General features: G+C 41.6%; 1 protein-coding gene across 3 annotated transcripts; it reads right to left on the bottom strand.

Annotated features, from left to right (window-relative positions):
• Positions 1–74,291: 74,291 nt before the first annotated feature.
• Positions 74,292–121,692, bottom strand: LOC124263705 (sestrin-1-like). Of its 3 annotated transcripts, XM_046698369.1 has the most exons (10): positions 121,048–121,692; positions 105,415–105,486; positions 82,505–82,534; positions 81,064–81,234; positions 80,526–80,708; positions 80,202–80,414; positions 79,568–79,703; positions 79,038–79,275; positions 78,531–78,756; positions 74,292–78,266 (listed from the first exon to the last, which is right to left on the bottom strand). In XM_046698369.1, exons 1-10 carry the CDS (start codon positions 121,339–121,341, stop codon positions 78,192–78,194), a joined length of 1,638 nt encoding a protein of 545 aa, XP_046554325.1. In that variant the 5' UTR covers positions 121,342–121,692; the 3' UTR covers positions 74,292–78,191. The 3 variants fall into 3 exon arrangements, with proteins under 3 accessions (XP_046554325.1, XP_046554327.1, XP_046554326.1); XM_046698371.1 differs by lacking the exons at positions 105,415–105,486; positions 121,048–121,692 and adding an exon at positions 88,265–88,307; XM_046698370.1 differs by lacking the exons at positions 105,415–105,486; positions 121,048–121,692 and adding an exon at positions 83,463–83,620.
• Between the last annotated feature and the right edge of the window lie 22,487 nt (positions 121,693–144,179).

The raw sequence follows: 144,179 nt of genomic DNA, 5'->3' as shown, positions 1-144,179 counted from the left end.
CACCACAAATGGGCTTTACACATTGCCTCACGTGGGCAATCGAACCTGGATCTTCGGCATGATGAGCGAACGCTTTGACCACTGGGCTACTCCGACGCCCCTCGCGACCGTGAAGCAGCGTTTGGCTTTCAAAGCCCTGTCCCTCAATTTAATCACAAGTCTATATCACTTGTCAAAATATAATTCACCAATTCTACAATACATCGATTTAAATTATTAACCTGGATTTAAACATTCCTATCAACACACGTGTTATGAAATTGGGAAAGTTTTACAAGAAAAACGTGTATTTTATAACGTCGTTAAAACTGAATTTACTTCATAACAAAATAACATATTGGGCGGTTTCTGTAATGATAATAATTCATTTGAATTTAAAATGTAATTTAAGAAGTATCTGTAACACCGGGCGATAAACTGTCCGGGACATCTGTCACGACTTCTAATTATACCCTGGAATCCAGAAAATGCACAATTTCTAGCATGAATCATACTAGAATGATAAACATCAACATCTGCTTATCTGACTAACAAAACCTCTGGTTTCACTACTTTAGTGTTACATGTTATGTTTGGCATTTCCCTTTCTCAGTAAGGTACAGATTCTAGCACTTATCTGGTTTGAGTCCCATGCGGGATTCGAACCCACACCTAACTACCAGCACACAACGTCACTTACCAACTCAACCGGTGCAGCTTCCTCAACTTTGGAAGTCTTCATCGCTGCTTTGTATACCCCGCTGACAAGTGTAAATTGGCACTGAACCCACGGACGAAATCTCTGAATACACCTCGCCATTTAGGAAGAGGTCAAATAATGTAACATTATATTCTGTTATATTTGGAATGTCACTTCCTCAATAAAGTATTCTAGTACTTTTCTGGGTTCACTCCCACCTTGGATTCGAACCCACTCTCGCGCTTTATTGTATTCCCCAAACGTACAAATCCAACCCTCCTCGATACCAACTGGGTTCTATTCAAAACAAACTGTAACAGTATTCCATGGATATAAATTTAAAATGTTGGTGATTATACACAAATAGACGAATGTTTATACATATATATGCACCTCATATAGCATTAATCCCCACATGGGTACCATGTGTGAAGCCCATTTCTGGTGTCCCCAGCTATGATGTTGCTGGAATATTGTTAAAAGCGTCGTAAAACCATACTCACTCACTCACTCACTCACTCACTCACTCACTCACTCACTCACTCACTCACTCACTCACTCTCACTCACTCACTCACTCACTCACTCACTCACTCACTCACTCACTCACTCACTCACTCACTCACTCACTCACTCACTCACGGCATCGTTGGCAGTCTGAGTCTATGCTAGTACAGACCAGTACAGTACCGTGCAATACACGTAGAGTCATGTGAGTAGAGGCAGAACTAATATAATCCCCCAAACATGGTTTCAGGTACCGTGAGATTCGTCAAAATTAAAACTGCCAGGGGGAATAGTACGTAAGTGTACACTACCTTATTGAAACGTTACTAGGCTAAAATCATTCCCCGAAACATGAGCCTGAAAACACAACTAGCAATGGTGCAAAGCAAACGATTTTTATCACAACTACACGTATTTCTTTACAAACTTACAATAGCGACTATTCAAATACCGTTGTCAAGTAAAACTGAGTAATGAAATGCCAATCGGCAATTAAAAAACTATGATAATACCAAATACATCACCATCTTATAAAAAATGTTGTTTGTCTCAGTATCAGTCACCATCAAGTCACCAGCAAGTCACCATCAAGTCACCAACAAGTCGCCATCAAGTCACCATCAAGTCACCAACAAGTCGCCATCAAGTCACCATCAAGTCGCCCTCAAGTCACCAGCGAACCAACAGCAAGTCACCAGCAAGTCGCCATCAAGTCACCATTAAGTCACCAACAAGTCGCCATCAAGTCACCATCAAGTCGCCCTCAAGTCACCAGCTAACCAACAGCAAGTCACCAGCAAGTCGCCATCAAGTCACCATTAAGTCACCAACAAGTCACCATCAAGTCGCCATCCAGTCACCATCAAGTCACCATCAAGTCTCCATCCAGCCACCATAAAGTCACCATCCAGTCACCATAAAGTCACAATCCAGTCACCATTCTGTCGCCATCAAGTCACCATAAAGTCACCATAAAGTCACCATCAAGTCACCATCCAGTCACCATTCAGTCACCATCCAGTCACCATCAAGTCACCAACAAGTCACCATCAAGTCACCTTAAGATACCATCAAGCATTTTATATTCTCAGTCGACATCATCATCCATACATATAACCTCACACCAACACTGAATCTTCTGTAAAACATGTCTTTCTAAAATTTACAAAAATACATTTCTCAACAAATTTCTCAATTCAAATGAAATAATTGAATATGAATCCATGTATTAGTTTTTTCTCATCTGTTTCCCACAATATTTTGAATATTTGACAGAGTGCAAGGTTGAACCAGTTACAGGGACAGTTTGGTGCAACATGTATTGATTTCAGACACTCCGACCTCAGCCGATGACAGGTCACGCTGCACTTTCCAAATCTTGCGGAAATACTGCTGTCCCGATGAAGCAAACTTACACGAAGTTGTGACATGACCTCGGGGACGACGGGACGTGACACTACGTTGTTTGTCACCGACGACGACCCAGACGGGAACTGACTTTTACCCACAACATCGACTCACATCACAAACCTTCCCTACTTGGGCTTGAAGAGCGGCTCATGTGACGGGCGACAGGTATTTACTCGGAAAACTTCCTGTGAGGAAAACTTGCTGCGTTTCATCAGGGATGTTTACAAGCAAGTCGGGGACTCCTAGAAAAATTGGTGTGGACTCCTACGTGCGAAGTAACGGTACTAAAGATACTGTAACTACTGGCTTCCTTTATTCCCGGTCATGTCGTGGAGCTTGATTTAGTAAGAATGGTATAAAATAAAAATAAAATGGCAAGATAAATAACTCCAAAAGGACTCTCTCTTCCATACGGTATAGTATATTTTCTAAAGATATGTCACATAAACCTTTATCAAAGGGACACCTTAGTAATTGTGGCGTTCGTTATGGCTAAAACACGGGTTCGATTCCTCACATGGGTACATTGTACAAAGCTCAATTCTGGTGTCCGTGTGTTTCTGGGCCCCGTTCCTCAAGCGATCGCAGTCGTAAGTCTATGTTGCATTATGGGAGTTACGATCATCTTAACGCTACGATTGCTTTGTGGAAAGGGGCCCTGGCCTCTATTGCTCAAGCGACACAAAACCACTCATTTACTCCTGCAACAGTACAACGTTGTTGTTCTCTCTGTTGTCTACACTGAACCTCTCTCAGTCAGGACACCCTGCCTACAGAACAACACATGTACGCACCCATCATTTTTTTAACCGGAGGTGTTAAGACGTCGAGGTCCGGTGGTTTAACAGGGTTCGACTTCAAATTAATCCGAGAACAGAAAGAAGCCATATGAATTTGAATTTCAGTTAATTATATATAAGCATATTTTCAACTCTGATTATGAAGGAATTTTGGCCGTTTAAACGCAGAAGAGACGGCAGCGACATATGGCAGATACAGCTCAGATATGCATTCTTCGGCCACACCCCACCTCCACCATTTGTGGGTGGATACTTTCTAGACACCGCTCAGCATCATACACAGTTGTGTATTATGCAATTGTACTTATATTTTTAAAAGTTGTTAAACACTTGTTTGAAAAAAGCAGAAGTAGAAGTATTATTTGAATGTTTTACCAAGCGCACATGCAGTTCGTTTCTGGATACAATATACCTAAATTGAAATATTTACAGATGAAACTCAAAAACATTCCTTCTTTTGCTTCTCAGTGTACATCCTTTTTTATGTTCTGGTGTGAAAAAGACCGGGCCAGATCTAAAAAATATCTATTTATATAAGTCCACAAATTACAATACGTCACACTGACTCCTTCCTGTCAGGCCGTCAATCATCTCACCTGGACAGTGTCGGCTACAGGTTAGTTAAGAAATCTGGGCTGTCTGATGATGGATATATAATTACCTGTGTCATGTGCCATACATCAGGACAGATGACGATTAATATAATAAATGGGGAAAATAGTATAAATAATATGTATTATTATAGTATCAATAATATGTATTATTATAGTATCAATAGCATGTATCATTATAGAATCAATAACATGTATCTATTATAGTATCAATAATATGTATTATTATAGCATCAATAATATGTATTATTATAGCATCAATAACATGTATTATTATAGTATCAATAATATGTATTATTATAGTATCAATAACATGTATTATTATAGTATCAATGTGCAAGTAGTGTGCAATTTGAGTGAGCAAGTTTAGCTTTACGCCGCCTTTAGCAATATTCAAGCAATATCACGGCAGGTGACACCAGAAATGGGCTTCACACAGTGTACCCATGTGGGGAATCGAACCCGGGTGTTCGTCGTGACGAGCGAACGCTTTAACCACTAGGCTACCCCACCGCAACAGTGTGCAGTTTGAAGGAGCAGGTGCTTAGTTTGTTTGATACAGGCAGAGTTTGTACAAACGTACTGATATCTACTCCTAAGCCTTACACTGGTGTGAATTATAACTATGTTCTGATTGTATCCTTCGGGCTATTTTGATAGTTAATATTTGGTCATTTAAATAATACTAAACGTTCGAATAGTATATTCAGAATTCTAACAAAATAATATCATGACCTAGTCGTGTTGCCATGGCTACGAAGTGATGGTTTGGTATGGGAACTCCATTAAATTAAAAACCTGAAATGAAATTAAAGTGCGGTGCCCTTCAAGCCTATATGCATAAATAATCTTAGAGGTTCATCTCTCCTCCATTACATTACTATGTTTGAAGTGAATTTAGTTTAACTTTGATGGTGATTTCAGTTATATCGCTGTCTGTCTGTGGTACCCCAAGTGATGGAGATCTTGCTATTTCCTACTTTGGTGAAACACTAGCACGAGCCTGGTGCTGACAAACCTAGAAACCTTAGGGGAAGTTGGATTCGAACCTTTGACGAGAGGCTTGCGGCACCCCTAAGGGAGACAACTCTTGAATTGCGAAGCCTTGGAGGTTCCACTACACTAAATCAGAATCACATGCTCCCTATGTAAACATCTGAAGAGATAGGGACATATGACAGCGGTGATTGGATGAAATAGTGTAAGATTTTTATGTTTTTATAAAAGCACATCCATCCAGTAATTAAAAATTACCACAATTTTAAGTATTTGGTGCTGTCATTTTTACCACCATGACTTATGCTTATTGTGTGTATAGATATTTTCCAGAAGGTGACATTTGGTGCGTTGATGTGTTCTGCTTCCTGTGCTCGGAACATTAGCCGGACAAGTCGGCCAGAAATTGTGTTTTATTGTAGTTTAAGGGCCAGACTGTACCCATGTGTACATAGAATGGCTGTCTTGATAGCCTGGATTTTCTTTTTAAATATAAGGTGACTATAGAAGTCTATGGGAAAATATTTGGTGTTTTGTAACCTGGAAGACTGAACCATCCATTCGTCATTTTGTAAATAATTTACCAAACAGAATAACACGCATGAGAAGGCTTTGCAATTAATATTATTCCACACAAAATACCAATTTAATTAATGTCACTGTTCTCAATGTCATTATATTAACCATTTCAGCGGATTCTTTGAAAGCTGATTACCTGGAGTGTATTGTTTGTATGGTCTTTACCTGGACTGAGTGGTCACGTGACCGGACTGTGATGAGTTTAGAAGTAGAGGTGTAATTATTTACCTCCATATTCGGGCGTCAGCTGTAATCCAGGGTTTAGTTGAATGCCATGAGACATCTGCTGTGCTCCAGTCTAACCGAGTGTGTGCACAATGCTATACCTAGAGTACACGCCACATCACATCAGCACTCCTGCCATACCAGCATAGCCACATCGTGATGAATTACATTTACAAAGCACACCATAACAAACACTGCACCGAACCGCACCGCACTTCCCAACACAACACGCCAATCAACACCACGCTACGCCTCGCCACGCCATGCCACACTACGCCACTCAACACCACGCCAAGCCACGCCTCTTAACACCACGCCTCTTAACACCACGCCTCTTAACACCACGCCTCTTAACACCATGCCACGCCACTCCACACCACGCCACTTAACAATACGCCGCTACGCCTCGCGCATGCGCCACGCCACAATACGCCACTCAACACCACGCCACGCCATGCTACTTACTACCATGCTACGCCTCGCCCGGCACGCCAAACTACACCACTCAACACCACGCTATGCAACGCCACGTCTCACCACACTACGCCACTCAACACCACGCCTCACCTCGCCTCACCACGCCACGCCATGCCACTTAATACCACGCTACGCCTCGCCACGCCACACCAAACTATGCCACTCAACACCATGCTACGCCGCGCCACGTCTCACCGCACTATGCCACACAACGCCACGCCACGTCTCACCACACTATGCCACACAACGCCACGCCACGTCTTACCACGCCACGCCGCACTACGCCGCTGAACAGAACTAGTTTAATACAACAAAAAACATTCTCAGAATGCACAAAACACTCACACATACCACAAAGAAATCACAGAATGCTCCAGGAGCCAAACATTGGACAAAACGATATACACACATCACAACACTTGACACAGAGACCACAACACTCACACCTGACCACACCACACCGCAGCCTTATCCGACTCACCACACACCACAAACCCACGTTGTGCACACCACACAGCCACGTTGTGCACACCACACACACATACTCAGCGAACACCCACACACCCTCACACCACACACGCACCCTCACACGCACACACACACACGCACTCGACCATCACACACATCCTCACACCACACACACATACACACACATCACACAACACACATACAACACACAACACACACACACACACACTCACTACACACCCACAGACCACACCAACTCACCAGCGCTCCTGTGAGATACAGAACATGATACGTCGGGATTACGACTGCAATATAAAACATATTCGTTTCCACGGATTCCTTTTATCTAAACTCTCCGAAACCGACTTCCCGTAAAACCCGGGTAATTCCTGTAGAGCTGTCATGTGTTAACGCTGAGTTATTGCATCGCGCGTACTTTAAGCAGCACGTGGAATCAATGATGTATTTTAGAAGTACCTGCAAAGTACAGAAGGGTGATTTACAAGTACAGTTTGACAAAACTATTTGGAGGGCGACCTACTCGCTGACACAACAGACGGACAGGGAGACACTGGGTCATTGCCAAATATACTACAGACAATAGTGTATTCATACATGGAATGGTTGGTGTTACCAAGGACAACAGAGTATTCAAACACACGTTAGGGTTTGTTTGTTTTACAAATTGCAGTATTACATCTATACCACATGTCATGGTTTTACCAAGAGCATATGCATCTTCACCACTCAGCCCTACCTGTTAAAACAAACTATAAGACCAAAGCATCACACACTAACTTGCCATGTCACACCGCGCCATATCACACCACACCACATTACACCATGTCACGCCACTCCACGCCCAGCCATATCACACCACACCATGCCACATCATGTCACGCCACACAACGCCATATCACACCATATCACACTACACCACGCAACGACATATCACACCACACCGCATCACACCATGTCACACCACGCAACAACATATCACACCACACCGCATTACACCATGTCACGCCACTCCTCGCCCAGACATATCACACCAGACCACATTACACCATGCCACATCATGTCACGCCACGCCACATCCGTGACGCAACGACATATCACACCACACCACATTACACCATGTCACGCCACGCCTCGCCTAGCCATATCACACCACACCAAACCACATTACACCATGCCAAACCATGCCACACCACGCAACGCCATATCACACCATGCCACACAATGGCATGCCACGCCGTATCACATCACACCACACCATGGCTCACTACGCCATGCCATATATAACCACACCATGCCACACCACACCACACACATCACATCAAACCACACACATCACATCACATCACATCACATCACATCACATCACACCACACCACACCACACACATCACATCACATGACATCAAATCACATCACATCACACCACACCACACCACACCACACCACATCACACCACACCACACATCACACCACACCACATCACATCACACCACACACATCACATCACATCACATCCACACACACCACACCACACCACACCACACCACACCACACCACACCACACCACACCACACCACACCACACCACACCACACCACACCACACCACACACATCACACCACACCACACGACACACATCAAAACAAAACACAACACCACATTAAAATCACGAGGAAAGGCGGCATAAAGACAATGCCTCCAATAATTAACAAAACGTTGAATTCACCTGAGAACGTCATTTCAAAATATACTATCTCGTCAAGGTATCAACTTCTGCCGGTCCATCAGCCCTTGGGCACAGCGAGGGCGCCATAACTGGACAGGTGATCTCAGTTAATTGCCATCCATTTAGTAGGCTACTAAAGTATGTCCATGTCCATTATTTCTTCTTTTATGGACCAACATCCAAGAGTAATTGCTAGAGATTGAAGGAAGTTTCAAAGCGAGTGGACCAGGGTCATGTGGAGATGTATTACCTGTGTAGCCAGGCCGCTCGCCTCGGCGACATCTTCTGACCGACTTCATCACAGACAGAAGTCACTGACCGCCTGTGAAATATACGTCTCTGTACCAGATGTATGCTGAACGTGTAGTATTAAACCCAGGGCTTACACAACTGAAATATGTACATTTGTTAGTTTGTGCATTGTTGTAGTGTTACAAAGCATAGTGAAGCATACACACCATATACACATGTGTTAATTAGACTGAGCATTGATGTTGTGTGTATTGAATATATAACCCACAATAACTGTTAACTGAATGGGCGTTGATGTTGTGTGTATTGAATATATAACTCAAAATAACTATTAATTGAATGGGCGTTGATGTTGTGTGTATTGAATATATAACTCACAATAACTGTTAACTGAATGGGCATTGATGTTGTGTGTATTGAATATATAACTCACAATAACTGTTAATTGAATGGGCATTGATGCTGTGTGTATTGAATATATAACTCAAAATAACTGTTAATTGAATGGGCGTTGCTGTTGAGTGTATTGAATATATAACTCACAATAACTGTTAATTGAATGAGCGTTGCTGTTGTGTGTTCTGAATATATAACTCACAATAACTGTTAATTGAATGGGCGTTGCTGTTGTGTGTATTGAATATATAACTCACAATAACTGTTAATTGAATGGGCATTGCTGTTGAGTGAACTGAATATATAAGTCACAAAAGACGTTAATCAGAGTGAGCGAGTAAGATTAGTTTCATGCCGCTTTAGCAATATTGCAGCAATATCACGGCGGGGAACACCAGAAATGGGCTTCACGCAGTGTAATCAGGTGGGAAATCGAACCCAGGTCTTTGGCGGGACGAACGAACGCTGTAACCACAAGGCTACCCAACTGCCCCATTAATCAGATAGTTGTGTCTGCATTAAACATATATATATGCTTTTATTCCTCCATAGGAAGAGTACACAGGACAATTGAGATGAAAAGAGAATATGAAATATATCAATTTACGTATTTACACAGTTAATGACGCGGGTTTTCATTACAGTCTATATTTTTACTTCAAGTTCAGGTGATAGAGTCACAGAGCTCGTACAGTCCTTTGACTATGTGACTGGCATATTCCAAATGTTCATCCTCATTTAGGTGAGTCGGGGATGTGCATGACAGCAAGCAACATACGAGGTCATGGTCATCTTTCTCCAGGAGAGTCACCGTTGTTTCGATGGCTACATAACTTAGGAGCGTTAATAACACAAGCCATTAGCTGTGGACAGTATAGAACACTTACTAGCACCAGGGAGACAAACAATAACACAAACCATTAGCTGTGGACAGTATAGAACACTTACTAGCACCAGGGAGACAAACAATAACACAAACCATTAGCTGTGGACAGTATAGAACACTTACTAGCACCAGGGAGACAAACAATAACACAAACCATTAGCTGTGGACAGTATAGAACACTTACTAGCACCAGGGAGACAAACAATAACACAAACCATTAGCTGTGGACAGTATAGAACACTTACTAGCACCAGGGAGACAAACAATAACACAAACCATTAGCTGTGGACAGTATAGAACACTGTGGACAGTATAGAACACTTACTAGCACCAGGGAGACAAACAATAACACAAACCATTAGCTGTGGACAGTATAGAACACTTACTAGCACCAGGGAGACAAACAATAACACAAACCATTAGCTGTGGACAGTATAGAACACTGACTAGCACACAAGTAACTGCTCACATACAACGATATCGTGTAAAACACTGTCTCCAACATCTGGAGCGTAGTTGAAAACTTTCTTGCTCATAATAATATATCATCACGTTTGGCGATAAGCATCCTTTACCTGATATGAAAAGGCCGGCATACTTGGTGATACAGCAGAGGTTGGTTCAGATGCTGTACCAGGTGGTGTTTTTGATCACAGAGTCCTTCTGGGTTCAGACATGGACAGATTGCTCCCGACTACACAGATGGTATATTTTATCATACAGTAGACGTGTTAGGTTTGCACAAGTCAATAAGGTAATAATTAATAGTTGAAATGATAATTTCTAATAATGATACATAAAATTAACATATTGTCCCTCTAACCGACTTCCGTCGGCTTTTCTACACCTGCATCTTTAAAGGATAGGATTACTATACATCATGGGCTTAGCATTCAGTACATCCTAGGAGCCAGGATATAGACTTGGGTTCAGACACTATACCAGATGGTGTGTATGATCACAGAGTCTACGTGGGTTCAGGCATGGGAAACTTGGTAGACTGTACAGATGGTGTATTTGATCATACAGTAGACGTGCGTTCATACATGGGAGGCATGGGAAAATTGCTAGACTATACAGATGGTGTATTTGATCATACAGTAGACGTGGGTTCAGGCATGGGAAAATTGCTAGACTATACAGATGGTGTATTTGATCATACAGTAGACGTGGGTTCAGGCATGGGAAGATTGCTAGACTATACAGATGGTGTATTTGATCATACAATAGACGTGGGTTCAGACACGGAGATATTACTAGACTATACAAGATGGCATATTTAATCATACATTCGAGCTCGGTTCAGACATGGGCATATTATAGAATAATACCATATGATAAACTTGATCATATCGTCGACATAGGTTGCCACGTGCACATTGCTAGGCTATTTGTCAAAAATATGGTTATTTTCGTTTTCTAAATTCAATATCTCTCGAAACATGTGGATTAGGACAAATCTCGGTCGGTCTACAAAATATGTTTAAATTTTTTAACTGCTCAATTCAATAAAGGTTCAAGTATATAAAAAAATTCAAGAAATAATTCCCACAACAAAAAAACAACAGGAAAAATATTTCTACGTACAGACATAGCACACAAACAAAACTGGATCATGAAGTCTTAAGAATTTTTAAAATTTACTTATTTTCCATTTATTTGTTGAGTAGCAGATGTGACTTACAGTATCGGAAGTTGGATGGAAATCACCACCAATGGCGCCCATATGTCAAGGCCGCCGTAAATACACACCGTATGTCCACACTAACTGCACCCTGGGAACAATAGGCTTGTGGGGGAGAGGCTGGGAGGGAGTCGGGGAGAGGGTGGGCACCTCGCGCTGGAGGGGACAGGCACGCGCGGTTAATGGATTAATGTGATTTGTTCCATATGTGGACATTACAATGTTGTTCAAGGTCATTCAGTTTGGAAACGACGGTGTTCACGGCAGTAGATCTGTGTACTGTTCACACTCTCCACTACCACATTCACTAGTGTCACTAGTCTGCCTCACAGTCCCTAAACCTTTCCCTCCCACCCAGTCCTCTCTATTTTGGGAATGATCATTTTAGATCAGGCGTGAACGACGTTATTTTCCCTTCCATCCGGCCCTTTCTGCGATGCTGAAGTCCTTATGTAACCAGTCTAGAATTCCTCTGAATTTCCCAACACACTAGGGCTCCTTTTCAATTCCAATGTGTCTATTTGTTACTGTCAATATTACACATATTCGGGGACTAAGCGTTAGTCTATAGTATCACATTCACTGGTATAGTCATCTGAAATTCCCCTAATAATTGCTTATCGGCCATTTTGAACAAAACAAAATCCACATCTTCTGGAAACGTCTAGGACACGTCAGTCTGGACGCCCTTGAGCGATCTTGAAGTAGCACATAAAAAAACACTTGACAGACGATTTGTCGGACCATTTAATATGCAGATTGTGACTTTTGTTTAAGACAAACTAGCGTTTTATTCTGAGCGTCAAACCGTGAAAATCTTCTATATTCTGCAAGGTGCAGCCAAACAATATTTTCGGACCCAAGACGCGATATTTTTCACAACATTCATTATTTCCATTGAACGTGCTATCATTTGCATTTAATACCTGAGCCAAATATAGTACACACCCGTGTCTGATGGAGGTTAAAATGAACCAAACAAAAAATAGATATCTGACGGTAATTTATTTGACTAACATCGTTGCGTTTTGGGACCTTAAGTTTGCAGCGTTTTGGGCTAATTTTTCAATCAAGCAACGTTTGATAACCTTCGTAATGTTTTATCAGATATAGTGTCTATGCGTTTTCCTGCCTGAGTTTATATGACAACGAGCATAGTCTAATTTCTGCTGGAAGCTAGACATATTGAAATCATGTCTATGTCAGATTAAGAACCAAAGTTGATACCCGTAGAGACGCAGGTAGGTATTGGTCTTCAGCAACCCATGCTTGTCGTCAAGGTAACTAACGGCGTCGGGTGGTCAAGGTCCCTTTCCTATGCATGTTGTCTTATCCCATTGTGAAGATTGATGCTGATGATGTCAGTCACTGGATTGTCCGATCCAGATTCCATTATTTACACACCCGCCTTATAGCTGGAACATTACTGAGATCCGCATTAAACAACAACCAAGGTCGCGATCGAATGTGTTTCTAAGAACTTCCACAATGTCACTGTTTTGTCACAACGTCCTTGCATCCTCTGAAAAAAAGGGCTTGACGTGCTGGAGACGTCGTTGCTGAAACATCATTGCCATCTGCTTGCCTGGTAGAGTCATAACGTAACAACCCGTAACGGACAAACAACGTAACATGCTCCCTTGGGGAGTCATTCTGATGCAAGCGTACACTTAGGACAAGGCTTCTTAACATGCCACGTGCACATGCATGCATTAATCAACGTCGCGTCCTGCAACTGTGCGCCAGGCGGTGCTGTATCCCGTCTTATGTAGTCCGCCCAATGTACAATGTAAGCCAACAGGCTTAAGAACGTCATGCAACTCATTAACTTTGCCATGTCACAAGTTTAAAAAAAGACGGGAAAATGTTTTCGTGTTTCATTTAGATATTTACTTAACATGATCTAATTATTATTTTCAAGATTAATAAACTACCTGGCAAATGAAAGTAAACAGCTGAAAGTTACGTTTGACCGGAACGTTGAGTGTAAGCCACACAAAGCTTTCCATCCGAGCATAAGTGAGTGAGTATGATTTTAGCAATATTCCAGTGGGGGACACCAGAAGTTAGCTTCACACATTGTACCTATGTGAGGAATCGAACCCAGGTCTTCAGCGTGACGAGCGAACGCCTTAACTGCTAGGCTAACCCACCTGCCCTGAGATCATAAGTCGATGGTACACATCCGGATTCTGACTGACTGACTGAGTTTGGTTTTACGCCGCTTTTAGCAATATTCCAGCAATATCACGGCGGGGGACACCAGAAATGGGCTTCACTCATTGTACCCATGTGGGGATTCGAACCCGGGTCTTCGGCATGACGAGCCAACGCTTTAATCACTAGACTACCCCACCGCCCCTCCGGATTCTGAACAGGGCTTAATACATTTGTGCTTGCTCCGATTCAATTAGATTCAACACGAATGATAACAACGAAACACGTGTGTTACACAAATACGGGTTCGAATCCCCACATGGGTACAATGTGTGAAGCCAATTTCTGGTGTCCCCCGCCGTGATTTTGCTGGAATATTGCTAAAAGCGGCGTAAAACCAAACTCAGTCAGTCGGTCAGTGGTACACAAATGATGTCCAGTGTATCGCAACAAAACATCATAAAGTTTGTAAAAAAATAACTGATAAAATATTCTTGTAAACACTAATTCACCATCCGGCCGAAAATATTATGCAAATAAGAAGATTAGAAAATATTCTGTTAATAAATACGAGAGTCATATGATCTGTTCTGATCTGTTACAAGACCATGGATGACAAAAGACATATTGACGTTACAGGAGATGAAAATCACAACTTCCGGTAGAGGTCAGTCAGTTCAAGAAGGCGTGGCTCGTGTGACGACAATGCGCATTGCTGACTGAAGTGAAACACAAGGAAAAAACATCACAGCGGGCAGGTTGAGGTAAAATGTGCACTGTGCCATTGACGTCATTTCCGGTAAAGGCAACACACACAACAGATGTAAAGAGACCCCAAGGACGGGAGAGCGCGGGAAGGTCGAGGCTGCACGATTGCAGATATCCGAAATACCTGGTTATCGTCAATCCGAGACGCTTGTTTGGAGGGTTCTATTGTTGGTATTTGGCCAGTGGGATTTCTAACGGCCTTCACTGACAGATATGTTTTCCTAACATATTGCTTGCTATGTTTTCCTAACATATTGCTATCATCATATCAAGTAAGTAAACGCAGATAAGCTCAGTATATGTGGCCGAACGCAATGCACTATACAATGGTGTGTGTGTTAGGCCCCGAGACGGGTCATTCTCACGTACCCAGCACCTTTTGTTTTAGGGTCCCAGTTCACTGGAGCGAGATAATCCTCTACAACAAAAGGTGCGCTTTTTATTTTGTTCCCTGTCATATTTGGTCACCTGTGATATTTCACAGGGATGAACAATATTTGCACAATCAAGCAAGCATAACAGTTAATCCCACCAAGCTGCTGGGTGGACGAGAAGACCCCCACGAGACTATGTCCACACAATGGAGAGTATGTGGCATCATGAGAAGCTATGTCCAAGCGATGCAGTGTAATTGACGAAATGAAACCTATTTCCATCCACACAACGGAGTGTTTGTGACGCCTTGACACCAGTGATGAAGCTGTACAGTGTATGCGACACCAAGAAACCTATGTCCACACAATACAGCATTATTACACCTATGTCCACACGATGTGGTGTACGTGACGTCATGAGACCTATGTCCATACAAAGCAGTGTACGTGACGTCATGAGACCTATGTCAACACAATACAGTGTACATGACGTCATGAGACCAATGTGAACACAATACAGTGTACGTGACGTCATGAGACATATGTCCACACAATTCAGTGTACATGACGTCATGAGATCTATGTCCACACGATTCAGTGTACGTGACGTCATGAGACCTATGTCCACAGGATACAGTGTACGTAACGTCATGAGACCTATGTCCACAGGATGTAGTGTAGTATACGAACTTGTGAACTTGTGTTCGACGCCATGTATCTCCAAAGCACGAAATACAAGATACAACAGACCATACAAGATACAACAGACCATACATATAACAAGATAGAATACAAGAACACCTGGATGTCCCTTTTCCATTGGTCTTTTATCCTGGAAGCGAAATATGATTGTTATGGTTTTTTGCGTAAACAGGAATGCATAGAATACGCCAAGAAGACACAGCTTTTGTGAAACGACAATAATAGTACCTGGCATAACTGATTATAACGGAATGTGTGTACAGTACATAGTACAGTGCAGAAAAATACGATGTACTTTAGTGTGTTCCAAAACAGCCCACGTCGCGTGTCAATGACGTCACTGCGACTTATTGTTGCACCAATCACACACAGATTCCTCGTTATAAGGCCCAGAGAATGCAAGAAACGCGGAGCGCCTAATGTGAGAACCATTGTATCTCTCGTAATACTTGTAAAGTGCTCTGTGTAAAAACATCAGGGTGATATATCACTGCCGCATCCACAAACGCTGAAATGTCTCACTCTGCATCTGCCGGATGGATCTGTAAGAACAGCGAGACAGGTTTATGTAGAAGTGAAGACTGCAGATACCAGGTGTATTGCACAAAACTACATTCTTCTGAATGTAGGAACTCATTTGAGTTCCTACATTCAGAAGAATGTAGTTTAGTGTGGAACACACTAAAGTACATCGGTTTTTCACGGACAGTCTACGAGTATCGCCGGTAGGAGTTTTGTAGCAAGGACTTTGGACATGAAAAAACATCAACGAATCCAAAAAAGAATCATGATGTCTCACTGATTGTACCGCCCCCTGCCGTAATTAGGGTTGGAATTGGTCTTCAGGAACCTTCACTGATGCTATAGGCGAGCAGATGGTCGTCAGTTTCTGTGACTATATGGTATTGCATCGTATCCCTACGTCGCAGATCGGTGTTTGCGATATCAACCACTGTTTTATGTCTGGTTCAAACTGGATTAATTACAAACCGTTGTTAATATCGGGAATATTCCTGCGTTTTTTTATTGAAGACTCTGATTCTACGGCTTCACTGTATTGCTTAAGTGTTAGTACACTTAGTGTACTGTTGGCTGGTACTGCTTCACTGTATCGTTTGACTGTATTTCTTGATTGAACTGTTTGACCATGTTGTTTGATTGTAGTTCCAAAGCACGGCTTGATTGTACTGTTTGACTGTATTGTTCAACTGAACGTCTTGATTGCAATGCTTGACAGTACTGTTACATTGAACGGCTTGAGTGTAATGCTTGACTGAACAGCTTGATTGTAATGTTTGAGTGTACTGTTCGATTGAACGGCTTGATTGTAATTCTTGACTACTGTTCGATTGAACGGCTTGATTGTAATGCTTCACTGTACTCTTCGATTGAACGGCTTGATGGTAATGCTTGACTGACTGTTCCACTGAACGGCTTGATTGTAATGCTTGATTGATTGTTCGAATAACGGCTTGATTGCAATTTGTGACTCTATTGTTCGATTGAACGGCTTGATTGTAATGTTTGACTGAATGACTCATATTAGACATAAGACAAAGGAGACTAGGAACTTTCATTCGATGCTGTGTTCGTCCTTCTTGCACACGGTCAACTTTCCTTAGTCACAAGGCAGGGTTGATATTCCATATTTTCACTGCATACAAGATTTTATTATATATATACATATTGTTTGATGTATCTTGTATTTTTCGTTGTTATTGTACAGCAGATTTTTAAAATAGAAAGAATATTATACCCTACATATAAAAATGCAATCTTGGGAAGAATCAATGCACGACAACGTGCAGTTCACAGCCTCTACCAGTAGATCTGTTTTTATTGATGATATACAGTCTTCTGGTGTCTAGTTCGGGCCGTGTGCACTCATTCGTCTGACAGGTTGCGAGCTGTTTTCATCGACCAGACAGTCACGCTGGTTGTACGAGGTTGTTGCAGTTTGGTTCCTAATAATGGCTTTCTAGATCCGAAAAGCAACACATCAGAATCAACGCTTCAGTTTACATTGCGAATATTTCGTTGCTAGCAAATAACGCCGTTCAAATCATAAACGATAAATAAAACAACACGTTAAAAGAAATCAATACAATTCACAATCGCTTCAGTAGAATATATCCCATGAACTTCATCCGTGTAGCATACAATATTCAAACCTCACGCACATATAATAAAACTACTCTAAAACGAAGCATTTAAGGGCATCGCCTCAACATTGGTTCTCAAACCTTTGGGTAGAAATAAGTTCACTTATCGGCTTGTCCTAAGTGCTTAAAATAAATTCGCCTGTAAATATTTTTTCAAATACTGTGTGTGTGTGTGTGTGTGTGTGTGTGTGTATGTGTGTGTGTGTTGTGTGTGTGTGTGTGTGTGTTTTGTGTGTGTGTGTGTGTGTGTTTGTTGTTGTTGTTTTGTGTGTGTGTGTTGTGGGGGTGTTTGTGTGTTTTGTGTGTTTGTTTATCTGCATTGCTTGGGTTTTGGGTGATGAGATTTGTTTTGTTTATTTTGTCTGTTTGGGAGGGGAGGGGTGTTGCGTGTTTTGTTTTTTTTTGTTTTGTTTGTTGTTGTTTTCGCTTGTTTTTTTGTTTCAGGTTTGTTGTATTTTGTTTTGTTTTTCGTTTTGGGTTTAGTTTGGGGGGTTTTTGTGTGTGTAGTTGTTTTTTTTGTTTTGTTTTTTTATTATGTTTTTGGGGGGGGATTCTAAAATTAATCTTCAAATGGAAATATTCCACACTGAATGTGATCGTACTGATTTATTCATGTCTTGGATATTCTGTCAAATGAAAGGAGATATACATATGTATGAATTCCATGCATATTTACAAAAGTTCACTGGTTGCTGTAACCTGTCAATCAAGGAGATTCTTGACTGCTCGCTTCCTCGTGCAATATATATGACAGTAACACGTTCCCCTGTCGGGCAGTGACCGCAGATCGGGCCGCACTCATCATGCTGACTGGGTTTAAGGAGGAACCATCAATCAAATCCGCTTCAAATTCCATTATTTTCCAATTATCATAAAAATAATTAGCACTGCATAATTTATGTTGCTGTCATATTGTAGTATTTCATAAATTAATGTAAGGGTTAAGGGTTGTCTGATGAGAACCCATCTAAAGTTAAGGTTCAAGGATTATCCGATGCGAACCTGTCTGAGGTTAGGGTCCAAGGTGTATCCAATGCAAACCTGTTTGGGATCAGGGTTTAGAGGATACCCGATGCAAACCTGTCTGAGGTCAGGGTTTAAGAGATACCCGATACGTACCTGTATGGGTCAGGGTTTAGGGGATACCCGATGCAAACCTGTCTGAGGTCAGGGTTTAAGAGATACCCGATACGTACCTGTATGGGTCAGGGTTTAAGAGATACCCGATGCGAACCTGTCTGGGTCAGGGTTTAAGAGACACCCGACGCGAACCTGTCTGGGTCAGGGTTTAAGAGACACCCGACGCGGGTCAGGGTGTAGGGGATACCCGACGCGAGCCTGTCTGGGTCAGGGTTTAAGAGATACCCGACGCGAACCTATCTTGTGTCAAGGTTCAAGGCTTGCCCGATGTCAATCAGTTTGCTGACTCAAATCAGAGACAAAATCGTAGGCGAAGTAAGGTACATCAGCTGGAGTAAAGACGACTATTTATATCCTCCTGTCAAGCATCATGAAGACGATGAGCAATTGTTCTAGCATGTATTCTCCTGTTTTCTTCTTTTCTAGATAATTGCACACCAAACCTTGACGAAGCGAGTTCTTCTGGATTAGAATCTAGGAACCCCTGCATTCAAAGAAGTTACTGTCTGTTACGTCATGTCATTGGCGGCGTTTACAGCATTGGGGGAACTTTCCACTGCACGAGGTCGACAAGACATGCACACATCCGCACACACGTGCAATACCCATCATTGAACAATATAATGTAGATCTCTGTCAGTAGGTGAAAGTCAAGGTCAAGGCTGAGCGTGCTCTCGCCTTCAACTGGTGTGACATTGTTGTTGGAAGATGATGAAGCTGCATTCGGAGTATCTGGTTGACATTGAAATGTGAAGACCAATTAATGGCACCCACTCTCGAACACAGATTCACATTCCACATTCACAACTTCTTCCATGTCCCCACTCCACACTCCTCCGACTGTCCAATTCGACCCTCCACCTAGTGGTGTAGTGTCCTTGAGGTGTGGTGCTAGTTACGCATTTAAGGAGACTGACTGACTGACTGAGTTTGTTTTTACGCCGCTTTTGACCCTCCAGCAATATTCCAGCAACATCACGGCGGGGAACACCAGAAATGGGCTTCACACATTGTACCCATGTGGGGATTCGAACCCGGGTCTTCGGCGTAACGAGCCAACGCTTTAACCATTAGGCTACCCCACCGCCCCATTTAAGGAGAATACTAACGCCCAAAAATTTCATAGGGGTAAAAGCATTCTAAAAGTCACTTCCATGATTAATTCTTTTGTAAAATCGCAACAAGAACGTAAAAAAACGCACTCGTATTTCCGCCTATTACGGAAACACCAGTCATTTCGGCTGCCTCCTTATGATATTTCGGGAATATCCCTTTAAGCGGCGTAAAACCACAGTCACTCACACCAAGCGTCCACAGACCATCACAGACCACAGCTACGACCGTCAACGACATCTGCCACAACTTACATTGGCGGCACCAGTCAGACGTTTTTATTTCCCATTTCCAACAAGTCTGTTCCTGCCTAATAAAAATACGGGTTCGTGTTTGAAGCCCAATTCGTGTGTTTACTTTAAAGTATATTGTAAATGAAAACGGTTCTGTTTGGCAAAATATAATCCCCAGTGATGAAGACCAGCAGCGGAGGGTGTTTATATTTAGTATAGAAAGCTTGGGAGATTCTCTGGGAACTGGTTCCCATCATCGTTACATCATGAGTCATGACTGGTGAAACAATTCTCAACCAGACTTAGCATATCTTGTAAATACATTGACGTACTGACTAAACGTACGGGAGGTGGGTTCTTTGATGAACATTGCTATCTTTCAGCTAAGTTTTGCTTTTTTATCACAAGTCTATATTTTTCTATTTTTCTAACATTAGTTTATCATGCAGTAACAGTAACAACACATACTTTAAGATAATTCATGTGAAATGTCCTAAATGGCTTGTGTAATTGGTGGGATCTGTCCATTAGTCCGACCCTCATGGCTTGAACCTCGTGGGGTAGTCTGTCTCACAGTCCCTGAACCACATTATATTCCGTACTGCCTAGCCCTCCCTGCAATGCTAAAGCCCTAAATGAAGCAAGTCTAGATTTCCCCAGGTATCTGTGGTCTCCCTGGGGCTCGTTTTCTATTTAAATGGGTTTTTTGTTACTATCAAAGTTATATATATTCAGAGACTAAGCGTTAGTCCACCTCGTAGGGTATGAGGGTTCGATTTGTTCCCAGCAATCTTTACAGGTCGTAGAAGGCGTCCAAATGTTCTCCCCTGAACACCCGGCGTCGTTGCTCACAATATCGATCACTAGATTTTCTGGTCCAATATTGCAGCAGTGAGATTCCAGCCTGGTGGCATATGGCATATCAGGTGCCACATACTTTGACTTCCAGACTAAGTCACTTGCCAAGACCGTTCGAGTGAGTGAGTATGGTTTTACGCCGCTTTTAGCAATATTCCAGCAATATCACTGTTGGGGACACCAGAAATGGGTTTCACACAATGTACCCATGTGGGGAATCGAACCCGGATCTTCGGCGTGGCAAGCGAACGCTCTACCCACTAGGCTACCCCCACCGCGTCACCAAGACCTTTCGAAATAGCTCCGAGCATCTACAAAGGCTAACAGTTATTACTGAAACTTCTTACAAGCATCATTGACGATTGTCCAGTGTGGTATTCTCCATCCTCATATGATCAATACCATAAGCCAGTTCGTCATCATAGCTTCTTTCGAGCCCGAATCGAATGACACGCTGCTAAAAATAGCCGTCCAATCAAATTAGGTAAATGAGCGGGAGATAAACTAATGATATGACAGTTTGACGTCACTTCCGAATCATAGCTATTGTGGCGAATGGACCAGAAAAAACCACTATATAGTTTTACGATCATCCCAGTGCTAATATCACGCCGAAGACCCGGGTTCGAATCCCCACATGGGCACAATGTGTGAAGCCCATTTCTGGTGTCCCCCGCCGTGATGTTGCTGGAATATTGGTAAAAGCGGCGTAAAACCAAACTCAGTCAGTCAGCCAGTGCTAATAACGCTTTCTGGAACAAGAGGTTCAATATATGACTTCTTTGTGTACCCCGTCGAAACTAATATAAAGTGAGACCCATAAATTCGTACCCCAGCCACTAAAACCTTTCGGAGCAACAAAAAATGGGTATAGGTGGTGTCCGTTAGGCAAACCAAGAACACAAAATATTGTACTTCATGCATATAAACAAAGAGTCGGTTAAAACAGCTGATGTCAATTTATAACTGTTAAAACACAAGATGCATTTTGTTAAAACAATCTGTGACACTCATGCATTGGTATGAATTATTCATTTCTTCAAGATAACGTTTCAGAGATAAGATCGCTTTGTTGAAGAGGCCAGGGAGGTTTCACGGTGGCGTTTAACTTACGGCAAGAGTTTTTACATGAGCTGATATATATCTGCGGTTCTGGTATGAAAAGTTAGTGAACCTATAAAACTTCATTTGAGTGTTGCAATAAAGGTTCAAGAAGTCGTTAAGATAAAAATATACTTTTTCATATTCCTATACAAAAGACCGGTGCATTAAATTCACCTAAATCACAACGATCTTAAAAATTCTTTAGATACACTTAAAGTTAACAATAAAAGTTATATCTGGCTGTGAACATGAAGTGTGTTTTGAGATTGCGGCGGGCGAGTGAAGGAGCCGCTAGTATTATATGACGGAAACGTCATATCTGGTCATAAAACTCCACTCAGGGAAATGAAGGGATGTGTCACCCTTGGGGGAAGGGGGGACTATTTAGGAGACACTCAGCTTCAAGGTCACAGTCAAGTACCGTGTGGTTAACAGGTCGGTTTCAGGAAATTGCTTGCTGAATGTCGAGATATATCAAGCCGCATTATGTACACAAGTATTTCAAATTTATACATATACGTGTACACAGACAGACCCTTTGGTCATATTCCTGGGGGTAATTTTGTAATGCGCAACGTCGTAAACGTCAAGTGCTTGCATTTCTTAGGCTAATATTGGGACGGCTTCCAGTGCTTAGAGCCTCTGTCAAGAGCGACGAAGGTATCGAGTGGGTGAGTTGAGTTTTATGCCGCTTTTAGCAACATTCCAGCAATATCACAGCGGGGGACACCAGAATTGGGCTTCACACATTGTGCCCATGTGGGGAATCGAGCGAACTCTTCAACCACTAGGCTGGCCTACCGCCCCTGAAGGGTTCGAACCTTGGCTGCCTCATACAAAGTGACGATAACAGATTGTTATTGTTACCCTGTCTGGCGTGCCGCAGTATGGGGATAAACAAACTGGTCGGAGATAAAATACCAGTGTTGATCGAGGATGGTTCTTGGAAGTGATAATCATAACTGTTATAGCCTTTGTAGGTAGGTAATAGGTAGCTGCTTCGAACCGTCTTGGCCAGTGGTGGTCAAAGTATTGGAGGAACTGTTTGAGGCATTCTAGAAGTTGTAGGTAATAGGAATGACAAGTCTTTATGGATGATCGTTGCAACTTCTTTACTGTGCAATAGCGACGTTTCGGTATAGATTCTTATACCGTTTTCAAGCATGAGGTGGTGACGACGACGACGATTTGCGGGGTTTAACATCGGCTTCTGGCTAAGCCAATTTCGCCGACGGGGTAGGTGGGTTTTCAATAAATTATTATTTATATATATTATATATATAGGATACATGAGGGCTAACACAGACAATGGGTGATAAACAAGATGATTAACACAGAATACAAGCATATTTGAGACAAGCTGAGTCAAGATAAAAGCATGACGAATAGGATACCAGTGAGGGTGGGAATGAGTAATTAGGAGAGGGGATTATTTAAAGAAGCCAGAGAGAAACCACAGAGAGGGAGATCGGATTAATTAGTTTTGGATTAGGTGGTGGTAAGCTGATGGGATGAAATGGCCCTCGTCCCTATTAAGTTTGGGTGGTGTCTTTTTATCTGTAGTGCTTCTGTCAATTTTCTTGTAGTGTAATCATGTTGATTGTTTTGCTAATGTTTTCACAGTGTCCACATTGACGTTGTGCTGAGGAACTTTTCTTGTAGTGTAATCATGTTGATTGTTTTGCTAATGTTTTCACAGTGTCCACATTGACGTTGTGCTGAGGACCTTTTCTTGTAGTGTAATCATGTTGATTGTTTTGCTAATGTTTTCACAGTGTCCAAATTGACGTTGTGCTGAGGAAGTTGATGATGTGTTCCGAAATGACTGATTTGGTGTCCGAGTTGTTTGTGGATGTCTTGTGTTCTTGTGTTCTTTGATGCAAATGTTGAGCGGTCCAGATGTTTCCTCGATGTAGTTGCTGCCACAGTCGCAGCTGATGTTGTAGACCACACCCTTTGGCTGTTGTTATGTTGCGAATTTCCTACCATTAGCCCTAATGGTGGACTGGAGTGGTGTGGCTGGAGTGAAGTAAGTGTGAACGCGCTTGCTGCTTTAATAAACGGCTGATGTGATGCGATGTTTTGTCTATGTATGCTAGTGAGATGCTGATGGGTGCAGATTCGGGCTTGTTAGTGGGGGCTTTTGGTGATGGGTTGATGGTGGATTTGATGACTCGGGTCAACAAGTTTAGAGGGGTAATTGTTAAGTTGGGTAAAAACGTTGCGAATGTGTTGGAACTCGGGTTCGGGTAAGGCAGAGGATAGATTGACAGCACGGCGAGTGAGGGTAGATATTATTCCGGTTTTAGTTCTGAGAGGGTGGTTAGAGTCAAATTGAATGTACATGTATTGGTCAGTGTGTAGGTGTTTGCGGTAGACAGAGGTTTGGATAGTGTTGTCAGCGGTGCGGGTGACAAGGACGTCAAGGAAAGGAAGTTGTGAGTTGTTTTCAGTTTCGATTGTAAACTGAAATCGGGAATGCTATTGGTGTTGGAGAAGGGCAGTTGGGTCGTGATTTTGGGAGAGGATAATAAAGGTGTTTGAGGGGCAAGAAGTTTGGACAGGTGTTGACCAGTATTTTAATATACAGCGTCTCTTGACCAAACTAAAAGTCTAGCTTTTGGGGAATTCTTGTAAATCTTGACTGCAGCACGTGCATATGGGGCTTGTGGATGAGGGACTGTGAGGTCGTGGGTTATCTCGTAGTTCTCCTTGAGTTGTTTCAGGTGGGCCTTGTGCTGTCTTTGATGTTTCTGTGTGGGATCGTTCTTGACTTCGCGGTAGGTGGTGGTGTCTTGGATGATACTATGGTTATGACGTTGTATCTGCAAAAGCGACGTTTCGGGACAGAATACTACTATCACATATCCCTCCACCACCTCTTGAAAACGGTATAAGTACCTATACCGAAACGTCGCTTTTGCACAATAATGAAGTTGATCATTCATAAAGACTTGTCATTCCTAAAGTATTGGATGTTGGACATGTCTTATGTATCTCGAGGCTGAGTGAGTGAGTGAGTTTAGTTTTACGCCGCACTCAGCAATATTCCAGCTATATGGCGGCGGTCTGTAAATAATCGAGTCTGGACCAGACAACCCAGTGATTAACAGCATGAGCATCGTACTGCACATTTGGGATACGATGACATGTGTCAACCATGTCAGCGAGGCTGACCACCCGATCCCGTTAGTCGCCTCTTACGACAAGCATAGTCGCCTTTTGTGGCAAGCATGGGTTGCTGAAGACCTATTCTACCCCGGATCTTCACGGGTCATCTCGAGGCTGAGATGTAAACCAGTGGGGCGTGTGATTTAGTGAAATTTGTTCAACTCCAGAGTCGGTAATATTTAAGCTATACTACAACTCTCTGTACATGTTCACGTCGGGGCCGTTTACAGACCGCCGCCATATAGCTGGGATATTGCTGAGTGCGGCGTAAAACTAAACTCACTCACTCACTTACGTTGGGGCCAGACAATCCGGTGATCGATATCGTGAGCAGCATGAATATTTAAGGTAGGCGGACATCCAATCAACCAAATCACCCGACCATCCAATCCATTTGGTTGTCTCCTACGATTAGCATAGGTTCAAGCAGACAAGCTGTGTTATAACTGAAATATTGTTAAACCTCACTCACTCACTCACTCACTCACTCACTCAGCCGAAGAGCGAAAAAGTGGAATTGTGTAATAAAAGACCACACAGACTGCACGTCATGTAATCCCAGCATGATATGTGTGGGATATAACAGCCTATCAGTCCCGTGCTGCCTCCACACAGATCCCAGTTCGTATGATGACGTCAGATAGACACTGCATGGAATCGCCCGTTTTACCAAGACCTCCTAGGGCTGTTTAATAGGAATTAAGGCTTTCTATAAGAGTATAAGTATAAGCCAGACACCGATATGGCAGCGATGTCCGTTATCCGGCAGGAGGAAATCAATACAACACCGTTAGTGTGCTATGTTGTGGATGTTGACGTTCCCAGCGACGACGTCAGGAACACTGCTGCAGGGCGATCTGTAAATGGGATCTTTACAGAAAGAGGACTACAGACCTCACTGAAGACTGGCTTTCACCTTGCTAGTTATAGTGCTACCTTTCGTCCAATGGAAAAAATATCATAAATATCAGGACAGCATTGTAACAAGCAACGGTTTATCCTAGTCCTCACATGATATATGGTAGACCACAGGAGCTCCAAATACGCTCGGCTGTGTTTGTTTGTTTGTTTGTTGTTGTTTTTTGCTTACATTAGCGAGTAAATAGAGGGGGATGGGGGTGACAACCATTATTGGCATGAGTATATATGGTAGACCACAGGGGAGGGGGGTGACAACCATTATTGGCCTGAGTATATATGGTTAACCACAGGGGAGGGTGACAACCATTATTGGCCTGAGTATATATGGTCAACCACAGGGGAGGGGGTGACAACCATTATTGGCATGAGTATATATGGTTAACCACAGGGGAGGGGGTGACAACCATTATTGGCCTGAGTATATATGGTCAACCACAGGGGAGGGTGACAACCATTATTGGCATGAGTATATATGGTTAACCACAGGGGAGGGTGACAACCATTATTGGCATGAGTATATATGGTCAACCACAGGGAAGGAGGGTGACAACCATTATTGGCATGAGTATATATGGTTAACCACAGGGGAGGGGGGTGACAACCATTATTGGCCTGAGTATATATGGTCAACCACAGGGAAGGAGGGTGACAACCATTATTGGCATGAGTATATATGGTTAACCACAGGGAGGGGGAGACAACCATTATTGGCCTGGAGTATATATGGTTAACCACAGGAGGGGGTGACAACCATTATTGGCCTGAGTATATATGGTTAACCACAGGGGAGGGGTGACAACCATTATTGGCATGAGTATATATGGTTAACCACAGGGGAGGGGGTGACAACCATTATTGGCATGAGTATATATGGTAGACCACAGGGGAGGGGTGACAACCATTATTGGCATGAGTATATATGGTCAACCACAGGGGGGGGTGACAACCATTATTGGCATGAGTATATATGGTCAACCACAGGGAAGGAGGGTGACAACCATTATTGGCCTGAGTATATATGGTTAACCACAGGGGAGGGTGACAACCATTATTGGCCTGAGTATATATGGTCAACCACAGGGGAGGGGGTGACAACCATTATTGGCCTGAGTATATATGGTTAACCACAGGGGAGGGTGACAACCATTATTGGCATGAGTATATATGGTCAACCACAGGGGAGGGTGACAACCATTATTGGCATGAGTATATATGATATTATTGGCATGAGTTAACCACAGGGGAGGGGTGACAACCATTATTGGCATGAGTATATATGGGTGTAGACCACAGGAGCTCCAAATACGCTAGGCTGCGTTTTTTGTTTATTTGTTGTTGTTTTTTTGTTTGTTTTGTTGTATTTTGTTGTTGTTTTGGGGTTGTGTGTTTTTGTTGTTTTTTTGTTGTTTTTGTGTTTATGTTTTGTTTTGTCAATGCTTTATTAAATCTAATAAAGATTGAATTGAATTGACCAAAATGTCCAGAGACTGAAATAATTGGCATCGATCTTCGAAATTTAGATACGATGGCACACATCAACCACAGCTCCCGCTAGTCACCTCTTGCAATATGTTGCTGAAGACCAGTTCTATCCCGCAGCTTCATGGATCAGACATTAGCGAGTAAATATGGCTCACGCTTCCTTGAACAGTAATCGAATTAATCACGGCGGGTCAGGTATGGGGTTGACAAACCTAGAAACAGAATCCAACACACAAAAGGGACCTTCGTCAGCTCGACGAATTGTGATACGTTTTGGACGAGTTTGTCACACAAGCCCTATACTAAGCCATCAGATGAATATAGAGAGAGAGCATGCATTACCATGTAGCCGCAGTATAATATAGTCGTTACATTGCAGACTGCGGCGTATAACACTATTCACTTACAATGCCCCAGGATCAATCAGGCCATTCCTTGTAATCCAGTCTTCTAATAGAACGTGTACTAGTGATCTATTTGATACGGAATCCCCTGGGTGATAAACATTGCAGAGGGAGGGAGACAAGTAGATCACGATTACCACCACCAATCTTCCTTTCGCCAACCTGCCTATTACGATCGATCTTGGCCTTCATACCGAGAGTTGGGTTCATCAACATACAGGACCCTGTTTCACAAAGCGACCGTAGCACTAAGACCGTCTAACTACCACTGTTAAACATTGATAGACATAACAAACCACTGATATCGTTTCGTAAAACCGTACCCAGGGTCCAGCTTCGCAAAGCGATCTCAACGCTATTACTGTCATGAGTCGATGTTAATGGGGGTTAGGATTGCCTTAGCGCTAAGATCGCTTTGTGAAACGGGGCCCTGGTTATTAACTCTCCTAATAGAGTGAATCAAAAATATACATTGAAGAGGTAGTTATACACAATGTATAAACTATTCTACTCACAACTTTCGAACCGTGAAATATTTTTGGATTATCAACCTTAAACAGAGTGAATATAAACATATATTGTTGGGGTATTTTTAAACAAATTTTCGAACCTTGAAATATATTTGGTTTTTCTTATTTTTCCAAGGCCATGAGGCAAACAGAGATGGGATCGCAAATTAAGTCATAAACTATAACTGTAGGGCATCTCACAGACGGGTCTTCCATGCTGTCTGCATGTATAATCTTGATAGCTTGTGTGTACGACAGCCTCATTATCCTATTTATAAGTGCAATAAACGGTTCCAGGTTTGCGGTAGGTACAAAAACAACGTCAGTATAATGAGATGGAGAACAGCATCTGTACATGCTGACACGGGCAAGAATAAACCCCGTCAGACAATTTATTGATCAAAAATGAAAAAGTATTATATATACATAGCGCAGGCTTATTAATGAAACGGGCGCTTCAGAATATGACGTATTTCGTTGACGGGGGGAGGGGAGTTACGGGGGGATACCGTGGAGTTTGCAAATGATGCTCGCCTTAAGACACGACCTTGTTACTAAGACACTTGACAAGGGGTGTATCATGTCTTGAAACATAGGCAACTAGTCAACATGTCTAGGCGAATAGTCTGCACAGTCGTATCCAGACTGACCATGCCTACCCGGCCATTGATGTGATGCTTGCAGAGTCGGAATCGTGTAAAATATCGTCGAAATAAGGCACAATTGTTTAGTCGGAAATTAACAAGATATTTTTATCATCCATATCCCATGGCTTAGAATACCGCTTACACAGAATCCGTTAACCTCGAGCGTGCAACTTCCGGTATAACGCTCATTTCGTCGATGATAGCCTACGCATAAATCCTCACATATCTTTTTTACAGAAGGATTCATCACAAAACCAAATACTTTGCTTACGTTGGTAACTTAATGTGTATTCGAGTCCACTGTAGTCGCTGAAGTCGATGACTTTGATGTAAAGTAACGCCAACATAAGCGGTTACGGAGTCAGGAATTTGTGTTACAGCCTACGTTGCAGTGAGTGTTTCGAAGCGCACCACCTACCCACCCCCTCTTACGACGAACATTGGTTACAGAAGTCCAGTTCTAATCCGGATCTTCACGGGTCCCAAACGGATATAAAAAAACGCCATTCTCTTATAAGAACAACTTGTACTTATTACTTACATTATTTAGGAATTGTTATTTATTTCCCGAGAGACTTGTGCAAGTCTTAGGTTGTCAGGGCAGTGTAAACGGAATGGGGTTACTTGGTATATGAATAGATACGCTCTAGGGCCTCTTAGAGACACTCAAGTGGACTCAAGGGCTGTATTTTAGTCGTGCGAGCATTTATGTAGACAATAATCACAGCTGTTATAACGTTCGAACGCAGATATGTGGACGGATAACCCTTCAGAATGAATTAAACAATCCTCTGGTGAGCCCATGGAAGCCTGGCACAAGAGTGTTAGCCTGTATATAGACGTACAGCCAATAACATACTGATAACCAGCTATTCATTCATACTAGTATATATAAAGTGAGTGGGTGAGTGAGTTTAGTTTTACGCCGCACTCAGCAATATTCCAGCTATATGGCGGCGGTCTGTATATAATCGAGTCTGGACCAGACAATCCAGTGATCAACAGCATGAGCATCGATCTGCGCAATTGGGAACCGATGACATGTGTCAACCAAGTCAGCAAGCCTGACCACCCGATCCCGTTAGTCGCCTTTTACGACAAGCATAGTCGCCTTTTGTGGCAAGCATGGATTGCTGAAGACCTATTCTACCCCGGATCTTCACGGGTCAGTATATATAAAGAAGCTAGTCCCGAGTACACCTCACTCAACGCGTAGAGTACAGCCACCCACTTTTCAAAGAAAGGTGGCGTTTTCGTGAAAGTACATATGAGATATTGTAATACATGTAGATGAGAGTTGTTGGTTTTTTGTTTTCTGTTTGTTTCTTACTTACAGGAGCCCACAAAGCACAAGAATGTAATGACATAATATTATTCTATTTTCCGGATCCATATTTATTGAGTTAGAAAACAGCGGGAAATACCAAGTTGTAACAAAATGAAGCAACTGTTAAAGTTTAAAACAAACTTCTTTGATCACCGGCACAACCAGCAACATCTGCGCAATACGTAAATTATGGATCCTGGGCCTGATAATGAAGTGATTGGCACCATGGGGCATCCATCCACGCAACTGAGATACAGCGACAGGGAGCCTGAATGACCGACCCCGTTAGTATCAGCTTAAGACAAGCATCGGCTGGTGTAAGCACGTTTTAACCTGGATCTTCAAGGGGTCTATGTACAATGAAACGCATACCGAAAGCGAGTGAGTGAGTGACTTTAGTTTTACGCCACACCCAGCAATATCCCAGCTATATGACGGCGGTCTGTAAAAAATCGACAATCCAGACAATCCAGTGATCAACAGGATGAGGATCGATCTGCGCAATGTGGAACCGATGATATGTGTCAACCAAGTCAGCGAGCCTGACCACCTGATCGCCTCTTACGACAAGCATGGGTTACTGAAGATCAATATTCTAACCCGGACCTTCATGGGTAGCATCCCGAAAGTCCAAAGAGACCCATCACCTTGGTAAATTGTTGATGAGGATAGGAATCAATTGACAGCGAGTTAACGGTAACCAATCTGAGCTTGATCGTAATGTCGTCAGAGACAACGGTATGTAGCTGTGTGAATGGAAACCTATAACACGGGAATCAGAAACCATATTTCCATTCCAGTAAAATGGTCCAACAACACAGCATGACGGGCGGTGACTGAAAAAACGAAATATCTTTGTCATTTACACCACAGGGTTAATGACGATGATTTCTAATGCATTTATATCAATTTGTACTCTTTACATTAACATATAAATCGACAACTATAAAACACATCTTAAAATATACAAAGGGCAAGCTGGACCCTATGGACAATATGACACCTGCCAGCTGGTCCCACTGTATGGAATTAATGGACCTACAAAATGTGTATTTATATACTTATATCAAAGGAAGTGGACGAACCAAATGACTTTTTCAATTATTTGTCATAATTGATACGTCAGATTAAAGAATGATTATGAACAAGTGTTTAACGGTATTGTGCATCGCTCAAACTGATACCTGACCTTTAAGATCCGGGTTAGAATTGGTTTTTAGTAACCCATGCTTGTCGTAAGGGCGACTAAGGGGATCGGGTGGTCAGGCGCGCTGACTTGGTTGACACACGTCGTCGTATCACAGTTGCGTAGCTCGATGCTCATGATGTTGATCACTGGATTGCTTGGTCCAGACTCGATTAATTACCGACCGCCGCCATTTACCTGGAATATTGCTGAGTGCGGCGTAAAACTAAACTCACCCACTCACTCAAACTGATACCTTGGATATTCCATCAAAACTGCTGGCGAGTGTCAATTGCAAGAGCGATAGGCGGACATGTTGGAAAATCAAAATAACCCAAGTGCGATCACCACTACGGACGAAACACTTGGAGTTGCTTTAAGTGTTCGTCATAGTATTAATAACTCCACCGAGTAGTTTCACTGCATGTGAAACATAAACTCGAGCAGAGGTTGCATTTGAACAGAGCAAGACTTGATGTTTTGTTATGAAAAAACCAAAATGACACGGAAGCAATTGAAGGTTCTGGACATATTGAAATACTTGATTCATTGAGGACAATAGCATTAGTATGGCCTTCGTAGAAGTGTTAAGGGATGGTAAGGGAATAGGGCTATAGTCTGTCCCACAGTTCCTGAACGGAATCATTTCCCCAATCCCCCCAGCCCTTTCTGCAATGCTGAAGCTCTAAATGAAGCAAGTCTAGATTTCCTCGGGTTCTGAATATCCCTTGTCGCTTGGGCTCCTTTTCAAATGAAATGGAATTATTTGTTTCTATCAAAATATATATAAGACTAAGCGTTAGTCTGGGCTATGCTTTAGTCAGGATATCCGAGGAATGGTAGTTCGTGCACTCAGATTTCCACCACACCCTGAAGTCGTGAAGACACTGCTGAGATTCTTGGTGGTAGACCAGGCACATTCCACAAGTAGCGGGGCAAACTATGTCCCCCACTATACATACCTACCATGAAGCCACCGATAACAGTCAATCTTACAGTAGCAGCCAGTCAGCCTTTGGACTCCGTGGGTTTCCCTGGATCGCTCTTCATTAGGTTCAGTTCTAAGTAGCAATCAAACAAGCATCTACCCTCCATCACTGAGATCCTGATCTGCAACCCCAGCTGGTCTGGATAAAGATGGTGTCCGAATAATGTACGACAACTGACCTAGATAAGTCGTGCAGGTCCGTGGCACGTCCAACAAAAGCACTAAAGAATTTGATTAAGGAAACTTTATCCACGTCTTAGTGTTTACTCACCAACTTTTAAAATACCATTCAAATAGTTGACTATATTAATAATCACGAGAAATGTTTTGAGTGCTAATGTGCCGAGGGGCGACGGGGTAGCTTAGTGGTTAGAGCGTTCGCTCGTCACGCCGAAAACCCGGGTTCGATTCCCCATATGGGTACAATGTGTGTAGCCCATTTCTGGTGTCCCCCACCGTGATATTGCTGGAATACATCTAAGAGCGGCGTAAAACCATACTCACTCACTCACTCACTCACTAACGTGCCTGACATCCAACATCTTTCATGTCAACGTTTCTCGTTAGGTTCTGGAAGGTTTCTACAATACCGGGTTCAGGCTAATGCAGTTCATTTTTCGCTATTGTGTTTTTGTTGTTTTTGGTTTTTTTCTAATAGTTTAGCAAGCGTTTGAGAGGGTTACTACAAAGCCATGTAAATAGAAACATTCCTGACATTTGGTAACAATTCTAACCTTGGCCAACGGGCTTGCCCGGAGTTAACTTTTCGTCAAAAGTTTTTAAAATCGAGCGTTCCCATGTATGTTAGCCGAACTCTATTGCTTGATGTTTTTATAGGTTGAAAGGAGAAACAAGAAAGTTTACAGCCGACACACCTCAAACTTTTCAAGACTCTTAATTGTAATTTTTCCAAAGTTTTAAAATCTGTCTGGTTGAGTTGGCACTGAACACTATTACTTTTAGCCTATCTTCTCGGGTGCCTGATTCCTATCTAAAAAAGGGGCGGTGGGGTAGGCTGGTGGTTAAAGTATTTGCTCGTCACGCCGAAGACACGGGTTCGATTCCCCACATGGGCACACTACGTGCAGCCCATTTCTCGTGTCCCCCGTCGTGATATTGCTGGAAATTGCTCACTCTTATCTTAAGACAATAATTCGTTGGAATGACAAGTGTCTCACGAAAAACACGTAACAACCACCCTTTGATTTATGTACAAATTGTCAGAAACGGACATAAAACAGTCTTCTAATTTGCAATGTCGAGTTATGTCCCCTGAGCATGTCAGGATGTTGTCTATTGTTGCTTATTCCAATCCCAAGTTTCACCTGAGTCTGATCCTAAGTCTGTCAGCACATAGTAGGTGTAACCAATACAATCTTGGGTTTCACCGAGAAGATCGTGGGTTTCACCAATAAAGTCGTAGGTTTCACCACTAATATCATTGGAATCGTGGATTTCACCAATGAAATCATGGGAATCGTGGATTTCACCAATGAAATCGTGCGTTTCAGCAAAGAGACCGCGAGTTTCAAACGACGGAACATAACTCAATCGTTCAAATCTGTTCACTCGTAACTCACCAATCACTGAATCATATTATTTTCCCTGCAGCCTAGCCCTCCCTGCAAGGCTTAAGCCCTAAGTAAAGCAAGTCTAGATCTTCCCAGGTTCTGAATCTCTGGTCTCCCTGGGGCTCCTTTTCAATTTAAATGGGTATATTTGTTACAATCGAAATTATATATTCAGAGACTAAGCGTTACTCCAGCAATCAATGTATCAAAAAACTTGATAACCTAGACCCTTATAGTTTAAATACCGGACTGATGTGGATAATATGTGAGGGTGTTTTGTACAGTATTCCTCAGACAGACATTGGGCGTGAGATGAATTAGGGTCGCTGCACACAGGCATTCCATGCGACATCTGATGCTATTTTAGGAAAACACCATTCTCATTTCTAAGCTTTTTTAAAGTGATATATTACGCAAAGCGGTCAAAGGTTAAATACTATGACGTCACTAGCCACAGTTGCATACATAGGTCAGTCATGTTTTTTCCAGTTTATGCGAAGTGCTTATTTCATGAAAACATTGTTTATGATAAATTGGGATGGGTAACTTATCTCTAACAATATATACTTGCTATTCCAGTGACGCATAGTTGAACACATTGTTGAATGTAGTCACGTTCAGCCGTAACATGCGCTATTACAGCTTGTTCAGCTTGACCTGATCAAGTGAATACTAATGTATTGCGTGACCATGTCACAACTGGCTGGGTCTATTATTGTGAAGGGGTGTACCTTTGTCAATTGATTGTCAACATGTCCGAACAGCCGAGACAAGGTCGCCGTTTGACATCTCAGTGTCGAGAAATCGTCAGCAATGTCCTAACTACTGGGACAGAAATATTGCAGCTGAACAGTGATAATTGAACTGGGTGTAGAGAGTGATAAGAGTGAATCGGATTGTGTAAGTAATTGACGTCTGTACTTTGCAAAGTTAGCAAACCAAAATAGATAGCATATAACTGTATAAACAAAATCAATTAAAACATGAAATGATTGTTTTTTCAGAAGCGTTGTTTCCGGTACAGGTTCTGTAACGAATCCATGTATGCATGCTTCGCACGAACGCAGCATTAATAACATTCTCTGCACCCCTATTTAATGAAGTTAACTCGTCCTGCCGTTTGTGCCATTTGACCTCCCGGGTCATGCATATGTAGAGTAGCTCAGGTCAAGCTGAACAAGCTGTACTTAAAAGAACTTGAAATATTTGCCATTTTTGGTATATGACTTTACTTAATCCGTCATAATATCACGGATTAAGCATTGTCAAAGAAACATTTGGTTGTGAGTAGGACCCGTGAAGATCTCGGTTAGACTTGGTCTTCAACAACCCATGCTTGTCTCCCCGTGAAGATCTCGGTTAGACTTGTTCTTCAACAACCCATGCTTGTCTCCCCGTGAAGATCTCGGTTAGACTTGGTCTTCAACAACCCATGCTTGTCTCCCCGTGAAGATCTCGGTTAGACTTGGTCTTCAACAACCCATGCTTGTCTCCCCGTGAAGATCTCGGTTAGACTTGGTCTTCAACAACCCATGCTTGTCTCCCCGTGAAGATCTCGGTTAGACTTGTTCTTCAACAACCCATGCTTGTCTCCCCGTGAAGATCTCGGTTAGACTTGGTCTTCAACAACCCATGCTTGTCTCCCCGTGAAGATCTCGGTTACACTTGTTCTTCAACAACCCATGCTTGTCTCCCCGTGAAGATCTCGGTTAGACTTGGTCTTCAACAACCCATGCTTGTCTCCCCGTGAAGATCTCGGTTACACTTGTTCTTCAACAACCCATGCTTGTCTCCCCGTGAAGATCTCAACCAACCCATGCTTGTCTCCCCGTGGAAGATCTGGGTTAGACTTGGTCTTCATGAACCCATGCTTGTCTCCCCGTGAAGATCTCGCTTACGCTTGTTCTTCAACAACCCATGCTTGTCTCCCGTGAAGATCTCGATTAGACTTGTTCTTCAACAACCCATGCTTGTCTCCCCGTGAAGATCTCGGTTACACTTCTTGTTCTTCAACAACCCATGCTTGTCTCCCCGTGAAGATCTCGGTTACACTTGTTCTTCAACAACCCATGCTTGTCTCCCCGTGAAGATCTCGGTTACACTTGTTCTTCAACAACCCATGCTTGTCTCCCCGTGAAGATCTCGGCTAGACTTGTTCTTCAACAACCCATGCTTGTCTCCCCGTGAAGATCTCGGTTACACTTGTTCTTCAACAACCCATGCTTGTCTCCCCGTGAAGATCTCGGTTACACTTGGTCTTCAACAACCCATGCTTGTCTCCCCGTGAAGATCTCGGCTAGACTTGTTCTTCAACAACCCATGCTTGTCTCCCCGTGAAGATCTCGGTTAGACTTGGTCTTCAACAACCCATGCTTGTCTCCCCGTGAAGATCTCGGTTACACTTGTTCTTCAACAACCCATGCTTGTCTCCCCGTGAAGATCTGGGTTAGACTTGGTCTTCAACAACCCATGCTTGTCTCCCGTGAAGATCTCGGTCACACTTGTTCTTCAACAACCCATGCTTGTCTCCCCGTGAAGATCTCGGCTAGACTTGTTCTTCAACAACCCATGCTTGTCTCCCCGTGAAGATCTCGGTTAGACTTGGTCTTCAACAACCCATGCTTGTCTCCCCGTGAAGATCTCGGTTACACTTGTTCTTCAACAACCCATGCTTGTCTCCCCGTGAAGATCTCGGTTAGACTTGGTCTTCAAGAACCCATGCTTGTCTCCCCGTGAAGATCTGGGTTAGACTTGGTCTTCAACAACCCATGCTTGTCTCCCCGTGAAGATCTCGGCTAGACTTGTTCTTCAACAACCCATGCTTGTCTCCCCGTGAAGATCTCGGTTAGACTTGGTCTTCAACAACCCATGCTTGTCTCCCCGTGAAGATCTCGGTTAGACTTGTTCTTCAACAACCCATGCTTGTCTCCCCGTGAAGATCTCGGTTACACTTGGTCTTCAACAACCCATGCTTGTCTCCCCGTGAAGATCTCGGTTACACTTGTTCTTCAACAACCCATGCTTGTCTCCCCGTGAAGATCTCGGTTAGACTTGGTCTTCAACAACCCATGCTTGTCTCCCCGTGAAGATCTCGGTTACACTTGTTCTTCAACAACCCATGCTTGTCTCCCCGTGAAGATCTCGGTTACACTTGGTCTTCAACAACCCATGCTTGTCTCCCCGTGAAGATCTCAAATAGACTTGTTCTTCAACAACCCATGCTTGTCTCCCCGTGAAGATCTGGGTTACACTTGGTCTTCATGAACCCATGCTTGTCTCCCCGTGAAGATCTCGGTTAGACTTGGTCTTCAACAACCCATGCTTGTCTCCCCGTGAAGATCTCGATTAGACTTGTTCTTCAACAACCCATGCTTGTCTCCCCGTGAAGATCTCGGTTAGACTTGGTCTTCAACAACCCATGCTTGTCTCCCCGTGAAGATCTCGGTTAGAACTGGTCTTCAACAACCCATGCTTGTCTCCCCGTGAAGATCTCGGTTAGACTTGTTCTTCAACAACCCATGCTTGTCTCCCCGTGAAGATCTCGGCTAGACTTGTTCTTCAACAACCCATGCTTGTCTCCCCGTGAAGATCTCGGTTAGACTTGGTCTTCAACAACCCATGCTTGTCTCCCCGTGAAGATCTCGGTTAGACTTGGTCTTCAACAACCCATGCTTGTCTCCCCGTGAAGATCTCGGTTAGACTTGGTCTTCAACAACCCATGCTTGTCTCCCCGTGAAGATCTCTGGTTAGACTTGGTCTTCAACAACCCATGCTTGTCTCCCCGTGAAGATCTCGGTTACACTTGGTCTTCAACAACCCATGCTTGTCTCCCGTGAAGATCTGGGTTAGACGGTCTTCAACAACCCATGCTTGTCTCCCCGTGAAGATCTCGGTTTAGACTTGGTCTTCAACAACCCATGCTTGTCTCCCCGTGAAGATCTCGGTTAGACTTGGTCTTCAACAACCCATGCTTGTCTCCCCGTGAAGATCTCGGTTAGACTTGGTCTTCAACAACCCATGCTTGTCTCCCGTGAAGATCTCAGTTAGACTTGGTCTTCAACAACCCATGCTTGTCTCCCCGTGAAGATCTCGGTTAGACTTGGTCTTCAACAACCCATGCTTGTCTCCCCGTGAAGATCTGGGTTAGACTTGGTCTTCAACAACCCATGCTTGTCTCCCCGTGAAGATCTCGGCTAGACTTGGTCTTCAACAACCCATGCTTGTCTCCCCGTGAAGATCTCGGTTAGACTTGGTCTTCAACAACCCATGCTTGTCTCCCCGTGAAGATCTCGGTTAGACTTGGTCTTCAACAACCCATGCTTGTCTCCCCGTGAAGATCTGGGTTAGACTTGGTCTTCAACAACCCATGCTTGTCTCCCCGTGAAGATCTCGGTTAGACTTGGTCTTCAACAACCCATGCTTGTCTCCCCGTGAAGATCTCGGTTAGACTTGGTCTTCAACAACCCATGCTTGTCTCCCCGTGAAGATCTGGGTTAGACTTGGTCTTCAACAACCCATGCTTGTCTCCCGTGAAGATCTCGGGTTAGACTTGTTCTTCAACAACCCATGCTTGTCTCCCCGTGAAGATCTCGGTTAGACTTGGTCTTCAACAACCCATGCTTGTCTCCCCGTGAAGATCTCGGTTAGACTTGGTCTTCAACAACCCATGCTTGTCTCCCCGTGAAGATCTCGGTTAGACTTGGTCTTCAACAACCCATGCTTGTCTCCCCGTGAAGATCTCGGTTAGACTTGGTCTTCAACAACCCATGCTTGTCTCCCCGTGAAGATCTCGGTTAGACTTGGTCTTCAACAACCCATGCTTGTCTCCCCGTGAAGATCTCGGTTAGACTTGTTCTTCAACAACCCATGCTTGTCTCCCCGTGAAGATCTCGGTTACACTTGGTCTTCAACAACCCATGCTTGTCTCCCCGTGAAGATCTCGGTTAGACTTGTTCTTCAACAACCCATGCTTGTCTCCCCGTGAAGATCTCGGTTAGACTTGGTCTTCAACAACCCATGCTTGTCTCCCCGTGAAGATCTGGGTTAGAACCGATCTTCAACAACCCATGTTTGTCGTCAGGCTCGCTGATTTGGTTGACATATATCATCGTATCACAATTACGATCAACAGCACGTGATCGATGCTCATGATGTTGATCACTGGATTGTCTGGTCCAGACTCGATTATTCACAGACCGCCGCCATATAGCTGGAATATTGGTGACTGCGGCGGGAAGCAACAGATGGGTCTTCCAGATGAGTGCAGCGTATAGCAATAAACCAACCAACCTTGTGAGTAGCATATTTGATAACACTTAGTGACAGGGGCGGGGTTATAAACAGGTCGTTTATTACAATAAATTATTCCTCTGGCCATATACGTTCCCTGTGGCCCTGTTGGCGAAAAGAAAACCCAGAACTGGGACAACCGTACTAATTGTCCTGTATGTGCACCAAGCAGTATTAACATACATATTTATTCGTAAACCAACATTCAGAGAAGAGTATTCTAGCTAGCACTGTGTTTGCTAGTCTGCTGATGCAGTGTCTGAAAATACCGTCAGGACATATTCGGTTGTTCCAAGTAAGAGAACTATTGTCGTTGTTTTTAGGTTTTCGTCATTGACACTGTATTACTTATAATGTTTACGTGCTACCGATTGTGGGTAGTAATCAAGGTCACGTGATTTGAATGGCATCCGATAACAACCACTGACAAAGGAACTCTAGAAGGTCACCTCTACTTTCCCGCCATTTGTAGCTATGCCTTGTTATCGCATCATCTTGCAATTGTTGTGCAGTTGGTTTTGGATCGCGGTTAATGTATGCGGGGTCATGGGTCATACCGATATAGCTGCTACCTACATATAGGACCCGCCTCCGACTTGGGGGCTATATTCAAACTGTTTTGTTGAAGTCGTCAGGGGCTAGGAGGAGGGGATTGCGGTCATGCCCATCAGACCTTCTTTACGTTGATTGATAAATTTGGTGGAGCCAAAGACGTAAACATGTATTTACGTCTTAGGTGGAGCCAAAACAACTCTTGCGAAAATAACTTTCCCTGGTCTGTGTTAAGCAAAACTCATAATGCATCCGGGTGATGCTACTGAAAATTATGAAATGGTCACGATGCAAATATCAAGTCATAATTTACATATTATTATGTCGCAAAATAAATTGATCGTTGTCAGGTTGCGGTCACCTCATCTTCTTGTTTGACTGTGGTTGTTGTGGTCAGAGCTGTGTCTCGTCAGCATACTGTGGTCAGATACTGCCCCGTACGCTAGTCAGCTATCGTGGTATCAATGTCTTGTTGACCACTATGGTCAAATCGGTGTCACTTACGCTAGTCAGTTATTGTGACATCAATGTCTCATTGAACCACTTTGGCCAATCCACTGACACTTACGCTGGTCAGCTATGGCAAACCCACTGTCCCTTACGCTGGTCAGCTATGGCAAACCCACAGTCCCTTACGCTGGTCAGCTATGGCTATGGCAAATTAACCCGCTGGCCGGCTATGGGCGCAAAATCTATTGTTCTTACAGTCCCCACTTACGCTCCCTTACGCTGGTCAGCTATGGCAAACCCACAGTCCCTTACGCTGGTGATCTATGTTTTGTTGAACCATTGTGGTCAATTCACTGTCCCTTGCGCTGGTCAGTGGTGTTGACACCAATCTCTTGTTGAACCACTATGGTCAAATCGGTGTCTCGTTTACCAGTTGTCCATTCAGTGCCGTCTCCCTCTTTGTGGTCAAATCGATGGCCCACTTATTCAAATACTAAATTAAACAAGGAAAACAATATAACCAGTATTTGTCACAGTTTGTATCAGCCAGATTGTTTGAAGTTTCCAGTTTCGATAACAGCACACAGGGACGCACATGCCATAGTATACTTTGTGCGTAGTAACATGTAAGAATGTAAACTGTATCAATAGACTGAAATAATGACTGATTTATCGGTCAGCCTCCCGTCATAATTCGGTCACAGACTCTCACTGATCAGCTGATATGCCTGTTTGGAATAATCAACACACCTGTAATCAACACACCTGTAATCAACTCCGTGTGATACTGACACCAGGTGTCACTGGTCAATATCGTATGAAATAAACACAGATAAACACGGTTATTTCAGTCGAACCACTCAGAAATGGACATAAACACTTAGGCGTAAACAAGCCCGCTGACAGTTTTTCGAGTGTTCGAGCATGGATCGAGAGTAAATAGCCTCGAGTACCCAACTAGGGGAGATAACTCACACCTTCAATGGTCTTACAGTACAACCAGAAATTATTGAGAATTTAAGATTGTACTTTTTTAAAAAGATTTCACTCATTACTCACGTATTCAATGTGAATATTAGCAGAACATAACTCCAGATCCAAAGATAGGTGAACAGTTACTATTTTGCCAAGTCACCATGGGCAGCAATGCTGGCTTCAATGCGGCGGGGCATACTACTGATCAAAGAAGTTAGAAAGTCGTGGTCCATGCTGTCCCAAGATCGGACCACCTCTTCTTTCATTTCAGCAATATTTGTCAGATTTTTCTTATTGACACTTTCCTTCATAAGTCCCCAAACATTTTCTATTGGATTTAGGTCAGGGCTATAGCTTGGCCAATCTAATAATGTCATATTTTGGGTCCGAAGCCAGGCCTGTGAATGCTCTGAACGATGTTTTGGGTCGTTGTCCTGCAGGAAAATCCAAACATTTCCATAGAACACGTGAGCAGATGGAAGTAAATGTCCCTCGAGAATATCTGTGCACCGCTCACTGTTCATATTCCCTTCAAATACACAGAGGGGCGTTGCCCCTAACACAGATATGCCACCCCACACGTTAAATGTCGGACTGTACTTTGGGCGCTGATACAAAGGCTTTTCAGTTTGTTTGGTCCAGAATTTCAGTGTATTAGGAAACAGCCACACTTTCATCTGAGAAAATCACATTGTCCCAGTTAAAATTTCTATGCTGTAAGCACCAGTTCAACCTTCGTTCCTTTTGTTCAGGTTTCATGATCGGTGATTGAATTCCTCGACTTTTCTGCCAACCCATTGCATGCAGATCAGTTCTAATTGTCTCCTTGCAGACAATTAGACAACTGTCTCCTACCTCTATGAATCATATCCAGCCTTAAGTTTTCTAAACTCCTTCGTTCGTTTTTCGAAACAAAAATACCAATCCGCCTCCTGTCACCGACAGTCAATTTTCTGGGCCTACCTGCGCCTCCCTGGTGCTCAGTGCCATATCCATTTGCAATATTTTTCAAAACACGATAAGCAGTGGACAAAGGGATGCCTGTTCTACTTGAAATCACTTTAGCTGATCTGATGTCCTTGTTATAATACTCTAAAATCAACTTCCCAGTCTTTAAATCATCCATACTGAGGATCACTGAAAACGTCAAGTAAACAAAGGGGGATAACTCTTCACAAACTAATGAAAAAGGATTACCGGAGTTGTCACTCTTGAATGAAACCAAGCTGGTAGCTCAAGGTTGTTTATACTAGAAATCCAATTAAACATACATGTATTCCTAAAATTCTCAATAGTTTCTGGTCATACTATACGTGTGTAATCAGTGTTGAGGTTGTTGGTTTGTTGTTTAACGCCACACTCAGCACTATTCCAGCCACGTGGCGGTGGTCTATAAATAATCGAGACAGGACCAGGCAATCCAGTGACCAACAGCATGAGCATCGTTCTACGCAATCGGGATACGATGACATGTGTCAACCAAGTCAGCGAGCCTGACCACCCGGTCCCATTGGTAGCCTCTTACGACAAGCATGGGTTACTGAAGACCAGGGCCCCGTTCCTCAAAGCGATACTAGCGACCAGTTCTAACCCGGATCTTCACGGGTACTCATTGTGATTTGATGTAATGATATTAGAATGAAATGACATAATTTTTATCTTCTGTTTTAAGTAACTATTTCATAAAACATATTGGTAAATCTTCACTTCTACATCCTCATTGTTCTTTTTGAAACAACTGATGTGATGGACGAAAGTAGAGCAAAAAATGGTCCTACTGACTGCACAAATCTCTGAACAACTATCTGTATGGCAGACATGGACGGGAAAAGGAGTGCCTGGATTCATTTGCACTCTGATCATGTTTGAACCGAACAACGACAAATTGTCATTTGTGTGGAATGTAACAGTTAAATTAGACCTGGTTTTTCAGACACGAATACTCTCGAGGATCTGTCTTTGCCGAATTTAGGCCCTTTTATATTGATTATCATTGCACGAACCAAAGTAGATACGCACAAAGTATTTAGTACAAAAGTAAGGACGCTATGAGCAAATGGACAATCATATTGACCTCTATCCCGAATAGTTTCATGTTAGTACCCCTAATATAATAGCTGCCTCCGTGGTGTAGTGGTTAGAGCGTCCGCCCGGAGAGCAGAAGGTCGCGGGTTCGATCCCCGACCGCGTCATACCAAAAGACGTCACCTCACCTCACCTAACTCAAAAATACTTTTGAAAAGATATTACAAATACGTCAGTTTGTTTAATTATGAATGAATATACCTCAGCTAAATTTGAGGGAATGAGTACGGTTTTACGCCGCTTTATGCGTGTGTATGTGTATGTGCGGCTGCTTGTACTAGCCCAGACCGAAGCTGGTTTATAGTGCTAGCCCACTAAGATACCATGCCGCAGTGAAACATGAATACCCCACTCAGACACATTATACTGACTGCGAGCCGACCAGTCCTTGTTGTACCCATTACCCATTAATGCCGAGCGCCAGGCAGGGACCAACAAGTACCATATTTTAACGTCTTTTGGTCTGACGCGGTCGGGGATCGAACCCGCGACCTTCCGCTCGCCGGGCGGACGCTCTAACCACTACACCACGGAGGCGACAAATGTACGACAAATTGATTACACTGTATATCTTATCTACCTTTAGTGAGCGAATGTAGGTTTAAACAGCTCTTCATCATACTGCAGAAATATCACGGAACATTTAGAATAGGGTAGCCTGTCAAATAGCGAACTACTGTGGGCAGCAGGTAACCCGGCGTGGTATTGCCCAAGAGCATCTCCACTCGCAGAATAACACGGAAAGCTTAAGAGGGCGATGACAGACAAAATGGCACAGACAGATTGGTCATCACACGAAGGAACGTTAAAGAACAGTTCTCGGAGTCAACACACTTTGTAATATTTTCAGAAGTCGTATTCGGTGCAAATACGTCACCTCACAATGTAGTCCGACAGAGGACTACGCTACAGTAATATACATGTAAATGCACAGTCTTGGATTAAAAAGACGAATTTTGGATAGCACAGTCATTGCCTTTTTATTGCATACCTTCAACTACCGCACCTAAAGTTACCTGCCTGAAATAAACTGACGAACAAAAGAAAGTTCACACCTGGGGTTTCAGGAATACTTTCCCCAAAACGATGTAAAATTTTTGAAAAGTGCTTTAATTGTGACTTACAAGTCACAAACATTATCACAAATGCACAATCAAAACACTTCAAAAACAATTATAATATTTACATTGTTTTTGTTATATAATCCCAAAGCACCAAGTGTGTACTTTTCTTTGTTCGTCAGTATATATGTGTGGTCACAATCAACACACGTCATCATGATTATTAAACAGGCAAATTGAATAAAATGTTAAAAACATGGTCATTTTTAGATACTAAAGGAAATCATTTAATAAAACAAAAATCTGAATCAAACAATTTCTAATCACAATTAATAGGTGCATCATTGTACACTGAGTCTGGGCTGGCCTTGTTCCTTGATACATGCATAAACATGGGGTGTGGCGCATACACGCTGACCCACGTGAATACCGTCTCTACTTGAACAGAATGCCAGAGGTGTACGCGTGTTACATAACAGGCTATTATTAGTGACTGAGATTACATTGTTTCAGATGAGAAGTTCAATGTTTATACGACAATGCTTTACCAAAGATATGTTGGTGAAGGCAGCAAACTGAGGTATGGCCGTACAAAACCGTTTGTTTGTTTGTTTGTTAGCTTGCTTGTTTGCTTGCTTGCTCTAAAATCGCTGGCGATGAAGCCTGGTATGTTTTTCTCTTTAAGTGTGATCTTGTACGAAGCACGATTTTAAATATGGTTTACCTGTCACACTTATGTATGGAATCCTAGAAGGGACATTGTCGCTATGTCGCATTGTCGCCCTCTCAAAAACAAGTAAAGTAAGGCAAAATAAACCAAAACGCGACACGCGACATCGCGTTTTGTTTAATTTTGCTTGTATTTGAGAGGGCGACAACGCGACAATGCGACAACGCGACAATGTCCCTTCCAGGATTCCATAATTATGTATGAAGGTAGACAGATAAATGTGTTTGTTGTTTAATGCCGCAATATAAACTCAGCAATATTCTATCTCTATAGAGGCGGTCTGTAGATAATCGAGTCTGGACCAGACAATCCAGTGATCAACAGCATGAGCATCGATCTATGCAATTGGGATACGATGACATGTATCAACCAAGTCAGCGAGCCTGACCACCGATCCCGTTAGTCGTCTCTTACGGCAGGATGGGTTGCTGAAGGCAAATTCTAACCCGGGTTTTCACTGGTCGTGCGAAACCGGTTAGGGGAGCTCCATATGCGGAAACAAAATCTTCAACCACATGTGTTCCCAATAACTGTCAAGCACACCTAGCTTGGAGTAGAGAGCTTCCGAGATACAAATCACATAAATGGTATTGTGCTGACCATAGATGGGTCCATTGTTTAAACGCACATCATGAATGGTTGTACAATGGTCTTACAGACGTCCAGAACAACGCAGGAATTGACCGAGATCTTATTATGGCAGTTTGGTATCGATTTCATAGATGCACCAACCGAACATGATTGTCTGACAACTTCTTTTGGGGCTATTCTTGTTACATACTCGTAGTATGTGATTAGCTGCAAGCAGTGGCGTGAGGTAAGCCTTATTTACAGTTAAACAAAGGTGCTTTTTGAGCACCCGACAGCTAAAATTTAATTGTGTGTTCTTCCCATTCAAAGACCATATGTGGGAGTATCTAACTAACACGCAAATATCCACTGCATGAACATAAATGTAAAAATTGTGAATTGAGATCTAAAAGTCGAGGACACCGAACGACGCATCTATTGCAATAACGAGGTTCTCTATCCATAAAAAGTGCTCCTTTCCATCATGACTAGCTTCTAAATGCCACTTAAAAACGTTATAAGATATTTACATTCAGAGTAAACATTCGGATTTGTGGGTATCGAGAGAGGGATGGGGGAAGGGGGATTGTGGGGAGAGAGTAGACTAAGGCTTAGTCTCTGAATATATATAATATTGATGGTAACAAACAAGCCCATTTATATTGAAAAGGAGCCCTAGGGAGACCAGAGATTCAGAACCTGAACCTATGGAAATCTAGACTTGCTTTATTTAGGGCTTTAGCACTGCAGAGAGGGCTTGGCAGTAGGGAAAATAATGTGGTTCAGGGACTGTGAGACAGACTAGGGAGAGAGCGGCTCTACTGTAAAGGTGCACTCTTGACATCTGTAATTTCCCACGTTTTCCGTGTCTGGGTGACCGTGGTGGACGTTTCATGTAAAATGTCAACTCAGCATAATTTAAATGTTGTGTTTGCTCCCGATGAAAGGTCGGCGCAATCTAGCAGAATCAGTGACATGTTTGATCGGTTCAAACAGCAATCACCGCGACCGTTTTTAGCCGCATGTCACAGTGGACCAAAGTCTCGCAGACTCTCGTACGATCTCGCACACTCCTCCAGTTGTGTGCCTGCACCCAGTCTCAGGAGGTTTACCTTGAACCGAGCATTTGCTTGGAACATGTAAGACAGGCTGTGGCGTCATAGACTGGGATTCTGAGTCGGGTTAAGTGAATGGCGTGATAGTAAACTGAATGCTATCTGCGCTAACCTTTAATGAGAGGCGTTCCACAATCCCAGTACAATACCCAGCTGCGAGGGGTAACAGATGTCAGCCATGGGTACCAGCTACTGCCGCTTGATATCCCTTAACCGGACCACCCCACCCAGCAACATATCCACCCCACCCCCTCACCCCTTCACTGGGTGGGGTATTGTTGGGGTGGGGGTTGGGGATGTTTATTTGTAATAGATACTCATAATAAGTGCAAACCACAGCAAACACTCAATCATTTTGAGGTTTAGGAAAACAAGACTGTTTGAATTTTTCATTACATGACAACTGCACAGTAAAAGTCCACTGGAGAAAACATGGCTTTGATAAAAGAGGTATGGGCGCTGTGCTGACTGTGTATGTTTGTCAGGTCGTCGTTGAACATTCGTAAAAATTGATGAAATTTGATTCCCGACAGCCATGTTTGGTACCAGACACCCCGCGTGCGCATGAGATGATACGATTTACATAAGATGATTCCTGATAAGATTGACGTACCAGACACCTATCACGTGATCAGATTTTGAGTTATATGGTTCATGCTAGACATCTTGCATGTGATAAGATTTTGAGTTATATGGTTGATGCTAGACATCTTGCATGTGAATGGGTTCCATCAGAGACCATATATCGGTACATGGTCTCTGGTTCCATGACGGTATTTGCTGCCATTAGTGACTTCTGTTTCGAAATGTCACGATTTTTAAAGAGAAACAATGCAGGTTTCGTGACAGGTATATTTATGTATTGCCGAATTGGGGAAGACAACACTATAATCTATCTATATACTATGCTGGGAGCCGCTTGAGGGTATTGTTCGGTTTTGTTGTCTTTACATTGTAACCTGGAAGGTACGCTAGAGGGCCGACTCTCTCTCTCTCTCTCTCTCTCTCTCTCTCTCTCTCTCTCTCTCTCTCTCTCTCTCTCTCTCTCTCTCTCTCTCTCTCTCTCTCGTATACTCACACTCTCTTTCTCTCTCACACACACACACATCCACACACATACGCTCTTGCTCTTTCTCTCTTTCTCACACACACGCACACTAAGCGTACATGCACACGTCTGCAGGCACACGCACAGATACGATCACTCACAGAACGCAAAAGCGCAAACGCACACAGAAACACGCACATACATGCACACACCATCCTTATCTCAGCCCGACCACCCTTTGTTTTGGTGTGCTCCTGTCCACCCGAACCTCTAACACAGCTGGCCGCGTACAAACGCCCCCCACAATCAAGTCATGGCAAGTATTCAGGCCACACTGACCTATTTGTCCATGGCGAGAACGCGTCCAACCGGTGTACTGGAATTCAACATTATTGCACATATGTCCACTACATATATTAGCCACTCCTCAGTGTGATGTGTATCGATAACCGCCTTTAACGTCCACGGAACAACTTCTTTGGGATAGTTTATGGCCTCTGATTCGTCTCTCCTTAATGCCCTCAATTAAAGAACAGTGGTAAACCTCACTTTATGATCTATAAACGTGTGACAGCCCTTTCAAGTGACCACGCACCAACCACGTGTATCTCATCAAAGAGTTGTGGCAACGGTATAAAGAAGTGGCACCACGTATTTCTTTACCGCACATACTTATAGATCAGGAGTGAGTTAGTATAGGTTTACGCCGCTTTTAGCAATATTCCAGAAATATCACGGTGAGAAACACTAGAAATGGGCTTCACACATTGTACCCATGTGGAGAATCGAACCCGGTTCTTCAGCTCAGAGAGTGGCTGAGGTGTAAGTCCTCATTGGCCGCTGGGGGTAGATAGGTGATTGACTGTGTCCACATACTTGACTCCTGAAAGTTTTACATAAGGTGTCTCTTCAGGCAACGTACTCTGTTCCAGATACACCTCAGTAAATGGGTACCCGGTAGGACGAGACGACACTGACTTCGCCGTCTTATAAAGCAGGTTAAGCTGTTTACTCACAAAGAACCCGATATAGAAAAAAGACACGCTAAAATATCGCCCTGATAGTAATTTCTGTATTAACAGGATCCCGATTAGCGAGGTTTCACTGTATAAAGGGCGGTATCAGTTGTGTATACCTATGTGTGTTTGTACGCCTACGGAGAACACATGTGTTCGTGTTTACACATCCTATTTGATATTGTGCCCCACGCAGTCAATGCATTAACGAATGACATCATCAAATCCGGTACATTCCAATCAACGGAAAGTGTTACGGTTCGCCAGCGCATTGTCCTCAGGTAAGTCGCAATTACCGACATTGAATGGCAATCAGCACTCAATAGGATGAATATTTCACCTAAGCCCTTCAATCATGGGGGTCATGTGATTACAGGTGTCACAAAAGTTCACAGGTAACACTTGTACATCTACTGCCGCGACTCCAACACAAAGCACCGTCAGCTGATCCTATTAAGTAACGACGTATAAGACCGGCTGTTTGATTCTGCGGTGCGTCACAGTGTTGGTGAAGGGGCGATCTATCAGAACGTAACATTGACGTAATGTGTGAATAACGGTGTGGCGAGATCTAGGCATGGCTGGCCACCCAAAGTGACGGTATGAGAATTCTAGAAGGACTAAATGAGATTAACTATCTACTGTTGGTGCTAATCTGTATTTGTCCCGTCGCTAGATTAATCGCTCCAAAACAATGGTCGCACCGTTAGTGACAAGCAGTTCATAAATGACACAAAGAAGTATGCTTCTTTTTGTGAAAAAAACAACAATTGACCATTACTTTCTGATAGTCGATGGACCTAACTTTTTGGGGTTAAATATTATTATTTTTCATTTCCTGAGTGGCCAGGGGGATGCATGTACATGTATATGTGATTGACGCCCCACCCTCTAAAGAGACTCCACCCCTGCATATCGTGTACAAAATGGAAGACCACCCTCTAGTACATGTGCACAAAACTGATGGAACACACACACACCCCACACACATGAAATTATGGTATTTTTTATAAGGGCAAATGAATTAATACAACGAAAATTAATCGAGTTATCCATGGAGCGGAGCCAAGGGGGCAGCAATAAAGTATATATATGTAAACATAAATCAACGGTGTATCGTATGCACGGGCTTTACTAAGTGTAACTTATAAAGACTCCCAGCTGTTTCTGACTGCAGCCATGATGGAAATAGGTTAAATTCGGGCTAAAGAGAACCATATGATTGGTTTTATGCAATAATCTATAATCAGTCGTTGCAAGTCTCAAAGCTTCCTCAATGACTACGGTTGTAGACATGTACCAGAACATTTGCTTAATCTTACAGCACATGTAACATTCGCCAGCGGCGATAACCGGAAGTTAACCAAAGGTGAAGGTCATTTGAATGGTGTAAATGACTGATGGTCAACTGGTCAACACCAGCTGATACATGAATCTGGGCAGCCGTATCTAAGAAGTTACACAACCAAGCGACGCCGCAAATTAAGTTGATAAGTGAATTGTAAACACCCTTCTCCCGTGGTCTGGGTAATGTCTGTGAAGGGTTGGGTTGGTGTTGACCTAGGGCCATTAAGTGGTGACAAAGACGGCAATAACACCTGCTGTCAAGATGTGAAAGACCACATGTCAATGTTTGATTGTATTGTCACTGCAAGGCAGGATAACATCTGCTCCAGACTCCGTCCTGTATCTTGTACGCCAACGGAATGTTGTTGAATATATACCAAAACTAGATATTGCTTTCTGGAAACGTTCCATGGTCAAAGACGTAAATAGAGGTCTGTACGTCTAAACAATGAGTGACGGTCAGTCGGGGGTCACATGAGGTCATCTTGATACCTATGGAATGTGTTATTGGACAAAGGTGCACATGCACAACGCAATATAGCCACACGAATTTGGTGATCATACGTCACATCTCTATGGCGCGTTGCCAACAACCAGTACACGGTTGTCCTAGTGTTGGGCTGTCGCCTCACATTTTCTAACACGGACAAGGCGGCAAGGATATAGTATGACGCAAACACTGACAAATCTAGAGATCATCGCGACACAGCAATCGTAGCTCCCATAACATTATTTTCTTATAAACGACCAGTGAAAATTTGGAGTTAGAATTGGTCCACAACGAGAAGCGACCAGCGGGATCGTACGGTCAGTCTCGCTAAATTGGTAGATTTTGCATGTCACAGTATCCCAATTGCGTAATTTTCATGAAGTTCATGATTTCAATTACCTGATTCTGTGGTCCAGATTGGATTATTTACATTCCACGGTTGAAAATGCCAATATTGCCGAGTTCGGCGTTTAAACAACTAACAAATGTAGCAACATTTCTGTCCAGTAAGTCATTAAGATTACAACAGAGATTAAAGTAATATTATCTCCTGCTACAGGAATACTCAGTTTTAGCCATGGAAGTGTTACGTCGTCAAGAACTGAAATTGTGCTGATGCGGCAACAACAGACCCGGTTCCCTCCCCTCGCCAGGCACCATAGGAAGCTGTTTTAAGTGCACTATCTTTATTACCTGAAAGTTCCTTTGTAGGCAGAATAACGAAAAGTGACCAAACTTTCGATAATTGTAAATACTGTCAAGTGCATCAAAGACAATTGGACACTGATTTCCGAGTCGGGCAAAGGCGCCGCAATTCGCTGAGCAGAGTTACATCCCTTGGGCGTGCCAGAAACCTATGTTTTTGAACCGGAATCCCAGATTTCCCTGATAATGTTTCGAAGTTTGTCAGTATGAGAATCCCGGATTTACACGATATTGTTTCTAGATTTGTCAACATAGGAATCACTGATTTCCATGATAATCTTTTTAAGTTTGTCAGCATAATACCCATGCTTGGGCTTTAACGAAATGTAAATATCTGCAACCTGAATTATTTCGAGGTTTCCTTCCACATGAAGCTGGCTTGTCGTGATGCCGTCCAACCCTTCTGTTGCCCAACTCACCCATCTACATATCATTCTATGTACCAGTAAGCTATGATATCTAGTCGCCTTGTAAAGGACTAGCACATATATACCTATCCATCAAAAGTTTAGACTCACTTAAAGCGCTCACTATATGTTATGTATATACATATGGTTTCATCGAAGATGAATTTCTCCACTAACTTGTGAACCAACAGCAAACCTTATGTAGATGAATTGCACGATATATAACACCTCGTCAGTCAAATTTAATATTTTCATAATTTACATAATTTTGTTTTGCTATTATGGTACTAATGCATTAATTATAATGAACAGATACTAATTCATGATATTAATGGATATTCATTCCTGCTGTCGTCAACAGTGGGTGACGTGACTCGCCACAAATGCTAGCTGTATTTGTACCCTAGTTTCACGCCATCCGCTTATATCTTCCGATAGCTTCGCAGCTATAAATGGCAACTATCTTGTTTCAATTTATTGTTATGTCCAAAGTGTCCCACTTTGCAGACAAAACGCTGTGTAAATTTAGCCCAAGGCCAAGTTGTTGGTGGGTAGTCTTCCTTGACGGCCTTGCCTTACACATCACGTGACGTATTCCGAGATTAGCCTTGCTCCATGTCTTTCTCAAATGAGAAGTCAACGTGTGTCGATAATAGTCAAGTCGAGATTATTTGGTAATACAGGACGCCATTATATTTTAACAGGGACAGTTAGTTCTTATTATTTATACATGTAACTTTTCTGACGTACACAAATATTATTACCTTTGAGACTTGTGAAAGTCTTGGCCCAAAATATACCGACGCTATGGACCGAGAAAGAGGCCAGGCGTTAAATTACACATTGAGATGATTTGACAACATTAAGACACTCTATCAAACGTGATATATAGATCTATCTGTGCCATCTGTCTCCCTGGATCTCCCGTGGCGCACACTCATGTTTCAGGTAACTCTTACGTTAAATGTGTTACAGAGCTCAGTATGGCACGTGTCTGAAAGAGCTTAGTGTGTTACTTATCTCGAAGAGCGCAGTGCATTACATATCGTAGAGAGTTCCGTGTTTTACGTATTGTGAACAGCACAGTGCATTACATATCGTAGAGAGTTCAGTGTCTTACGTCTTGTGAACAGCGCAGTGCATTACATATCGTAGAGAGTTCAGTGTTTTACCTATTGTGGGGCGGTGGGGTAGCCTAGTGGTTAAAGCGTTGGCTCGTCACGTCGAAGACCCGGGTTCGATTCCCCACATGGGCACAATGTGTTAAGCCCATTTCTGGTGTCCCCCGCCGTGATATTGCTGGAATATTGCTAAAAGCGGCGTAAAACTAAACTCAGTCAGTCAGTCAGTTTTACCTATTGTGAACAGCGCAGTGCATTACATATCGTAGAGAGTTCAGTGTCTAACGTATTGTGAACAGCGCAGTGCATTACATATCGTAGAGAGTTCAGTGTCTTACGTATTGTGAACAGCGCAGTGCATTACATATCGTAGAGAGTTCACTGTCTTACGTATTGTGAACAGCGCAGTGCATTACATATCGTAGAGAGTTCAGTGTCTTACGTATTGTGAACAGCGCAGTGCATTACATATCGTAGAGAGTTCAGTGTCTTATGCATTTTGAACAGCGCAGTGCATTACATATCGTCGAGAGTTCCGTGTGTCTAACGCATTGTGAACAGCGCAGTGCATTACATATCGTCGAGAGTTCCGTGTTTTACGTATTGTGAACAGCGCAGTGCATTACATATCGAAGAGAGTTCAGTGTCTAACGTATTGTGAACAGCGCAGTGCATTACATATCGTAGAGAGTTCAGTGTCTCACGTATTGTGAACAGCGCAGTGCATTACATATCGTAGAGAGTTCAGTGTCTTACGTATTGTGAACAGCGCAGTGCATTACATATCGTAGAGAGTTCACTGTCTTACGTATTGTGAACAGCGCAGTGCATTACATATCGTAGAGAGTTCAGTGTCTTACGTATTGTGAACAGCGCAGTGCATTACATATCGTAGAGAGTTCAGTGTCTTATGCATTTTGAACAGCGCAGTGCATTACATATCGTCGAGAGTTCCGTGTGTCTAACGCATTGTGAACAGCGCAGTGCATTACATATCGTAGAGAGTTCCGTGTTTTACGTATTGTGAACAGCGCAGTGCATTACATATCGAAGAGAGTTCAGTGTCTAACGTATTGTGAACAGCGCAGTGCATTACATATCGTAGAGAGTTCAGTGTCTCACGTATTGTGAACAGCGCAGTGCATTACATATCGTAGAGAGTTCACTGTCTCACGTATTGTGAACAGCGCAGTGCATTACATATCGTCGAGAGTTCAGTGTCTTACGTATTGTGAACAGCGCAGTGCATTACATATCGTAGAGAGTTCAGTGTCTTACGCATCCCACTCACTCACCCAAACATCCAGTCACATGACAACTATTCGCTCTACGTGTATACTACCAGTAAATATTCTCCTGTGCAAACTGGTATATACCACAAATTGACCACAATACAAATATATGTACACCTTACGATTACCCAGAAGGCAGTGGTTTTACTTCCGATGCGGTGTCAGAGCGACTGAACCAGTCGCTGTATGGGCGTGTGTTGGTGGTCAGATATGGTTATCTATGTAGCTACATACATGATAACAACATTCGTCTCCTGTAACGCGGTGGGTCCGAGATAACCGCATTCCACGTACCTGTCACCGATGCAGCCAATTTCCACTCTTGACTTACACGACACTTAAAAACACGTATCTTTCCCGATCGGCAACACTCCTTAAGCGAGTGAGTGACTATGGTTTTGTGCCGCAGTATTCCAGCAATATCTCGGTGGGGTTAACAGAAAACGGGCTTCCCACATGGTACATATGTTGAGTATCGAACCTTGGCCTTCGGCGCGACAAGTGACAGCCCACCAGAAAGGACAGTTACTGGTACGCCGGTCCGAGTCACCTGTATAACAGGGATCGGCATTAGCAAAGTATGCCTGTGTTACATCCGAGGGAATGATGCTAACAACATATTTGTCTCGTGGCAACTATTATAAAGATTGAGTGAGTGAGTATGGTTTTACGCCGCTTTTAGCAATATTCCAGCAATATCAGGGCGGGGGACACCAGAAATGGACTTCACACATTGTGGGGAATTGAACCTGAGTCTTGAGCGTGACGAACTGACGCTTTAACCATTAGGCTACCCCACCGCCCCATATGATAAAGAGCCTGAAACAGACAACTTGTGTTCAATCTGTGAACGTCAATATATTGAGGGTGAATGTCATTTTATTTTAGTATCCTAATAATACATAAGAGTGAGGAAGATTTACGTACATACATGAGAATTTCTGTGTGAATCCATCTCAACGTAAGTTTAACATGTCAATGGCTTCAGTGAATGTACCAATTCTGCAAAACGTAGTCACTTATCTCTCCAAAGCCCTGCATCTTAGATCTAAATGTATATCAACAACCTGTCCCGTTTCATGTACATATGTATGGGCCGAGGAACGTTATCCCAACAGAATTGATATCTAATACCATGGATTATAGAGAGTGAATCATCCAGGTAACACGTTGTCACCACCCGATCTTCGCTGAAGCTAGTTTGTGTGTTTACCGCGAGGAACAGTAACAGATGTTAGTTTCAATTGCTTTTGTTTAGAAATATGTTTACGTCAGACACAAAGTAGTGAGTATCATGTATGGACATCCGTGTTGTAGTGTGGCCGTGGCGACGAGTAAATGTATTTGTGCTGTGTGTGTGCGTGCATGCGCGTGTGTATGTGTGTGTGTGTGTGTGCATGTGAGAGAGAGAGAGCGAATAATTTTGTACACATCGTGCCATACATACACACACACGCATAGATAGACAGATAGATGGATGGATGGATGGAGGGAGGGATCGATGGATTGGTGGATGGATGGATGGAGTGAGGTAGGGAGGGAGGGATCGATGGATGGGTGGATGGATGGAGGGAGGGAGGGATCGATGGATGGGTGGATGGATCAGTAGATAGATAGGTGTGTGTGTTGGGGTGTGTGTGTGTGTGTGTGTGTGTGTGTGTGTGTGTGTGTGTGTGTGTGTGTGTATCGGTTATTATGTCAATGTATGTATATAGCGTAATATTCACCTTAAAACCGTCTGTTTTATATTAACATCATAGCCGACTTGTTATAATGATGCAGGTTCTAGCTACAGGCTGGTGTACCACTTACAAGACAACCAACTGATGCAATGCTAAGCACCTAAAGGAGACAGTGTGAGAGGTTAAGATTATGTTTTAGCATTGAGAAACACGTCTTGTGATGTATTGGCGAAAAACACTGTATTCATACTCGGGCGAATCTTTCACACTGGAATATAATTAAGTGAAGTGACTGATATGGACTAACGAGCTAATGTATCACACTGTGTGCTCACTGTCCCGTGACCAATGTGAAACGAAGGAAAACCTTGCCCCAGTACAAAAAGATGTAACGGGTTAAGAGTTATTCAACACTTTGTTTACTTGGTCATAATGTTCAGCATTGTGGAAATGTTTGTAGTAATGCTTCTAATAGATTAACCCAGTTGTGCGGCGGTAGCAGGGGCGGGTAACATTACCCAACTCAAGTAGCGAGGGATTGTTCCGGTTTCGGTTCGGTAATCGTGAAGAATGACCATTAAAATCCGGACAAAGCCCGAGGTGTGATTGACACGCAAGAGGGTGGTATAGGTTACTTGTGTTGATTATATTCCTGGGCTCTGAGACCTTCATACAGCTACGTATGACCTCACAGTGTACAATTTATTAACCTTCACCCCATGAAACCTTTTTACACTCAGAGATAAAAGCACGGGTAATGGGGATTGTGACACTGTTCTATAGCAACGAGTTAGATCTAAGTGTAATGACATATCTTGTTATCCCCTCTATACAGTTAATATTTCAAAATATGCAATTAAAAGAATGATAATACATACAATATAATCCATCCCTCCCCCTCCTCCCCCCTTCTTGCGCTCTTCTCCCTATAGTCTGGCGTTGCGAATAAACCACACATTGATCAGTATTAGCTATCGACACTTTTTTCCATTATGAAATATTGCCAAAATTAATAAGTATCTGTGATATTCATACTGCAGATATTCACACACGTGTAAGCAAGTAAACACCAGCTGCCGACATCGTGCTAATGTACAAAAAACGAACAGGCCAGCAGGTGGAACAATCCAGCCTGTCTGACAGTCCCTAAACTATATTATTTTCCAACCCCCCAGCCGTTGCTGTACAGCTATAACTCTAAATGAACCAAGTCACGATTTTCACGGTTTCTCGATCTCTTATGTCTCTGGACATGCATCCCCTTCAGTGTGAATATGGTTGTTTGTTTCAAAATTATATATTTTCAGAGACTTAGTTTTATTCTCGGGTGTGGATGACCCGATGGTAAATTTGACGAGATAGCGCTTCTAGCTATGGTCTTGTCCACAGCTAAAACAGGTGCCAGTCATTAAAAGGTATGTCTCCATACGAAATTTTAAACTCCCTTTGTTAGAAGCTGCATAGTCTGTCATACAGACCCTGAAACAAATGTACCCAATACAGTCAATGCAAGTCTAGATTATGTGGCAAGTCTAGATTATGTGGCAAGTCTAGATTATGTGGCAAGACTAGGTTTACCACACTCAGAAAATGAAGAAAGTCCATGGGCTTCTTTTTATTATATTTTATGAATAATATTTAGGAATTGGTTTCTGTAAGATATGTTCATCTCAGAGACTCATGTTACTCTATGAGATGTGGATGTTTGTGGGATGTATACTCCTCGGGGATTCCAGTTTGCAGTTTGATGATTTGCGATCCGATGTTTTGATATAGTCCTGTGTGTGTGGCACCTTATAAATGATCTGCTATCTTTATTAGCAAGTACATGTATATTGATATCTTAATGGCAACCAGGTCTCAGAGAGCCACATGTATATCAGTTGTGTGGCTATCACTTTGTATAACATACAGTTTACATACATATTACGATAAATAACAATATCAGAGGGTATTGCATTCTAATGCATATGCTATGCGTACATGCATATAAAAAAGTGTTCTCTTCATCAGAAAAAACATCAATTATACCATATTATCTATGGACATCACTTGTAGCCTGATAAGGAATTCGGAAGCTGGTACTACATTCTATCAGCTATCTTTGAGCATATATGAAAATATTAATTTATCTTGTCATGTGTTCCAATTGGGATGGTGGGAAAGAGTACGTGCGGTGGAGTCTTGTCATGTGTTTTAGGATGGTGGGAAAGAGTACGTGGAGTCTTGTCATGTGTTTTAGGATGGTGGGAAAGAGTACGTGGAATCTTGTCATGTGTTTTCATTCGGATGGTGGGAAAGAGTACGTGGAGTCTTGTCATGTGTTTTAGGATGGTGGAGAAGAGTACGTGGAATCTTGTCATGTGTTTTCATTGGGATGGTGGGAAAGAGTACGTGGAGTCTTGTCATGTGTTTTAGGATGGTGGGAAAGAGTACGTGGAATCTTGTCATGTGTTTTCATTCGGATGGTGGGAAAGAGTACGTGGAGTCTTGTCATGTGTTTTAGGATGGTGGGAAAGAGTACGTGGAATCTTGTCATGTGTTTTCATTCGGATGGTGGGAAAGATTACGTAGAGTCTTGTCATGTGTTTTCATTCGGATGGTGCTAAAGAGTACGTTGAGTCTTGTCATGTGTTTTAGGATGGTGGAGAAGAGTACGTGGAATCTTGTCATGTGTTTTCATTGGGATGGTGGGAAAGAGTACGTGGAGTCTTGTCATGTGTTTTAGGATGGTGGGAAAGAGTACGTGGAGTCTTGTCATGTGTTTTAGGATGGTGGGAAAGAGTACGTGGAATCTTGTCATGTGTTTTAGGATGGTGGGAAAGAGTACGTGGAGTCTTGTCATGTGTTTTAGGATGGTGGGAAAGAGTACGTGGAATCTTGTCATGTGTTTTCATTCGGATGGTGGGAAAGAGTACGTGGAGTCTTTTCATGTGTTTTAGGATGGTGGGAAAGAGTACGTGGAATCTTGTCATGTGTTTTAGGATGGTGGGAAAGAGTACGTGGAGTCTTGTCATGTGTTTTAGGATGGTGGGAAAGAGTACGTGCGGTGGAGTCTTGTCATGTGTTTTAGGATGGTGGGAAAGAGTACGTGGAGTCTTGTCATGTGTTTTAGGATGGTGGGAAAGAGTACGTTGAATCTTGTCATGTGTTTTCATTCGGATGGTGAGAAAGAGTACGTGGAGTCTTGTCATGTGTTTTAGGATGGTGGGAAAGAGTACGTGGAATCTTGTCATGTATTTTCATTCGGATGGTGGGAATGAGTACGTGGAGCCTTGTCATGTATTTTCATTCGGATGGTGGGAAAGAGTACGTGGAGTCTTGTCATGTGTTTTAGGATGGTGGGAAAGAGTACGTGCGGTGGAGTCTTGTCATGTGTTTTAGGATGGTGGGAAAGAGTACGTGGAGTCTTGTCATATGTTTTAGGATGGTGGGAAAGAGTACGTTGAATCTTGTCATGTGTTTTCATTCGGATGGTGAGAAAGAGTACGTGGAGTCTTGTCATGTGTTTTAGGATGGTGGGAAAGAGTACGTGGAATCTTGTCATGTGTTTTCATTGGGATGGTGGGAATGAGTACGTGGAGCCTTGTCATGTATTTTCATTCGGATGGTGCTAAAGAGTACGTGGAATCTTGTCATGTATTTTCATTCGGATGGTGGGAAAGAGTACGTGGAGTCTTGTCATGTGTTTTAGGATGGTGGGAAAGAGTACGTGGAATCTTGTCATGTGTTTTCATTCGGATGGTGAGAAAGAGTACGTAGAGTCTTTTCATGTGTTTTAGGATGGTGGGAATGAGTACGTGGAGCCTTGTCATGTGTTTTCATTCGGATGGTGAGAAAGAGTCTTGTCATGTGTTTTTAGGATGGTGGGAAAGAGTACGTGGAATCTTGTCATGTGTTTTCATTCGGATGGTGAGAAAGAGTACGTGGAGTCTTGTCATGTGTTTTAGGATGGTGGGAAAGAGTACGTGGAATCTTGTCATGTGTTTTCATTCGGATGGTGAGAAAGAGTACGTGGAGTCTTGTCATGTGTTTTAGGATGGTGGGAAAGAGTACGTGGAATCTTGTCATGTGTTTTCATTCGGATGGTGGGAAGGAGTACGTGGAGTCTTGTCATGTGTTTTAGGATGGTGGGAAAGAGTACGTGGAATCTTGTCATGTGTTTTCATGGGATGGTGAGAAAGAGTACGTGGAGTCTTGTCATGTGTTTTAGGATGGTGGGAAAGAGTACGTGGAATCTTGTCATGTGTTTTCATTCGGATGGTGCTAAAGGAGTCTTGTCATGTGTTTTCATTCGGATGGTGAAAAGAGTACGTGGAGTCTTGTCATGTGTTTTAGGATGGTGGGAAAGAGTACGTGGAGAATCTTGTCATGTGTTTTCATTCGGATGGTGAGAAAGAGTACGTGGAGTCTTGTCATGTGTTTTAGGATGGTGGGAAAGAGTACGTGGAATCTTGTCATGTGTTTTCATTCGGATGGTGGGAAAGAGTACGTGGAGTCTTGTCATGTGTTTTAGGATGGTGGGAAAGAGTACGTGGAGTCTTGTCATGTGTTTTAGGATGGTGGGAAAAGAGTACGTGGAGTCTTGTCATGTTTTTTTCGGATGGTGGGAAAGAGTACGTGGAGTCTTGTCATGTGTTTTAGGGATGGTGGGAAAGAGTACGTGGAATCTTGTCATGTGTTTTAGGATGGTGGGAAAGAGTACGTGGAGTCTTGTCATGTGTTTTAGGATGGTGGGAAAGAGTACGTGGAATCTTGTCATGTGTTTTCATTCGGATGGTGGGAAAGAGTACGTGGAGTCTTGTCATGTGTTTTCATTCGGATGGTGAGAAAGAGTACGTGGAGTCTTGTCATGTGTTTTAGGATGGTGGGAAAGAGTACGTGGAATCTTGTCATGTGTTTTAGGATGGTGGGAAAGAGTACGTGGAGTCTTGTCATGTGTTTTCATTCGGATGGTGGGAAAGAGTACGTGGAGTCTTGTCATGTGTTTTAGGATGGTGGGAAAGAGTACGTGGAATCTTGTCATGTGTTTTAGGATGGTGGGAAAGAGTACGTGGAGTCTTGTCATGTGTTTTAGGATGGTGGGAAAGAGTACGTGGAATCTTGTCATGTGTTTTCATTCGGATGGTGGGAAAGAGTACGTGGAGTCTTGTCATGTGTTTTAGGATGGTGGGAAAGAGTACGTGGAATCTTGTCATGTGTTTTCAGGATGGTGGGAAAGAGTACGTGGAGTCTTGTCATGTGTTTTAGGATGGTGGGAAAGAGTACGTGGAGTCTTGTCATGTGTTTTCATTCGGATGGTGAGAAAGAGTACGTGGAGTCTTGTCATGTGTTTTAGGATGGTGGAAAAAGAGTACGTGGAATCTTGTCATGTGTTTTAGGATGGTGGGAAGAGTACGTGGAGTCTTGTCATGTGTTTTAGGATGGTGGGAAAGAGTACGTGGAATCTTGTCATGTGTTTTCATTCGGATGGTGCTAAAGAGTACGTGGAGTGGAGTCTTGTCATCATGTGTTTAGGATGGTGGGAAAGAGTACGTGGAATCTTGTCATGTGTTTCAGGATGGTGGGAAAGAGTACGTTGAGTCTTGTCATGTGTTTTAGGATGGTGGGAAAGAGTACGTGGAGTCTTGTCATGTGTTTTCATTCGGATGGTGGGAAAGAGTACGTGGAGTCTTGTCATGTGTTTTAGGATGGTGGAAAAGAGTACGTGGAATCTTGTCATGTGTTTTAGGATGGTGGGAAAGAGTACGTGGAGTCTTGTCATGTGTTTTAGGATGGTGGGAAAGAGTACGTGGAGTCTTGTCATGTGTTTTCATTCGGATGGTGGGAAAGAGTACGTGGAGTCTTGTCATGTGTTTTAGGATGGTGGGAAAGAGTACGTGGAATCTTGTCATGTGTTTCAGGATGGTGGGAAAGAGTACGTTGAGTCTTGTCAGCATGAATTCGGCGACATTGTGATGACAGGAGACTGTCGTCATATCTCTCTGTGTCGGTTCAGACGTTCAAGGGCGATATGTCGGGCTGTCCTTGAATCGTTACAACACGAAAACAATAATATGAATCATAATGCAAATTGTACTTACTAGTTTATGATAATGTTTAGTGTATTTACATACATATACTTAAACTCATTTTGTGTGTTCAAAGAGCCTGAAAACATATCCATTCAAAGTTACATACAGTACCACTAGAGTGAGTGAGTGAGTTTAGTTTTACGCCGCACTCAGCAATATTCCAGCTATATGGCGGCGGTACAACTCGAAAAACGTCTCTGTGAAATGTGTAACGTCTTAGAAGATGAGCAGCACCATGTAATATCCTGAACAAGAAAGATATTCACTACAAACAGACCTTAATCATGATCACGAATTTGCTACACTCTGTAAAAATGAACAATTCTTAATAATTTTCACAAACAGATGTCCAGAAACAATTTCCAAAATAGGTCATCGTATTTACAATTTCAAGCGAATTCTGTGTATAACCATAGTCTCCTCGCGTTGTTTCGATGTCATTATAGCACATACGATTTGTGAAATTGTTATAATGTACGTCATTTAAATGTGTCTGTGTATCTGTATATCTTTGTACCTACTGTACTTTATAGAACATTGCCACTTTTCCTTCACAGAATGCTATACAATAAATATCTTATCTTTTGTTACATGGTAAGGTTAGAGCGTCCGCCCGGAGAGCGGAAGGTCGCGGGTTCGATCCCCGACGGCGTCATACCAAAAGACGTTAAAATATCGTACTTGTTGGTCCCTGCCTGGCGCTCGGCATTAATGGGTAATGAGTACAAGAAGGACTGGTCGGCTCGGAGTCAGTATAATGTGTCTGAGTGGGGTATTCATGCTTCAATGCGGCATGGTATCTCAGTGGGCTAGCACTATAAAACCAGCGTCAGTCTGGGCTAGTACAAGCAGCCGCACATACACATACACGCGCATGCACGTCGTCATATGAGCGAAATATTCTCAAGTACGACGTTAAACCCAATTTCACCTCACCTCACCTGTTACATGGTAAGGTTTGACTCACACTCCTAGGACTGCATTTCCATGTGATCCTGATTCACCCTCCAAACGTTAAACACACATAAACACACGTAAGATGATCACGCGCGAACGCACGCACGCACACACACACGCACGACAATCCCCTTTCATTCACAGGTTCATATTTATTCCACCATTTCAATCTGTGTGCTATCGTAGATACATTCAAGAGGGATATGGGTTCTGACAGCGAGTATATGTATGTTTGTATATTCCCTGAGTTACGTTAAAGTTGTGTGTCTGCTTGTTCACAACGCTGTCAGTATAAATGAGTGAGTGAGTTTAGTTTTCCGCCGCACTCAGCAATATTCCAGCTATAGGGCGGCGGTCTGTAAATAATCGAGTCTGGACCAGACAATCCAGTGATCAACAGCATGAGCATCGACCTGCGCAATTGGGAACCGATGACATGTGTCAACCAAGCCAGCGAGCCTGACCACCCGATCCCGTTAGTCGCCTCTTACGACAAGCATGGGTTGCTGAAGGTTCATTCTAACCCGGATCTTCTGGGTCAGTATAAATGAAATAACAGCAGTTTGTTATTATGGCTATCGGCACAGCCATGTGCTTGACAGCAACGTGTAATTAACCTAAGGGTATAGTCGGTTGGCCACGGAAGTTTAAGTTTCTGGATGAGGTACTGGAACCCATATGCCGCTAAAGTGCCTGCGATATATACTGCTTTCATCGACCACCACACTTTCATCCAAACGTCCCACTTTCATTCAACCACCCCACTTTCATAAACTTACCCCACTTTCATTACATCACCCCGCTTTCATTATACCGCCCCACTTTCATTAAACCACCCCGCTTTCATATACTACCACACTTTCACTAAACTAGCCCACTTTCATTAAACCACCACATGGGTACATTGTGTGAAGCCCATTTCTGGTGTCCCCCGCCGTGATGTTGCTGGAATATTGCTAAAAGCGGCGTAAAACCAAACTCAGTCAGTCAGTCAGTTCATTAAATCAAAGCATTTTCACTTTAACTAAACCATCCTACTTTCATAAATCAGCCCATGGCCACTTTCAATATACCACATTCATTTAACTATCTCACTCTCTTTCTCTCTCTCTCTCTCTCTCTCTCTCTCTCTCTCTCTCTCTCTCTCTCTCTCTCTCTCTCTCTCTCTCTCTCTCTCTCTCTCTCTCTCTCTCTCTCTCTCTCTCTCTCTCTCTCTCTCTCTCTCTCTTATACAAATATTAGCAAAAGGTGTTATTTCTAATTCAAAACGAGTTTCCATAGGGATAACTGGTAAGAGTGCGCGAATCAACCTGTTTTCGGTGACAAGCTGATGACACGACATCTCTCATCGCAGCTCTTTGTATCGGTCCAGACTTTCAAGTGCGATATGTCAAGCCGTCCTTGAACCGTGCCGCAGGCTGCACTGTGATAACCTTTGACCTCACGTTAATGGCAGTGTGAATGGATGCCGCAATTAGCAGAGACACCAGCGCCTTGTCACTATCTCGCTAATTACAGAGATTACGAGTAAATAAGTCACCGAATTTGATAGCGCTGAATACTGCAGCGATTGCTGATATACTAGTCAAGCTGAGATGAGCATAATTAGATGAATGTAAAGTTAATGACATACAAAAATCAAGCAATGTTTAAGTAAGTACATTTTGTAACTAATCACCAATCACTCGCGATCGTCATCACCACGCCCATCACCACGATGTGAATCGCCACTGGCGCCGTCCCTGGTGTTGTCTTGTGCCCCGACCCACCCCTGTCGTTGTCGCCTGTGGTAAGGTGTTACGGTCTTTCCCTTCACGGGAACACCTTGCTTACAGGCCGGCAAGCCATGTTGAAAATATATGTTATGTTGATAAAAGCAGATTGGAATATATTGCGTACTGCAGGCAACCAGATTAACGACCACGTCTATATAACTCTAAAACATGTGTACATGCATTTTTCTCTATTTTGTGAATAGATTTAAAGTCTGAAATTCATTCATCATTCATTCATTCATTCAGTGGGTTGTTTCTTGTTTCATGATCATTTTCATGACAATAAACCCAAAAGATTAGTTTTATTTTTACTTGTTGTTTGGCGCCATACCCAACAATATCCCAGCAAAATATGGCGGCCTTAAAATAATCAAGTTTGGATCATAAAATCCAGTAATTGACATCCCGTACATGTATCTGTCTACCCACTACTGTGACATGCACAAATCAAGTCAGTAGGTCTGTAAGAAAACAAAACAGATCGGCCAAGATGTTTAAATGCGCTCCAAAGAGCCATATATTGTTTTAATGTGAAACAGAACAGATTATGCTACCCAGAAAATCAATTAAAATAGAAACAGCCCAATAATAATAAAATTAGGCTTGAAAAGATGAGAGAGTGTTATGAAACAAGACATCCGTTAGTCTGTCTCACAGTCCCTGAACCACATTATTTTCCCTACAGCCTGGCCCTCCCCTGCACTGCTAAAGCCCCAAATGAAGCAAGTCTAGATTTCCTCAATCTCTGGTCTCCCTGGGTCTCCTTTTCAATTTAAATGGGTTTATCTGTTACAATCGAAATTATATATATTCAGAGACTTCGCGACGGTAAGTGTTAGCCTAGACATCCGTATGAGCCCCAACCTATGGTGGAACCTACTATATACCCCGTGTATATGTACAGTATGTGTGATATCACCTCGACATGTGACATACGCTGGACATATGTTATGCACGTACACAACATCTTATCTTCTTGTAAGTGTTAATGTATGTCAGAAATGTAATTGTTTTAAATGTAATTTGGATGATCTTTATACATTATTCCCACTGATTGGTCTAGAGTGTGAATATAGTTCCCGCTAATCCCTTGTATCAGGGATGAAGAAGAGAGAGCTGCCATGCTGAAATTACATAGATCCTAACTCCCTGACATTAATCTGTTAATCCGACGACGTCGCTGGTACAGATTCGGTCCGGATTAACTGGCCTCATTTAGAGGGCTTTATTAAACGATTTGTGTGCCTTTCATCCAGTTGTCACACCTAGCGACACCTCGCTAATCCAGACGATACGACTACCAGACAAATCACACTTATTAACACAATTCCATATTACTGACTGACTGAGTTTGGTTTTACGCCGCTTTTAGCAATATTCCAGCAATATCACGGCGGGGGACACCAGAAATGGGCTTCACACATTGCACCCATGTGGGGAATCGAACCCGGGTCTTCGGCGTGACGAGCCAACGCTTTAACCAATAGGCTACCCCACCGCCCCAATTCTATATTAAGAAATACTGGTTATATGGAGTTATATCTAGACATATGCAAATGAGCCCAGGGAACGTTTTAACGATAACAACTCCCAAACAAACCTCTTCAGCCACTGACACTATCGTAAGGTCAGAGCTGCTCTGATCATACCACCAACTGTCACAAACAGTCCTTGAATTTCTTATCCATATTTACAAAGTATTAAATAAGAACTGAACACATCGGTACATCCAACATAAGTAAGTTTCTGGTTAGAGCTGATCTAATCATACCATCCCACAATCACAAACAGTCCTTAAATTTCTTATCAATATTTACAAAGTATCAAATAAGAACTAAATACATTGGTACATCCAAGGGTACCTATAATACGCATTAGAAATCAACTTGGTCACGTGTTAAGGTGTCCATGATCTTGGAGACACTTTAAACTGTCAACGAGTACTTGAAGAAAGAGGTCAGAAGTGAATGGAGTTTAATATCCACATATGAGGGATAATATTTACACTACACAACCTTGTGGGAAGAAGGAAAACAGACCGTCAGTCAATACCGATAGTACATCCGGGTATCTTTACATGTCGTCTGCTGTTTGGGGCTTGGGAAGAAGTCGGTCAGTAAGTCGGTTAGTTAGACTTATGCTTAGTCTCTGAATATATATATACTCATGCCAATAATGGTTGTCACCCCCTTCAATTTATTTTAATTGGAGAGGGGGTGGGGAGGGTGGGTTGGGGAGGGTGGGGTGGTGGTGACAACCATTATTGGCATGAGTATAATTTGGACAGAAATAATAATTCCAATTAAATTGAAAAGGAGACCAGTGAGTTGGGCGATTCAGAGGAAATCTGGACTTGCTTCATTTAGGGCTCAAGCATTGTAGAAAGTCTTGTACGGAGGGGAATATGATGTGGTTCGGGGCTTCTGAGACAGACTGGTCGGTTAGTCTATATCACACTCCCTTAACTTCATTATTTTCCCCTCTGCACAACCCTTTCTGTAATGCAAACTCTTAACATGAAGCGGGGCGGTGGAGCAGCCTAATGGTTCACGCCGAAGACCCGAGTTCGATTCCCTACATGGGTACAATGTGTGAAGCCCATTTCTGGTGTCCCCAGCCATGATATTGCTAGAATTTTGATAAAAGCGGCGTTAAACTAAACTCAATCACTCACTCAAGGTGAAACAAGTCTATATTTCCTCAGGTTCAGAATCTGAATCAGGATCTCTGAGGTCACTGCATGGGGTTACTTTTCAGTTTATTTGTTTGTATCAGAATTATATATATATTCAGAGACTAAGCGTTAGTCTATAGGGCAGTTGGTTTGTCTCCGACTGGAGTTCCTGAGACACCGTGTACATCTCAGTGGGCACATGGGAATTCACATGCACTGACTTTCCGGACGGAAAACATGGGGTCAAGATCTCTGTCACACGGCACGTATCTTGAACTGTCATGTGTCGTTCAGTGCTGGTAACTGAAGTCTTATCATACCTGTATGCTTTTAATCATGTTTCCAACACGAACTGAACAAAGGTACCAACTCATGGACACGCGACCTATCTCAGATAAGTGCACATCTGTACGTCGATGGAAGTGTGCCACTAAGTAAACACTTAATTGCTAACGGTAACAATACCGGAACTTGATTCCACACATTGGCCCTGTCGTCGTTGATGTTATTTACTTTATATATACGACTTGTGGAACTGTGCGAATCAACGATGTCAGAAGAGTGCGTGTGTGTGAGAGAGAGAGAGAGAGAGGGGGAGAGACACAGAGAGAGTGAGAGCGAGAGGTGAGAGAGAGGACAAAAGAAAGGAAGAGAGAAGAGAAGAGCTCTTTCAGAGACACCGACATACATCAAGAGACAGACAGAGTTAGTGAGTGAGTTTGGTTTTACACCTCACTTAACAGTATTCCAGCAATATCATGGCGGGGGACAACAGAAATGGGCTTCACACATTGTACCCATGTGGGGAATCGAACCTGGGTCTTCGGCGTGACGAGCGAACGCTTTAACCACTAGGCTAGCCCAACGCTCCTGGGTTCTTCATGAAATCTGTTCCTTAATCACAACTGGGTTCAAACGCTTTGAATTCAAGCACAAGTTTCTACGAAAGCTTTCATTCAATGTTAAAGACTGTGTACGAGACGCCTTTAAGTATAACAGCGACAGCAAATAAGACCACACCTACAACCAACCATTAAAATGACGCTGCACTTTTACATGCAGGCGACAAGGAAAGTCGTGAGTGTGTTTGTTGTCGAGACTTGCATGGCCTCATCTATTGATGGAGTACAGGAAGTATCCGCCTCACAGTACATCTGAAAATATTTGTATTCTGCACGTACCTCTCCCGTTTCGAGCCGTGCGCATGCCCTGTGACCTCTCCGCGCAACGGGAACCGGTCCGTGCCGGTATGATCGTGCCTGGGTCACCGTAACTCGTCTTAACCAGACACAATGGACAAAACATATCAAATAACGGCCAAGTGTTGTGACTATTTCATGACTGACACGAAACGTCAAATCTGCATCCTATATATCAATGTACTTTATATTTGGGACGTTTTCTATGTTTTGTACTCCAAGCTGCATGCATATGCAAGTAGCTGTCGATGCAAGATGGTGCCTTCGTTGGAGCTGTGATTTATGCCTGCATCAAAATATATTTCGTTTCACTGCTTGTATAATAGTCCTCGGGGAAGCTATCTGACAAAAATTACCCGTTCCGAGTTGAAGGTCATTTTTGAATTGCCGATCTATATCTCACGTTGTGCAATAGCTCTAGTATCAAATACAGACTGTTAATGGACGACAACATCTTTTTCATACTGAAATAGTAGTAGCGAGGTTTCGGTGTAGGTTCTGTTACCGTTAATGTTAACCCCTCTCATGTAAGACAAGGGGTGGTGGGATAGCCCATTGGTTAAAGTGTTTTCTGTCACGCCAAAGCCCCGGGTTTGATTCCCCACATGGGTACAATCTGTGGAGCCCATTTCCGGTGTCACCCGCCATTATATTGCTGGAATGTTAAAACTAAACTCACTCACTTTTGTATGACAATTATGATTATAGTTATTCCTTCACCTGTAATGTGTATTACTGCCATGATTATCATTAAGTCCTGCCTGACAAGTATACACAGTATCTGACTGACTGAGTTTTGGTTTTACGCCGCTTTTAGCAATATTCCAGCAACATCACGGCGGGGGACACCAGAAATGGGCTTCACACATTGTGCCCATGTGGGGATTCGAACCCGGGTCTTCGGCGTGACGAGCCAATGCTTTAACCATTAGGCTACCCCACCGCCCCCACAGTATCTTGTACAGGGAGTTGTTGTTATTCATAAACCCTTCGTCTACTTTGTCAGCTTCTAAGAACTGCTGATCAAACACGGCAGTTTGCATGATGCAGTCTATGTTTATTTGAGCAAGTGAATTTAGTTTTACGCCGCACTCAGCAATATATTTATGCTACAACAAACAACGTTTATAAGGAACACGCTTATAACGAACTGACGGATATATCGAACTGTTCCTTATGTTCCGGTCCCACATGTTATATCTCAGTCGAAATGCTTATAACGAGTCCCGTGAACATCCGAGTTAGAATTTATCTTCAGTAACCCATGGTTGTCGTAAGAGGCGACTAACGGGATCGGGTGGTCAGGCTCGCTGACTTGGTTGACACATGCCATCGGTTGCCAATTGCGTAGAACTATGCTCATGATGTTGATCACTGGATTGTCTGGTCCAGGCTCGATTATTTACAGACTGCTGCCATATAGCTGGAAATTTTGCTGAGTGCGACGTAAAACTAAACTCACTCCCTCCCTTATAACGAAGTATGGTTAAAACGAACTGAAATTAGTGGTCCCTTTGAGTTCGTTATAACCGTTGTTTACTGTGTATGACGTATATGTGATACCCTGCTAGACATTAATGAGAACGTGCTGAGAATATAGCTTTTTAGTTGAGTTTACGTGTTAATTCCGCCGCACGCATTAAAATGAAACAAAATTACAATTTCAAAAAGTCGAAAAACAAATCATTTGCTATCCCACTGACGCCATTTCGAAGTTGTGTTTAAAATCTAGATCCGTTATCGTAAGCAATGAGACAAGATTGAGCTCAAATACTGTTGACACTCCTCATAATCTGTATCAATGATTGATTGACAGTAGAATGAGTGACAATAGCACTCATGTCAGTAATGATTACAAACGATATAAACACGATTTAAAGACGCCATAACCTGCGCGAAAATGATGTCATGTATTTTTTCAGAATTTTTGGCAGCGTCACTATGGTTAGTCATCAAGGTGAGGGTCTGACGATAGCAATCATAGAAACCGGGTTTATTAAGTTTCATGAGAGATAAAGCGATCTTTCTTCAACTGTCGACCTCTGTGCGGGTTTTGACAATGGCTTCGGGGCGCGTGTCACCTGGGCTTGATGCGCGCGCCGCTATCTCAGTGCCCATCACTTCCCTGATTGACAGTTCGCTGCAGGGCCGGCGCGGGTCATCACTGATCAGCTGATGGCCAAACACATTATTGAAAATAGTCGTTGTATATTTACGGAAATGCTCTTCCGTTCGAAAATACGTAAGAGTTTTGAGCTCACAGCAGTGTCCACACTCAGAAGTTGAAGTTCTGAGTACACACAAAGGTCATGAAGAAATACACACGTACAAAGGTCAGATGAGAGTACACACTTACAATGGTCAGATGAGAGTACACACTTACAATGGTCAGATGAGAGTACACACTTACAATGGTCAGATGAGAGTACACACAAAGGTCATGAAGAAGTACACACTTACAATGGTCAGATGAGAGTACACACTTACAATGGTCAGATGAGAGTACACACTTACAATGGTCAGATGAGAGTACACACTTACAAAGGTCACATGAGAGTACACACAATGTTCGTGTAGGAGTACACACAAAGGTCACGTGAGAATACACACCTACGATGTTCGTGCAGGAATACACACTTACAAATGTCAAGTGAGAATACACATAAAGGTCACGTGAGAGTACATACTTACAAAGGTCACGTGAGAGTACACATAATGTTCGTGTAGGAGTACACACAAAGGTCACGTGAGAATACACACCTACAATGTTCGTGTAGGAGTACACACTTACAAAGGTCACGTGAGAATACACACTTACAAAGGTCACGTGAGATTACACACTTACAAAGGTCACGTGAGAGTACACACTAACAAAGGTCACGTGAGAGTACACACTTAGAAAGATCACGTGAGAGTACACACTTACAAAGGTCACGTGAGAGTACACACTATATTCGTGTAGGAGTACACACTTACAAAGGTCACGTGAGAGTACACACTTACAAAGGTCACGTGAGTGTACACACCTTACTATGTTCGTGTAGGAGTACACACTTACAAAGGTCACGTGAGAGTACACACTTACTGCATTCGTGCAGGAGTACACATTTACAAAGGTCAGGCCGCGCATGCATTGTACCCAAACAACAATCGATAACCTACCGCTGGATCAGGAGAGAATTGGATCGCGATGAAGGATACCTCTTTCGTCATTTGCATTTAATGTCATCAGGTTGATGAATGTTAAGTTCATACGTAGATTTTGTTTAGATTTTCAGTTTTCCAATCTCGCTTTGACCCAGTCTTATTCACAGTGTGCGAATAGGTTCCACATTTTGCTAGCCAGTCGGGCTAGCTATGCCTGAAAGTTACGAGCCCACAAAATAATTCACTAGCCTGAAATCTGAATGTTGACACGGGTTTCATCAATAAGCTGCTAATATGATGAACACTTTCATCAGGACAGAATATTGCATGATTTAAAAGTGTATCATAACTTAACAAGTCGGAGAGAGTGATATATTTACAAAATGACCCCATGAAAATTCACTAGCCAGTCGGGCCAGTGACTGTGGAGATTTACTGGCCCGTCTGGATTTTTACTAGCTACGGGCTAGCACTGCTTATTCATCAAATAACTGCGCTGGCCAGAAATCCAAATGACTGCATTTTTTGACTGGACAGCTTTCATGGCTCGAAGATATAGATTTCAAGAAACTAGTTCCAAAACTGTACTTCTCCGATCAAACATCCACTTATCATAACTGATAGCTTCATGTCGACTTTAGAAAGTTCTACTAAAGTCCAATGGTAGTACGGAGTACTTATATAAAATCCTCCAAAGTGCTCTTGTTCCCAAGTCACACGATCTCGATTTCCTGGAGATATAAACCAGTTTGGGGATAAACTGAGCGCTTATGTAATACTAGGCAATGAAAAAGTGATATTCCAAGAATAGAAATGATTATGGTACGTACAAATCAGTGATGTATGACAAATGGATGTTAAATATGGCCTGGTCTTTGTCTCGCGCTGATCGCGGACATTACCGAATTGTCCCGATTGATGGACTCATGACCTAATCCCCTCCTACAGATCACATCTGTTGCCGGTACATCTGCGCTCTTAATGCCAGTGACAAAGGCTCCCAAAATAACGCTGACAGGGCTGACGTCGACATGACCGACAATACGCGTCTCCATGTGCCCATCTCGGCTACGTCACCCCCAACTGTCAACACCACTGTGTTTGAGTCGCCGCACTTTTGTACATAGTCAGGTCCGGCGACAAACACCACGTGATGTGGTGCAACTGCACACTGACAAGCCAAACCCCCTTCCCCCTTCGCCAACACCCCCTTCCCCTCTCACGTGAACCCCCTCACATTTAACACCTGGATAGAGCCTCATTGATTTTCACATCAAGTGCTATGGTCCTCGGAGTCACAGCCTATGGTGCAACATTTTACACCACTGTAAGACCACGGGATGTTTTGGACTCAAGTCAGATGTTCTAAAATAAGATTTTTCAAAGATTTCAAGCAGTGGTTGTGTGCCAGGTGACGATGCACGTGACTCCGTTAGGGGCCTCTATGACGGGGCCAGTTCATGGACCATGTCAATTATTGAACTAAAGGACCCCAGGGCATGGCTTGCCTCCAGGTCGACCTGACTTGATGATGACTTGATGAATCTGTCTGTATAGTTGGCATATTGCCGACTGCCCTGTTCGGCATTCATTCACTCACTATGCTAACTTACAGTGAGTGAATTAATTTAGCCTCACATCAGCAATAGTGAGTGAGTGAGTTTAGTTTTACGCCATACTCAGCATTATTCCACACCAGCAATATCGTGAACTAACTTATAATTAATAATACATGTATATAACACATAGGTACTAATCGTGTTTTACAAATCCCGTTCCTTCTTGAGAAACTAAGCTTGTCACCAGTTTCGAGTCAACGATCCCAACAGATACGAATCAAAGTAAGTCAAAGAATAATCGATTTTATATGACTGTATTACGAACTAACAATCTACATGTGAAAAAATGCGTTATTATCACTTCAGTACATTTCTACATCTGTGAATGAACTGACCTCAGTCTCTGTTCACTCAAGTAAGGAATAAAAAACATACAAGAATTGTTTCATTTGATTGATGTTTTATTTTGAAGCAACATGTTATCACAACGTAGGAAAGGGCTAAAAACAATGCATGTACAGAGTACGTCATAGCTTGTACTAACAAGTAGTACGAACACGTGTTACATAATACTGTATGTCAGTAAACAACCCAGTAATAAATAAAGTCATAAGTCAGCGGGAAAGAGTACTCAGGTCGCATATCCGAGCTCCAGGGATGTTCCACAAAGTAATCCCAGCACCATTCGACTGTAGCTGCAAACACAGGGGCGTGTCACGCTTAGAAACAGCCTTAGAAAGACATGTAGGTATATAGACCCTACCCTAGTACTATATAAAAGGGTAGGGTCTATATACCTATATGTCTTTCTAACGCTGTTTCTAAGCGTGACACGCCCCTGTGGCTGCAAAGTTCTTTCCCATTCCTGCGAAAGGCCGGACCAACAGTCGAGGTGCTGGGATGAACTTGTGAACAGCCCTAGGCCAACCAGGAGTCATGTTCGTTTACATAGCTCACAACCTCTTGAAACCATCAACCTGTGTATAATGGACATCTTGTTTTAACACTACAGGAGGTACATTGAGAGATTCAGGTTTCAAATGGTTATCAGACCTTGTCTGAATCCTGGCGCACACACACCACAGATTGAAGTAGCGGGCATCTCTGGGTATCTGTCATCCTTGTACATTTAAGCCATCTTACTGGTAACAAAGGGATCAAACCTAGTACATGATTATTGAAAATTCAATCTAATATTTTTTTCATTTGAAATAAATAATTAATAATGCAGTGTAATCATTAATTATATCACAAAGTTTGATACTCTTCTACTTAAAACATAATCTACAGACATGAACACCCAAGCTGCTGAGATCTGGACGATGGCCACAATGAACTGTTCATCTGGTAACCGAAAGTGAAACCATACCAGACATGTCCAAGTGGCACCACCTCACTATACAAGCAGCCCACCCACCCCCAACACCTTACAGATGAGATAACTATTCATAGTGATAGGTGGTCTCAGCACACAAGAGTGAACGCCTTGATATCCTTTCCTGATCAGATTTCTTCATCAAACCATGATTGTCTCGACCAATCAGGAAACGGCATCAAGCAGATAAATATTACAACATACTATAATAATTGCACCAATAAAAAACCTGACCTATTCTGACAATGAATACCTCCAATATATTACAAGAGTAATGCAGGAATGGTTAATCTCGTTGTCAGATGGATTGTAGGGTACTTTGCATGCTTCAATGACATGGCTATAGCACTAATGAAAGAGACGTAATCTCAGTGTAGCTTGCTAATGTTCGATGGCAACAAAACATGGTAATAACTATTTGAATTCATCTTCTGATGGAGCCTGGTGGGGCAAGGTGGTTCTTGTTGAATCTACTGATCAGTGGCAGAGACAGTGTGGGTTACACACATGAACATTTCTACATACATGGAATGATCGAAATGCAAGTGTAACATGCTCAACAGGCGTAACAAAATGATAACAATGAAAAAGCATCTGGTTACGGTTGGTTGATTACACTTGTATTAGTGAGGGTTACTTAGGGAGCAAATTAGTAATACGAAGGGTTTGTGTGACATACAATTGACTTGCCAAAAAACAATTTAAAATCAAATCAAAATAAAATAAAAACAGTAAATTTTGACACCTATAATAACAAGGAATCTGCCTTGTGTGACAATGTGTGTGACATACAGACAGAACCCTTGCAAGTGGTGTTTGTATCAGATATGTGTTTGTATCATGATACGATAGTGTACCCTTGCATCTCAACACAAGTTACAGGAAAGTAGCATGTTGCATCCATGAAAGGACTATGGGACAGATGGGTGAATCCATACGCATCAAACCTAGATATAAACAAGTTTAACAATCTGTACAACTTGTAGATGCTTCAACATTTTCATAGTAACAGTTATAGAGAGTTAAAAAAATAGTTATCTGCCCTCACAATACTATAGACAATTCACATTCTCTAACATTTGATTTATCAGCATACAGGTCTTCAGATCACCATGGAAGTAAGAACAAACATCATAAAAACATTGTGTTCATATAACTGTAAAGAATGCCATTGAACAATACATGATTACCATGATTGTCAAAATCACTGGGATAATATACAAATACATTTCAAAAACATTTTATATATACCAAAAATGTTTGAGTTAGTAAGGATTTGTTTAGAAACAGAACAAATAAATAATTTGAAGGTTTGAAGAGGAGTACACATGTACTTGAAACTGAAAAAACCCACTGTTTGTCCTTGAAACCATTCTGAGGAATCTTGGAACAAACAGTATCAACAGGAACACAACTTTCCAGTGATTTTGAACTTGATGGTAGTGTGGACGTAAGTCTAGACTTATTAAATCAGTGGTGTTAACTGTTAGTGCAGCAGTTGATAAAAGAGCCCAAGTCGGATAGAATCAACCCTTGTCCTGTAACCATGGTTACAGTTCCAGTTAAACGTATCATTTGTTTTTCACTATGATTTCTGGTCTAAAAACCGTCCGGGTTGAATTCTATCCGTGCCAATGAAGTCACATAAGATCAGTTCATAAATCAGTAATTGATACATGTATTGGTGTAGGAACATGGTGCAATTCTACACATCTAACTGAAAAACTACCCCTAATACAAACACCTCACACACAGCCTGTGTTGGTCAAAGTCCCCGCCAAAAGCAAGTTTGGCAACAGGAAGATGAAAAGCCGTAACAATTAATAAGATTCTGAAATATCATCAAAATCATCATATCTAAATGAAATGGAAACATTTCTAAAATGCATTAATGTTAATTTTCTTGAATGTCTATCCAAAACATTTGTTTATCATGTGGCTCAAATTCATTTAACTTTAAACCTCACACTATATTGACTAATCATGATTAGGCCAAACAAATCAACATCATGTCTGGTAAATTACTTTGTACAATATGCAATGAGGCAACTGATAAGAATAACTGATAACTTTGCCAGGGTTGATTTAAAATATATCACATCATAACTGCTATTTACTGCAGATCTTAAGTCTTATTTTCCTTTCGACATTTTTTAACTTCATCTGCAAAAGAAAATAAACTGGCTTGGCTTTCGGACTTATTCTTCTGTGCCATGAAAGGCATCGACCCCTACAGGCTGTGTGTGCTGATGAAGGTGAAGCAATAATAGGAATTAGCTATATTGTAGTCTCACTGACTAGAACCCAGTAATGCCAACATCAGAATATAGTATTCACAGTTACTGTGGCAGCAGTCGGAATGCATGTGCATGCACACTCGCGTGCATGTCTGCAACTGAGCTGCTGCAGATCTTTGGATTTGCAAACATGTTCGTTACAAGTGTCACTCACATATGAGTCGGAAGTACATAGCGTCACGTACAACAGTCGAGGAGCACCACTCCATGAAAGACAAGGTCGACCTTGACCACGGAATGGAGAAGGTGACAGGTATAAAATAACGTGTGGAGATCCCCCTCTGGAGGCAGTCATTCAGTCAACCACTGACCCATACTCGCTCACGCACCAACTTGCACTCACTCACCAAGTCACTCAGCTCCACTCGGACCTCCTGAAATGCAGGTTCATCATGGCAGCACATACTCAGTATGTACACACTACAGTAAAAAATATCACAGATAGCCAGGGCAGGCCTTCCTTCACAAGGCTGCTCGCTCTAGCCAGGTGAAACCCACAAGTTGGCCCACATGTAGACCAACAGGCGTGGGCGGCAAGGAGGCAGTCAGCACCTGTGGCCATTAATGAACCACCGTTTTTTTTCGCCAAGTTCACATCACCTAGCTTGGCTATCACAACACTTGCATCCTGCAACAATAGTATCCACGGTGTCACGTCATGTGACGCATCACTGCACTGCACGAAGACTGTACAACAATTCCGCCTGCAATCGGGCCTCGAACAACATCAGATTTACATGAACCTGAAAGAAAGGACACATCATGAGTACATGGAGATTTATAAAGGTTTAATACCAAAGTACAGAGAAAAAGGTCTGTAGGAGAGTGGAAATGTATTATTTTGAAAGATTGACTTTCCACTCATGTTAACTTTTAAACTGCAGACAAATGTGAATAAACTGGCACAGGAATCTTCCAACAATCCATTATTCTGTTTTACAGAGATCAAGAGCAGGGTTTTTTAAAATTATTTTCTCCTCAACATCAAAGTCACTTATATATCTCACCTTTTCAGAATGTTTGAACTCTCTCATCACGCCATCATAGTCCTTTTTCTTCAGTCGTTCTGGGTAGCATGTAACTGTTTTGATATAGGCCTTCAGGTTCCTCTCCAACAGTTGGTTCACTTCCCCGTAGTTGTAGTCATCGTGACGGATGCCGTACATGCAGTGGATGTAGTTCCAGATTGTCCGCCGGAATGCTGTGGTATCTACTGATGTGTTGTCACCCATTCTGTTACAAAATCATGAAATAAAATTAAACAGCTGGAAAAACATGTCATTTTAAGACTTTTTTTCAATAAGTTTAACGACCCCCAACCAAAATACTAAAAACTGTATGAACTTAAATTTCTACAAGCCCAAAACATTCAACAGGTCCAGTTAAACCTCTTAGAAAATGAGTACCCTTTACCTTATTGCCCTGAATTTCTAATGTTAATAGACATATTTAATATTTTCTACAGAATGAAGCTCTATTATTGACATTACAATAAGTCGAAGTATATTACTTACGTGTAGTATGTGAGATTGTATGCCACATTGAACTTTTCATCAAGAAGGTTGCCAACATCAGTGTATAACCGGTTGGCCAGTGAGAAGCCTTGATCTTCCCAGGAATAGTCCTGAGCTCGAAATGTCGGGATCTCTGATGCTGAGCCACGCTTAGCAAAGTCCTCATACTGGAACGTTGTATCATCGACATAGCACAGGATGTCAGACTTCGGAGATGGAGGCTGTGCATTTGTTGTGACTGAAAGAAACAATACAATTATGAGTAAAACAGAAAATCAAATATCAAACGAATATTTTAAAAGATCTCAAAATCATAAATCAGTGATTTGTCCTGTATTCCAAACTAATTGCCCTTTGGAAGAAGCTTGGGGGGAAAAGGTCATGATATTGCTAAAAAAATTAATGTTATCACTTAAAATGTTTTTAATTCAAACTGGGAACTTTTAGTGTCATTTGTTAGGAAACTCAAAACCTCCACCTATATTCTTTTCACAATATTGGACTTCAGTAGAATCACAGTATATACTCACTCAATGCATTCTGAGACTCGACATGTTGGAAACGTTTCAACAGTTCGTCTTGTGTCATTTCCTCCTCTCTTGCCTCCATCAGCGCCCGCATCTTCTCCATCAGTACCGACAGACCACCACCCTCAAACTCAGAACACTGAAAGAAACATGTGAACTGTCATGTTCAACTCAACACAATATCAATCAGCTAACACTGGCCTATCAGCCGATCAACTCTACACAATATCAGTCCAGCTAACACAGGCCTATCAGCCAGTCAACTCTACACAATATCAGTCAGCTAACACAGGCCAATCAGCCGGTCAACTCCACACAATATCAGCCAGCTAACACAGGCCTATCAGCCTATTTGGTAATGTAGGCACTGACATATTATTGTTTGTCAATTTAATGTTTAATCTTCCAGCCACATGATGGCAGCCTGCAACAAAATCAAGTCTGGACAAGACCATCTAGTTAATGATACAATGTCCTATTGGGAATCAATAACATGGAAGTCAACCAAATCACTATGCAAGATCACCCAACCAATTTAGCTCAGGACAAATTCAATCCCAAAATACCCACAATGGAAGGCAAATTGGATCTGTCATATGAATGGAAACAAAGTACCGGTAAAGGATTTGGTACTTACATTTTCACCACCTGAGGAACCGTCACTGGAGTAATCAACCTCACTGGCATCACTGACAGATGGGGGGCGGAATGTGTATCCTCCATCTTGATCTACTTCCTGGTTAATTCCACAACCAAACACAAAGCTTGACAGCGCATGAAACTGTGCCATGATTACCAATGCATGAACAACCTCGCTCACTGACCAGCTGTCCTTTCCACGGGTCAGTTTCTGAAAACAGACAATCGAAAATGAAGTATGTCCCATTTGGAAAAATTGGTTAAAAGATTTAGTTCATGGCCGACTCTTCTTTTTGAACTGTGTAGATATCAGTGAACTTACCTCAATGTGATCTTTGGTGATTAGCCATGGCCTGTGAGCTAGTATCTTATTAATTTCGTTGAGATCTTTGAGCTTGTGAGGTATCCTCTCAAGGCCCTTGAGCCAGTCTGGGTTCCCTCCTTGAAGTAGGAACTCATGAGACTGAAGTTTGATCAGGTACGAGCATTGATGTCTTCCTGCTGCCTATAAAAAATATACTGGTCTCATCAAATATTCAACAACTCAAAAACAGTCTGTGCCAAAAGTTTACAGTCCACTACCCAAACTTGGCTCTGAAGCATCCGTTTCAGATTTTTGTGTTATTAACATAACTATAATTAGCTGTGATCACTAGACCAAACAGAATCTTACTAGCCTTGGATTTCAGACCAGTGGTTAGATTCACTGACTGCCTTGTGATAATGCAACAAAGCTTGTAACTTAAAACACAGGTGACTTATAAATAACCAACATATCGAATGAATCAAATGAAATACTTACTTTTCTGTTAGACAGAATAATGCTAAAACTATGTACAATAAGGAAGACAGGTACTAACCATGATTGCTATATAATGCCTGTATTCAAAAGGAAGAGGTCCATCTTCCTTTAGCAAGTAGTGTTGTGTGCGGAGGAAACACTCCAGGTAGTCGGGATGGTAGCCCATCAGCTGAGTGATGTGCTCGAGGCGATTGTTCTGAAGGAATGCATCTACAAACAGTGTCCTTGTCTGAAACAAAATCAGAAATATATAATTACTCTCCCTGTCAAGACAAACTTGCTTGTGCAGGTTTCAGGCTAGTTTGTACTCACGTACACTTTGAGATTGTGACTAAAAAAATCACTTGTGATACTGATGAAAATGTTACATATAGATGCCATTTGTTTCTAATAACATCTCGCCGATGAAACAATCTAATAATCCCATGCATCTAATTGCTTAGCCACATGGGAAAATATACATACACGTCAAATAGCGATCGATGACAAATATTTATGTTTACGCCACAAAGCAATTTTGATTAGAATTGCACTATCGGACGAAAGCATTATAACATCGGTCTCATAAAAAATTAAAAGTAGCTAACACAGTCCCGACAGGTATTGGGCACGAATCACACCGCTGGCCAGCTGAGAAATAGAGGTCAAACACAACCTGAGAGCTATCACCGACAGCCATCAGCTGGCCTGGGGAAGATAGGGAATCCACCAGGCTATTTATAGAGAGCAGTGGCATGAGTATCCAAGCCAATCAGCGCGCGTCTATAAATAGATCCGACAACAGTGGTTTCCATGAGCTGGGTCATTTCGCTCAGCTGTCATTTTGTTTGCCTGTTTAAACTAAATTGCTGACTGTGGCCCCTTGTTTTTCAGCCGAAACGGAAGCGGGGTGACAAATACAGCTTTCAATGGAGCTAAACCAGTTTCACAAAACCATTGGCAGTTTGATGAATAACCGCTCATAATAGGACGTTTGTGTGGACGCTCGAATTAATCCTTCGAAGGTTTCATCATAATATGATATGGCTGACCTTGTTATCGAGGAAAGGTATGAACCATGATAGCTGTATGTTTTATTCACTGCAACAGTCGATAGTAACTGAGTTTCGTATATAAAAAACGGGAATATCAAATATATACGATTCACAAGTGTTACCATTTCTAAGAGTTGCATCAGCCACATTAATATCCGTTCCTCTCAAGCTGTTCATGCATAGATCATGCTGCCCGTTGGTGATAGGAAAGGTTGCATCAGCACGCGGTCAGAAAGGAAACAAACTGTTTATGGGTGTCGAACATTGCATCAGCAAGCATAATATATCCTTCCTTTGATCGGTGTTCTATATAGCCAAGCCTAAAGCTAAAACCGCCGGACAATGAACAGCTGATGAACTGCCGTACGTCACGGGCCAAAGGAGTGTTGTCAACAAAGACATGATCGCTTGAATGGATATATTTCTCCAATTGCTCACATACTTGAACAAAAGAACGATAATTACCTTGTCATCAGGCGTGTCGACAGGCACGATCTGCAAACGAAAATATTTTCAGTTAAACTGTGTAGAAACATACTTCATATTATTTTAGTGTAGAATCTAGATCTACGTAACTTTACATGGCTACGAATGAGAAACTGTCTGCTGAAAGGTTATTAGGAAGACCACACATTCCTTCTGGTTGAATAGTATTTTAGATCCAAGTATTCAGTGGTCTGCAGAAACATCATTGTCAAATGACCGAGTTCAAATCGTGAAATGCAAGATAGCCTACCAATTCACATGATTGTGAGAAATTATGCACGAACAGCGTCCAGTTAATAAAAGTGTAATTCTCAACAGTTTCGTGAGCAAAATGTAAAATATTCACACTAAATATCACGCAAGCATAAGCCAAGTGTCAAGTGTCAGAAAAATAGTACCTGTTGCAAAATAGCGAGAGAGCAGGTATCTGCAAAAATGTATTCCTGTCGTCCACATTAGAATAAACTAGCATAAGCAGGAAAACAGTGATGTCATGTTCTATTTTGAAATTCATTCAGTCCAAATACCGACATAGCATTTCTCAAATGTAAAGAAAGAATAGAGCATTAACAGTATTGGTTCGTGTTGATGGCGAAAGGTGCCCAGTGCGATTCAAACCCTTTGTTTCATTCCGCTAGCTGCAGCGGTTTGACAGCTGACCCAGGATCGAGCCATGACTGCCGAACAAAGCTCGCGTCGGCCATCCGCATAAAAAAGTTGGGACGATAATATCTATGACATTATTCAAAAAGATGACATCATTGATGAAACCCTACATAAACAGCTGATTAAAACACATCTAAATAACCTAGTGTCACTAATTTAAAAACGCCGCACTGACGGCTTCCGAGTGGAAAACTACCGGGCAAGCCGGCAAGTCAGCTGAGAAATGGAGCCTATCGCAAGAGAAAATCGAGAAAACACAAAGGCAACTTACTTGAATGTCACCCTCAAGTGGTTCGTAAGTCTCCATAGGAATCATATTTGTATTGTGTAAGCAGTTCGTTTGATTCATATACTCATAATATCACAGTAAATCCTTGTTAGTACTTCCTAACCTGCCCAACTGACGGCAGACGATAGACTGAATAGAACAGCTGATTGCGGCGATATGACCCACAGCTGACCTCATCGCCATGAATACGTTAACACGAACCAATCAAATCGTTGCTCCGTTTATGCAAAGCCGAGAAGGCACAAAGCAGCCTGTCGAAACCTCAATAGTCAAGCAAAACAGCCAGGGAAATTTACAAGCCGTGAAACACAAGAGATAACTTTCCCTCCCTACGAAAGTGAATAAAGTACACATATCAGTACTTGCGCAATACATATTTAGTACTGACTTAACCTTATTTTATCTACGAAATAAGGTATAAAATATATTTTAAAACCTGTATTGCAACGATTAAATCTTGAGACACTTATCCCCGATATTTGTTGCGTAGTTAACACACTTTTATGAATATTTTAAACAAGACACGGTAAAGGTAATCAGGAGTCAAATGCTTTGCCAACCTCAGAATATATTGATGAAACAGCAAAAATAAGTATTATTAATTCGTGATAAAATATTTTGATGAAATTGAGAACAGATACTATTTCGTGATCAAATTGCAACCAGCGGTTCGGGTACATACTAAATGCATTATTCCTTGACGGAGGGAGCTTTTATTCCACACCTGACAGCTGCGATTTCTTGTAGGTATGCTTATTGTATTTATGAGTACGCATGACACAATGCAAGCGGCTACAATTGTATCTAACTGTATAACACACCCCTCTTCCCCATCCATGGTGCCCAGTAAACGTAGGCCTCGGACATTGGTACGTTATAATCAGAAATACATTAACAATTCATTATTATTCAAATCTAAACCTGCAACAAGTAACGGCTTCAGGATAAAAGCCTGTAGTGTTTCAGGAGCGACGAACACAAGAATGCCTGTCCTTGGTTTCGCGTGTGTAACACGGTCTTCGAGCATGCAGGAACCAACATGTCAGGAATTACAAGAAAGTGGGATCGGAAATAAAATGAACCGGGGCAATGTAGAAAATACCAAAATGTGGTTAGTGTGAGCTATTCACACAAAACAACCCGTAGCAGTCAAAGCTCTATGTTTTTTAAGAAGTTATATGCAGACGTATCTACAATGGCGCCTTTATTGATATAGTTGAAACGGCAATGCATATACTATTTAAGTGAGTTTGAACAATATTCCATCAGTATCACTTCGGTCCAGAAAAGGGTTTCACGACAGCTCCTACGTGGGGATTGGGGTGTCAAGCAAACGCTTCAACCACAGAGCTAACCACCATCCGCAGAGTTGTAGACTTTTAAGAATTAGGGGCGGTGGGGTAGTCTAGTGGTTAAAGTGTTCGCTCGTCACGCCGAAGACCCGGGTTCGATTCCCCACATGGGTACAATGTGTGAAGCCCATTTCTGGTGTCCCCGACGTGATATTGCTGGCATATTGCTAAAACATTGTAAAGATAAACGTACTCACTCTTAATTAACACCTATAAATTCTACCATAAAACATAACCCATAATATGACCCCAATTCAAAACAAAGCATGGCCATAACAACTTTTAGGTTGTTTTAATATATGTTAGATAGCTCGCCATTTATTATCAAACAAAAAATGAAAACGATGCATGGCAGAGAAGACACGTTTAAACGAGACAAGTAACTCGTCAAACGTACATCGCCATGACGCGTAAGACGGTCGTCCCATATTCACTCTTGTCGGTTGACTGATTATAGGAACACTTCATTCTCACTCACTCATGAGTGAGTTGGGTTTTACAGTGATTTGAACAGTATTCCAGCTACAATTTCGGGGAAGGACGAATGGCCATTTTGGTGCAACCCACGAGCATGGATACAATACTGATCAAAACCTGGAGACAATATAGGGTCGAACTGGGACTTGAACCTAAAAACCTACGTTCCTGGCGTGCCCAAGGGACGCAACTCTACTTCGTCTAAGAGGAGTGCACCACCTGAACCCTCGATTCTCATTTATCCTATATCTCAACACAACATTTTAATCCCCATACAATCATACACGAGTTCCATTAACGATCCCATAACACACACTGAGAGAAGTATTGATTTCACTGCGTAAGTAAAGGTGAGGTGAGGTGAAATTGGGGTTTACGTCGTGCTTGAGAATATTTCGCTCATATGACGACGTGCATGCGTGTGTATGTGTATGTGCGGCTGCTTGTACTAGCCCAGACTTAAGCTGGTTTTATAGTGCTAGCCCACTGAGATACCATGCCGCAGTGAAGCATGAATACCCCACTCAGACACATTATACTGACTCCGAGCCGACCAGTCCTTGTTGTACCCATTAATGCCGAGCGCCAGGCAGGGACCAACAAGTACCATATTTTAACGTGTTTTGGTATGACGCGGTCGGGGATCGAACCCGCGACCTTCCGCTCTCCGGGCGGACTCTCTGACCACTACACCACGGAGGCGATCCGCGTAAGTAAAGGTATTCAACGTGGAATTATACAGCTTTGATGCATATCTATACACGGTGGTACCTTGAAGCTAGACAAGCATTATGTAATAGACAGAATTGTACCATTGAGAATCCCCACCCCCCCCCAATCTCTCTCTCTCTCGGTGTGTGTGTACGTGCGTGCGTGTGTGTGTTGGTGTTTTGGAAATTACCTCGAAAGCCAACCTTTTTTAAAACTACAAACTCAAATATTCTCAAACTACAGCACCTGTACCCAAACATACTCGGGGTCAGTGTTTACATCTGTGATCACAGATAATCATGAAGCGAAGTTAGAAGAAATACGGTCAATGTATTCTCAACAACAAAGTAAATTCCACAACTCCGACCGAATTTCAAACGGTATCACTAGTTATGTAGTAATCAGCTACACATAACTTTGTGCCCGTACATATGCAGCGTAGACTGAACGGTACTTGTTTTTTCAATACTCCGAGGGTGAAGGTCGTGTAGTTGAGCATTTTCATTGGTCAGGAAGTAGGTATGATGGAACCTACGTATCTGATTGGTTCAAATCTGGAGGTGTGTCGTCGGTGACCTTGCTATCCGAAGATCGCCACTGTTGTTAAATCTCAACCGAAGAGCGCTTAACAATTAAACGTATACAGAAAGGTTTCGTGTCAGGGTGACCGCGATCAACTTTCCAGAACGATCCATTCAAGCGCTGTGAGAAGCAGGCAAAATATGCGTTGTTCCATACGCTAGATTTATGGCTCATGAACGCTGTTATCGAGAGGCGTTTGTCTGTGTGTATATCTCTACACCTATAACAAGATCGTAAAGATTTCGTTGATGGAAATGGTAAAACAAAATCATCCAGAGTGCTGCTGACATTCACTGACAATCTGTTGAAGCTAATGTGTATGTTTACTTTCGAGATCATGTTATAATGAATAATTCTAGAAGAACACAGGATTTGTGGGCTAAATACAATCAATATTTATTATCAAACGAACATCTTTCATATGGTTGAATATTATTCTACGTTCATAGATCTAACGTATAAATGAAATGCGCAATAATTATATTTGTGAAACTCACGAACAATACGCGGAACAGCTCTTATATATACTGACAAGTGTGTCACCCTTCCGTCTTCAGACATATCAGGACACACTAACCTCGAGAAATCACAAGTGACTATGTACATTAGAAGAGTGATCTATAGTGTTTCGTTGTTTAACGCCGCACTCAGCAATATTCCAGCTATATGGTCACGGTCTGTAAATAATCGAACCTGGACCAAACAATCCAGTGATCAACATCATGAGCATCGATCTAACGTGTAGTTGTTCGCTTCTATTTCCAGACGCCGCCATGACAACGGATCTTATCTATCGTCCCGGAAGTTCACGGATTTTACCGAGAATATTTTTTTATTTTAGTTTTTATGTGTTTTTTTTACCCATACTTCCGACATGGAGATCCGTTTAACGGTAAACGTGTCCCGTAATGCGCGGTATACATGACTGTACATATCGTCACGAGAATATAGTTAGGCTGACTACATTTTGAACGCCCTCGTATATACCACCCCAAATCATCTCAAATTATTTATCTCAGTCTACTATCGCCAACACTATTACAACTGATATTATTACGATTTGTAAAATCTGTCTACTTACAATGTACACCAGGAAGCTAAACAAACCTAGTTCAACATTTAATTGATCTCAATTATTTAAAATGAATTATTAAAACGGTACCAACAACAGCATATGTATACTCTGTGCAGCTTAATCTCACCCTGTATACTCCACCCTGTAATCTCTTCTTTGGGTCTGTTGATTATGCCAAACAGGTAAATGCCGCGTGTTGTTTTAACTAATTGTAGGGGTACTGGGCTGTCAGGGGTATGGGCTCTAGGGGTTTTGGGAGACAACCCGATGCTAGGTACAAACGCAGACTCCATTATTCAACAGCCCCCTTTTTAAAACCAGTGCTGTATGAGAATGTTACATTAAATTGTTCTTTACACGTGACGCCGACGCCGCAGGCAACGTGGTGATGGAGAAAATCTCATTAATACACACCTCAGCAGTGGTTTAAACACACGTCATCTGCCTGTAATGAGCTATCATCGAGCGATCTGTTTGACTCGACTAAATGGTCCACATGATAGTTTAATTTTAAATCTGTAATTCTATTTAACCGTTTAAACAATAAATAAGCAAACAAAGTGAAAAGTTGTTTTTTAGGATCTTACCAAACCCGTTATATCCATACCGAGTCGCCCAACTGCCATACAAAGCCTGTGGAAAGAGCAGGTTGACACTGATGTAAATCGCGCGTTCGCGACACGTGTGGTTAAAATTAACCATGACGTAACGCATATCAACATACCGTTTTCATGTGTGTTTATTGTTATGCAAATATATGATATGATGTTTTCCGATTAATCGATGAATTAAAAGTATGATACTCTACACTGGCCACGTACACATCCGGTCACGTATACCCACTGAATGAAGTTGGTTACATACGGCAGAGTGATGGTATTTTTTACTATTAGGCCGATGGCAATGGATAGCAAGTCACTGCAGATATATTTCGACTTGGAATAAATGGTGATCCAGCATTGTATAGAACATTCTTGAAGATTTTTAGACTACATATGGGGCAAGCACAGCCCCTATCATCTCATAATATAACTTCAGCCCTGGATGTCCAGCCAAGGCATATTTTGTGAGCTTGACCACTTCACATGGGAGAATTACGACGTCCATTATCTCTATGAGTCACTGCATGGCGGAAATACTGCCGATGTGACTTTAAATTTTAACTCGCTCACTCTAAGATTGTATTTTGCACTCTCACTGGATCATATACTGCCACTGTGTTTTCATGGCAGTATTTATATATTATATATATATATATTTTAGAATACAATTGTTCATTGTGTACCATTTCTTTCTTGTTTGTTGGTTGGTTTCACAATGAATTTTCTTGTTTGAGTGGCATTTTAGAAGTTGAGATTTACAATATGGAACAAGTTTTTATGGATAACAACTTCTTTATTTCGTGAGTGCGACGTTTCGATACAGATTCTTGTACCGTTGTCAAGCAAGAGTGATGTCGCACTCACGAAATAAAGAAGTTGTTATCCATAAAAACTTGTTCCATAATGAATTTTCTTCCGTACGGTTTTCTGGGGTACTTAATTGTTTCAGCTTGGAAATCGACACTTAAAAAGTCTAAATCGCTTCAAATGAGTGAGTGAGTAGTATTAGATGCCACGATCAGCAAGTTGTCGACGGCAGGTTGACAATCCATATTTGGCCAGGAATCATTCGCTGACAGCATGAGAAGTACCAATACCTGACTCTTACAAGCATAGCTACGAGGATCAACCTTATCCCAAGTTTGGGGGAATATATGTACTAAATCGTTTATCAATTAGCTACCTTGTGTTAACTGGCAGATTATTGAGTTGCTAAACACAAAATAAGCTATCCTACCACTACGCTATCGTAAGCCTATTGTAAAATATGTGAGTTACTATCAGGTAAATGCTAAGATGTTTTTACAGTATCTTTGACACCGAAAGCATTGTCATAGGGAAAATGGTCAAGGGGGAGCTAACTCTTGCATACACAAGCGGCAATGCGTAAGTTCTATTTTTAGATCGCTCGCTTGCCGACAGTGCGACTTGATTATCGGAAATACGGGCTGGGATATTGATACAGGTAAACCTCGCTTGCCGATTACAATGGCGGATTAACCTGACTGTTTTCTTCCAGAATAAAACAAACCTTATATGTATCATTGGGATAGATTTATATCAAGAAACATGTTTGTTATTTAAACAGAAGCATAAATTCGAACATGTATTGAATATTCCACCATACGTGTTATTATCAGTAGTTGTCTTTCATGTAATTACCAAATAAATACGTCAATAATACGAAACACACATGTCATTCAAATTATGTAATCTTCCGTAATTTAACGAAAGAATAACGTATTACTCATTTAACTTTGGTTCATATCGAACCACAACATCTCATGTATTAAACAAACAGTTAGGAATTGCCAAACAATTAATTAAAAATGTGAAGAAAGTTTTCCGGTTTGTTAAATCAATAATATCAATCAGTATCTAAAAGCAACATGGAATTGCAACATCCGACATTCGGTTACTCAATGGATTTTACTGGTGATTCCTTCAATGTGCAATGAGACAGGCAAAGGAAGTCCACACACAGTAATCTCCCCTTTTCGGTGCAAATCTCCCGTCGCATGATATGTGGAATTCAAGACGCATACGAACACCAGTTAATAACGCAAACCCAATAAACCAGAGCACGGGCACACAATACTGATTTTTTTACTGAAAATATGTTTCTTTAATGAATCTTTTGTTGCTTTTAATTCAGCTCTAATCATGTCAATTTCAAGAGCTAATTTTAGAGTGGCATTTTAAACACGGCCTCAGGGCCGCCTGAGAAGAGAAGAAAACACTTCATATTGATACAATGATTATTTTTACATTATTTGCATATTTATTCCACGTTGATTGAAGAGTCTCTTGACAACAGATGGAGATTTCAGTCCACATTTACGTGAGAGAGAATAAACATCTGAACTTCATGTCCACGCTGGACGATTTTTTAGTGTTTAAAACATTTGACTGAGTGAGTGTATGGTTTAATGCGTTTTGTAGCAATATTTTGACAGTGTCGGTAACTACCCTACTAGTGGCTACCCTACCTCCCCTTCATGCATATAAAATACCAGTACCTGACAAATAAACCTGATAAATGATCCAACTGCGGCACTAGATACTTTCAATACTTTTCAGATACAAACAAGACCTCCATCCCTACTAAGTATATAAATATCAGACAGCATGTTAATATTCTGTAGGAGCTCAGTGATATTTACAGAAGTAAGAATTGTTTGCAAAAGTTCAGGAAAATACAAATCATTATGCAAAACCAATAATGAAAATGTATGCCACAACATTTATATGAACAGATAAACAATGCCTTCATGGTTTCAAATCACACAAAGAAGAAACACTTGTTATACATTGTCTTCGAGATCCATATGACTCAGCATTATTCAAAGACTAAATACCGCCAATGTTGCAGATTGTCTCCCTTGACATGCATCAGCTGGCTAAAGCTATCCACTGGCTCAGTCTAAAATGACTGGTTGATTTACTGTGAGGTGAGGTGAAATTTGGTTTTACGTCGTGCTTGAGAATATTTCGCTCATATGACGACGTGCATGCATGTGTATGTGTATGTGCGGCTGCTTGTACTAGCCCAGACTTAAGCTGGTTTTATAGTGCTAGCCCACTGAGATACCATGCCGCAGTGAAGCATGAATACCCCACTCAGACACATTATACTGACTCCGAGCCGACCAGTCCTTGTACCCATTAATGCCGAGCGCCAGGCAGGGACCAACAAGTACCATATTTTAACGTCTTTTTGGTATGACGCGGTCGGGGATCAAACCCGCGACCTTCCGCTCTCCGGGCGGATGCTCCAACCACTACTCCACGGAGGCAGTCGATTTACTGTGACTTGAGAGGTATCCCCCATGTTAACCTGAGGGATGGTAGCTGAGTGGGCCAGCATTACTGAAGGTGAATAGTCAGGACATGTAGATGTGTGTGTGTGCACACATAAACACACACACACACACACACGATGAGAGGTATATTTTACCCCTGTTCACCTCACCATTCCATTTCTAACTGCCCTTAACATAGGAAATGTCTTAGAAATATGGTAACACTAGGGGTGGGTATTGCAGAGAATTTTCATATTGCTATGCGAAAGCATGTATTGCAATAAGTATTGTAATATATTGCATGAAGTATTTCTAAACCCAAAACTGCTTATAATCGAGTTAATGCTTGATTTATAGAGCAAAAACACAACAAAATCACTATGCTTGATTAAGCTCTAATAACAACTTTTAATCTTAAAAATAATAAAAATGTGAATAATATTTGGCACAAATGAAACAAGGAAATATCCGAAGATTTTCGAGTGTTACGACGTTTTCCGAATGCAAGTCAAAATACCGGTTTTCGATCAGCGTATCGCAATACATATCGTTTTCATGTCTGAACCGGTAAATACCGGTTAACCGGTTATATTGCGCAGCCCTAGGTAACACGGTCCAACACCTGACTAAGCTCAATTCTGTACTTTAAAAAGCTTTAATCCCCTGATTGTGTCATGGTCCAACAGCAACTTTCAACACTGTGCCAAACTCCAGGCACAGAGTGCTTGCTCATGCTGCTACAAACAAAATAAAGTCGCTACAAAAGTCATAGGCGGGTTTTTTCATGAATCATCATGGCCTGTCTTGCACAGAGAGAAGCGAACAACAAAAGTCTCAAAGATCAAAATCCAAATGAAATGATAATTAACTGCTTCATGACAGTTCATTCCCAGACTCCGCTACAAGTTGCACCCTATCGCGATCGCCTCTGATAGTATTTTCAGTTTTTCACATCTATTGATTCGTTGTTGCAGCGAGTGCTGTTAAACCAAGTAATGGCTGCAGCAGACACACGCGGTAGACGCACAGGTTATTGCATTAGGCTCCAAGTCAGCTGCTCAAAGTCCTGTTCAAACTATATCGGCCAAGAAACCAAGCCGTTAACTCCTGATAAACACTGTATCATGCTCTCTAACCTCCCATCCCATGATGCAACAGCGATTGAACATGTTGCACATTCAGGAATTTCCATTTTTGGGGAAAGATTTTTTTGGGTTCAAATTGACGTGTGTACGTCTCAGGGGCAGTCATGGGAAGCCCTTTGATTCTTATCACTCAATATACTGATTCAGCTTCTTGAAAGCTGCCACCGATTCTTTCTTAAAGGTAAAAAAATCTAAAACATGAAATAGGAGAACCTACAGCTTCATCTTGAGCTGATCAATGATCCAGAGCCTCATGTCCACGGACCCATGTGAACCCATGTTAATAAAAGCCCCCAAAGTTTATTGTACATTTCCAAACATATCACGCACATGCCCTCATGAATCACCATCAAATAGTGATGATACCATATGTTCTTGAACTGCAGGGGGCTGTGGGGTAGCCAAGTGGTTAAAATATTCCCTTATCATGCCAAAGACCTGGGTTCGATTCCCCACATGGGTACAATGTGTGAAGCCCATTTCTGCCGTGATAGTGCTGGAATATTGCTAAAAGTGGCGTAAAACCAAACTCACTCTTGAAATTCAGCATAACCTGCCTTACCAACGGCACCCATTATAAACACATGAACAGGCTTGTCAATTGTTCACCTGAAAGAAAACATTGGGAACATACAGTCATGTCACATTAAGAACTTGCATGGGTCTTCATTCTTGTCACTGAAGCATCTCATTTGGAAATGTCCGTCTCTTACCTACCATAGAATGTTTTGAAAGCTTTACTGAGGCCTTGAATAGGTAACCAGATCATTGGTATACCTGAAGGTTTAGGTAAGGTCTTGAGGAACCCAATTTCCTGGTTTTACTTTATGAATCCCTGCTGAAACTCTGATTCATATACCTAAAGATGCAGATTTAGTCTGTCTACAGTCCCTGAATCATGTAATCATTCCTCTATTATCACCCAGCCCTTTTCTGTTATGCAGATGCCCCCAAAATGAAGCAAGTTTACAGTTTACAGGTTCTGAATCTCGCACCTCACTGGGGCTCCTGATGTGTTTGGGTGTGTGTGTGTGTTCTGTAAGAATTATATATTTCCAGAGGTTAAGCAGTAGTTTAAGACTTAAAGGATTCACTCTTTTTCCTCATTTCATCTTTTGTACATACTGCCAATGACAACATCACACACTGACTGAACCCACTCTGAAAGGGTAGTCATCTCTTTTTCTTGGCACATGCTTCGACAGCATCCATAACAATAATGTGAGGCTGATTGTTGTCCATATTGGACTAACTGACGAAGGTTGTTATTGTCAACAACAGAGAAATCATTGATGAGGCCCAGACATTGGTAGCAGTGTGATCAGATTTGTTAGCCACAAGTAGTGGAGTTAACATCAGTCAAGTCCGCATTCTGAAGCCAGCAAACTATACTCGACATGAGAGGCAACATGAATCAACTGTCATATTAGACCATAGATCAAACAATGAAACAACAGTTAGATTAGACCATAGATAAAACAATGAAACAAGTGTCAGATTAGACCGTAGATCAAACAATGAAACAGCAGATTAGACCATAGATCAAACAATGAAACAAATGTCAGATCAGACCATAGATAAGACAATGAAACAACTGTTAAATTAGACCATACATAAAACAATGAAACAAGTGTCAGATTACACCATAGATCAAACAATGAAACACGTATCAGCTTAGACCATAGATCAAACTATGAAACAACTGTCAGATTAGACCATAGATCAAACTATGAAACAACTGTCAGATTAGACCATAGATCAAACTATGAAACAACTGTCAGATTAGACCATAGATCAAACAATGAAACAAGTGTTAGATTGGACCATAGATCAAACAATGAAACAATTGTTGATTAGACTGTGGAACAAATAATAAAACAAGTGTCAGATTAGACCATAGATCAAACAATGAAACAAGTGTTAGATTAGACCATAGATCAAACAATGAAACAATTGTTGATTAGACTGTGGAACAAATAATAAAGTAACTATCAGATTAGACCATAGCTCCATTTGTGAAACAACTGTAAAATTAAACTGTAGCTCAAATTATAAGACAGTTGTCATCAAATAAGACAGTGGCCATCGGATAAGACAGTGGTCATCAGATAAGGCCGTATCTAACAACTGTCAAACACTCGTCATTTTTGGTTGAGAATGTAAAGCTCTGAGTATGAAAAAAACCTTGAGCCTTCCAATGCATACACCGTTTCAGTTTTTGGGTACAAGGCCACGTAATCGAGTCTGACCACCACTACATTAAGTCACCAGCATAAACTGCTTGGGACCTAACCCAGCACCTACCAGGGGGCTGGAATAAAAGATCTACAGAGTTAAGTAATAAACCCCAACCTTGTGTATATCAGGATGTATTTGGTTGTATCACTGCTGCATGAAAAAAATTCCTTTGCAAATTGTTGCCAAGTGTGTGTATTGTACAGCAGGAAGCACTCCACCAACTGTCTAGACACAAGGCTGTAAATGTGTTTTACTGCAAGACAGACTGCGATGATGTGGCGTGAAGGGGTGACGGTGCAGAACATGGTCCTTGACTCACAGTTCAATGCAGTTGCACTGAAGAATGCTGTGATACTGCTACTGATGTCGTATACAGCAGAAGTTTGTATAAGGGAAGTTGGATCAGAGAAGGTTTTACAGAAGAGGTTGCACCAAAGAAGGTTGCACAAAAAAGGCTGAACAGGTTCCAGCACATGAGGTTGCAATATAGAAATTTGCACTAACAAAGGCAGTTGCAATGCAGGTTGTTCAGAGGAGGCTGCACTGCAGAAGGTTGCAATATGTAAGGTTGCACTATAGAAATTAGCACTACATTTGTACAAAAGAGGTTGCACTACAGAAGGGTATACAAAGGAGGCTGCACTACAGAAGGTTGTACAAATGAGGCTGCACTACAGAAGGTTGTACAAAGAAGGTTGCACTACAGAAGGTTGTACAAAGGAGATTGCACTACAGAAGGTTGTACAAATGAGGCTGCACTACAGAAGGTTGTACAAAGGAGGGTGCACTACAGAAGGTTGTACAAAGGAGGTTGCACTACAGAAGGTTGTACAAAGGAGATTGCACCACAGAAGGTTGCACAAATGAGGCTACACTAGAGAAGGTTGTACAAATAAGGTTGCACTACAGAAGGTTGTACAAAGGAGATTGCACTACAGAAGGTTGTACAAAGGAGGGTGCACTACAGAAGGTTGTACAAAGGAGGTTGCACTACAGAAGGTTGTACAAAGGAGATTGCACCACAGAAGGTTGCACAAATGAGGCTACACTAGAGAAGGTTGTACAAATAAGGTTGCACTACAGAAGGTTGTACAAATGAGGCTGCACTACAGAAGGTTGTACAAAGGAGATTGCACTACAGAAGGTTATACATAGGAGGGTGCACTACAGAAGCTTGTACAAAGGAGTTTGCACCACAGAAGGTTGTACAAAGGAGGATTCACTATAGCAGGTGGTACCACAGAAGGTTGCCGTGAGAAGTTACACAATAGTTGGTTGTAACATGGAAAGTATCTTAGGCAGGTTGCACTTCCCAAGGTTGTACTATTGAAGGAAGTTGCATAATCAATGTGATAGGATGGCAAGGATGTCTGTTTCTCAATCAGTCACAACACATCAGTTTGTCAGTCTCGTCAAACCAGACCACCAGTGGCCCTGGTATAAACTGTCCCAACACACAAGCCACAGTGTTACCATGTATCTCATAATAAGGCTGGCTGTAATTTGTTTTGTGTTTCTCATCTCCCGCCCACCCTGAATATTCATTCCAACTTGAAAAGAACCCAAACTTTTCTTATCTCAGTTTGGCCCACTGTTGTAGAAATCTATGGCCTGATGTGATAATATAAAATACTCTTACTCCTCAACACTCATAAAGACAAAGGTCAACTTGATCTTTCTTCATCTTTATATTCTTTAAAAATGTTTCTGAAGCAAAGTTACATCATAAATTAATTTGAAGCCAAGTATCAAACAATCTAAATTTTGAAATCTCATGAAATAAGTTACACAATCAGTTAAAACATTTTTCATTTTTTAAAATTTGATTTTGAATTACTTCTTCCTCTCATACCCTCTCCTGTTGGTTGAGGATAGAGATGAGATATGAATGGCCTAAGTCTAATTTGACCTTTTCTTGCAAACTATGTTAAAAGTGTCCATATAATACAGTTCATCCAGTCACAAGTCAAATGTACGCATGAAAAATATATATGTAATGGACAAAAAAAAGCTAAAAAATAACAGATCCTAAACAAAAAGAACTGACCTCAAACAAAATTTCTAGCCCACCTGCCCCTAAAATCAAACGGTTGCTCCCTGGGTCTGAAAACCCCGACTGGCGCCCCCTGTAACCCAACATCATCACCGTTACCTCACAGAATGGCGGAATATCCAAATATTCAGTTCAGTGTAAGACTTTAGGAGGTTTTGTATTGTATTAGTGTTACCGCTATGTCACAATACGCCTTTAAAACATTTGGAATGTTTTTTCTAAGAACCGGTATTTTGGGTAATGAAAATACATGAAGTTTTGTGATGATCTCTATGGTTTCAATTATAATCTACACAGACTTTCATTCAAACTGAAGTTTTCCATTGTAATTAATAGACAAAACAGCACACTTTACACACAAGAAATATCATAAAAATGAAAATACAATCCCTTAAAATCAAATCTAAATTCGAGATTTAAGTTATCACAACCTTAACATTTATTTTTAGGGCTTTAGTATGGAGAAAATAGGCTCTGCTTGTACAATCAATGTCACTCACTGGAGCTCACAATATATCGCAATACGAATGGCAAGTGTTTATGGATGATCAACTTCTTTATTGTACAATAGCGAGATTTCGGTATAGGTGCTTACACCGTTTCCAAGCATGAGTATCAGGATATGGGTACCAGAATAGCAATATATTGCAATACACATATACAACCCCAGCATTGTTCACACTTTTATCCCACATGGGTACAATGTGTGAAGCCCATTTCTGGTGTCCCCCGCCGTGATATTGCTGGAATATTGCTAAAAGTGGCGTAATACCAAACTCAGTCAGTCAGTCACACTTTTATTCCTGCCTTCTATTTTAGGGCAGAGATTTCAGTAAACCTACTCTGAGGCTATCATTCATCCCCAGGTCAGCAGCCAATGTCAGTAACAATTCCCAAACTAGAAATTTTTTTGACCAAGCAGTGTTGTTACAGTAAAAAGCAATGTTATGGCTTTGCAGAGGTGACTTGTATTTGACTGATAACAAGACCTAAAAGAGAAAGGTCCAGAAGGCTTCGTATCATATTACTGCAAGGAATACAATGTAAATATATGTCTGGAATAAAAAAGAAAGAAAAACTAATTAAACAACAACCAAAACCTGAAATAACAGTATCTTGTTAAGGAGATAATCCCTCCTAATGACTCTGACGTCCGAGGTCCCTGCTTGTGAATATCCTTACAGTTAACACACAAGATCTCTGCTAGTGATACCGTAGATTCCTGCTAGTGACACCGTAGATCTCAGCTAATGACACACCATATCCCTGCTAGTGACATCCTAGATCCCTGATAGTGACACCCTATATGCCTGCTACTGACACCCTAGATCCCTGCTAGTGACACCCTATATCCCTACTAGTGACACCCTAGATCCCTGCTAGTAACATCCTAGATCTCAGCTAATGACGACCCATATCCCTGCTAGTGACATCCTAGATCTCTGCTAGTGACACCCTATATCCCTGCTAGTGACACCCTAGATCCCTGCTAGTGACACCCTAGATCCCTGCTAGTGACATCCTAGATCTCAGCTAATGACACCCCATATCCCTGCTAGTGACATCCTAGATCCCTGCTGGTGACATCCTGCTGGTGACATCCTATATCTCTGCTAGTGACACTGGTGACATCCTATATCTCTGCTAGTGACACCCTATATCCCTGCTAGTGACATCCTAGATCCCTGCTAGTGACACCCTAGATCCCTACTAGTGACACCCTAAATCTCAGCTAATGACACCCCATATCCCAGCTAGTGACACCCTAGATCTCAGCTAGTGACACCCCATATCCCTGCTAGTGACATCCTAGATCCCCTCTAGTGACACCGTAGATTCCTGCTTGTGACACCCTAGATACCTTCCAGTGACACCCTAGATCCCTGCTAGTGACACCCCAGATCTCTGCTAGTGACACCCCATATCCCTGCTGGTGACATCCTAGATCTCTGCTAGTGACACCCTATATCCCTGCTAGTGACACCCTAGATTCCTGCTAGTGACACCCTAGATCTCAGCTAATGACACCCCATATCCCTGCTAGTGACATCCTAGATCCCTGCTAGTGACACCCTAGATCCCTGCTAGTGACACCCTATATCCCTACTAGTGACACCCTAGATCTCAGCTAATGACACCCCATATCCCAGCTAGTGACACCCTAGATCTCAGCTAATGACACCCCAGATCCCTGCTAGTGACACCCTATATCCCTACTAGTGACACCCTAGATCCCAGCTAGTGACACCCCATATCCCTGCTAGTGACATTCTAGATCCCTGCTAGTGACACCCTACATCCCTGCTAGTGACACCCTATATCCCAACTAGTGACACCCTAGATCCCAGCTAATGACACCCCAGATCCCTGCTAGTGACATCCTAGATCCCTGATAGTGACACCCCAGATCCCTGCAAGTGACACCCTAGATCCCTGCTAGTGACATCCTAGATCCCCTCTAGTGACACCCTAGATTCCTGCTAGTGATACCCTAGATACCTTCCAGTGACACCCTAGATCCCTGCTAGTGACACCCCAAATCTCTGCTAGTGACACCCCATATCCCTGCTAGTGACATCCTAGATCCCTGCTAGTGACACCCTATATCCCTGCTAGTGATGCCCATGATCCCTGCTAGTGACACTCCTTATCCCTGCTAGTGACACCATATATCCCTGTTAGTGACACCCTATATCCCTTCTAGTGACACCCTAGATCCCTGCTGGTGACACCCCATATCCCTTCTAGTGAGATCCTAGATCCCTGCTAGTGACACCCTAGATCCCTGCTAGTGACACCCCGTATCCCTGCTAGTGACACCCCTTATCCCTGCTAGTGACACCCTAGATCCCTGCTGGTGACACCCCATATCCCTTCTAGTGAGATCCTAGATCCCTGCTAGTGACACCCCATATCCCAGCTAGTGACACCCCATATCCCTGCTAGTGACACCCTATATCCCTGCTAGTGACACCCTATATCCCTGCTAGTGACACCCTTATGATATCCCTGCTAGTGACACCCTATATCCCTGCTAGTGATGCCCCATATCCCTGCTAGTAACGCCCAAGATCCCTGCTTGATTTAAATCCTTGCATGTGACTGCATAAATTCCTGCCAGTAACACTTTCTGTCATATTTTCCAGCAATAGGAATATGACAATACTGACAAATTTATGGATAAGAACTTCTATGTTTTCATGTTTTCCTTGAGTGCTATGTTTCGGTACAGATCCTTTAACTGTTGTCTGGCAGGTACAAGAATGTGAACCGAAACGTTGCACTCACAAACTATCAGAAGCTGTTACCCATACATTCATATATTGTACTCCCTATACTTACCAATTCTAATATGCCACTCAAAGAAGGATTATGACAAGTTCTAGTTCCCTACTTCTAAACACTGCCAAACGATAATGTCTGCAAAATATGCTATTCTAAACAACACTTTTTGACTTGTTTGAGGCTAATTAGGCACCTCCTACTTCAGTCTCATAGCCAGAGAATGTAACAATGCAAACATATTTTTTCTTAATAGGTAGCTCAACGCATGAGTGAACACACGTTGTTTCAAGTTCTTATACCAGTTGTGCAATGCAACCTAACCTGCTTACAAAGTGAGCTGTGAAATGGGATTAACTTGTAGAACGTGTGTTGCTCTGTGCTTTAGTTTGGATTTTGGTATAACAGCGCTACCTAAGTGTTGGGAATCGAAACCAATTATAATCGAAATATATACATTTTTAATGTAATCACCAATTTTATTCACCAGTAATCACCAGTTTTTTTTTCTAATAAATGTTTTTTTTATAACTAATGCTGTCATGCAATGGAATGCACACATGCAAGAAAGACACTGAAATTGTAATTAAACAATAAAAGTGGTTAAAATTTTATAATGTGCATAGCTTTACGCTGTTGAGCGCATGTTTGTTCGTGAATATTCGTCAAATTTGATGGCTAGTTTACTTCATTCAAGGGCGTTATACAAAAACAACAAAATTCCGATTAATTGAAAATATGTTTTTTACAATCGATAATAATTTTTTATCCTTCTTTCGATCGATTTTTGATTTTTTTCGATCATCAGAACATCACTAGCTTACTCCACTGAGATACCAAGCGACAGAGGGGGCAGTGGGGTAGCCTTAACGTTAAAGTGTCCGTTCAACACGCTGAAGAACCGAGTTCGGTTCCCCACATGGGCACAATGCATGAAGCTCATATCTAGTGTCCCCTGCCGTGATATTGCTGGAATATTGCTATGCGGCACAAAGACAAACTCACCCCAAGCAGCAAACCACAAACATTCAGATTGCACAATATCCTTATCAGTAGTTGCTGGGACAGTATTTGCTGGGACAGTATTTGCATGACACCATCTCCAAGCAGCAAGTCACACACATTCAGATTCCACAATATCCTTAGAAAAAGCTGAGCAGGATATATATGCATACAGTTCTGGAAGCTGGAAGCGGAAGTAAAAATTTCCACACGCATACATTAAATTTTTTATACCACATATTTTAGGGCCTGTGACATGATTATGTGCCCTTTTAGTTAAATATGTTCACAAACAAAAAACATGAGTGAAAATAAACTGGCCTCATAATTTAAGTTTTCCTCCACATTTGTGAAATTTAGAGGGGGCGGAAACAATGAACTGAGTAAACATGAAAATTCTTGACATGTTAAACTGTTAACGAGCGCTCTTGACAAACTACTTTAATGGTCTATATTTTCACGGGGTGCAATTTTCGCAGAAAGTTCACAAAAGACCTATTAACGCAGTAGTTTTTTCGCGCATTTCAAACGCCTGAGTGATGGTGTCAATCACAAAGTTTTCACAACCTATAGACATGCAATGATCAAAGCTAGTCGCCATAATTGAATCGTGTTTACTAAAAAAATCAGAGAGAGGTGGGATTATACTTGTGTCAACATTGTGATTTGTGACTGATGTAAGTGAGCTTCGTTCATTTTGTGATTACGAGTAATCTGCTATCAATTAATTGACAAACTGATAACAAACATTTGCTGATTGTGATCGCTATTACTAGTATACTAGTGTATGCCTCTATTCCTTTGTATATTGTTTTGATGTTGTTATCTGAGAGAATAAACAAATTGCATGTTGTTCCTACTTGAGTATTTGTCATGACTTGACCATGAATATTTCGCTTGGTATGATTATTGATGCACAATCATTTTGCGCTAAAAGAGCGAAATATTAATCCCACGCAAAAAATAATCCCACGCGAAAAATAACTACGATTACAGTACTTCCCTGGATGTCAACATTAGCTGTCAACAAGTGGTGTAAAATGATACTCATTCACTCACCAAGTGACAGACTGACTGACTGAGTTTGGTTTTACGCCGCTTTAGCAATATTCCAGCAACATCACGGCGGGGGACACCAGAAATGGGCTTCACACATTGTACCCATGTGGGGATTTGAACCCGGGTCTTCGGCGTGACGAGCCAACGCTTTAATCATTAGGCTACCCCGCCGCCCCACCAAGTGACAGGACCACAAAGATACAGCACACAGATACTGTACACTGACTCTGATCCTCGCAGTCTATGTTTTATCCCACACCACCAGGCCTGGTAACAACAAGCACCACCTTCTAATGTCTTTTGGTATGGCACAGCCATGGATTATAACCATCAATCTTCCACTCTGCAGGCAGATTCACTATCCACTATAGTCCGTTTGGCTCAAAAAGCGGACCGATGAATTGCAATCTAACTCGAAAACTAATAAACATAACATACTCAATGAAACGCTGATCATAATCAAAACATCATACCCACTCTGTGAGGTTTTTGCAGAATTTTTGTCCTAAAAATACAAAAGTTGTTTAACAAACTATCATTAAAATATTGACACAGTTCACTGTTTGTTACGAGGGAGGAGTGCAGAGAAAGGGACAGCCAGGTGTTCGAGAAGCACGTTCACAGACAAAGTTATTTATTCATTAACCTGTGCTGTGCCGTCTCCATCCATTCTCGAACGCTTTATTATTTTAAGGACAAAAATTCTGCAAAAACCTCACAGAGTGGGTATGATGTTTTGATTATGATCAGCGTTTCATTGAGTATTTTATGTTTATTAATTTTCGAGTTAGATTGCAATTCATCGGTCCGCTTTTGAGCCAAACGGACTGTACAGTGAAAACTTTATCCCTCGATACATTACCATGAACTTGTCAACATATTAAAATACAATGATTTCTAATACTTCTACATCCACGTCTCAAGGCCATTCAAGCATGAAGAGCAAGCAGTGCTCTATCTACAAACACAGAAGCTCTTGATACAACAAATGGAGATCAACTACAATTTGCTTTTCCACATACTACTATTACTAGTCATCCAAGCTAACTGTTTTTCATGAACTTTTTCATGTCTTCACAAAACAGCTTTGCTCACTGCTCTTAAAGCTTGTGTTACCGCAAAGCTCCACTAAATTACAGGTCTACTTCCCAAGGTATGGGGATGAAAGATCTGGCAATCCTTCCTTTGTGATAGCAACAGATGACTGATGCGGGACACGAGGGGAGCCGTGAGGCGTGTCATGGTTAGCTTTCCCTAACGCTGTAATGCTGTCTCACGTGGTTATACATTGTAGTTTTGTATGAGGTTAGCGAGTTGACTCTTCACCCTGTCAGGAATCAGAGCCACATTTTTATTAAAGGTGTGTTACTGTTTTGTGTGGATGTATTGAAGTAATTAGTTATTTAAACAGAGCTGAAATTCAGCCTCTCTTAAGACTGACTCTCTCTTTCTATCTCTCTGAGAATGTGTGTGTGTGTCTCTCTCTTTCTCTCTCTCTGAGACTGTGTGTGTCTTTCTTTCTCTCACTCTCTCTTGGAGTATGTGTGTGTGTGTCTCTCTCTCTTTCTCTGTCTCTCGGTGTGTGTGTCTCTCTCTCTCTTAGTCTGTCTGTGCGTGTGCCTGTCTCTCTCTCTCTTTCTCTCACTCTCTTGGAGTATGTGTCTCTCTTTCTCTGTGTGTCTGTCTGTCTGTGCATGTGCCTCTGTGTCTCTCTCTCTGTGAGAGTGTGTGTGTGTCTGTGTGTGTGTGTCTCTCTCTGTGTCTGTGCGTGTGCCTCTGTCTCTCTCACTCTCTCTTGGAGTATGTGTGTCTCTCTTTCTCTGTGTGTGTGTGTGTGTCTCTCTCTCTGTGTCTGTCTATCTGTGCATGTGTCTCTGTCTCTCGCTCTCTCTGAGTGTGTGTGTGTGTCTGTGTGTGTCTACATATACGTGTCTAAGTGTCTCTGTGTGTATATACAGACCATGACAGCAATGTATCTATATTTTAATGTGTGTGTGATTTCAAGTGTGTGTGCGAGTGTGTCTATCCAAAGAAGTGTTTGTATGTGTCTTTCTCTCTCTCTCTATATATATACCCATGTAGGAACAGGTGGGACCGGGAAGAGGGGGGTGCAGGCAGCAATGTCGGATGGAGCTATTCTGTTGGGTAATACGACATGGACCATGTACACTCAATCCATTAGCTGCCACTTTCAGTCAGGTTACTGTGTAACCAATTCTAACACCAAATCCATTACAATTGAGTTGCGTCTTATATCTAACAATGGAGAGCTGGGACACACCACCAGCTGGTTGTTAAGTGAAAGAAAAACAGTTTTGAAGTCTGCAATCAAATCGCCCAAGTGCTTTAATTGTGTCTTTTATGTATGGGGACAAACATCACTGAATGTTTAATTGAATGACTAAGCGTTTATTGCAGTAACTGAAACATGAGACTATTTTCTGACATCCTCCACCGTTCCACCATGTACAGTGTCACTTGATGCTGTGTAGTCCATGAGCCTCCACTACTATATAAGGGGAATTTAACACTTATAAAAACCTTTTCTGTAAGCTTTCATTTTTTTGTAATCCCAAATCTTTTGTTATATAACTGATCAAATCATCTTCCATGGCAGTCTAGGGGTGGTCAGGTAGCCTAGTGGTTAAAGCATTCGCTCATCACGTCAAAGGTCTGGGTTCGATCCATGGGTACTGTGCGAAGCCCATTTCTGGTGTCCCCCACTGTGATAATGCTGGAATATTGCTAAAAGCAGCGTAAAACTATACTCACTCACTCCATGGCAAGCATCATTTTTGTGAAGCCATTTGAAATTAAAAACAGTGGTCTGATTTGATCATGTGTTTTCATCACAAGGGGAGCAACTCTTGCTCCGCAAAGGGTGGTCTACCAACATGCCAAGAAAGGTCAGCTTAAAAGGGCAGGGATACTCTTGCCTTGGGAAGGTGCTGCAGAACACTAAGATAATGATCACGTGACTTTTATATGGATTTGTATTAACTCAAATTTGTATTGACAACAAACTTGTGTGTAAAGCATGTTACATAAAAGTACCTCTTTTTCCGAGATGAAGTGACTGGCCCCCTTCTCCAGTCGACGGGGCACATTAAGACCTCGACCTCGCTTCTGAAATACACAAAACACAAATTACATGTTATGAAATTCAACAGTTGTTTGTATTCAACATTAGCATTGTTTCTTGGGCTAGCAGAAGCACATGGTTTAAAAGTGAAAGGCATAAAAAATAAGTGTTTTCTTGTTGTTTGAGTCTTGACACTGCAAAACATCATTCTCTGCGGTTGCCTGATGCTGCACAAACATCTATCTTTTCTTCATTTGTGAAATATCTGAAGTTATCAAAAACGCAAGCAATAAACTCAAATTGGTGGAAATATGTCCTGTGCTCAGTATGATCAAAACATGACAGCCTAATATGATCAAAACAAGACTGCCCGGTATGACCAAAACATGACTGCCTAATATGATCAAAACAAGACTGCCCTGTATGACCAAAACATGACTGCCTAATATGATCAAAACAAGACTGCCCGGTATGATCAAAACATGACTGCCTAATATGATCAAAACAGACTGCTCAATATGATCAAAACAAGACTGCCTGGTATGATGAAAACAAAACTGCTCAGTAAGATCAAGAGAAGCTTTTTCTTCACACAGAACTCTTAATTAACTGTGGACTTGATCATTATCAACAAGATAAATAGAAGATCCAATGTTATTTACTGCAGTAAACAGCCTCAAGCCAGTCACACGTCCAGTTGAAATGGAACAAGTCAGTATCCACCTCAATAACTACTGGTCAGGTCCGTCGATAATTAAATGGATCGTCACTCGGTCCTTATCCTCTCATCTGTAATCTGTAGCAATGAAGCGATGAACCATCACTGATTGGCAAATAGCCCCTCATTCGTATTATAGTTACAGAGGCCATCATGGGAAAACACGATGCTCAAGGTAAATATTAATTACTGAATACCAATATGTGTTATTATTTAGTGATAGCGAGGGCGCCTCAGGAGACTGGCATCTCATCATCCATCTCGGGTTATTTAGTTCCCACAATGCACCAGATGAACATCACTTGAAAGTATCAAGTCAATACGCCATACATATACACTAGAAGCCTATCGGTCAGTACACATACGTATACAGAGTGTGCTTGGACAACACAAAATCAATCTGTCAAGTGACTAAGATGGTGTATTATAGAAATCTGAGCATGTATCTGTGTACACAAACTCACAAGGATTCACTGATAATCTACATTCAGACTGCTTCTATAATACATATATACCACTCAAATTAGGTTAAAGAACACCCAATTCTTTCACTGTTAATCTGTTGTGCCAAATAGTTCAAACTTCAATTCAATCTTAATAATCCGTCATGTCACTTTGGAGTGAGTACAGTTTTATGGCATTGTAGCAAAATAATCCAGCAATATCTTGGCGGGGGACATCAGAAAAGGGATTCACACATTGCCCCCATGTGGGAAATCAAACCTGGCTCTTTGGCCTGCTGAGTCATTTATGCTTTAACCACTTCGGTTCTATCCCATCACCTCCTGAATCAAACTCAGTCATTTCAGGGTGGAAATATTCTATTTTGGTTCTTTTTTACAGCCAATTGTTTTTCCTATACACAGATTACCCCAAAGATGATGATTATAATTAACGAGGCAAGAGGCTATCAGGGTAAGTGATTTTACATGTGCCACTGTACCGGAGTACACTAGCAATTTTAAAGTTATTTCCACCCCTGATAATGGAAGATCAAACTATTTTCTCATTGTAATAGGAAACCACTCTATCAGAAAGTATTTTCTTTCTATCATGGTGATAAGACATTAATCTAAAATAGGACATAAGGATCAATATGAGATTGAATTTATTCATACAGTCCATAAAACCTTCATACTTATATCTAAATATACATTTAATTATCATTTCAATTAACATGTTCATATGAATATGTTTATAAAAACATCTTTCTGAGAAAATATACTGACAAAAATCTTTCTAATATCACACAGTGTCGTATAGGAGGAGCAAAATATTGCAAACATATGTCTGTTTATTTCATGAATATTTACAGTAGTCATTGAAGCATGACAAACACCTACATATACCAGTATACTGAAACAGCTGAGACAGCAGGAAGAAGAGAAGCATGGTTGCATCAGCGTTATATTTAGCCACAGGCTGGTTCCATTTAACACACGAAACTTGTCTCAACACAGAGCAAGGTGAAATGACTTGAAGCAAGGTCACTAGCACAGAGTTGATCATGTCAGATCTGGAAAACAGTTTGTATTTATGTTCAAATTCAAACAAAATATCTGAAAAGCATTATTTATTTTCCTTCTCCTAAGGCAAAAACAGAAATATATATCACATAATTCAAATGGTCATTTTTTGAACACACACCAGTTACTTGTATTTTCAGAAATTAAACAATAGTGACTTGGTTCAAACTTTTTTGTAACACTTACACAGCAATTATATACCCCATGCTATTTCCTGTTATTATCTGTAGTATACACAAGAAAATATGGATTACTGTGCAATTTCTAATGATCACCTGGTGATTTTCAATGATCTTTTTGCCAGTTATTATTTTTTCCACTCAAGGTAGTCTGTTTCAGGAGATAACTGGGACTGGTTATTCTCTGGTCTTACGATCCCCGACCGCGTCATACCAAAAGACGTTAAAATATGGTACTTGTTGGACCCTGCCTGGCGCTCGGCATTAATGGGTACAACAAGGACTGGTCGGCTCGGAGTCAGTATAATGTGTCTGAGTGGGGTATTCATGCTTCACTGTGGCATGGTATCTCATTGGGCTAGCACTATAAAACCAGCTTCAGTCTGGGCTAGTACAAGCAGCCTCACATACACATACACACACATGCACGTCGTCATTTGAACGAAATATTCTCAAGCACGATGTAAAACCCAATTTCACCTCACCTCATCTCTGGTCTTAATGTGTTATCTTGACATAATTTAGTTCAGTGCCTATAACAGGCCTATAACAGCAAATATAGGACTTTTATCTTGCTTTGATAAGTAACACCAAGATTCAAGTTAAATACTTCTCTAGAAAAAAATCATGGGTATTTGATTCTAGCGATTGCAAATAACAAACTGAATTCATTAAAGGATATGGTTCGATTCACCAAATATGTGAATTAATTATAACAGCCCTGCTTAACACATATCAACAATTCAGACATTTTGAAAAATTGAAGTCTGCAATGACATTTTAATGTTTTGCCCAACTACTGACCATGATGTTTTACACAATAATCTGTTATCAACAACAAACAGCAAGTCTGGTCTGATATCAATTCTTTAACAACAAATCTGGTCTCATATCAATTCTTTAACAACAAATTTGGTCTCATATCAAATCTTTAACAACAAATCTGGTGTCATATCGATTTTTTAACAACAATCTGGTCTCATATCAATTCTTTAACAACAATATGGTCTCATATCAATTCTCTAACAACAAATCTGACAGGCTGACAGATTAAAGCATGTATTTTCACAAACTCCTGACCAAAGTTTTGGAGTATTTACTACACAATCCAATCAATTCATTGCAAACTAAAGCTTAATAACTGAAGAAACTGCTCAATATGCATCAATTGTCCGTCATGCTTGAGTAGATTAAAACAGGTGGCATTAAGGTAAGGGCGGTTGCTCTCATTTTAAAAGTGGGTTACTAACTAGTAAGACCACTATAGTCCGTTTGGCTCAAAAGCGGACCGATGAATTGCAATCTAACTCGAAAACTAATAAACATAAAATACCCAATGAAACGCTGATCATAATCAAAACATCATACCCACTCTTTGAGGTTTTTGCAGAATTTTTGTCCTAAAAATAAAAAAGTTGTTTAACAATCTATCATTAAAATATTGACACAGTTCACTGTTTGTTACGAGGGAGGAGTGCAGAGAAAGGGACAGCCAGGTGTTCGAGAACGGATGGAGACAGCACAGCTTACAGGTTAATGAATAAATAACTTTGTCTGTGAACGTGCTTTTCGAACACCTGGCTGTCACTTCTCTGCACTCCTCCCCACTAAAAACAGTTACGATAAGACTTACTGCAAGTTGCCAGGTTCATGTGTACTGAAATAGAACCTTTTGTGTGTAATGCATGTAAGATCAAATTTATTGAGTAATTACAAAAATTCTAGCATACTTATGCGCTAATAGACTTAATATTATAGGAATTGAGCTCTCACATAAATATTTGCGTAATATTTGTATTTCTGTGTAACTGTACAAAAAGCCCTTAATCCTTCTCAAATGTTGAGTAGCATAGCAGCTAAAGTGTTCATGAAGGTATTTTTTATTACATCCTATTTAATGACCGCAGTTGTCAACATTTCTGGTGTCATATTTTGACAAGTCTGTCTTTCAGACTCAAGAGGGAAAAAAAATTAAAACACACTTTTAACTAAACTCTAGAATAATATTGTGATACTGTAACTAAGCATGGCTTCATTCAGATTTTATTTCAATCATTATGCAGATGTATAATGACAAATGTTTGTGTAGTTTCCTACCAGTGATCCTGTCCGTGAGCAACAGATCTGAACAACGGGTAATAGAAAATGTCCCAGGAGCGTCAAAGGTTGCTCATCAAGACTTTTCTTGTGTGCCTTTGGCTACTTCAGTGAGCCCCAAAATCCGGGGTAATAATGAACTATTTACGCTATGTGGATTTAGCGCAATATAAATGGACTAATTATTATTATTATTGAATAGCAAATGAATATGTTATCTATTTCCATGTCAATATAGTTATTTGAAAGAAATAACATTTATAGCAAGACTTTTAAGCTTCCAAATAGTTGTAATTCTTCATGCATTTCTCTGCGTTTTTCACTCTTAACTTACCCGTGAAGGTCCGGGTTAGAATATTGGCCTTCAGTAACCAATGCTTGTCGTAAGAGGCGACTAAAGGGATCAGGTGGCCAGGCTCGCTGGCTTTGTGGACATATGTCATTGGTTCCCAATTGCGCAGATCGATGCTCATGATGTTGATCACTGGATTGTCTGGTCCAGACTCGATTATTTACAGACCGCTGCCATATAGCTGGAATATTGCTGAGTGCAGCGTAAAACTAAACTCACTCACTCACTCTTAACTTGATACCCAGTGACTTGAGTAAGAGAGAATGAGAGTGAGAGAGTGAGTGAACGATTTTTACGGGTCCTTGCTCACTTGGGTTATATGAGGGTCCTATAAAGTATTGATTTGAAATGGTGTAGTGTACTGTACGCTCAGATAATTACTTCAGAGCCTGGAATGAATCAGTGGTCAAGTGGACAGTGGTCATGACTGATGGGGGATATAACAGACATACGTTCTTGGTATTTTTGTGTGGCTCTCCGGATGCAGTATTTGGGGTTTTCTGTGTCCATTTTCGACATTTTTGCATACTGGATGTACATTTGTATGTCATGTAAAACCCTGAAGAACAATACTTTTCTCAGTACGTCATAAATAATAGCTAAACAAAGTTTTCCAATATTGAAGCTAACCTTTAGAAAAGTTTGAGCCGTTAGGGACAGCAGGATATAACGATCATACATGCTTTAACACCCCTGACGGCAATTCGGAATAAAATGCACACCTCTAGACACTCTTTGATCATATTCTACACGTCCTCCAACACACATATACCATATAATATGCTCCTAATCCAAATCTGGAGGCAAGAGTTCGATCTGTCAGAAGCTCGTCTATCAATCCTATCATATTCTAATCTTCGTATTACGCAATGTCTACGCCAACATAAAAAATGAAATGTTCAATATTTGAGTTATTCTTGGAAAAATAATGACTTGGACATGGCATCCACTATAGGCAGAGTCTATTTTCCCCCTAAGCATAAGAATTTGTGCCTTATTTTCTCAGTTAAAAAACTCATGTGTATTTATCCAATACTCTTCACCTTCAGCAATTTAAAGGCCCAACATCTATTCCAGCACTTTCTCATTTTGATTCCCGACTAATGTTTGCTTATTTGTATGTTGTTTTGTTGTTGTGTGGTCCTGTGCATAGAGCTCAGGTCACAAATCAGGTCAAGTTAAGCAACGTTGGGCACGGAGAATCCTTGGATGGGTGACGTGTTTGGCAGCTTGACTCCTGAGAGTTTCTAGGACTTCAGTCCTGCCCCACAATGAAGCACATGTCATGTGTGGTCTCACCTTAGGTCAGGGAGTTTGTTGAAAATTGCCCCAGCAGAAAATGGGTACCCGGTGAGATAAGTCATGTGACTATTAACCTTGAAGCTCCTAACAGGCAGGGTAATAATGTGCTGGACTATTCATTGTTAGTGCAGGGGTGGAAATAACTTTAAAATTGCTAGTGTACTCCGGAACAGTGGCACATGTAAAATCTCTTGCCCTGATAATTTTCCCACTATACCGGCTGCTTTCTTGTTGATTTTTTAAAATAAACAACATAATTAACATTGGAAAGTCAACTGGACACCGGTACAGTATGATATACAAATTTGCTTGCCCGACAGAAAAACACTGGACTCGGACGTCGGGCAATGGGCTATTTCCACCCCTGTAGCGCTATGAGCATACCTAGTGTGGAGTTTGGCGCTATGTAAATGAACACCTTACATTCAGCAATATTGCAAATAATCAAATCTGGACCAGAGAAGCAAGTGATCAACAGCATAAGCATCAATCTATGCAAATGGGATACAAGAACCAACTTGTCAGTCACGTTTGGGTCTCACCTTGATCCCATTAATCACCTGTTACGACAAGCATGGGCTGCTGAAGACCAATTCTAACATGGATCTTTATGGGTCTTCTGCCTAATGATACACCCAGACCTACCACTGGTACCTCAGTTTCAAAATACTCAAATATTATTTGAAAGAAAACTGCAAAGAGAATAATTGGGAGAATTACAAGCATAAACACAACCTGGGCCTTAATCAAGGGCTTATTTGTCACAGATACTGAATGTGTATTAAAAGGAGAGATTTATGATGGATATCGACTTCCTGTGATATGAGTTTGTTTACATACGCCGCTTAGCATATCACGATGTTTCACAGTGTACCCATGTGGGGATTTGAATTCTTACGCGTGACCTTCCCCAGGTGGAACATACTGCAGAAGGTCATGTTGCTCATATTACAGACATTGACACACATGAATCATATGAATCACTTCTAAATGCCATTCAAAGAACTGGACGTTTATTGTTTCAGAATACTATTTATAAAACGTTTATTCAAGGCCCAACTTTTTTTCAAGGCCCAATGATTATTTGAGGAAATATGGCATATGTATGACGTCTTTTTGTTACAGAAATAACTGTAGCAACTGATATCCATAAATTTCTGCCTTTATGGGTATCACTTCTAAATGCCATTCAAAGTCCTGGATGTTTTTTGATTCAGAATACTGTTATCCAACGTTTATTCAAGGCCAAACCTTTTTTCAAGGCCCAGTGTTTATTTGAGGAAATATGGCATATGTATGTCGCCCTTTTGTTACAGAATTAACGGTGGCAACCGACATCCATAAATTTTCCCCTTTGTGTGTTTCACTTCTAAATGCAATTCAAAGAACTGGACGTTTATTGTTTCAGAATACTGTTTATCCAACGTTTATTCAAGGCCAAACTTTTTTTCAAGGCCCAGTGTTTATTTGAGGAAATATGGCATATGTATGTCGCCCTTTTTAATACAGAATTAACGGTAGCAACTGACATCCATAAATTTTCCCCTTTGTGTGTTTCACTTCTAAATGCCATTCATAGAACTGGACGCTTTATTGTTTCAGAATACCATTTATCCAACGTTTATTCAAGGCCCAACATTTATACAGGGCCCCGTATATATTAACAGTAATTATCAACCTGTGCTGACACCTGAATCAGATGAATTATAGTCAGCAAAGTAAAACCGGGACATATCTGCTTTGTTGCCAGTTGTTTTTGTATCATTTGAATCATCCAACACTGAATAGAATACATGTACTAGGTGCGGACAGCTTGACACTGACATTCAGCTGACCCAAACACTGAATAAAATACTAGGTGCGGACAGCTTGACACTGACATTCAGCTGACCCAAACACTGAATAGAATACTAGGTGCGGACAGCTTGACACTGACATTCAGCTGACCCAAACACTGAATAGAATACTAGGTGCGGACAGCTTGACACTGACATTCAGCTGACCCAAACACTGAATAGAATACTAGGTGCGGACAGCTTGACACTGACATTCAGCTGACCCAAACGCTGAATAGAATACTAGGTTCGGACAGCTTGACACGGACATTCAGCTGACCCAAACGCTGAATAGAATACTAGGTTCGGACAGCATGACACTGACATTCAGCTGACCCAAACGCTGAATAGAATACTAGGTTCGGACAGCTTGACACTGACATTCAGCTGACCCAAACGCTGAATGGTTTGAATACAATCATGTCCAAACTCCCAGTAATACTAATAGCTTGGTTAGGGGCTGCACAAGGATGCACCTATACTACCCAAACCTTGATAGGGATATCATCAGTGTCAAGGTCAGACCCAAACGTGACTGACAAGTTGGTTCTCATAAAGGCATTATTCGATATTGTCAACTTGAATAATTGTAAATTCCTTGTTAGTTAAACTAACATAAGTAGAAATAATGTTGCTTTACGCTGCATCAGCAATTTTCCAGCTATTCGTGGTGAAATTAACATACGTACTGACAATTTTAACTGCCATGAGAACACAATTTTATAGGATAATATTGATCAGTAGTATCGCTACCAAAGACTGAAAGTCTATTTGTAGCATCAAGAATGGGAAATCTGGTTATAGGCTCAAAAAAGAAAGAATGTATAATTAATGAATTATATCGTAGAATATATAATTAAAATGTTTACTTATTTTTCACATGACCTTAGCCCATTGGAGACTTAATCTTTTTAGAGCATGTCTATTATTCTACTACAAAAAATCCATATTCTGATTGGTCAGATACCAGCTGTATTACATCTTTTTCTGTGATTGTCTGTGCTGGTGACCACATCATGGAGGAAGAAAATTACTTTACTAAACATGCCCAAAATACTTACTTCCAAAACTTGGTAAGTAATTGTGTGGAAAGATTTATTTTCAATAAAACATAGCAAAGAATGGCATGTTAAAAGTAGATAGGGCAATTTATTTCACACATATAATGGAATGGGGAATTGAACCCGGTTCTACGGCGTGACAAGCGAACGCTTTAAAGTTTAACCACTAGGCTACCCCACTGCCCCTCCTGAAGAGCAATGAACTGTGTTGATTTGAGAATTCATTTGGTACTACAATATCATGTATTGTGACACTGATTCTATTGAATCTGTGTGTACTTTAGAAAGGAGGTGAAGTGTACTTTACAAAGAAGAACATAGGACAACATGGTTGATTTATAGCCTCATACAATAAGATTTGAGCATTATGATAAAACATTTGGTTTGCTAATAAAAAACATATCTTAATTTTGAATATTTATTGGTAGAACCACCTTCCACATTAAACCTGCAATATAACAGGCTGTAAGTCTGGACTGGACTGACTGAGAGTCTGACTGGACAATCCAGTGATTGATTTTTACATGATCTTTGTAAAATGGGTCATGGCGGCTTCGCTACAGAACATCCATCCACCTTGCCTCTTACAATCAGCATTGATTTTGTGTTTTACATTGCTAATGAGCTACTCATAACATCCAGGGGTTGCCCCTTAAACAGCATACGCTTAATTATTGTCCAAAAGTTTAATCAGCTTAGTATTATCTTCTGTGTTTAAAGCACCACTCAAAAACATTTAAAGAACACTGAATTTTTTCATATACATATAGTTCTTCTGTCACAGGGCGGTGGCACCGCCCAGTGGTTAAAGCGTTCGCTCGTCACGCTGAAGACCTGGGTTCGATTCCCCACATGGGTACAATGTGTGAAGCCCATTTCTGGTGTCCCGCGCCGTGATATTGCTGGAATATTGCTAAAAGCGGCATGAAACTAAACACACTCACTCACTCTTCTGTCACCTCATGACTTTCACATGACACAATCATGTATTCCTGAAGACAGATTAACTATTGTACAAAAATTGGGTGCTTTCAAACTTTTGTTACGATGTACAAATGTACAAATTGTCAATGTCATACCAGTAAACAATAAAAATAATCATTGTTTACGGGATCATGTATAATCTGCAGCACAAATATATAATCTGTGATAAACTGCAACAGGCCTTGAAACCTTGTCTGTTATCAAACTTGTTATCACTGCAATGCCTCATCAATATGATTATACTCAGCTTCTTAAATTCCTACAAAATAGAAACAAACGTAGATAGCTCAATAGTTGCATTTAAATATAAACCTGACAATGGCAAGCATGGAAATAACCAGGATAAGACATCTCAGGTCAAAGCTTCAAAGGTCACATTAAATACTGTGTATCTATTCTTGTACTTCAGGTCTCTATCTCAGCACCTGTGAACATGTATCTGGGACTGATTAACAAACGACCTTGACCCACACAGGGTAACCCTCACATTCACCAAGGTCATCTTGATCTCACTCATTTCTAACAATTATGAAGAAGGGCATCTTTAAGAGGCATTTAGAAGCTTGTATGATGAAGAGAAAAAATTTTATGGATAGACAAAGTATCGGAACAGATCCTAATACCGGCATTTGCTTGATAACGGTGTTAGGATCCGCACCAATATGTCGCATCTTCTGCAATAAAGAAGATGTCTATCCATAAAAAGTGTCCTCTTCAATGAAGAAATGACTGTTGAAAATAACAATCCCATACAGTGCCAGTTATTTTTTTTTAGAAACTAAGAAATACTGTTGTATTAAAAGATTAAGAAAAAGTAAAATTGGAAGCCAGGAAGTCATCAGCGAGGAATGGAGTGAGCTTGGTTTTAAGCTGCTTTGAATAAAGGCAAGAACTTATGGATGGCAACTTCTTCATGTTTCGGAGTATATTCTTACTTCTAGTTCTACAGCCCAGGGAATATACCTGCCTCAAACTTGGGAAACTTTTAATTTAATTATTACTGCTGGCTTCCATGTCATTGTGCTTATCACCTACAGGACTAGTCTGTTATACAGACCCTGAAGCAAATATATCCAAGAAAGCCCACACAAGTCTAGAAGATGTGGCAAGGCATTCTCTTCCCACAGAGGTTACTTGTCATATCTTCCTACGAACCTCTGTTCTAATACGGCCATATTTTCCGGTTCTGGTAAAATCCCCTAGCAGCAAAAAGTCGCAACATGAATTATCTCCCTTCTTTCTATCCAATCAGAACACGTGTTACATTGACTTAGATCCAACTTGACTAATACAAGCAAATGTGGGGCCACAAATTTCCCTCCTCTGCTGGGGACTCGTGTTGGTGTGACACACAAGACATTTAATGGCTAGAGTGTCTGTTGTCAACGAGGGCGATGGAGATCCGCCAATGATCCGCCGTTACATGACTGAGTTATGTCTAGAAGAAACGTTTGCGCATCGCGCAGGGGAAGAGGTCTTAGTTTTCCCGAAGCACACGGAAATTGCCGAGGCCTTGCGAATGATCACTTTTGAAACAACATCGCTGATTGCACAACCAAATCTGATTGCAACCAATCACGAATCCTGAACACTCGCACCATGAAAGGGACGTATTAGAACAGAGGTTTGTAGGAAGATAACAAGTAACCTCTGTGGGAAGAGAATGGTGGCAAGGCTGAAAATGAAGAAAGTCTCAGGGCTCGTTTTCATTATATTTTATTTTTTATATTATGAACTTTTTTTCTGTTATATATGTTTATTTTAGAGACTAGTTGTTAGTCTTCTACAGGACTAATTCCTGCCTTCTCTTTGTTATGTAGCTGGAATATACATGTACTATTCACACTTTGCTAAGGATCAAATCATAGATTCAACAGAAAGCTATAATGTGGGGTCTAATTTGGTTTACATATCTAAACTTATTGTAAGCATGGATTTTAGGTTTCAGTATGTCACTGCATGTTGTGGATCCCATACCTGCTATTGACAGGTGTTGTGTACTTGTCAATGTCTCGTTCCATGATTTGCAAAGTGGTTGATTGGTGCCATGAAAACCATTTTTATGGTTACTCATGTATTAAGTGCATAAGGTTAGATTAAATTGGTTGTTTGCCTAATGAAGGGTTACTGTATTACTATTTATCCAGTTTTAAATGGATACAATTTCAAATTGTAAATCTATGTTTATGCAAAGTGTGAGTAGTATATTTCAGAGAGTGGCGTTAAACATGAAACAAGCAAGTAAAACAAACAAAACAACGTCTCCTAAAAAATGGATGATAATGACATAAATAATGTACTCTGGCCTCGATGTACCAGATCTAAATACCAGTTTGTCGCTAAATTCTTTTTAAAAATATTAACAGAGTAGAAAGATGCAGGGTTTAGCTGTGTATGTGATATATACATGCTGTTTCATTTCGTTGATGTATGTAGCCTTGAAATATATTGGGGTTTTCACCATTATGGTAATTCATTTTACAGAAAATACATTGAAAAGCTTCAGGTAAACAAACAAGAATAACAAATGTGGTAAATATATATGTGAAGTTTGTGATATAATGTTCTGCTAACAAATGTGGTAAATATATATGTGAAGTTTGTGATATAATGTTCTGATTTAGTTATTCCTACCAAGAGAAACGACATTTTCACCCTGGCTGTGCCACTCAAGAAACTGACCCCTGTGGTCCCAGGTCCATGCGATGAAGCCATTATTTACACAAGTAATGTCAAAAGTTGGATTTAATACATATTTTTACGTAACACATAAACTAGTTATTTCACATAATGTTGTTATAAAGACTGTTTGTTATGTCAACTTTATGACTGTACAACATCACTTATCCATGAGTTATGTAATTTTTGTTACTTTTCTAGACTTAATGACTTCAAACTGTGGGTACCTCAAGATTACAGGTGTATGTTCCTAGATCATGATTATTTTTACTCATTTAAAATCATGATACAACCAGCAAAAGTCTCATTTTATATTTATTTAGACTCAGAATACATCTATGTTTCAAGTCTGAAAAATTACAGTTAACCACGGTTCAACCTAGACTAAGCTTAGTCTCTGAATATACGTAATTGTCATGATAACAAATAAACCCATTTAAATTGAAAAGGAGCCCCAGTGAGATGGGAGATACCTGTAGAAATCTAGACTTGCTTCATTTTGCGCCTTAGCACTGCATGGAGGGCTAGGCAGAAGGGAACATAATGCGGTTCAGGGACTGTGAGACGGACTAGATTGAACCTGATTGTGTCTGGTACAAACCGGATTTTCATGTCATTATGCACTTGGTGGAAGCTAAATCAAGTTCCTTAAATTGAGCCCAGTAACAAGTTGTGTTCTGATTTGCATAAATATGCATAACAGAGCCATTACTACCATCAAAAATAGATGGCGACATTTACACATTTCATTTCAATCATTTTCACAACATCCACTGTAAATGAGTGAAAAATCAGAGGCATATTTTTTACATGTCACTGGTGTGTTCTGAATGCAGTTCCGAATGCATGCAGGGCTCTCTGAATCTGCTAAAACAATAACCTTTTGATATGTTGCATGTCATATTTTTTAGGAATTGTACCTGAGTGACGGTTTGAGTAAATGTAAGATTGGGGCTATAAATGCCTTTCATAATTTCAATTTGGGAGACTGACACAGTCTACATTGATGCATGAGCGAAGCCGATTAGCTGCTCGACTTGATATATTGCAGCCTTTTGCAATATTCCATCACTAACACAGATATTACTTGTCTCTCTGAATAAAACAGATGAAGATTGTCAACGAGACCGAACACATCCTTGATCTGACCTGTGTTCCGAGACATTAATAGGTTCTGCATGAATTGTTTAGGTATTGCATCAGATTCTCACAAAGAGTGCAGCATCCAGGGTGTTTTAGCCTACATGTAGAACAAAGCATACCTGCTCAACTTGAGCTGGTGGGATATCTTGCAACAAAATATTCAACATGTTTATTGTCTAAAATAGGTTATGAAAATGTACTTTTATAATTTCTGAAACTCACACAAACAATTTTGGAACTACTGTTTTAGTGCTTGAAACACTTGACAATGGAACATATCTCAGAGTATCTTAGAAGTTATTAGAACCCGAAACATGTTTAATTCTTAGAAAACTCACTTCACTTACTAAAAAGTCATGACTGAATATTTCTTGAAGATTCTGGGAAGTTTATGTTTATGATATATTGGTCATCACTTTAAAGTAGCAAGTTGCATCATTTTACATTGGATGTGTGTGTGTGTGTGTGTGTGTGTGTGTGTGTGTGTGTGTGTGTGTGTGTGTGTGTGTGTGTGTGTGTGTGTGTTTGTGTGTGTGTGTGTGAAAATTCTCTACAATACCCAGCCCTGTTGGTAATGAACCAATTATCAATTGTGTGTGTGTGTGTGTGTGTGTGTGATATAGTCATGACTGCAAATGACCTTGTCTTTTCATGAAGTTTTGTTTAAAGTATGAGTGAGCATGATGAGTGAGTGAGTTTAAAAATACCCCAGTAATACATGGGCTTCACATATTGTAGCCATGTATGGAGTCAAAGCCTGGCTTTTTGTCTGACACATGCACCCAAATTAACCCACTACCCAAAAATGTTAGGGAACAATCAACTCTCTCTGGCATGGCATTACAGATCTATACAGCAATATGACAAATTAGGTGGTGTTTAACTTTAGTTTATTAGTACCCAGGTGTCGCATGAAAACACTTTTAATTCAGGGAATAACTACTTATTCTGTTATGACGTGAATGTCTCACAGAGTTCATTAATATTTGTGTATTGTATTTAAGTTTTAGATTTGTTTCCCTGTTTTAGATAAAGGCTAAAGCTGGATAGACTAATTTTTAATAATCTGGATAGATTTCACTGGCATAAAATACAGAAAATCAACAGTTGTGGCACAGGACTCTAATTATATCTAATAGTAGTTATCAAATAAATCTTCTCACCATCTTAAATTCAATTGTTATACAAATAATTATATTTCATCATAAAAAGGCTGGAATTCTTTTTTATTATAAAGTGTTTATTATCTTTCTTTGAAAAAATTAATGCTACCTTTTGTATAATATTATGAGTTGTGAACAGGATTTGACCACGCCCCCTCCTGTCTGTCTAACCATAACCCAGGGGTCACGCTCACCTAGAGGTCTCGAGTTGACCTGATTCCACATATTGCGGTTTTCATAACTGGCACTTAATCTACATCAGTTTGTATACTGAGAAATATTCCGAAATATGAAGTACATGTTATATGACATTTATGTATTGCCCATGTCAGATAACGGAGTTGGAACTTCGGAATCAGGTCAAGCCGGCCGACTAGCTTCATATCATCGAATGATCTCGAATAGGGACGCCTCATTCACTGAAATAGATTATATTATGTCTTTCTGATATAACCCAAACTTCATCGCATGTATTTGTTTATTAAATAATGAATAATAGCTGTAAAAGTTCATATCAACAGAAGAAAATGTTTTGGGAGAATAATGTATTTGAGATAAGCCGTTACCTTGACATCCTCGAGAATGTCTGCGAGTGCTTCGCGTACGTCATCAAAGGGGCACTGGATAGAAAGACACAGAAGTTCGGGGAGATATTCTGTCACTACGGGCTGAAACCCGTTGATGCCCGTTTCGCCATGTATCTGTTTAGGGCTGCCGTATCCATCCAGCCAAGCATCAAAAGTTTTTCGGATTGAGTCAATGCCCAGCCGACGAGCGGCCGAGTCGCGGTGGCACAAGACATGAAAGAATCGGAGGGATTCTTCATCTCGCAAGCTGGTCAGCGCAACCTCATCTGCCATCCACCCACCAGTGATCCTGAACCCCTTAAACGAAGTCACAGAGTTGTTCTGTCAGTCTCAACCCGACCTTGTGACAGTGAGCGCTGTCCCGGTATCACAACTTGGTCCTGCTTCGATCAGCTGATCTTCACCAGCCGGCATCCATCCACTGGAAAACGTGACCCGGTCTCAATCGCTCCGGTGTCAGCCGATTGAACAGTGCTGCAACCCTGTGATTATCAAATCAGTGATATAATGAATAAGTTTTCGGCACTACTGCAACATATATTATTTAATTTTCCGTTATGTTCGTGCTATTTTACACGTTAACATCGCACTTCCTCTCGGCATCCAACACACAAAGTCGGTCACTGCGCACGAACTATCAGTTGACCTCTGACGTAGCGAACACACCTCCAAAATCAGCCAATCAAAGGCGAGGAAAGTGTACCAGCCGCTGCCTCTCGCACAATGCGGGGTTTATGTATGTTTTTACAAAAAAGCAGTAATGTCGCGTTGATCTTAAATTTGTTAACCCTGTAAACAGACTGCGAATACATTAAACCAGCAAATTTACTTTGTTTTACTTTTAGAAAAAAAATAATTTCTAAACATTTTTAAACACAGCCTGTGTCATGCTCAGTGCAATAACACAGTAAATATTGATATGTCAAGGATATTTATAAATTCCGAGTGCAGATGATATATATGATATCAACAAATGCAGAACATGATATATCTGTTTAATTATGCCTTATTGACACTGTGGCTTTTGGAGTGAAAAAATGAAAATAGGTTCGTAATCTTTTCTTGTGAAACCATGTTTATATATATATATTATATACTACCGAGAGAAACATGGCAATTTCATCAAGACTGTGTCACTCATGGAACTGATCACTGTGTTCCCAGGTCGACGCGATGAAGCCATTTTTTTACACAAGAAATGTCAAAAGTTTGAATTAATATATATATTTAGTATATATGATTTCTTCGCTAAATACGCAATACAACTGCATGCTCTCTCATTTCGCCAACCCGTGAAGATCCGGGTTAGAACTGATCTTCAGTAACCCATGCTTGTCGTAAGAGGCGACTAACTGGGTCGGGTGGTCAGGCTCGCTGACTTGGTTGACGCATGTCATCGTATCCCATTTGCGTAGATCGATGCTCATGCTGTTGATCATTGGATTGTCTGGTCCAGACTCTATTATTTACAAACCGCCGCCATATAGCTGGAATAATGCTGAGTGTGGCGTCAAACTAAACTCCCTCACTCACTCCTCTTCGTAAATTAGTGCATTTTTTGTACATTCATCCGTTGGGTATTTATTTATTTATTTATTTATTTTTTTATTTGTTTATTTATTTATTTTCTGTTGATTCTGTTTCTGTTTAAAGTATGTTTATTCATTTAATAACAATATAGTCATATATGATTATGGTTAGAAGCACAATATCATGAATACATCACATGGCGTCACAGCGTTTTTGATATACAGGTAACATTGCTGTGCAGTGACCCCGACCGTGTAATCTGGGACTAGACCTGCTGTAGGCACACGACCTACATAAATACAGTATGTTCAGTTAAGCACTGAATATAATAGACTCTACAATCAAGCCGGTTATATACGTATCACGTGACCTGCCCCTTGTTGCCATGTCGGGCAGAGATCATTGTCCCGCTGTTCGCCATTCAGAAACCAAGATCATGGATATATGTATGTTAAATATTAAAGAAGCAATTTACCTGTAAACACCTGTAAATCACGTTTCTAAATCTATTGCTAAGGAAAAGATTCTGCTAAATGATCTGTGACAGGAATAACTGTGTGTACTGTTTAAGATTAATTAAGACTGAACTTTTTATGATGAGTAATTTCTATATTAGCAAATATTTTAGTTAATGCAGAAATCGTGTGATCGATTAATTCAAGTACAATTTGAATTGGTAAGCAAAAGCTGGTAAGGATACAAACGAATTCAGTATCCTCGTGTGTTCGTCATTTTCAAAGAAAGTTCGAGTGAATGAGTGGGTATGGTGTTACGTCTCTTTATCAATATTCCAGCAACATCACGGCCGGGGACACCAGAAATGGGCTTCACACATTGTGGGGAATCAAACCCGGATCTTCGGCGTGACAAACCAACGCTTTAACCACTCGGCTATCCCACCGCCCCCAGTGAAACAAGAGAACACTTTAACTGCTGATCTGCTCTGTCTGTCTGTGGGTGACAGTTGTCACGAATATTCATTCCGGCACAATGACTTGGTTGTCACATATCATCGTATCCCATAGAGGTATGCTCATAATGTGAGGAACGGATCCTTATATATACATACCAGTGAAGATCCGGGTTAGAACTGATCTTCAGTAACCCATGCTTGTCGGGTGGTAAGGCTTGCTGACTTGGTTGTCACATGTCATCGTATCCCAAATGCATAGACCGAGCACTGGATTGTCTGGTCCAGACTCGATTATTTCCAGACCGCCGCCATATAGATGGAATATTGCTGATAGAGGCATTAAACAGCAAACAACATACCGGCGTCGAATAGTTTATTATTATCATTGTCTATATGTTTGCGGGAACATTGCCGAGTGCGGCATCAAATAAAATGCAACTGAAAAAACATATGTGCATACAGTGGCTGAAAGATGACCTTCAGTTTGTAATGATATATCGTACCACCTTGGCAGACAACCATTTACACTCGTGGACTGAGGTAGTTTTTGTACATTTAGATCCAAAACGGACCACAATTTGTAATATATCTACACACAGTGTATCTCTGTTCTGGAAAGATGACATTGATGAACGCTGGATCAGCTCCGCGACGTTGTGACCACGTGGGATATCGAACACGGGTCTTCTACCTGGCGAGCAAACGCTTTAACCACTAGGCTACCCTACCGCCCCTAAGCATGCGATAGGGACACGTATAATTAATCCTTGTGCTCATGCAACGAGCGTCCCGTATAAGTGGGTCGTAAAACAAACGTATTCCGCTATAAACGAAGGTGTGTGTATGTGTGAGTGTGTGTGTGTGTGTGTGTGTGTGTGTGTGTGTGTGTGTGTGTGTGTGTGTGTGTGTGTGTGTGTGTGTGTGTGTGTGTGTGTGTGTGTAAAATGTATGTACCCACCAAAGATTAATACGTCACTAGTCTGAAAAGAATCGCGGACACAAATGATTACTTTTTAATTTTTTCAATAGCCTTTTAAAGACCATTGTTCGGGATGAGGGGTCAGAAGAAGGTTCCCAGTAACCGCACCTCGATGGTATAGATCGGTGCTCATGCTTTCAGCCTCTAGGTTTCGGTGATATGGCTGCATATTGCTAAGTGTGGCAAAAACCAACATTCACCCACTTGTTTTAAAATCCCTATTGAGGTAGCCTAGAGGTTAAAGCGTTCGCCCGGCACACCGAAGGCGGGGTTCGATCCCCACATGAATATATTGTGTGAAACCCATTGTGGTGTCCCCGCCATGATATTGCTGGAATATTGCCTAAAACTAAACTAACTCACTCACTAGGTTTTGTCCTACATTTGTGAATACTGTCCTTAGAAGCATAAAATATACTTACCTATAATTCAGGGACCATAGCTCATCATCAAGAAAACGACCAAGTTTCCTCTCTCTCACAGAAACCCTAACAGTTAATCACTATCTATCTATGCGTGTGGTCATGCTTCGATGTGTCAGCTCTCTCTCTCTCTCTCTCTCTCTCTCTCTCTCTCTCTCTCTCTCTCTCTCTCGTGTACGTGCCTGTGTGTGTATTAGTGTCAGCTTACAGTATCACCGAACTGTAATCATGATATAATTCGCTCACATCGTTCGCTCACTCTGTTATAAAGGTTACGAAGAGCAAAACCTGTAATTATTCAGCCATATTGTAAAATACAAAGAAGTAATGCGGTGAATCCACTGTTCGGCATCACCTGCATGACGAAGGTCGAGGTCAAAGAACCACAAGTAACTTGAATCACTCGTCAGTCAGCTTCCTGCTTTTATGTACAGTGAGGACCGTGGTCTGGATGTCAATCTCATAAAACAAGGCTGTCTTAAAAGATACATGAAACGAACCCACTGACAAAAGAACGAAGCGCAGCTGATCCAGCGTCCATCAATGTCATCTTTCCAGAACAGAGATACACGTGTGTAGATATATTACAAATTGTGGTCCGTTTTGGATCTAAATGTACAAAAACTACCTCAGTCCACGAGTGTAGATGGTTGTCCGCTGAGCCGGTACGATATCATTACAAACTGAAGGTCATCTTTCAGCCATTGTAATTAAGCATATACAATTTATGTTTTCTTTAGTTGCATGTTGTGTGATGCCGCACTCAGCAATGTTCCCGCAAACATATAGTCAATAATAATACTATTCGACGCCGGTATCACGGAATGTTGTTTGTTATCCAGTGATCAACAGCATGAGAGGACTACTCTCAACTTGTGGTTTGGCTTTTGCTTGGCTTGTTGTTTAAAGCCACACTCAGCAATATCCCAGCTGTATGGCGGCGGTCTGTATATACATGTAGTCGAGTCTGGACCAGACAATCCAGTGCTCGGTCTATGCATTTGGGATACGATGACATGTGACAACCAAGTCAGCAAGTCTGACCACCCGACAAGCATGGGTTACTGAAGATCAATTCTAACCCGGATCTTCACGGGGATGTATATATAAGGATCCGTTCCTCACATTATGAGCATACCTCTATGGGATACGATGGCATGCATCAACCAAGTCAACAAGTCTGACCACCCGACAAGCATGGGTTACTGAAGATCAATTCTAACCCGGATCTTCACGGGTATGTATATATAAGCATCCGTTCCTCACATTATGAGCATACCTCTATGGGATACGATGGCATGCATCAACCAAGTCAACAAGTCTGACCACCCGACAAGCATGGGTTACTGAAGATCAATTCTAACCCCGATCTTCACGGGTATGTAAATATAAGGATCCGTTCCTCACATTATGAGCATACCTCTATGGGATACGATGGCATGCATCAACCAAGTCAACAAGTCTGACCACCCGACAAGCATGGGTTACTGAAGATCAATTCCAAACCGGATCTTCACGGGTATATATATATAAGGATCCGTTCCTCACATTATGAGACTACCTATATGGGATACGATGACATGCATCAACCAAGTCAACAAGTCTGACCACCCGACAAGCATGGGTTACTGAAGATCAATTCTAACCCGGATCTTCACGGGTATGTAGATATAAGGATCCGTTCCTCACATTATGAGCATACCTCTATGGGATACGATGACATGCATTAACCAAGTCATTGTGCCGGAATGAATATCCGTGACAACTGTCACCCACAGACGGACAGACAGACAGACAGACAGCAGATGAGCAGTTAAGGTGTTCTCTTGTTACACTGGGGGCGGTTGGTTTGTCACGCCGAAGATTCGGGTTTGATTCTCCACAATGTGTGAAGCCCATTTGTGGTATCTCCCTAGCCGTGATGTTGCTGGAATATTGCTAACAGCGACGTAGAAACAATACTCACTCACTCACTCTTTTCAAACCGAAGGGGTCTGGTTCGATTCCCCTCATGAATACAGTGTGTGACGTCATATCTGCATGGTATCCCCGTTCCTCCCCTCGTTACACCTCCCAGTGTTAATCGTTGAGTATTGAAAAAATAAGGTCAGTGCACTCGGAGAAACAGATACAAACACACGCGCACGCGCACGCACACACACACACAAACGCGCACGCACGCACGCGCACAGATGATAAATGAGTAAGCACGGCTAATTATATATTTCAATATGCAGAGAGCAGTTTCGGAAAAGGCAGAACCGTGGACGTTCAGAAAATACGGAAATATAACTATGTATTTACACAAGATGTCAATATTGTTTAAGATGCTTACCTGGAATAAACTGATTCGTTCGTCTATCGATGTTGTGGATTTATTTTATGTTTGGCGTCATGGTGCTATATTTCTTAACCATTATATGTATACTGATATTTAACTGATGCTATTTCCCTACACTGAACATCGTTAGGCATAGGACTCAAGCATCAGGGGTATACAGTATCACCAGCATCGGCTGCGGAGGATTTTCTGTTCCATACATGTAATGGAATGTGGGTGTATATGTGAGGGAGTGCGTGTGTTTATTTGGTAAAATTACACTGTGTGTACGTTGTCACAGATCTGTTGTCTGAGCATTTTCTGTTATTTATTATTTTGTCTCTGAGGCAGAAGAAAGCGATGGTAAGAGATCAATTTACAACCACATCACCCCTACCATATTTTAAATGTTGTAAATTTGTACAAAACAGCACATTTATTTGATTTCAGAGACAAGCTTCTGAGGTACAACTGCAGTTGTGTATTATATGAACTTTCATTCTCTACTTGTTATAGAAAATTACATAATTTAACCAAAGAATGTGGAAATATCCTTTGAGTGCTGCCTAGGCACCAGCACTGTTCATTTTTATCTATTATATCCGATTCGCTAACCTAGCATATATTCAATTAAAAATCAAAAATGATAAATTTAACTGAGCGGAAAGGGTTTCAAACGTTAAGTTTGCATGCGATTACTTTGGTTATAAGATATATGTGTTTATGCATATATTGCTGTAATGATATATTGACTAGAGTCGGGATTGGTTGTTACTGAAAATAAATACTGAAGGCAAAAAGAAACTATACACAACAACGCGATGTTACGCCGATTATTTAAAAACTATGCATTTAGAGTAGTCATCATTCCATCCAATATATACTTCCGGTCAAATAAAATGTGATTATGCTTAAAAATGAACATGCAAGAACGGGCCTTCGACGACAATGTTGATGGGGCAACGGATCTCATATTCCGAAGTGCAACTGACCTGTTTTGTGTATCTTAAACTTTTGAGACATCAGAACTTGTGCTTCAAAGCGTTTGAACCCAGTTGTGATTAAGGAATAGATTTCATGAAGTCTCCAGGGGCGGTGGCGTAGCCAAGTGGTTAAAGCGTTCGCCCGTCACGCCGAATACCCGGGTTTGATTCCCCACATTGGTACAATGTGTGAAGCCCATTTCTCGTGTAACCTGCCGTGATATTGCTGGAAAATTGCTAAAAGCGACGTAAAACCCAACGCACTGACTCACTCACTCGATAGGCCCGATGCAGACAACATGCTGATTCGGTGATCGGACGCTGTTGGTGCCATTGATGTTGTTAATGGATATGGAGAATGCTGAGATGGTGGTCACATTGCTGGGTGGACATTCTCGGTCTTCCAGTTCTGGGACTGTCAGATGTTTGGCCAGTCTTCTTGATGAGACTCATTTGTATGATGATGGTCTTCTTTGTGGCTGTTCGAATCCCCCGTCTGCAACATTCCAATGGCTCGTTGTTGCTCTTCTGCTTATAATCTAGGCATTTTGATTTGAGCCATTAACTGGCATACCGCTAACAACCTCAATCCACTGTATTTTATACTGTTGGCGCATAACATGCACGTGCGAATAAACGAAGTTGTGATGGTCCGTTCCGACCAGTCCTTGTTCTGTGTCCTGGTGCCGAGCCAAAAGAACAACAACAGCAAGTTCCACCATATTTTAACTCAGTAGCCTAGTGGTTAAAGCCTTCGATCGTCACACCGAAGATCTGGGTTCGATACTTCACATGAGTACAAAGTGGGAAGCCCATTTCTGGTGTCCCCCGCTGTGATATTGCTGGAATATTGCTAAAAGCGGCGTAACACCAAGCTCACTCACTCACTCACACAATGTTTGTGACTTGTAAGTCACAATATGTAAGTTACAAATTGTATATATGACTATGGTTATCAAATATTGGTGTCATTTATTGTACTTACCCCCAAACAGACTCCTAAATGCTGAAATCATTAGATGATGTTGGACGTCTGACTTGGGCAACTAATGTTAAAAATATTTTATTTACTTATGGTTTTGGCTATGCATGGGTCAGTCAGGATATTGGAAATGTTAAGTATTTCATGTTTCTTTTAAAAAAGACTGACTGATAATTTAAAGCAATCCTGAAATACTTCCATTGACAGTTCACACAAAACTATGTATTATTGTCAGTATAAAACCCTATTAGATCTAGAAAAATACTTGTAATTTGTTTAAATTTGAGATCTGCCCTTTCAAACTTCAGATGTGGAAATTTTAACTTAGAGATAAAGATTTGATAGATATGAAAATATTGCTTCTAATGAAAGATTTTGTTTATTTTGTAAATCAATAGGTATTAATGTTGTTGAAAATGAGTGGCATATTTTGCATTTCATTGAATGTTTTTCTGATGTTCGAGATAAATATACTGAACATCATTGAAAACGCACCACCTGTATTAGTTTGGATTTCTAAGAACATAAATGAGCAATCGGTGTACATTTTACATACCTTTGTAGTCCAATGATTGGTAAAAAAAAGAAACAAGAACCAATCCAGCAAAACAGTGAAGTTTTAATTCAGCTGACCATGAAAGAAAGATGGAGTCAAATTGGAAAGTCAGTAACGTGTATGACCGCCGTTAGCAGCAACACAAGCTGTTCAACGTCTCCTCATTGAACTGACAAGTCCCTGAATAATGTTTTTAGGCAATGCATTCCACTCTTGTTGCAAGTTCCCCAAGGTTGTTGATCTGTGGGCGACGTGAGAGACGTTGGCCGATGTAATCCCACAAGTGTTCAATTGGAGACAAATCTGGTGACAATGCAGGCCATGGCAGTAGAGGAATGTTGTTGCTTGCCAGAAACTGTTGCAACACGTGGAGTGTGCGCTCGAGCATTGTCTTGCTGGAATGTGTGCAGATTTTGATGTTGGTTGAAGAAGGGAACGACGTTGTTCTGCAGAATGGTGTCACGGTAGTAAAGGGCATTCACTCTGCCACGACAAACTACCAGAGCGGTTTTGTGATGATAACTGACACACACACACCCTACACACACACTCACACACCATAATGCTGTCTCCACCCCACCGATCTGTTTGCACAACACAGTCCTGATGGTAACGTTCTCCCCGTCGACGCCATACCCGTAGACGCCCGTCAGCATTTCGCAAGTGAAAAAGTGACTCGTCGGAGAACACAACACCATGCCAACGTCGTAACAACCACAAACGATGCTGTTCAGCCTATCGTCGGCGTTCACGGCGATGTCTATCAGTCAGGATGGGTCCAACATAAGGGCGTCGACACCGTAATCCTGCCGCACGGAGACGGAGTCGGACGGTGGAAGCACTGATCAAACCATGTCGGACCATATTATGCAATCTACCAATGTTGATGTGATTATGAATGTTAGTCTATTTGTATATAATGTACAAATTAGAATTAAGAGCAGAGCTTGTTTATAACTCGACGTGTACCATTTATATGATGTGTCACCATGCATCTGTCTGTATTATGGGCCAGTGGCCTTTTTACTGAATAAACTGTCTGTCTGTAAGTCACAATAAAAACACTTATCAAAACGCATTATATTTACTTTGTGCATTGGAAAATAATCCCTAAGCACCAAGTGTATATTTTCTTTTGTACGTCAGTATATGTAATCATCCATGCGAAATAACACCCATAATAACCAATACGTTCGAGTAAAAGAAGCCTCTTTGTCTGGTGGCATGAACATGTTTAGTTCTCAAACGCACGTCACTGTTTGGAAACCGCATCTCACGGCATCGATAGAGCGGCTTAGCGTTGAGACGTAAGATACGTGTAACAATTTCAAGCTCCCATGGTGTATCTGTTTTTTCCGTCGCTTTTATGTTTTTTCTGTCTTAAATAAATTCCCACACAACCTACGGAAAGACTTTGAACTTTCTTTACCGATAGTAAAAGTAAGTTTAAATTTAACATTGCATTGGCATTATTTCAGCCATATAGCGACGAGGTCACCGACCAAAACTGGTTTAACGCCATTTTGAACAAAATTCGAGATATATTGCAGAGTATCAGCTTAATGGAAAGCCCGAAGTGATGCGTCAGACGTTTGGATGTCTGGTGAAATCTCCCAGTATTGTTACGGTTCTGACAAACTTTGCTTTTAAACATTCCAATATCGGGGGGACACCAGAATTGAGCTTCACTAACCGGGAAATCGAACCCTTCGGCGTGACGAGCGAACGCTCCATCAGGTTCCCCACCGCCCCGTGGGTTCTGTGCTAAACAAATCGGGGCTAACCGGACGACGAATCATCCTGGCATGCATCGAATTACGGCGACTAGCCCCCGGACATCAATAGTTAAGTTTTCTAATGAATACATTTTTCTCGTGTCTCTCAGGATCGTATCCTTGTACAGGTTACAGGATTCATGGAAAGGTCTTTTTTATTATTGCACTTTCGATATAATAAGATATATCCACTGAGTCCATTCTAATTCTCATCAATTCGTCCCTGACGTTAGAAAAGGATCGTCAGTGGTGCAAGTTGATTTATTACGTGTTACGTTAGAAATGGTATATAGAATATGCTAACAGATATAAACTGTGAGGTCAGGTGAGGTGAAATGGGGTTTAACGTCGCACTTAAGAATATTTCGCTCATATGACGACGCGCATGCGTGTGTATGTGTGGCTTCTTGTACTAGCCCAGACTTAAGCTGGTTTTATAGTGCAAGCTCACTGAGATACCATGCCGCAGTTGAGCATGAATACCCCACTCAGACACATTATATTGACTCCGAGCCGACGAGTCCTTGTTGTACCCATTAATGCCGAGCGCCAGGCAGGACCAACACGTACCATATTTTAACGTCTTTTGGAATGACGCGGCCGAGGATCGAACCCGCGACCTTCCGCTCTCCGGGCGGACGCTCTAGATATAAACTGTGAATACACATTGTCATTTAAAAAGTGGTCAAATGTAAGATATGTCTTATTTTTTGGGATTACACTTTCTCAGTAAAGTACAGATGCTAGTACTTCTGTTGGGTTGAGTTCCACACCCTCAGAGTCAGGCACCTATAGTTGCTAGCACAGGTCAGGGCCTGTCTCTGAGGCTGTGGGTTCAAATCCCGGATGGGACTCAACAAAAGTACTAGAATCTATACTTTACTGAGAAAGTGTAATCCCAATTATAACATATGTTACATGATATAAACTGCCAATTCAAAAGAAAGTATACCCCTGAAAAATGGATGTGATGAAAAAATTAAAAACGTTTCAAAACTGAAAACAGTTCCCGAAACAAAGAATGACCAAGGTAGAAAACTACCTGTAAGAAATACACCACTACTGAATAGCCATTTCTTGTTGGCTCTGTTTATAGCAGCCACCAAATGTGTGTATACTTTCTTTAGCCTGGCAGTTTCGGCTAATTGCTACCCGGATGGCATCAACCTGTTTCGTCTAATTTTTAAAACAGGTAAACAGTAGCAATTAGACGGCCCAGGCATAGTCAGTGTTGAGTGACTTTGCTTGTTAGACGAAGTAGGCATGTGGACCAGTCCATTTCTGTGTCATTGCCGTCAAAATGTTGACATTGACGTCACCACAATCGCTACGTTTGTTTACTAACGTTATCGGTTAATTAGCTTCATGAAGTGGAACAATTTAGCGGAGGCAGTCCAATAATAGTCGCCGGCCACTTTGGTCAAACTGGCGGTTGTTGAGGACAAGACCGGCTGACCGGTGCGCGTCACCAATCGATGTCAGGAGCTTTGGTCGGGCAACCACTCCCAGCGTTCCTGTTGTTAGGAGACTAAATAGGTCTCGGAATCCACTTCTCCTTACACCGGCATCAATCTTGCAGGAACATAGCATTAATCAGACGAAATTACATTCACACTCTGTAAGGAGCTTGGCACAAGGCACTGTAGGGTAACTCCTTGCCACGATCTCTATGTTTATCGACAAATACCGACGTCACGGTGGAGCATGTGTACTTTGTGGTTCAAAATAACCCTAAACACAGCAGGTGAAATCAGAAAAAATAGAAAAGATTTATCAAAGTATTTTTTTTGAAAATTATGAAGAACCTTTTCAGAAGCATATGCAGATAGGAACACTTGTTTTATACACACTGATGGATTTAAATAGAGGGTGACTGTGGAAATAGTCGATGCGAAACATACCGACAGCTAAATACTGTTCATCACAGGGCTGTAGAGCACAGCCCATTACTAAGAGGAATGCCACCCTACTAGCTTATTCCGTTGATTTAATTCGTTGAGCGAATGGGTTCCAAGATCAAAGCCGGTTGTTATACAAATGAGCAGGTTGGAAACCACTTATTAAAAGGTCTACACAACCCTTTGCTTGACGGGGGGAACCGGGCAGGGATCAGCTCGTGAAAATGAGGCATTGAGATTTGCTCCTACTCCAAGACTATAGAAGTTACACACGACATTCAGCTCGTATAAACAAACTATCCCAAAAGCATCATTAACGGTAGATTGGCATTGGTCCTCACGCCGTACGTTTCGGTCTTAAAGCAGCTGTTGGGGGCAAGGAAGTACAGCTGAGGAGACGATTTCATAGACACACGCGAACGCCATCAGGAACGTCACAGATAATGTTGCATGGGGGGAAGGTTACATCGGGACGCTTGTTAATGGAATATAGAAAGGTGATACTGAACACTTCAGTCGTGCGTTGGCATACGTGGTCTGCTTATACAACGTTGACGACTTATTATGCAAATGAGGGGATCGAAGCTCATGCAAGGACTCTTTTTGCGTCATGTTTATCTCCTTAAAAAACCATTATAATTTACATATTGACTTTATTATATCAATAGTGTCAGTTTCCCATGTCAGTGTGTGTATACGTCTCAAAATAAGTTAAGGATCAGCATGTTCTTCAATACTAACGGAGTTAATCTGGATATGGTGACTTGCATCAGTCGAGACCACCTTGAGGAACATTCGTTGATTACCAATTGTAGCTCGGATCTCATTAATCTGTCCTGACATGACATGACAGAATAACTCGAGCAATATAAGAACCGTATGATCCTAAGCCTTTGAGTGCTATATAACATGATAATGTTAAAGCTGCTTGGTCTCTTTTCAAAGGGGCGGAGGGGTAGCCTAGTGGTTAAAGCGTTCGCTCGTCACGCCGAAGACCCGGGTTCGATCTCCACATGGGCACAATGTGTGAAGCCCATTTCTGGTGTCCCCCACCGTGATATTGTTGAAATATTGCAAAAAGCGGCGTAAAACCCAACTCACTAACTCACTCACTCTCTCTTCAAATGGCAGTCATTGCAATTTCAAACTCCAAACACATCATATATACCAATCCGCCTATTGTAACCACTTCTACCGTGTCTGGTCTAGTAGATAGTACGTTTATCCAGAACGGGTAAGGTGGAAGGTTCGTTGAAAGATGTTGCTTGTTGTTTCTGTGTCTGGCGCTCGGTATTTAGACGCTGCAGCATAAAATTGTCAGTCAGTCTGCATGAGAGGCGTATTTTCTGCTGTTTGTTTGTTTGTTATCTAACACTGCACTCAGCAATATTCCAGCTGTACGACGGCGGTTTGTAATTAATCTGGACCTGACAAACCAGTGATTGACAGCATGAGTATTGATCTGCTGAAATGGGATACGATGACATGCATGAACCAAGTCAGCGAGCCTGACCACCCGATCCCGTTAGTCGCCTCTAACGACAAATATTTGTAGCTGAAAACCAATTGTAACCCTGATCCCATATTGCTGAGACCGGCGTAAAACTACACTCACTCACTCACTCACTCACTCACTCACTCACTCACTCACTCACTCACTCACTCACTCACTCCTCACTCACTCACTCACTCACTCACTCACTCACTCACTCACTCACTCACTCACTCACTCACTCACTCACTCACTCACTCACTCACTCACTCACTCACTCACTCACTCACTCACTCACTCCCTCACTCACTCACTCACTCACTCACTCACTCACCTCCGTATTCATTAAATGAGTCATGATATATCTGGAGGCCAGCATTTTAAACACGTCATTGGTCCAGGGTAGTACAAACAGACACAAATACACGTTCATGTAGGCTGCTAAATTACAGCAATTATCTGACTAGTTTCACTTCACCTATGATCAATGAAGGCGATTTGCCGGTCTCCTCTGGCAAGGTAGGTGGGAGGACTTCCGTCACCTGTGGTAACCTGAGCCGTCGATGGAGCTGTGGATGTTGCAAGACAGAGGTCTGGCACTGACGTAGTTAGTTGAAGCAGAGACCGTATATATGGTCTCTGGTTGAACGTCATATACGGTTGTATTGAGCTATTGTATTCGGCTAACCTGCCGTGGACCATTTTGTCAAAGCCAGGCAACTGCAGTTGTCGTCATTCAGTGCCCCACACAATTAGGGCAAGTTATACCGTCCTTTGTCATCACACTTTAAGATGGAAATATGACACTTGTGGATAATTTTATATGAATAGAGAGTCTGATAGGGTCTTAAACTATATACAGATCATCATCACGTGAGTGAGTGGGTTTAGTTTTACGTCGCTATTAGCAATGTCCATGCAATATCACGGCGGAGGACACCAGAAATGGGCTTTACACATTGTACCCATGTGGGAATCGAACCCGAGTCCTCGGCGTGACGAGCGAACGCTTTAACCACTAGACTACCCCACCGCCCCTCGTCTGTTAAACTATGGTGCTACTTGTTGTAATCTTGGCTCGGCACCAGGAAACAGAACAAGGACTGGTCGGACCGGAGTCAGTAAACTGGCTGTTCGTGATAAATCTAAGGAGCAGTACCTCAGTGGGCTGCCACTAAGAAACAGACATAATCTACATGACAATGGTAACACTACTCCGCAAATAGAACTAGGGCTGCCAATTGGTCGAAAATATACATAACGGATCGGAGATTATAGTACACACGGAAGAAATGGTGGTTCTTTCCCATGTTCGATGATGCCGTGCATCCCCAGGCAACGCATTACACCATCGTACCATTAGCAAAAACGACAGAAACAACACGATTTGTACTACTGTAGCGCTTGGTCTTTGGCAATATGGCGGACTCTAGGCACATTTGACGTCACGAGCGGAAAGGTCACGTGGGTTCCAGCGAAATATGCATAATGGCCGAAGCTGAGATTTACAGAAACTGTTTTTGCGATTTAAACATAATTATACATAATTTTTAATTAAAAATTTGGGAATATGTTTCTGATGACTTTATCTTTCACCCAGCAAATTATTGCAATTCACTCGTATTCTCCTTTAATCGGGGATGTATAGCATCATATCTGTGTGTACGCTGTGTGTGTTGTGCAATGCCGCACTCTGCAATGAACCAGCTTGACGGCCTTTCTATAATCGAGTCTGAACCAGAAGATCTAGTGATTGACATCATGAGCATCAATCGCAATTTTGGGATAGGATGACGTGCATCGACGGCGGTCATAATATATACCATTCTCTCTTATCCAGGGTAATATATACTGAGAGAAACAAATAAAGGATCACACAATAAGTCAAGCGTTGCTTTAATATTTTCCCGTTTTCGTCACCAGCTTTGAACAGCGTTGTGGTGATGAAAACTGGAAAATATTAAAGAAAAGCTTGATTTTTCCTGTGATCCTTTATTTATTTCTCTCAGTATATGTCCATTTAAAGACACCCGTCTTCTGCAACCCATGCTTGTCGAAAGAGGCGACTAACGTGATCGGGTGGTCAGGCTCGCTGACTTGGTTGACACATGTCATCGTATCCCTATTGCGAAGATCGATGCTCATGCTGTTGATCACTGGATTGTCTGAGCCAGACTCGATTATTTACAGACCGAAACTATATAGCGGGAATATTGCTGAGTGTGGCGTTAAACAACAAAAGCAACCAATCATTTAAGGACTTTTGTTCTGGACTTTATATATTTGCATATTGTTCACCAGGCGTTAAGTCTCAGTCACAATGATCTGCAAGTACAAAATGGCCCAGTTCCTGCCCACAAGATCACACATGAGAAAACACTGGTCATCAAAAACCCACGCATAAATAATTCGACCTGTGCTTGGCACTTTACATTAATAATCGGTTAATTACACTGACGTACGTGAGATCAATACCAACACGAATGGGCGTATGTATATGTTGAATTATAGAAGAATGTCTAACCATATAATGATATTCATGAAATCACCAGCCCATCCAACCAAATCTTCCTCCTACCTATCTTTTACCCTTTCATTACAATAAAAATTAAGTCTTGTGTTGTTTGGTGTCAACAGCTGTAAAACTGTTGAATCGACGTCAAACGGTGTCCACACTGTTCTAGTGTTGGTCGAATCTGGACCAGACAAACCAGTGGTTGATAGCATGAGCAAATCCTGTGTTCTTGGTACGATGAAAATCAGGTCACATACAGCAGGTTTGTCATCATCTACTGAGGCGCCTGGATTCCCAACGAAACTCATCCTGATTAATTAGATCAGCCTCCTGTGTAGCAAACCAGAGGTTTCACCCCATCCCCTATTGCCCGCTGTTACAGGCAGCCCCGGGCCGGGGTAATGTGTAACCTTACACAAAGTTAATCTCCATCACTGGCAAGCTGGACTTGTGTCGTCATTATTCAAATACTGCATGTTATATGGGCAGCCGTGCGCACGGCGATTAATGGTGGTGGCGAGGACGGCGCCGGGACATCAGCCTGTCTTCTACGATGGGGTAGCCTAGTGGTTAAAGCGCCCGCTAATCACGCGGAAGACCTGGGTTTGATTCCCCACATGGGTACAATGTGTGAAGCCCATTTCTGGTGTCCCCCGCCGTGATATTGTTGGAATATTGCTAAAAGCGGCGTGAAACCAAACTCACTCACTCAGTCTTTATCGTAATTCCAATGCTTAAGCAGAGAGTTACGACAATTGTAGAGCTAAGATCGCTTTGTGAAACTCGGCCATGGGCCCTTCCTCAAAGCGATCTTCGAAAATCTATGCTAAAGTACTGGAGTGACGTCCATCTTAATCTTAGTGATAAGATTGATGGAGGAGGCTGTGTCTTACGTCTCGCTGCTGTTCAGAACATTAGCATCCAGTTGGGCCTTTATGCCTCTTTCAACGGGAGAATGCTGGATTGTATAAATGTGTCAAGGGACACACTTCAATGAGAGCTCAGGTTGTAAAGCAAAATTAATCAAATATTGTACCTTGGGCTGCTTTCATGGAACATCGATCTGTAATGGAGACCGTATATTGACATTATTATAAGTCATGTCTCCATCAATGTTCGTCTAATAAAGTCGCAGCGTACAGGCCGACCAGAAAGAGCGATACAGCGTAGGCGGCACTGTCGTATGTGCATAGACCAAATGGTGTTTGTTCGTTCGTTTGTTTGTTTGTTTATTGTATAAATTAACGCCGGTGTTGGAGCCTTTGTCGTAGAGAGGTCAGAAATAGTGGTATAGTGTAAGAGTCTCTATCGTAGAGAGGTAAAAAATAGTGGTATAGCGTTGGAGTCTCTATCGTAGAGAGGTCTGAAATAGTGGTATAGCGTTGGAGTCTCTATCGTAGAGAGGTCAGAAATAGTGGTATAGTGTAGGAGTCTCTATCGTAGAGAGGTCAAAATTAGTGGTATAGTGTAGGAGTCTCTATCGTAGAGAGGTCAGAAATAGTGGTATAGTGTAGGAGTCTCTATCGTAGAGAGGTCAAAAATAGTGGTATAGCGTTGGAGTCTCTATCGTAGAGAGGTCAGAAATAGTGGTATAGTGTTGGAGACTCTATCGTAGAGAAATAGTGGTCAGACTCTATCGTAGAAAGAAGAAATAGTGGTATAGTGTTGGAGACTCTATCGTAGAGAGGTCAGAAATAGTGGTACAGTGTCGGAGTCTCTATTGTGGAGAGGTCAGAAATAGTGTTATAGCGTTGGAGTCTCTATCGTAGAGAGGTCAGAAATAGTGGTATAGTGTGGGAGTCTCTATCGTAGAGAGGTCAAAAATAGTGGTACAGTGTAGGAGTCTCTATCGTGGAGAGGTCAGAAATAGTGCCATAGTGTCGGAGGCTCTATCGTAGAGAGGTCAGTGGTGTAGTGTAGGAGTCTTTCACGATACACTGGGCAAGATATCCCCGACAATATATATCTCTTCGGCCCCAGATAACACAACAGTTTTGAACCTACACTACACATCAAGCCAACCGTTCTTAACGCTCCACCCTGTTTGTCTGTCAAGGTGGCAGCGAATCAATGCCATATTGAGCAGACGTACTGGTCCTTTTGGCGAGCCAGCCAAGTCGAGAACCAGTCTGGCAAACTAATATAAGGTTAGATTATATAAGGTTAATATAAGGTTAGATTATACCCACACACTGACCCCTTCCCCATTCCGTACCCACAGATAGCCCCTCCAACACTTACGAGCCAGATACAACCAATATTAACCTCCTCCCACGGCGAGCAGACGACATCGCACTTAAATGAGAGTCACACTAACATAATTCAATCTCGAAAACAATCGTGGAAAGTGAAATGGGTATAAAACAACGAAATTAGGAAATCAATGCCTATCGACTCAGGAGTAACTTTGTTACAAGGGCTTAGTCGTTTTGGTACATTTGAGAGGCACTCAGCTCGCAACCGACCTCCAGTCAAGCAGGAGCGACACCGAGAAGCTATCACGCTCTAAATCACTGTATAGGCTATAATCACGGGCTAATACGGGATTGCCTCGATTCCAGCCCCACGCTCTGTTTTATCACCACAGCCGACAAACAACCAGCTAAATGCTACAGTCCAGGTACAATGGTCTCGAGACACAGCATCCCAATAAACCAACGTTACTGTGATTGGATAGTTCCGGGCACTGATTGATTATCAGCAGATGCAAATGGAAGAATTTCTGTTTGTGGGAAGAATCGTAGGTGGCGCTGTGTTCACAGTATACTTTTTAAAGTGACTGGTACTGATAAGCGAGAAGCACCTAAGACGGTATGCAAAAGCTTTTCGCGTAAGTCATCTTAGGTTGCCTAGATACAATTTATCGGAAATATCTTTGGAACATCTGTTAAATGCTGCATACTCGAGAAATTACGCTTACGTTTCTAAAAACGTGACTAACACTATCAACTGAAGAAATTGCATATTTTGTAGCCATCCTGGATCCATCCTCTTTTCATGAAAATGTCAAACATTTCTCCATACGTTTCTTAAAAAGACAGAAAGATCATTAAGAGATGATGCTTGAAATACTCTGTGATAGAAAATAATCACGAAGAACCCATTTTTATGTGATTTGATCATAATTGACATACATACGAAAGCATTAGACGTACAATATACAGACTTCGAAAATGTATTTGGGTCGAAAAACAAGTGATTGATAGAATGTTAAACAGACTCCCCTCCTGCTAGTTATGATGACTTCGACCAGGTCGCACCTTGGGACCTGACACAATTCCTTGTCACCAGACAACGTTCTTCGTGAACGGATATTATTCAGCTTAATCCGCCTGACCATAAATATTTTCCTCCAGCGATCCCCTTTGGCTAGTATCAAACACTGATAAAATTCATTAAGTAACCGCTTCCTTTCTTGAATGTCGTTCCTCATGGGTCTCAGTCTACACAAAGTTGTATCTTCACTTCCTCAACCAGATACAGGAACATGTACTTTATCCCGACGGACAGCCAAAGTGGTGACCCGTTCTTAGATAATATTAACTCACTCCGAGGATAGTGATCTCCAAATGGAACTTACGTAATCTAAACGCGCCAGATCTATCGATGTAAATATTTCATACGATATTTCGCCCTGTCGCTGCGTCAGTGTATGAATGCTTCCCCCAGATTCCCAGAGTCGCCCCACAAGTCAATCAAATGGAAGAGTCTTGTTAATGTAATGCCGCGTTCTGTTTTCGACAAGTAGCACATTTCCCCAGAGAATCCTGCACGGGCGCTTCCAATAATGTCAGGCTGACCAGAGCCCTCTGGCGGCATCTTCCACTCGTTGGCGCTCTCCCTCTCGAATTAATCACCCCTTCCTCGCAGACGGCCCCAAGGGACCGCGGATTACTGTTTCCGCTGAAGCGAGCTCGCCGTCCACAGACACCAACTGGATTGCACGCACTCCCGAGGTCCCTGACTGTAGACACGATGGAACCTGCCATTGATTGAACTCTCACGGGATCAGCTTATTTGTTGTAGAACTACACAAACAAAATAATAATATTTTCATTTCTGCCTTTTGGGATGTGAATCGGTAGTAATAATATTGCTTTCAACATTTTTGTACTGCTTACATACATTGGTAACAAAATTGTGCTGAAATTCCGCTCCTGCTGATAAAATGTTCACCACAATCAGGAACTCTATAGGATATTGTTATGTAAAAATGTTGCACTGTGAATGTCCTGGGCAGTGTAAAGCTCCTCTGAAGCCAAAAATAACAAATTAGACCATTGATTGATCTGTGGACAGTCCATGACTTCTCATATGTGTAACTGCCTTGGTAAAAACTAAATATGGCCAAATCTTAACCCATTTAACATCAGGAAAGGACTGAACACACCTGATTCAACTCAAGGTTTTCATGAAGAGCTGACCCCTGATGGTCTGGGTTAGAATTGGTCTTCAGCAACCCAACCGTATGTTTGTCATAAGTGGCTACTAACAGGATTGGGTGGTCAGGCCCGTTGACATGGGTGACACATGTCATCGGTTCCCAATTGCGTAGATCGATGCTCATGATGCTGAGTGCCACGTTAAACACCAACCAACCATGAAGCGCTACTATTTTAACTACTGGGTTAACGTGGAGTGCCTTAATTGAATTTGAAGCTGCTTTTTTTCAACCAAAAACACTGAGAAGGGAAGGAAGGACAAAGGAGACCAGATATGTGCTTGACACAAACTAAACATCTTGGGAATCAAACCCATGCCGTCCGTGTTACCAGAGAACACTTTGACCACAAAGATACCCCAACCCACTATCATGAAAGAAGAATGACAGTGTCATGGAGGTAGACAGAGGAGGATGAAGACAAAGGAAAATGAAGACAGAGGAAGATGAAGACAGAAGAAAATGAAGACAAAAGAATGAAGACAGAGGAGGATGAAAACAAAGGAAGATGAAGTCAAAAGGATGAAGACGGAGGATGATGAAGACAAAAGGATGAAGACAGAGGAGGATGAAGACAAAGGAAGAAGAAGACAGAGGAGGATGAAGACAGAGGAGGATGAAGACAAAGGAAGAAGAAGACAGAGGAGGATGAAGACATAGGAAGATGAAGACAATTATGGATTTTTAAATTATTGCACTCACATAGCAGGGTGTGCTTATCTGTGTTTGTGTGTGTGTGTGTGTGTGTATTTCTGTGTACATATTTTTAATTAAGATAACTTTTTTCTCTGACTAAATGTTAGTCAAGGACATTAATGTTGTTTGCTTAAAACTATGTATGAAATGATTTTTGAGAGGGGATTTCATTAAGAGAGATTTGCAGATCTTGTATCCCAGAAGTACTGGGGAAGTATGTTTATACTGTGGATGTGCCAGTAGTCATGATAGACCCTACACTTAGTGCAATATCAGATTTAAATATCTTAAAAGAATATATCTCTATTTGATATGCAATGTCAGTGCTGGCCTGTGGCGGTGTTTCAAGGGGTCAGTAGAATGTGGGGCAACTCACGACACCAAGGATCACAAAGCCATAAATCAATGGACTAACATAGTACATGTAAGCTCACCTGATTTCTTATAGTAAAACTGTGACCAAATTAATAAAATGTAAATGGTATACCAGGGTTAGTCTGTCTCACAGTCCCTGGACCACATTTTTTCTTCCCTACAGCCTAGCCCTCCCTGCAATGCTAAAGCCCCAAATGATGCAAGTCTAGATTTCATCAGGTTCTCTGGTCTCCCTGGGGCCCCTTTTCAATATAAATGGGTTTATTTGTTACAATCAAAATTATATATATTCTGAGACTAAGCGTTAGTCTATACCATGGTGAAAACGTGGAAACAGTAATAGCATGTGTACTGGATCACACATTGAAATATGGATTGAACCAAACTTGACAATTTTAACATGATTGCCATGGAAGTCACACGTGGACAGACTTGTGCCAAAGGTCTGCTACAAAACTATATGTGACCGTTTATACAACATGCTGCGGAGTTATTCTGAAAATGAGTAAACTAAACTCTGTAGCTCACCTGATGTGTTCTGGAAATTTGGATCAGAAATTCAACCCAGGATATTAAAATGATAAAAGAAATAACACAATATTTTAATTAATACCTGATTTGTTCATAGTACAGGAGTTAGTCTGTCAGGTCAGGACATTAAAAGAAGATTAACTGTAGCAATCTGAAAAAAATGGGGAGCTATTTAACCTCTTTTGAATAGTATATCTCATAAACAGACACCCTGACAATATGAGCAAGTGAGTTGAGTTTTACGCCATTTTAGCAACATTCCAGCAATATCACGGACAGGGACACCAGAAATGGGCTTCACACATTGTACCCATGTGGGCAATCGAACCCGGGTCTTTGGCTTGACAAGCGAACGCTTTAACCTCTAGGCCGCCTGACAGTATGCTAATTAAATTATAAAATGCCACATGCATTGGGTAATACACACAGGGGCAAGGTTTACTTATTCATTATGCCTGCCACTGAATAACTGCCACCACAGCAAAACATAAAGGACAGAGGTTAAAGTTGTGACAAATCTGACAATGTACGAAACATGTCATTGCCATTCATACCACAGACTTACTGCATATCAAGTGATAGGATGGTATGTGCAGAAACAACTCTATTAACACCTTTCCCTGTATTCACCAACGCCTTCCCACCAGAAACTTGTTCCATGAACTATTTTACAGTTGACCTCTCACATTTCCAAAATTCACTT

This window comes from Haliotis rubra, unplaced genomic scaffold, assembly GCF_003918875.1.
Source record: "Haliotis rubra isolate DU_JTF1 unplaced genomic scaffold, ASM391887v1 Scf896, whole genome shotgun sequence".
Classification (NCBI taxonomy): domain Eukaryota; kingdom Metazoa; phylum Mollusca; class Gastropoda; order Lepetellida; family Haliotidae; genus Haliotis; species Haliotis rubra.
This window is presented reverse-complemented; position numbering and strand designations above follow the sequence as displayed.

Excerpts from the sequence above, each read along its gene's own strand:
- LOC124263705 (XM_046698369.1), bottom strand. The coding sequence starts at position 121,341 with ATGGCAGATGAGGTTGCGCTGACCAGCTTGCGAGATGAAGAATCCCTC. Across the intron at positions 81,235-82,504 it reads TCGACACGCCTGATGACAAG|ACAAGGACACTGTTTGTAGA; the intron begins GTAATTATCGTT and ends ATTTTGTTTCAG. Across the intron at positions 79,276-79,567 it reads CGAGTCTCAGAATGCATTGA|TCACAACAAATGCACAGCCT; the intron begins GTGAGTATATAC and ends TGTTTCTTTCAG.